At 42.9% G+C, this 126,052-nt stretch overlaps 2 protein-coding genes, 2 long non-coding RNA genes and 1 pseudogene across 5 annotated transcripts; 2 read left to right on the top strand and 3 right to left on the bottom strand.

Annotated features, from left to right (window-relative positions):
* Positions 1 to 7,243: 7,243 nt before the first annotated feature.
* On the top strand, positions 7,244 to 53,922 carry LOC129637045 (uncharacterized). 2 transcript variants are annotated; one of them, XR_008707320.1, is made up of 4 exons: positions 7,244 to 7,936; positions 8,032 to 8,109; positions 11,673 to 11,750; positions 53,837 to 53,922. It is a non-coding gene; the product is annotated as an uncharacterized LOC129637045 (long non-coding RNA). The 2 variants fall into 2 exon arrangements; XR_008707319.1 differs by lacking the exons at positions 11,673 to 11,750; positions 53,837 to 53,922 and adding an exon at positions 10,040 to 10,216.
* SMC3 (structural maintenance of chromosomes 3) lies at positions 17,416 to 55,604 on the bottom strand. Its single transcript, XM_055561019.1, has 29 exons — positions 55,446 to 55,604; positions 54,395 to 54,470; positions 48,267 to 48,305; positions 46,639 to 46,706; positions 42,530 to 42,601; positions 41,576 to 41,655; positions 41,232 to 41,310; positions 39,973 to 40,090; positions 38,797 to 38,972; positions 38,203 to 38,283; positions 37,831 to 37,995; positions 37,407 to 37,528; positions 36,063 to 36,276; positions 30,615 to 30,718; positions 30,335 to 30,434; positions 29,553 to 29,713; positions 29,104 to 29,245; positions 27,082 to 27,232; positions 25,190 to 25,342; positions 23,790 to 23,941; positions 22,855 to 23,013; positions 21,855 to 21,962; positions 21,236 to 21,344; positions 20,387 to 20,634; positions 20,085 to 20,297; positions 19,617 to 19,808; positions 19,286 to 19,463; positions 18,598 to 18,704; positions 17,416 to 17,824 (listed from the first exon to the last, which is right to left on the bottom strand). Exons 1-29 carry the CDS (start codon positions 55,458 to 55,460, stop codon positions 17,753 to 17,755), a joined length of 3,654 nt encoding a protein of 1,217 aa, XP_055416994.1. The 5' UTR covers positions 55,461 to 55,604; the 3' UTR covers positions 17,416 to 17,752.
* A 6,820-nt stretch (positions 55,605 to 62,424) lies between these two features.
* LOC129637123 (chondroitin sulfate proteoglycan 5-like) lies at positions 62,425 to 90,982 on the top strand (annotated as a pseudogene).
* Positions 90,983 to 101,139: 10,157 nt separating this feature from the next.
* On the bottom strand, positions 101,140 to 113,325 carry DUSP5 (dual specificity phosphatase 5). Its single transcript, XM_055560322.1, has 4 exons — positions 112,758 to 113,325; positions 108,020 to 108,168; positions 104,788 to 105,007; positions 101,140 to 102,029 (listed from the first exon to the last, which is right to left on the bottom strand). Exons 1-4 carry the CDS (start codon positions 113,134 to 113,136, stop codon positions 101,623 to 101,625), a joined length of 1,155 nt encoding a protein of 384 aa, XP_055416297.1. The 5' UTR covers positions 113,137 to 113,325; the 3' UTR covers positions 101,140 to 101,622.
* Positions 113,326 to 122,344: 9,019 nt separating this feature from the next.
* On the bottom strand, positions 122,345 to 125,965 carry LOC129636715 (uncharacterized). The gene is made up of 2 exons (XR_008707098.1): positions 125,471 to 125,965; positions 122,345 to 122,796 (listed from the first exon to the last, which is right to left on the bottom strand). It is a non-coding gene; the product is annotated as an uncharacterized LOC129636715 (long non-coding RNA).
* Positions 125,966 to 126,052: the final 87 nt, after the last annotated feature.

Genomic DNA, 126,052 nt, shown 5'->3' with positions numbered 1-126,052 from the left:
CAGCCCGGATCTATGTGCACAAGGGAAAGTCCTTTATGGCCAGCCGACAGAGGAGGAAAAGGCCTCACAGGTGAGTCATTTGATACCTGGAGCCAAAAACGAACTGCTGCCCATGCAGCCCTACTCTGGCGTAGCTCTGTGCGAGTGTTGAGAGGAAGTCCTCCCAGTGGGGAGGACTTCAATTGGTACACTTGGTCATTTACTTTCCACGGACACAGAAGTATCCCAAGACAAGAATATGCATAGACTTGTGGGCAACCATGAGTGAGTGAGCTGGTGAGTAACCAGCTCTTTTAATCATCATCGCTAACAAGGGAAATGGAACTGGGTGGATGAGGAAACATTATCAGCATGTAGCAACTAACAACCACAATCACAAACATTATGTGAGAACTTAGAAAATAATTGTGTAAGAATGTTAAGCGATGCATAACTTAAATTCTTTTGGCCTCACCTGGAAAATGGGCTTACTAACATCTACTATATTGGTTTATTGTGATGATTAAGTGAGACAAAATAGGTTTATCATAGAATCCACTTATTATGAGGGGCTTCCCTGGTGGCTCAGACAGTAAAGAATCTGCCTGCAATGAAGGAGACCCGGCTTTGATCTCTGGGTAGGGAAGATCCCCTGGAGAAGGCCATGGCTATCCACTCCAGTATTCTTTCCTGGAGAATTCCATAGACAAAGGAGCCTTATAGAGGGTTCACAAAGAGCAGGACACAACTGGGCAATTAACACTTTCATTTTCACTTCTACTTATTATGAACTTGTGATAAATGATAGCTATTTTGATAAATGATAGCTATTTTGTTGTCGTTATCATTTACAGTAAAGGTGAGAGAAACAAAGAACAAAAATAACTCTTTTAGGCTGATGTTGAATAAAATAACAAATTTTAATCATTTCTTTTCATGTAGCAAAATCATGTAATTCTTTTCTATAATTTCAAAAATTTTGTTATTAAAGTAACCAGGTTTTATTACCAGCAAACTGAAACTTATTAACGAAGTAAAAATAAGTATTATGTCCTCCTGGCTTCATAAGGTTTCAGTGACTTAAGTTAATTTCCAAATGTGAAAGTGCCTTGGATGTAGTCACATACCTTTCCCAGTTCTTTCTCTCTTGCCTGAATCTCCCTCTCTGGTGTCCTGGTGAAGCGTGTACTGGCTATGACACACACCCTGAACGAGAAGGGAGAGTCAGTAATTCAAGTGAAAATCCATGTGGGGCTGGCCATGATGTCAGCCGGAGGGGGTCTGGTGAGTACCTCCAGGGGACAGAAAGAAAGAACTCTAGACTATCTGGGAAGCGGACTGGATCCCCCAGGCTGGATCCTGGGTTTGGAAGGGCTCCAGAGAAATGCTGTCAAGACTCAGGAATTTAATTTTAAAAATGCCAAAGGAAGGCAGCCTCAGATCCACACCAGGGCTCATCTGTGGCATGTTTCACTCAAAACTAGTTCCCATATATTTACAGGTATATGTATAACTGAATCACTTTTCTGAACCCCAGCAGGTAACACAACATTGGAAATCAACTATATTTCAATTAAAAAAAAAAAAAACACAAACCTTCACTCTAGTTCCCACCTCCCATACCTAAACATCCAATATCCTCCAACCTATTATTACTACTGGCTGTTTGGATCTGAATGACTGGACTCTTTGACTCTGTCTCTGAGAAAGACAGAGGTCTTGCTTCATTAATTTTTGCAAGTTACCAGAGCTCCAGAAACTGGTTAGCACCAGAAAGGTTATTCTGCTACTGGATTTTTCATTTTCAGGCTCCAGAAATAGCACACATTCTGGCTTGTTTGTGTTCTCCTTACTCCCTCTGAGAACTCCCCTGATAGAAACTGGATTAAGGGACCACTCAATATAAATTGGGCTTCCCTGGTAGCTGGGCTGGTAAAGAACCTGCCTGCCAATGCAGGAGACGCAAGAGAAGCAAGTTTGATCCCTGGGTTGGGAAGAGCCCCTGGAGAAAGAAATGGCAACCCACTCCAGGATTCTTACCTGGAGAATCCCATGGACAGAGGAGCCTGGCAAGCTACAGTCCATGGAGCTGCAAAGAGTCAGACATGATTGAGCATACAGAGTAAATTAAGGGACCACTCGATGTCAATGTAAACAGTTCACATGTATTTGGAGCCCTTTTGTTTTTAAAAATCCAGCAGCCTCCTTTGTATCTGTTGGCAGAATATCAAATTGCTGTTTCATTCATGCTCTATGGGAGAGTCAATCATAATTTCAACTACAAAGTCAACATTTGGAAAGATGAGCCAGGCATTTTTCATTTAATCCTCACAAAAATCTCTGAAAGATAGGTGTTATTATGCCCATTTGTGGATGACAGAACTGGGTCTCAGAGTTCAGGAGCATGAACAAGATCACACAGCAGAGCTGGGAGTCAAAAGTAGGGCTCTGGCCTGCTGAGGCCTGGCTCTTTCTATTGTACTATACCAGGGTATAGACAGGGCTTCCTAAGAGAACCCACCTGCCAAGGCAGGAGACATAAGACATGTGGGTTCAATCCCTGCACCGAGGGCATAGCATCCCACTCCAGTATTCTTGCCTGGAGAATCCCATGGAGGGAGGAGCCTGGCAGGCTACAGTCCATGGGGTCACAAAGAGTCGGACATGACTGAGACGATTTAGGACACACACAGGGTAGAGACAGAATGTTTGATTTCTACAATTTGCTCTGTAAGTTCATACTTTAAGGTACTACTCCTGCTCCAAGCACACAGGAATAATGGATAAAATATGAAAAACATTAATCCTGCTCGAAAGCACAATGAACATCTCTGTGGACTACTCAAAATGAGCCTGAAAAATCAAAATTTTTAAGCACATCAAGAAATCGAACACTCAGGAAGAAAGCTAACAAATCAAATAATAGACATGAAATTTTCATACAGATTAAATGAAAATAATAGGATTTTCTGGCATAAACTTTGAAATGACACGTTGAGGTTGCATTTTTCTCATTGCATCTGAACAAGTGGTGCATGGTTTCATTTTGCCTTATTAATAGTGATGTTCACTTTGGCCACTTGACTTTCCAGACTTCTCTACTGTACAGAGGATGTGAAGAAGAGGGAATTGTGCAGGGTTGGTGGGAGTGTAAATTGGTGCAGCCACTAAAGAAGACAATAGGAGGATTCCTCAAAGAATTGAAACAAGCTACCATACAATCCAGCACTTCCACTCTTGGGTACTTATCCAAAGAAAACAAAAACACTAATTAGAAAAGACATATACACCCCTGTGTTCACTGCAGCATTATTTACAATAGCCAAGATATGGAAGCAGCCTAAGTTCCTGTCAATAGATGAATGAATAAAGCAGCCTTGAATTGAGCCTGGGAAGGGCTTGAGCTGGTGGGGAGCAGACAGGGACTCAAATGCTTTCTCTGCTGCTTAGCTGTGGATTCTCAGGCAAGCTACCTTCCCTGGCCTTGGCTCAGCCAGCTCACTTCTCTGCAAAATGGGAATGCATGAGGTCCAGCTTAAAGAGTTGTCAGAATTAAGTAAGAGAGCATATGCAAAGTGCCTGGCACCTGCCTAGCACAGAGGACAAAACCTCCATTCAAGGTACCTCTGCGCTCTCTCCAAATGATGTGTGTGCAGGTGTGTGTGTAACAGGTGTTAAATACATGTGTGTGAGTGGGAGGAGGCAGGGCCGGCTGGGGGATACAGCACACAGTTGGCTCAATTACTCATGGCCTCAAAATAAAAAAGCTGCTCCAAGCATTTGCAGGCCCCAGGGTGATTGTAAATCCCACAGCCCTGGCCCCAGGCCAGAAGAGTGCTAGCCCACCCTCTCCTACCTCCTCCGCTGGTGGCCAGAGCCCTGCTGCCTTCCTCTTTCCCCAGATGGCCTGGTCCGTGTGTGCCCAAGGCCCCGGGAAGCCATGGAGCATCAGAGGCGTCATCAGGGTGGTCCTGAAGGGTCCAGGGTGTGGGTCTGCTGGGCTCTTTGGAGACCCTGGCCTCTCCGGGGACCTCTCCAGGTGAGGAGATCCATCTAGAAGCAGGGAGGGGAGCGATGTACAGCCTGGACTTCTCCCCCTTACAATATGGCTCAGCCAGGGGTGCGAGTCCTCAGTCCCTCCTGCCTGGGAGCCGGCCAAGCAGGTGGGGCATGCTTGCCTCCATGTCTCTGAGGAGGAACCAGGAATCTCTTTCCTGTTCTGGAGCTTCGGGGGAGCTGGCCATTGAAGGACTCCTGCTGGGACTCTTTCTAAACCGAAAGCTGCCTCCTCCCTATTGAGCTCCATAAAGCTGTTTTTCTGTGACTTTGCAGAAGGTTGAGAGGCACACAGATGGCTCTGGAAGGTCAGTGTGAAGCCAGCAGGCCTGTCCCCCCACCCCCAGTCATTCCAGTTAGCCCTGGGAGTGTTGCTGGGAGTAGGGGTCCTGGGGAAGGGTTCAGTGGGCAGCAAGACCAGCCTCCTTCACATTCCCCTGGACAGGAAGGTCGGGGACAGGACTGGCCTGAGGTCACCCACAGTACAAGCAGGTGCTGGCTGAGCGCTAGAACCCAGGAGTACTCTCCCATCCACCTCTGTGCTCCCAGAGCCAGATCTGAGGCCCCAGGGGTAACGGGTTCAAAGTGATGGTGGGCTGGACTCCAGCCCAGGGTTCCTGGTGGCAAGACTCTGCCTGCTCCCCCGAGAGGCTACTGCTAGAGTTCCACATAAAGAGACATTCTGTAAGCGCCTACTTACAAAAGGGTAACTGCAGCAGATTAGAGATGGTCACAAAATCTTGGCGATCCCCCCATGGAGAGGTGGGGCCCTATTCCCCTCACCTTGGAACTGGGCCGGGCTTCATGGATTCATGACTTGCTTGACAAATAAATGATGTGAGAATGACACTCTGGGACATCCATGGCTAGTTTCCCTTAACTTCCTACCAGATACAGGAATGAAGCTGCCTTGAAGTCACCCAGGTGAGCCCATCTTCCAGCTGAATCCCACTCAGGTGACCACCATTGATGCCACGTGGAGCAAAGGATCACCTCACTGAGCCCTGCCGGGATTCTTAACCCACAAAACCATGAGATAAAATAGAATGGTGGTTGTTTAAATCTACTGAGTTGTGGTGTCATCTCTTAACACAGCAATAGATAACTATAGGGTAACTTTCCATCTTGAACATATCAGAGAACAGAGCAGCTGGATGCAGACACCTTTCTAAAGCAAGTACACACTCCTGAATTGTATACACCATTTAAGCTCAGATGTCTTTCGAGATTTCATAAAGCTGATTTGGGCTCCAAATATTATAAATGTAACTTGGATACCAACTGGCATAAAAAAAATTAAACCTAATTCTCCTGGTGCAATGACTGTATCGCACAGGCCTCTGTTCTCATTTAATTCAAGAACCACCTTTTAGGGTAGTTTGATGCGGTATCGCCATTTTACCAGAAAGGACATGGAAACAGAGGTTAAGGAGCTTGCCTGAGACCATACAACTCGAAACGCCAGGGCTGGGGTTCAAAGAGCCTCTCTCCACGGAGGGTGCTTCCCAGGGGCCCTCCCCGCGTCTGAGAGGATACCCCACACGCCGTGTTGGTGACACGCGGGGCCGAGGGTGGACGCTGGAGCGGGGGTCCCGGGGCCCAGGAAAGCTGCCTCCAGGCTGACGAAGGAGCACAAACCCCAGGCCCAGCCTTGCGCCACCTGCCCACGCCCCCTCCTCAGGCCCCTGGCGCAGCTGTCGCCTTCACGGGCCTCCGATCCGGTTACAGACCCCAGAGCCCCCTCCTCCTCCTGCCCGTGCGCAGGACGGAAGGCAGAGCCCTGTCCGGCCTGGGAACAGCGCTGAAGGCGGAGGACCAAACCGCCCAAGGCACTGCCAGCTGCCGTCACCGCCGCGCCCCCGCCCGCGGAGCTCATTCTCTGGGGTCTTCGGAGGCTGGTGGTGAAGACGGACAGGAGTGCGCGCCCTGCGGTGGGCTGTGAGGAATCCTGCAGTTGGCTTTGTTGAGACGAGTTGATGCCGCACCAGGCCCAGGCTCTGCACCTGCTGCCGGAGGAAGTCCCCTCCTACCTTGCCCCAGAGTGCGTGCAAGTGTACACGCGCGCACACAGAGGAAGCCACCTCCCACCCAGTAGCTCCCACAGAAGGCCCAGGCCTGGATTAACTCTGGGCTTCACCAGTTGCTAATCTAAGATTCAGTTTCCTCACCTGTAAAATGGGTTCATATAACACCTAACTCATAGGTTTTATATCTCAGGTCCTCACCAAAAGCTTGTTGAGTAAAACCAACAAGCAATAACAAAACCAACAACCCCACATCCATCCATCCACCCATTCCCTGTGGTGCAGGTCCCAGAGACTCTACTCTCCTCCTCACTGCTGCCTTCCTTCCTGTCAGCCCCACCCTTGCTCCACTGGGCTTGACCCAAGGCTCTTAACTAGGCCTCCCCCTGCCAACCCTGCAAGTTGGTGAGCTCCTCTCCTCTGGGTCACGCCTCTGAGGGCTGGAGTATGTGTCTGAGAAGCTTCAGGCGTTTAGCAAATGTATCCAGTTCTTGGGGATTAGGCGACAAGCCTACTGAATGCCCTTTCAAAGTCACACTAGAGCAGTGACCAGCAGGCCCCCCTTGGGCCATCCAACTTTCTAAGGGAAGTCATTTGTTTGACACACTGTCTTCCACGGATCAGGGCATAGATCCTGCTGAGTTAGATGTTAACTTACAAAGAAATGAAACTTTCCCCAATTGGAACGTTGGAAGTGACTCTTGTAAGCTAGAAAAATAACCACAAAAGATTATGGTTTTATTGACCTATTCAGATCTGTCATCCTGTAGGTTCCGTCATTAATGAGATAATAGTGCTCATGGTAAAGAACTCACCTGCCAGTGCAGGAGATGCAAGAGACCTGAGTTCAATCACAAGTCGGGAAGATCCCCTGGAGGAGGGCATAGCAACCCACTCCAGTGTTGTTGCCTGGAGAATCCCATGGACAGCGGAGCCTGGCAGGCTACAGTCCATGGGGTCATAAAGAGTCGGACATGACTGAAGCAACTTAGCATGCATACTGTGTATGAGAATCATATTTTCAAAATTTCAAAAACGATGCTTCAACACAGATCTCACATGTTTAGGAAGAGGCCAGGGTTGGGGTGAGAGGACCCCTGTAAGTGGAAATTGGAAAGAATGAAGCCCCAGTGGATGTTGAGGGGCTGTGGATGGAGAGGAAGATGGAGCTTAAGGCCAAGTACACTAGTGTCCTGAGAGCTGGTGATGCTTCAGATGCTGGTGGTGATGTTGAGGGTGGGAGCCAGGGTAGATGGAGCTACAGAAGAGTGATTGCTGAACATAGTGGTGATGCAAAGTGGCATCCAAGAGCCAGGAGCTCACTGGTCCCTCTTCCGAAGCCTGAGAGAAGAGGTAGATGAGAAAATCCCTCTCCATCAAAAGGACTTCAACAATGAGAGACGTCAAAGGGAATCATCAGGAGGTAATAGAAGGTTTCAGGTGTTGAGACTGAGGCTGAAGGTTTCAGAAGCCTTAGTGATGTAAGAGGGTGGTCAGGAGGTAACAGAAGGTTTCAGGTGTTGAGTCTGAGGCTGAAGGTTTCAGAAGCCTTAGTGATATAAGAGGGTGGGGAGAAGGTGGGGCAGGTATGGAAGGAAGCTGGCTGCTGGCCCAGGAATGAGGGCAGCAGGAGGGAGGGAAGCCGTCTGGAAGGAAGCAGGGTCACAGTGATGCCCGTGACAGACTGGGCAGGCCGGGGGCTTCTACCAGAGCAGGGCCTGGTACAGCTCTGGGGTCAGAAATGCTCCAAGTGGGGACTGTGGGCAAGAGGCTTTGGGGTCTTCCTGGTGGCCAGACTCACTGGCTGGGCGTGAGGAAACCCTGAGCTGGGCACACTGAGCTCTTAGCTTCCAACAGAAGCTTCCCAGAAACTTCAGGTGTGCAAGGGAGGTATTGGGGTGACAGGGAACCGCTGTCAGGCTCTTCAGCTGCCCACGCTATGACTGTGATTATGCTCCGAATCTCCCCTCAGAACTGCTGGCGGCCGGCACAGACCCTCAGCTGGGAGCGGCCAGGTTTTGTCTACTGAGGAGGCCCAGGAGTCAAGCTGGTGAGTTTGAACTACTCTCCCCTCAAGACAGGAATTAGCTTAAAGGCCCAAGTCAAACGGGAGTGGCACAGTCCTCCGGCTGGTAGGACGGCGGCAGCTCTGGTTGGCTCACCTCTGCCATCCCAGCCTTCCAGTCTGGAGGCCTTTTGAAAGTTCTGCCAGTCGCAGGGACCACCCTCCCTCCCACCCCACTGCATCCAGCTGCTGCCCACTGTTTACCTCGGTTCAGATGAAAGTTTTCACTTTCCCCTTAGATAAAGCAAACCCCAAAAGCCTGCTTCTTTTCTTTGTGTAAAGAATCAGAAAGGATTCCTCCCAAGTTCATGGGCCACTCTTTGTTCCAAAGGTGAAGGGTTTCAACAACCTGAGCCTTCTCTTTAAGGCCCATAGATTTTCCCAGTTAACAGGCAGGGCCTGTGACCTTCCTGGGCCCTGCCCCAGACCTGCTGATTTAGAACCTCCAGGGGGAAATGCTGGCAAAACGGCAGCTTCAATCAAAAACAACTTCAAGGGCTTCTTTGGTGGTCTAGTAGTTAAGAATCCGCCTTGCAGTGCAGAGGACACGGGTTCAGTCCCTGGTCTGGGAAGATCCCACATGCCACGGAGCAACTAAGCCCGTGTGCCACCACTATTGAGCCCTTGCTCTGGATCCCTTGAGCCACAACTACTGAAGCCCACAAGCCCTAGAGCCCGCACTCTGCAACAAGAGAGGCCGCCGCAGGGAGAAGCCTGCACACTGCTGCTAGAGGATAGCCCCCACTTGCCTTAACTAGAGAAAGCCTGTGGGCAGCAACGAAGACCCAGCAAGGCCAAAAATAAATAAATAAAGAAATATAAAAACCACTCCAGGGCACCTCCCTGGTTAAGAATCTGCCCTGCGATGCAAGGGACATGGGTTCGATCCCTGGTCAGGGAACTAAGATCCCACATGCCTCAGGGCAACTAAGCCCATGTGCCACAACTACTGAGCCAGAGTAACTAAGCCCCGACATAGCTAAATAAGTAAATAAATACTTAAAAACCACTCCACGTGGGGAGTTCCCTGGTGGTCTACCGGTTAGGATGGTGGGCTTTCACTGCCGTGGCCCAGGTTCAATTCTTGACCAGAGAACTGAGATCCTGCAAGCTGAGCAGCATGGCCCCCAAAAAAGGACGAAAAACAAAATAAACAACACTCCAAGTGAATATGATGGTAAGGCAAGGCTGGGTGACACAGGTTCAAATTAGAACTCCTCTGGGATATGGGGTATTTGTACATTTCTCATCAAACTTCTAGCTGAATTATTCCCAACTCTTCCCTAGCTACCAAGTTCAGCCCTAGAGTGGGCCAGGGTGGCCGTACAGAATGTAGCCATCTCGAGCATCCACACCCCCTTCTGTATGGGGAACCCAGTCAAAGGCAATCATGGCAACGATAGAAATAGACCATGGGAGAATTCAGAGGGGATCAGCAGCCTGGGGTGTCCCAGGTCACGGCCCGCGGGCAGATGGAAGGTTCATGGACAGGGAGGCGCCACACGGGCATGTGGACCTCAGAGGAGGACTGACCTGGGCTGGGTTTGCCGCCCCTGCTTAGAGCTTGTGTGGCCAGGGGTTGGGGTGGGGAAATAGCCCCTTCGAGGCTCAGTCATGTTTTTTGAACAACAGTTCCTCTCTCAGGGTGGTGGTGAGGCTTGTCTGCCCTTGCCATAGAGAATTTAAGTCGCTAAGCACAGAGCCTGGCACACAGTAAATGCTCAGTAAGTGCCAGCTGCTATTATTGATCATTCATGCATTCCACAAACAACTTGTGGATAAAAATGGCAAAAATAAACAGCACAACAGAAAATTAGACAGATGCGGTGTCAATGCTCATAGTGCACACGGGATGGAGGGTTTTAACGGGATTTTACTCTAAATTCATACAAACAAAAGGTTTCCGTTTTTAAAGTGACAGAAGAAAAGAACTTAGGGAAAAGCACAGGTTCAACTCAGATGCGAGTTCCATCCTGGCTCCTGCTTCAGATTCAATCTGTTGATGCAAGAATAGATTGTGGAGATCTCAGAAAAGGGACCTGACTTCCTGAGACTGGAGAATCTTTTCAGGCTTGAGGAACAAATAAAACTGTTAACCCCCGTACCCTGCCTTTGCAGTAGTAAAATCTTGGTGATCTAGAACTATTCTTAGTTCCCTCAACTTCCAAGTCCTCCTCTACCTCAAATGTCTCATGTTACTGCTTTAAAAACCCTCTTATACCTACAAAGTAAATAATTAGGTGCATTCGAGAACCAAGAGAGAAAAGGGACAGTGTGGGGAGGGGCGTGGAATTAAGTCCTACCCTTTGGGATGCACAAGGTTGAACCCAGGCTCTCCTCCAGGAAAGCTGAGCTCTCAGATGCATGGGCAGGGAAGAGGGCCAGTGGTGGTGGCCAGAGCTCAATGTGCAATCTTTGCCTTTTTAATACTGGGGGCTGAGAATAGGGCTGGGGGACTTGAGAGAAACTGACAGTTAAGTGCTCGAGAATTCCAGAATCAAAAGCACTTAGCCAGTATGCTCCTCTGCAAAAGATGTGTGTGTGATACAGACTGGCGTGGGGGGGGGGGGGTTGCTAGTTTTGGATCTGCAATTGCTTCCCGGGGACCATCTGAAGTTAGGGACTGCAGAACCCAGGATTGCGTTTCAACAAAGCTTTTTGCTTTTGTGGCCTGGCATCCCTGGGGGATGGGTTGGGGGTGGAGAACGTAGCTGCAGGAAAAAGAAAAAAAGGCTCCGGGAATACACCTCAGATTTGTAGGCAGCTCGGAAACCAACTGGTCCAGAGGTGCTTTCACCCTGCTTTGTGGCAGGTCATTCTGCCAGTGTCAGTACCAATTTTGAGTTTTTAAAAGGGAGTCAGAGAGAAGAGATCTAGTGAAATAGGAGAGAGCAGGGCTCTCTACTCTCAGCCCCACCACTTTCTCTTTTTTTAAATATTTATTTGGCTGCGTCAGGTCTTGGTTGCAGCATGCAAACTCTTAATTGCAGCATGCGGAATCTAGTTCCCTGACCAGACTGAACCCAGGCCCCCTGCTTTTGGCCACTGGACCACCAGGGAACTCCCCCCACCTCTAACAGGAATTTTTCAGCAAGTTACTTCACCCTCATGGAAGCTTCCTTTTGTGCAGACTAGTTACCACCACCCACCTCAAATTTATTGCCCTCAAATGAGATGATAAAGGGGCTGTCTGGTATTTGTTGTTGTCATGTCTGCCTGTTTTTTGTGACCTCATGAACTGTAGCCCACTAGGCTCCTCTGTCCATGCGACTTCCCAGGCAAGAATACTGGGGTGTTCTTGTATTTCTTCCTCCTGGGGATCTTCCAGACCCAGGAATCAAACCCATGTCTCCTGCATTGGTAGGTGAATTCTTTACCACTGAGCCACCAGGGAAACCCCTGTCTATTTAGTAGGTAATTAGTTACTATTAACTCAAAGTTAAACTGTATAAATTCGATACATGGCAAAGATGCTTCTGTCCCAAGGGATCAAGATGACCACCTGAAATCAAACTTTTTTTTTTTTTCCCGTACTGCCTTGCTTGCAGGATCTTAGTTCCCTGACCAGAGATTGAACCCAGGGCCCCGGCAGTGAAAGTACCAAGTCCTAACTACTGGACCTTCTGGTAAGTCCCCAAACATTTCTTTTTAATATCCAGCCAAGGACAGAGGTTAGACAACAGACACTCCAGGACTGTGTCCACAAAAAAAAAAGGCAGCAAAAGGTCACTGGAAAGACATCATTGGCATGCAGCTTCGGTAGTTTCTCTTTCTTGAAGGTTCCGGAGCTTTTATCTCACACTTGAGATGAAAGACAAGACATTCTTACCTCAGAATTGAAAGACCATGCTGCTTATTTCTCTACTTGTACCTTACAAACTCCAGGCCACTGTAAGGCCAGGCTCAGTACCAGTTATTTGCATCAGGGTCATAGATGTAGCTTTAGGGGGGCGAAGATTAAGGTCAAGGCCGGGCCCTGCGTGTGCACAAGCATGCACACATGCTGCTTGACACCTGCTTCCCAAGAGGATGAACACTGTATTCTTCAGCAGCATGGAAACTGGGCTTCTGGGAAAATCCTTAAGAGGGATAACAGTACTTTCTCCAAGGCTACTGGGGTGCTAAGAAGGTTTCTTAGAAAACCAACCAGCAAGTACTGTCATCGTTCTGTGAGAGAATGTAAGAGACCCTGATTCTGCCTCAGAGTTGTGTAGGAGAGATGATGATGAAATGGTAAACTGGAATGCAATGTCACAGGTGAAGCTGTTTACATTAAGGGATGCAAGGTGAAAGTCAGCAACAGAAAATGGGAAATGAAGACAGTCTCTTCTGGGTCTACAGAAGGATTCAGAAGTCACAAGCAGAAAAAAAAAGCTGCTCTGAGGAGAAACAAGTAGGGCTTTGCAAGAAAGGGTTGCCCTTTTGTTAACAAGATTCTATTAAACATCTGCAGCATAGCTTTCTAAATAGCAACAATACAACCTGTTGCAAGCACTAGCCACCTTGGCTGAAGGCATCCAATTTATGACTGAACTGCAAGCAGTTAACACTTAGCTTGAACTTCTGCAACAGGGAAATCTCAAAAATATCACACCTCAACCTGCTCATTGCTCCTGAAACTCTAATAAGGAACTAAACAGGAAACTAGTTTGAAAACTATAGACTGAAAAAAGGAGGGGTTGGCATGTGGGAAGGGCCCCCTCTAGTGGTTCTGGAAATAAATGAACTAATTTGGGATTTAGAGTATCAGGAGCAAAGCACAGCTGCAGCAAACCTCAATCTTACCAAAAATCTTAATCATTATTTCTAATTCTGAAGTGGCATGACAGACTCCTATTTTAAAAAGAAAACCTCTTCTAGCAGGCTTCTGCCTTAGAAGCAACATGATCGTTTCCCTATGTTACACAATAACCGCTTCTGTGGTCTTCAGTTCAGTTGCAGTTCAGTCGCTCAGTCGTGTCTGACTCGGCGACCCCCTGAACCGCAGCACGCCAGGCCTCTTTGCCCATCACCAATTCCCAGAGCCTACCCAAACTCATGTCCATTGAGTCGGTGATGCCATCCAACCATCCCCTCCTCTGTCGTCCCTTCTCCTCCTGCCCTCAGTCTTTCCCAGCATCAGGGTGTTTTCAAATGAGTCAGCTCTTCACATCAGGTGGCCTTAGTTCCAAATGATTTGGTCTCACATCCATGTTCTTCACGTTCAACTTTCTAATGTTCTTTTTTCTCTCTCTCACCTATATGTACTTCTGTCTTATCAGTTTATAGAACCATCATTTTTAATGAACAAAAATTTCATACTTAGGGGACTAAGGTTGGATTTGGTATCACCACACACTTGACTGTGTATTACATAAGCAACATGCCAGGCACTGGTCTGAACCATACAGAATCCATAAAAGATAACATTCAAATGCTAACAGACTTATGCCAGCCAATGTGATGACTTGGGGGAGTAAATATATCCACGTTCTCCTTGAAAACCTAATCTCTATGCAGCCTCATACCCCTGTGCAGTTACTGGCTGCTACAAGGGCTCTTACACCCAGAAGACTCTCTGTCTCTAGGAAGGGGAGACCAAGTGCCACAAGGTGGCAGATTTATGGAGCAACACTGGCATCTTTCATGCAGAGAAGACTGGCAGCCAGGAGTAACCCAGCCCCCTAAGACATTCAGGCAGACAGAGATCAGAGTGTACCTAATTAGGTGAGAGCTAAAGAAAAGGGGAGAAGGGTAGGGAGGGAAAAGGTTTTGATTAAACAAAAGATGGTGGTGACTCACCCTTTGAAATCCGTTGCTGAGTGTAACGTGGAGGACCGATCAACACTGTGCAAAACAGCTCCCCTGTTTTCAGTTATCATTCCATATTTCATGTGTTTAAAAAAAGGTGCAGAAATTAAACAAAAAGCTTTCTATCTTGAGAAAATTAATTTCCAGGGTTCTGGGTAAAAATGCTCATTTTTGTCACTGCTGCTGAAACAATCTAAGCATCCAATAGGAGATTTAAGTAAATCAGGCTACTTCTGACAGAATTTTGTGGCTATTAAAATTTTGTTTCTGAAGAGATTAAAGAGGGATACTTCATATTGTATTACTAACTGAGAAGTTCAGGATATAAAATTATATACCCAGTATAAACCTAACCATAAAATTTTGTATGAAAATTTGAAGGAAATGCCCAAAAATGTTAATTGTGGAAGTCTGGCTGGTAAGGTGACCTAAAAATGCCATATTCTTCAAAACTACATGTAATATACACACTCTTCAAATCTATTAGTACTTTGTAAATAATATTAGTAAAATCTCAGAGTGGAAAAGTCAGAACAGAGAGAAACCCTTTTTAGATTTATGAATCACCGGCTAATTCCTTTGGTGAATTTCTGTCCCTCCTCTGAGTTTCTGGGTTAGCCAAATATTCCTGGATTTTCACATTTTTCTGTTCAGTAAGAATAATTTATGAGGAACTCCCTAGCGGTCCACTAGGTTAGGACTCCATCCTTCTACTGCCAGGGGCCCAGGTTCGATCCTTGGTCAGGGAACTAAGAACCTATAAGGGTAGAGAGACCAAAAAATTACATAATATAAAAATTTATGATGAGATATAGAAAGGAAAATGGGTTTTACATTTATATTGTTTCACTATTTAGGTGCTTACTGTTATAAACTCACTTAAGTCTCATTTACACTCTTAGGGAGATGCTTAAGAAGATTATTAGCAAGTTCTAGAATAATGCCATGCATGTAACATCCCTGCCAAATTCTTTACTATGGAGGCTTGATTGTATCGGGGCAAAGTTATAGATCATAAACTATATACCACTTCAGTCTGCATTTGTTGTCGTTGTCTCCCAGTCATGTCCGACTCTTTGCGACCCCATGAACTACAGCCCACCAGGCTTCCCTGTCCTTCACTATCTCCCAACTTTGCTCAAACTCATATCCATTGAATCGGTGAGGCCATCCAACCATTTCAACTTTTGTTGCCCCCTTCTCCTCCTGCCCTCAACCTTTCCCTGATGCTGGGGACTTTTCCAATCAGTCGGCTCTTCAATGTCCATAGGTGACTCATAATGAATATTCCTGGGGACATGCTTAAGAAACATTTTAGGAATGTTAGAAGGATACTGTGCTTATATAACCCTTTGAATGGGGTCTTAGAATTCTATTTCTTGAACCAAATTCTCTCTTAGGAAGATAAACAATCTACTGTATGTATGTGTGCTTAGTCTCTCAGTTGTGTCCAACTCTTTGTGGGCTCATTGACTGTAGCCCACCAGGCGCCTCTGTCCATGGAAACTTTCCAGGCAAGAATACTGGAGGGGTTGCCATTTTCTACTCCAGGGGATTTTCCTGACCCAGGGATCAAACCTGTGTCTCTTGCGCACACTGTACTGTATCCTCCCAACCCACATGAGCAAATGCACACATTTAAGTTCCAACCCTACTACCTCCAAATATCACTACTGTTTTGGAGATAGGGCTTTTAAAGAGGTGATCAAGTTACAATAAGGCTGGAAAGAGTGGGCCCTAGTCCTTAGGAGGAAATTTCCTTAAGTGGAAATCTGGACAAATGAGTTGTTTAAATGTTATGCTTCAAAAGGTATTATTAAGAAAGTAAAAAGACAAGGGCTGGGAGAAAATATCTACAAGTCACACACCTGACAACGGACTTTTGTATCCAGAATATAAAAAAACTCCCACTTCTGTTATTAGTATCCTATAATAATATAAACTATGATTCTATAATAAGAATACGAGTTAACAGAATTTAAACATGGGCAAAAGATGTGAACAGACATTTCACCAAAGATGACACATAAATGACCAGTAAGTACATAAAAAGGTGCTTAACATCATTAGTCATCAGGAAAATGCAAATTAAAACCACAATGAGATACCACTTCACATAAGAACGGCTATAACAAAAAGATTAGGTGTTGGTGAGGATATGGAAAAACCAGAACCCTCACAAACTACTGATAGAAATATAAAATGATACAGTTCCTTTGGAAAAGTCTGGCAATTCCTCAAAATGTTAAACATACCACATGACCCAACAATTCCAATCCTAGGTAAACACCCAAGAATACACAAAAACTTGTTCATAGATACTCACAGAGGCATTATTTATACTAGCCAAAAGGTAGAAACAACCCAAATGTCCAACTAATGAATGATTAAACAACACAGTATACAGGTGACCTTTGAACAACATAAAGGTTAAGGGTGCTGACTTCCCCTTAGAGCTGAAAATTCAAGTAATGCTATGTCTGCCTCAAAAACAAAGGAAATGATCCATAAAATGAAAATACAGGTAACTATACTGAAAAATATCCAAGTATAAGCAGACCTGACCAGTTCAAACAAACATTGTTCATGAGTCAAACTGTATAATCATACAATGGGATATTATTCAGCAATAAAATGGAATCAAATACTGGTATGTGCTATACCATAAATGAACCTTGAAAACATGCTAAATAAAGGAAGCTAGTCATAAAAGGTCCTATACTGTATAATTCTGTTTACATGAAATGTCCAGAATAGGCAAATCCATAGTATGAAACATACATTTGTGGTTGCCAGGGGAATAAGAGGAAAGGGAGATATAGTGTGACTGCTGATTGGTCCAGTGTTACTTGTGGGGTAACTGAAATGCTCTAAAATTTGATTGTACAGATGGCTGCACAATTCTGTGAATAAACTAAAAAGCATTGAATTGTGCTATACTATTTTGAAGGGTGAATGTTATGGTGTGTGAATTACCTCAATAAGCAATTTAAAAACACAATAAACAACAAAGCTCTCCTTTGGGAAAAGACCAATGTTCCAATAACAAGGTTTTCCAAACTATTTACTTATCTGGAGGAACAACAATTTCTTGGACACACTTCCTAACTTATATTAAACACACTGCCATTTTAAATTAAAAATACTTTTTAAAGGACAGTTACATTGAGTTATAGTGGGGTTTCTAATCCTCACTGAGGGTCAGGATCACCTTATGGAACTTTAGAATTAACATTGACCAAGAGTCTATTCCTTAGAGATTTGGATTCAAGTGGTCTAGGGAAAGACTTAAGCAGTGTTACATTTTGAAAAGCTCCCTCCCATGGATTTAAACAAGCAGCCAGGACTGGAAATCATATTGCAATTCAACAGAATATTAACCCATATTTTAAAAATCTTCTTTTAGGTGAAGGCAGACCTTTTCTTAAGCAAAACAAAAAGCAGATATTTAAGAAAAATTTGTTTCCAATCATACACCTATAAATAAAAAGCCACATAAAATAGTCATAAAACCAATTATTTAATTGAAGCTATAAAAAGAGGCAATAAACTTGATAAAATAATTAGGAAACAATATTTAGCAAATTTTAAAAGATTTAAAACAGGAGAACACTTTACAAAAAGTTGTGTGGGAAATAAAATCCTTAAACTATGAATAGAAATGTAACATTACAGAGTATGTTATAAAATACAATGACAGAACTATAAAAGGACTATGTATACTCTAAGCTGAAAACTATTAATAATGACCAGATATTTAAGTTTAAATTTACAGTTCCTGGGTAAAAGGATTATATTACTTTACACATCTTCCAGACCAATGGGCAGTATTTTCCAATTAACCATGAGTGGTATCATCTTCTACAAAGTCTTTGGCCATCTCTGCTGTGATCACATCAATATGACTAACCTGAAGAATAAACATTAAAAACAGAATCTGTTAAATTGTAAAGAAACTTACCAGTGTTCCCACTGGATATGGTAATACTTTAAAAATACAGCCAATTACCTATAAATTTCATATTTCAAGTCAACTGACTCTAAAACACTGACTGATAAAACCCTTATTTTAATGCTGTTTGTTCAACTGCTAAGTTGCTTCAGTTGTGTCCGACTCTGTGCGACCCCACAGACGGCAGCCCACCAGGCTCCCCCGTCCCTGGGATTCTCCAGGCAAGAACACTGGAGTGGGTTGCCATTTCCTTCTCCAGTTTGTTCAAAACATGAGTCTAAAAAATATTTTGCATTTTAATGCTCTGAAGATACAGATAAGTACTAATGTCTAAATATCTGAACCACATTTTTGTACAGTTTTTTATTACTTTGCTATTTCAAAGAATTTTAAGGCTGAAAACACCTGGAAGAGCCATGTGGTCTAACCAAATATAAATCAATGTATGTAAATGTTAAAGACTGCATTAAATAAGCACTAAATAGACTAGAGAGGAGGATAATGTCTCTTAATGCCAATGAAAATAAAACTATGCAATGAATGCCAAAAAAAAAAAAACCTGATAAGCTTCATAAACATTTTAAGGTTTTTTTCACAAAGACATCATCATCCAATAAGCAACAAGTTTCTGAATTTTTTCTCATGACTTAAGTAACCACAAAAAAAAGAACTGAACGGATACAATGGATTAAATACTATATGAACTTAAACTTCATGTAAAAAAATTTTACCTTATTTCTGAACTTCACACCATAGAATTTGTCAGCTGACTCAAGCAGTTCAGGCCTAAAAGTAGTTGTAATGAATTGAGCATGTACAGCAAGCTCCATAATCATATCTGTAAAAAGAAAGAGTAATTTAATAAAACCGTTTTCTCAGTAGAACTAAAAATTTAAAAAGCAACGATCTTTAATCTTACCTAAAATTTAAAACTGCCTGTTGGCATACGTCTATAGAAAGCATCAATTTATTTCTTAAGCTAGGGATAAACCTTTAACACCGATATCTTAGTTACAGAATATAAAAGCAGCATTTTCCAACTGGATTAGAAATAATATCAAAGTAAATTTTTCTCATCCAGAAAAACCAAAAGCAACCTCTTCCTGCTACCCATTCCCCCAAGATCTTTTGAACTTACTAAAGATCAGGTATAGATTATTTAAACACAAAATAAAATCTGTTTATGAAAAACAAGTTTTAAAAGGAGAGACATTTGTATAAAAAGCTTAACTGGGGTTGGATTTTCAATTGTTTCATGTTTCTCATAGAACTAAACTTTGTAGTCTAATAAAGAGAAATTATTTTGTTTACTGAATAATACCCTGTCTAGTCTCCCCAGATACCTCAGGCAGCAAGAAATATATGACAGAAGAGGCACGCTATCATTTCTAGTAAGTTACTATGAAACCAAAACTGTACCCGACACAGCCTTTCTGTGCTGAGCATCCAGAGCCTGGTCAATCTCATCAAACAAGTAAAAAGGAGCTGGGTCACATTTCTGAATGGCAAAAATCAGAGCAAGAGCTACCAAGGATTTCTGTCCACCCGAAAGCTGTTGCATTTCTCTCATTTCACCTTGTTTTCCTGTAAATGACACCTAAGAAAATATTTAATTAGAGTTAATATTTCAAAGGGGTAAAATCACCATCATCCCTTAAAATTAAATTGCATACAGTGTACCAATTTAAGATTTGCAAAATATTCCACTATGATAATGCTATCAGGAAAATTGAATATAAAGTTATTTTACCCTAATTCCAACTCCAGTGAACTGGTCAACTGATGGAACGCTGCTTTGTGATCCAGAGCCCCTCTCACTTTCACCACTCCCTTCTCCTTCATCCTGAGACTGACTGCCTTCCACATCTCCTTTCTTCATCACCAAAGTAGCTTTGCCACCAGGGACCAACTTCTGGAATACTTCACTAAAGTTTTTGGATACCTTAAAATGAATAATATATAAATAGGTGTCAAATGGAATATGTACTTTTTAAAACAAAGACAAAAATTATTTAAAAGGAATAAAAAATATTTTCATTTTTTAATCTTAAGAACAAGAATAACAGATTGGATCCTTGTAAGAGCTGTATATATACTGGATGTCTGTAAGTATTAGAACAATTATCAGTGGGAAAAAAAGCTTTTAAATCTTTACAAATTGAATGATAAACTGAGTATCTGATTTTAGCTTGTGTATTAACTACAAACAGAAACATACCTGTTTGAAAGTTAACTGAATAGCTTCGTATTTTCGAAGTTCAAGTACATTCATCAGTTCCATGATTGATTTGTACCCCCTGTCCAACTCTTCTTGTCGCTTTATTAACTTTTCTTTCTGCTCCGAGAAATTTACAAACTGATCTAAAGCTTTTTTGTTAACATGGCTATACTTCTTCAATTCTGTGTTGCACTGTTCAAGTTTTCGAAACAACTATAAAGAGAAAAAAAAAAACATATAAATAAACTCACATGTAGGAAAATTTGTAATGAGATTTCATATTTAAAACAAACTAGATTTACCTGTTTGAGGCTCAGTGTTTGGTATTTTTCAAATGCTTCCTGTGGAAGTGATCCAAGTTCTCGAATTTTCTTCATACACTCTTCTTTCTTCTTCAGCAGCATGCCTTGTCGGTTTGTCATCTTTTCTAGTTCTTTAGTGTCATGATTTATAGCATCCATGTGTTCTTTTTCCATATTTTTCCAGCGCTCCATACTCTTCTGCAGCTCCTTAATTCCAGCTTCTGTTTTATCGATGGAATTGTCCAAATCTAAAATGGGGGGAAAACCAAATTAGGCCATAACAGTTATTGTATTTTGGCTGAGCCATGCGGCTTGCAGGATCTTAGTTCCCTGACCAGAGAGTGAACCTAGATCCTTGGCATGAAAGCAGGGAGTCCTAACCACTGAATCGCCAGGGAATTCCCCGTAACACCTATTTTAAGGTGTTATCTGACCAAACATTTTAATGGTCAAATCTATCAAAATAAATAGGTTTAAATTTTCCTGTGAAAATTTATGAAAGAATTCAAAATAAAATTGGGAGTGTACACAAGCTATTCAGTTTATAAAAACCTAGAAGAATTTTCTTCTCAGCAATTAAGTGTCAACAAACTTGATTCAGCTATTCCATGCTTTTGTCAATGAAACGAATAATGTATGGTCTCTTAAAAACTGCCACAAACATTTCAATAAAATGAAGGTGACTATAATCAACACCCTAAACTCTGTTCACTAGAAACTGTTTACTACAAAAACTTCTGGTACATGCTTTTGCCTATTTGGGTATTTCATTTTGTAATACAGTCTTATAAAATGAATAAGCTAAATTTAACTAGATATCAAAAACATTTTTACAAAATAAACATTCACCTTCTGATCTTGCCATGGTATCTTTCACCCTTTTATTGATAGCTTCAAGTTCTGAGGTTGTAGCAGTGAGAACAGTACCCCCTTCTGTCTCTCTCAGTTCATTGAGTTCCTATAACACAAAAGGAACACAGGAGCATTAAGCCATAAAAATATAAACTTTGTTAGTTTCAAAATGCTATGACTGCCAATGTTTATATAGCTGTTGATATGTTTGAATAAACACTTAAGGAAACCAAAAAACATACTTCAAATAGTTGTAAATACTTAAGGTATCCATTAAGCAGGAAAAAAATGATTAATGACTAAAACATTTCTTAGCATCTGACCACTACTGAGAAAATATTTGTAACTAATATTTACTGAGTACCTAGAATGTGCCAGATAATCACACAAAACATACTGCTATGCTTATTTTACACAAGAGGAAACTGGAGCTTAGAAATATCAAATGACTTGACCAACACAGCACACTAGGCGGCAGTGTGAGATCTCCAAGCCAGGGCAGGTAGTCAGACTGCTAGTCTTTCTGTCCCCAGAGTCCATACTCTAAATCAGAGCCTCTCACGTAAGCATATTCAAAAGGTTATGCTCATCAAGAAACCATCAAAAGACAACGTACCTGTTCTACTTGGTCCAAGCGTTTTCTCAAATTCTCATTGAGATAAGTCTCTACTCGAGTAATAATACCTTCTAATTTAATTCTTTCATTCAGTAGTTGTCTGTTTTCCTAGAAGAAAAAAGAAAAACAAAATTGTTTGTCAACATAGGCATGCGCATTTCACATACAGGAATGCTATTAATCTGTTGTTGTCTCCATTCAGATCAGATCAGATCAGATCAGTCGCTCAGTCGTGTCCGACTCTTTGCGACCCCATGAATCGCAGCACCCCAGGCCTCCCTGTCCATCAAGTCAGTGATGCCATCCAGCCATCTCATCCTCTGTCGTTCCCTTCTCCTCTTGCCCTCAATCCCTCCCAGCATCAGTCTTTTCCAATGAGTCCACTCTTCGCATGAGGTGGCCAAAGTACTGGAGTTAAAAGACCTTTATTTTCTTCATCTACTCTCAGAAGTTGTTTTGTGGAATTTACTCGACATTTAAATGCTCTTTTGATGAATTTGTGGGGGAGAAAGTGTCCTCCCCGTCCTACTCCTCCGCCATCTTGGCTCCTCCCCCCTTCATCTACTCTCTTATCTATCCAGAAAGGCTATTTTTGTGCCTGGTTCTTTTTATGAGGCATACTACCAAAAATATTTTTCTTTTCCTCCTTTTCACTTTTTGAATTTAGTGTTAATTATTTACATCTATATTTAAGAATCAAATGTTATTAAAATGTTTAATCAAAACCATTTTTAAATATGTAAAAGTGGTCAGATGAATAAATAGCAAAGCTAACAAGCTCGATTTTACTAAAGACAAACGCATTAAATAAGATGAAAGAAAATAAAGATTTCTTATACAACCTTATCATAAGGTTTAGAAAAACTTACTAAAATCTCATTTACTTTAATGGATACTGAAGTCTTAATCTTATATTTTCTCAGTATCTCTTTCACACTCTTTTACTAGCAAGAAAGACACTTTTCACAACAGTTGATTTTTTTCTGTCAACTGTACTTGCCTGCTGAAGTTGACGAATTTCATCATTCAGTGCATCTACCCTCTTCTGATCTTCAAGACTAAGTTGAGAAAGCAAATCAGTTCCCAGTTCTGCTTTCAGTGATTCTCTGGTGGACTCCATAGCATGCAAACTCGCCTCCAAACTTTGTAAGCTACGTTGCTATATGACAGATTTTCCATTTATTAGTAACGGTATTAGTCAGTGTACACTTACAGTAGTGAAAAATTGGAGACCATCAATATTTGATATTAAAGTGAGCTTAAATAATATTATCTCAAATATTAGATGCCCATTACATTTGATAATTAGAACTATGCAGCAACAAGAAAAATGTTTACGATGCAATGTTAAGCAGGATGTGTGGAATAAATATATCATATTCCATGGTCAAACTATATAAAAATCATTATGCATATTCATAAGAACAGAAAGAAGCTGCTAGAATGTTAGGGTGGTCTAATTGTGGGTATATACACTACATTTTTAACTTTGTTGTTTTAGTATAATTGATGTACAAAATTAGTAGTTTTTGTTTTGCTCATGTTTATGAGACCAATGGATATTATCATTTGTAATAGCAATAACAATTCACTTTCTAACTCATTTTAATATAATTTTGGGCAAAATGCAGTCAAATAAATCCATAAATAGCATTTACAGACACAAATGGTACCTGGCTGACTATCAAACAATACTTTTATGTCATGGCTCAAAATGCCTACTGGCTTAATGAAGTTGGAAAATATGAATTTGGCATACAAAAGTAGACTCTTGAGTACTCATGAGTAAAAGTGTGATAAAGATACATGCAGATACCCAAAGTATGGGCCTAAATGAAAATGGAACATAATGTATATGCTATATAACCTACACAATATATAGTCTACCCCAAATCTATATAATTAAATATATTTTTAAAAAGCATATTTACGAACCTTGGGCATAAAGGTTTTCTCTGACTGCTGCCTCTTCTCTTTTAACATCTTCATTTCTGATAATATGCTATCTCGAGATGCTTTAAATTTCCTTTGCTGAGTCTCTATTTGCTGCATTTGGTTCATAAGCTGATCAATTTCATTATTAATCCATATACAAGGCTAAGGAAAATTCTCTTCAGTGTCTATTAACTTGTATCCCCTTCCTTTTCTTTATCCCTAGATTAAGCTATTTCCCCAAATTTAAGTACCATAACAACACAGAATTAAATCCTATGTCAAGTCTGTTCAGTCATAAAAGCAGCTTTAAACATTTTAACCCACTACTCTCTCAAAATAACATACAATTTTACCAACTGCTATATAAAATAAATAAAACCATGGGAAAGTCCTAAAGGAAGCTAAATGATACACATTTTAAAATATATATCTTTTTCATTCATCAAGTATTTACTATATAAACTATTATGCTTAAAGCACTATGTAAGACAGTCAGATGTGAAGAGGAGGCTTCACGTATTTTCCCAGGCAAGATCTGTGCTCAAATCTTGCCAAATTTGGGCAGATTTCAAAGTATGCAAAGTCAAAGCTAAGACGTTCATTTACCTTCTTCTCTGTGCTCTTGCTTCCAACTGATGACAAAGAAGCTATACACTCACAATTTTTAAAATGCCAGTTTCAATAAAAATATCCTAATGAAGCAGTAAAAATAATTATTTTCACTGCTTGAGTACCTGTATTTAATATTGTGTGACATAATGCAAGGTATATACACAAAGCACTTTTGCCTTATACCATGGTTATTTTAAGAAAATGGACATGCACAACTGTTTTAGTTTTGAGCTGAACTAGTCACTTTTCACAGAAAACCATTTTTATCTGAAAAAACGGAAAGAACCATAGTTACTAAGACTTGCATTTTGATGGACATTTCCTCCACTAATACTAAATCTTAAACTCAAGATAATAACCCCTAATAGACATTTTTCAATCCTTATATATTTAACTTCTATGTAATATGTGGCATTCCTGATACTGCCCACTCTTCTTCCAGTGAAACCATATCCTGGTTTTCTTCCTATAATTGTCTGACAAATCCTCCTCAGCTCCCTTTACAATCTTAAATTTCTGTGTTCCTCAGGTTCTTTTCTCTCAGAAATACACTCACTGCCATTAACTATGTAACAGTTAAGCAAAGGATATTACAATGGTTTTTAGTTTTCTCCCTGTTTTCGGAAGTTAAACGGACATACTACACAAGCTTAAGTAAAAGTCAAAATAAAACACATGGGATACTTCCCCCCCACTGTGTATGTGAAAATACATCTAACACTCAAAAGATTGTGTATTCCAACCAAAACACAGGTCTTTCTCTACAGCAACACAAGACAAAAAGATATTTTCAATATTTCTGCGCAGATTTTCATTGAGCTTTGCTTCAAGCTCACCAAGTTCTTCTTCCGCTTTTCTAACATCTTTTTGTAATTCAAGTCTAGACTTCCTTGTATCATAATAGCCTCCAGTCAAAGCACCTCGATGACTAACTTGGTCACCTATTAATAAAACATAATAAAATTAGTAATTCTGTATAACAACATCTTTATTCAACAATAAATTGATTCATAATCAAACACGTAGATTAATCTAAAGGTTTTACCTATTTAATAAGAACTTAAAAGTTAAGAGTTTAAGCCACCCCGGAAAAAATGTTGTTTTACAATATGAACACTTGCACTTAAAAAATATACCTTCCAGGTAAACCTGAACATTTGCCAGAAAGGAAAGAAGTGTTAAAGACTAACAGGAACATGTCAACAAGACACAGAACCTAGCTTGAAATTCCCAATTGCCGTAACTGGAAATATGAAAATCAAAAATAATAATGGCAATTTGGAACACATTGAATAATAAAAAAAAATCCATGAATCACAGCAATACATAAAAAGGAAAAAAGGAGGGGGCTTTTCTTTACAGAAAAGTGACAGCTAATAAATATAGAAGCAATCACGGAATTTTAGAATGATCATTTTGAAATCCTCAATGTATTAATCAAGTCAGGCAAGGGTCACCAAAGGATGCTCAGCCCTTGGCAAAAAACTTTGGGGGGAACCTGATATTCATGTGTCCATATCATTTATTACTTACAAAGGGGAAAAGGTACCTTTACAACCAAGATCTGCTAGAGGTCAAAGCTGACCACTAACAGTGGGACACGCAGTAAGAAGTACACATCACCCATGCCAAGAATGCTTATCCTAACCTAATAAAGAGGAAGCAGTAAGACAAATCCACAACACAAAAGATTTTTGAGAGGGCAGACAGAAGAAGCAAGAACCACAGTCCCACAGTGGCTAAACCAAAAACTACATCACAGAAAGTTAACCAGGATGAAAAAAGCAGAGGGTTTTGTCCCAGATGAAGGGGCAAGACAAAATCCCAGAAAAACAACCAAATGAAGTGGAGAGAGGCAATCTTCCAGAAGAACTCAGAATGATAGTCAAGATGATCCAGAATCTCAGAAACAGAACAAAGATTGAGAAGATGCAGAAATGTTAATCAGAGACCTAGAAGAACTAAAGAACAAACGAGATGAACAATACACTAGAAGGAATCAATAGCAGAACAACTGATGCAGAAGAATGGATAAGTGACCTGGAGGACAGGATGTTGGAAATCACTGCTGCAAACAGAATAGAAAAAAGAATGAAAAAAAAAAATGAAGACAGAACACAAGAATTTCTTTGAAAAAGTAAATTTCTGGGGGTGGGAGGAAAACTGGAGAACTGTGCTATACTGAAACTGTTTATGCTCCCCTGTAAACATATAGGGGAAAAAAAAAAAGAAAATGAGGACAAGTGAACCTATATACCAGAGGTTCTTAACCTTCACTCAAAATAAAATTCAGGAGGTCCACTGCTAGATCTCGTTTTTAATATCTTAAAGAATAAATTACTATGTCATATTTCTAGAAATATTGTGATAACCATGCCAACTGGTTTCTTTGGTGATTCAAAGTATTTTGTTTAATACATTTAAAAAATTTTTGAGAAAGGTGCCAGAGGCTTCACCAAACCAAGTCCATGGTGCCAAAAAGGTTAAGTAAGAAATTAATTCTACTATGCATTAAATGATTATACTTATGAGACATCAATTAAACATAAAGTGTTGACCTTCTTTAAATTCTGACTTGAATAAACCAACAGGATTTAAAAATGAGAAGTAACTGGACATGAATTTTCAAATACTTTTAAAGGAATTTATTTGTTCAAAGCTAATAATTACTATTACGAACCTTCCAAGGTTATGCAGTCCATAGTGAAAGCACGGGCCAACTGGGTTGAAACTTCCATACTACGACAAATAAGTGTTTTTCCAAATACATGTTTGAAAGCTTTGTCAAATCTGGGATTGTACCTCAATTTACTTATCATAGGAATAGCATCCTAAAAATGAGTATGTTGTTAGCAAGCAAAGAAATCACAACACAATTAATTAAAATGTGTTATCAGAATTGTAAATTACATTTTTCTGAAATACAAATAAACAAAATGCCTTTACATTTCAAAACTGTTGATTTTTATACTGAACAAGTGAGAAAAATCATTCTACTGAAATATCCTGGAAATTGTACTCATGTAAGTCATCCAGGTTTTCAATAGTATAGAGGTTTTCAGAGTACAGTGATAAAGAGCTCAGTGGCTTTGGAGCCAGACTGCTCAAGTTCAAATCTCAGTTCTGCTTCTCAGATGTGTGCTCTGGACAAGCTGCTTAACTTCTATACTCATCTATAGAACTACAATAACAACAGTACCTTCCTCACAAAGTTGTTAAGATTAGGCGAGTTATAAATGTGAAACATTCAGGGTAGCATCTGTCACACAGAAGGGACAAATATAAACTAACAGTATATTCTCAAAATATTTTCATTTTATTTTCATCTAATAATCTACACACATATAACCTTAGTTAGATACTCAGAAAAATATTTTTTCAGATAAAATTTATTTTCCCTTTTTTCTCTCTCAACTGGCAGAATCAAATTTTTACATTAGGAAATACATCCTACATACAGAAAAAAGCAATAAATATGTTGTTGCTGCTGCTAAGTTGTTTCAGTCGTGTCCGACTTTGTGTGACCCCAGAGACGGCAGCCCACCAGGCTCTCTCGTCCCTGGGATTCTCCAGGCAAGAACACTGGAGTGGGTTGCCATTTCCTTCTGCAATGCATGAAAGTGAAAAGTGAAAGTGAAGTTGCTCAGTCGTGTCCGACTCCTAGCGACCCCATGGACTGCAGCCTACCAGGCTCCTCTGTCCATGGGATTTTCCAGGCAAGAGTACTGGAGTTGCCATTGCTTTCTCTGAATATGTTAAGCTTAAATTAATAATTACAAAGCAAACACCAATATAACCACCATGTAGGACAAGAAACAAAACACTACTATAAAACCCAGAAGTCACGAGTGTAGCCCTCTTCTAATCATAGCAGTTATCTCCAATGGTTACCTGCTGGTGATGACCACTCTTATAATTTTGTGGCAATCACTTCCTTGCACTTGTAGTTCTGTCATCTAAGATTCCTTTTGTTCAGGTATTGTAAAGGGAACAACACTATATGCATTCTCTCGTGACTTGCTTCACTCACATATCACATTTAGGACTCAATTTCTCCTCCTCAAAACGTCAGAGATAGTTTGTAGATTTAAAAGAAAAGGCTAGACTACTTAAATAGCTCATAAGATTCTCACTGTTCCTCTTCAACTGTAGCTCATTCTCCCAGGGTTTTAGCTTTAACCTTAAAAAACAGTGAAATAACTGCTACTACCATCAACATTCTGAAGCCCAACACCTCAAAGCAATTACATTTTTATCAAGGATGATGTCTAAGTAATATTTTTAATCTGTTAAAAAGCATACCAGCTAATAACAAGAGCAACATTATGCTTTCAGAGCCTATCATCTTGCTAGGTATTCTTAATCTAATTTATAAGCTGTTTTAAAAAAAAGAATATTCAGAAATCTTATTTACTTTAAATGATACCTCCTTAGGGAATTCTCCAATTATTAAATCTTAATTTTGTCTCCTTGAGTTACACTCTCAGAATACCCTGTACTGATGTATTTTAACACTTTGCACATTTTGCAATGGTTTATGTCATGGCTGTGACCTCTGTCTTCCTTCCTTTCCTCATCCAGCATTAACTATCCTCTACGGTAAGAAAGGAATGTTTTCCTCACAGACCATGTGAACCAGTGTATAGTGCTAAACCAAGAAAAAAACTTATTGAAAGACAGACTTTAACACACATCAACTCACATTGGTTTCAGGATAGGCGGTATCCCTTACATCTAACTTGTTAAGAGGCAGGAAAGTAACCTCTCCAGGAAGATTCATTTTATTAAACTCCATCAAAATCTTTGTGCTGACTTCATCTGAATCAACAATGTGATAAAATAACCTACATGGTAAAGAGAATGAGATAGGTCCAAAGTGCTTTAAACATTTAAGCAAACAAGTTACTTTTTTTCTATGCAATCCAATTTGTATGGGGAGGGCTACTCAGAAAATTCCAAGGGAGGGAGCGAAAGTACAAAAAGGAAAAGTTCTAGTTTCTACAACTAGGAACAAACACTTAGCATCAATGTCTTTAATTGGAATATTAAGTAAGAGGATATATTTAAACTACAAAAGGTTGTTTCTTAGGTTATTCTTATTCCCTCTTTTCTTTAAAAAATCAAAACATCAAGCAAAAAAACAAATCTCACCTGTTTCCAGCAGTGACTTCCACACATGTGTAGAAAGCAGGCTCACATTCAAAGTTATTCATCACAATACCATGATAGCCATTTTGAACATGCTGGTTTATTCCTTTTCGACGGAAGTGGTCTAGCACTTTATTTATGCTGTCTATTCCATTTAAAATGGCCTGTTCAGAAACAAAAAATTGTAAAATACTGCTAATGGCACTCATGCTGATATAAAATGCCCCTATTACTCTATACATTAAAAAAAATATACCAAATTGGGAGACTGGAATTGACATATACACAACTACATATAAAACAAACAACAATAAGAATCTACTGTACAGCACAAAGAACTCTACTCAATGCTCAGTAATGCCCTATTTGAAAAAAGAATCTAAAAAAAGAGTGGATATACTTATATGTATAACTGATTCACTTTGCTGAACACCTGAAACTAATACAACTCTGTAAATCAACTATATTCCAATAAAAATTTTAAAAAATAAAAAATATACCACAGATTAAACACCTTCTCCAACAACAGGTCAACTCCTTTTAAATATGCCAACTATGTGCAACACCTTGTATTATGGATTCTGTCCCATGACATTAGCATTAAAAATGGACCCTTCATCTAGAACTCAAAAGTGCTATTTTTAATAGCATGGGTGCTTAAATGATATCCAGTATTTCATATTTATAAGACAAGTTAATTTGCATTCTTCTCTTGAAAGCTAATAAATTCTTATGCAGTGATAACTGACTCAATGCAAACTGAGGTAATGAAAGAACCTACCCACCTTTCCTGTTGCAGCTCTAAGGAGTTGCTGTTTCTTTTCAAGATCTTCTCTTTTAGCAGCAAGTGCCTGCTGTTCTGCATTCTCTTCTCTCCACAAGTAACTAATGAATAAAAAAGAGACTGTCTTCAATTTTAAAATTAAGACAATATGCTAACAGTATACAATTTTGAGGGAAGACTGAAATTAAACTGCTATAGTTAATTTATAATTTAAAGACCATTTAACAGCCAGTAACTACCATTACTCAAAAATATTAAGGCATACTTTAGTCTATACTAACTTTCTTTCACTTTGTAATTCATCTTTCTTATTTTTTACTTCGTAGTATTTTCTGTCCAGTTCTTCAACCCGAGCTTTGACTTCATTAAGATCCTGATCCAGTTTCTATGGAAATAAAAATACATCAAATTTAAAATCTAATTTCATACAAACTAATCCCTAGTAACAGAAAGCAGGTCAGTTGTTACCAGAGGATGGAAGAGTCCAGGAAAGGAGAGAGGGAAGAATTACCAAGGGATATGGGAAACATTTTGGGGTGATCAATAGGCTTGTTATCTTAATTGTGGTGATGGTTTAACAAGTACATACGTGTATCAAAACAATTAATTTGTTCATTAATGACCTTACTACTTCTATAATATATACTCTAGAATTTTAGAAGAAAAAAATTTATTAATAAATTCTCAAAACACTGCAGTGCATACTTTTCACATGGACCCCTCTATACACACACACACACACACACACACACACACACACACACACACTAGAATACAAGAGATTTAGGAACATACTAAGAAGCAAAAGGCTCTTTTGCACAATGTAATTAACACTGTAAAATAATCTCTATCCAGTATAAAGAACAGAGTTCACCCACACAAGTGGTCATTTTGATACACTTATATGCAACTGAAATATTGAAAAATAATTTGAAACTTGAAAAAGAATGAATAAAACCTCTCACTGCAAACTCCTGTTTTAGCACCAAGCTTTTTCAAAAAGGGCATCTGTTAAGGTTGATATTTCCATGAACTCAAGATAAAAATGCCTTTTATTTCAAGACAGGATGTAGCTATCTCAACTAAAACTATACTAACAAATTCCCAAAGAACTGACTACCTCAATCAATCTGTTTTCCATTCCTGACCAAAGTCCAAAGCACACTGGCCAGTAGTCTATTACTCCTGGTCACTTGTCCTACCAGCTGAGCTGTTTATGGTTACAGAATCAGTTCTGTTTGCTCCCTAGTATGTTTTTGTTTTTAGGTGACTGATTACATTAAACATTAGATAAACTGATGATATGAGTACAAGGAAAAGTTGTTCCTTTAAAAAAATGATTTAGTTTTGAACACACTCAAAGACTAGTCACTGAAAATTGGATTAAAAGAGCAAGTGAAAATGAAGTCGCTCAGTCGTGTCCGACTCTTTGCGACCTCGTGGACTGTAGCCAATCAGGCTCCTCCGTCCATGGGATTCTCCAGGCAAGAATACTGGAGTGGGTTGCCATTTCCTTCTCCAGGGGATCTTCCCGACCCAGGGATCAAACCCAGGTCTTCCGCATTGCAGGCAGAGGTTTTAACCTCTGAGCCACCAGGGAAGCCCTAAATGGGCAAAAACCTCTAATATATAAAACGTAAGTGCATATGGTAATAGATAATATGTACTTTATAATGGGCTTCTCAGGTAGCTCAGTAGAAATGGAGTAGCCATCATAGTCAACAAAAAAGTCTGAAAAGCAGTACTTGGATGCAATCTCAAAAACAACAGAATGATCTCTGTTCGTTTCCAAGGCAAACCATTCAGTATCACGATAATCCAAGTCTATGCCCCGACCACTAATGCTGAAAAAGCTGAAAGTTTCTATGAAGACCTACAAGACGTTCTAGAACTAATACCCAAAAAAGATGTCCTTTTCATTACAGGGGACTAGAATGCAAAAGTAGGAAGTTAAGAAATACCTGGAATAACAGGCAAATTTGGCCTTGGAGTACAGAATGAAGCAGGGCAGAGGCTAATAGAGTTTTGTCAAGAGAACACACTGGTCATAGCAAACATCCTCTTCCAACAATACAAGAGAAGACTCTACACATGGACATCACCAGATGGTCAATACAGAAATCAGATTACATTTTTTGCAGCCAAAGATGGGAGAAGCTCTATACAGTCAGCAAAAACAAGACTGGGAGCTGTGGCCAGATCATGAACTCCTTATTGCCAAATTCAGATTAAATTGAAGAAAGTAGGGAAAACCAATAGACCATTCAGGTCTGACCCAAATCAAATCCCTTACGATTATACAGTAGAAGTAAGAAATAGATTTAAGGGACTAGATCTGATAGACAGTGCCTGATGAACTATGGATGGAGGTTCATGACACTGTACAGGAGGCAGGGATCAAGACCATCCCCAAGAAAAAGAAATGCAAAAAGGCAAAATGGCTGTCTGAGAAGGCCTTACAAATAGCTGTGAAAAGAAAAGAAGTGAACGCAAAGTAGAAAAGGAAAGACATAAGCATCTGAATGCAGAGTTCCAAAGAATAGCAAGGAGAGAGAAGAAAGCCTTCCTCAGTGATCAATGCAAAGAAACAGAGGAAAATAATAGAATGGGAAAGACTAGAGATCTCTTCAAGAAAATTAGAGATACCAAGGGAACACTTCATGCAAAGTGGGCACAATAAAGGACAGAAACAGTATGGACCTAACAGAAGCAAAAGATATTAAGACGAGGTGCCAAGAATACACAGAACTATACAATAAAGATCTTTACAACCCAGATAATCACGATGGTGTGATCACTCACCTAGAGCCAGACATCCTGGAGTGCAAACCAAGTGGGCCTTAGGAAACATCACTATGAACAAAGCTAGTGGAGGTGATGGAATTCCAGTTGAGCTATTTCAAATCCTAAAAGATAATGCTGTGAAAGTGCTGCACTGGATATGCCAGCAAATTTGGAAAACTCAGCAGTGGCCACAGGTTTGGAGAAGGTTAGTTCTCATTCCAATCCCAAAGAAAGGCAATGCCAAAGAAAGCTCAAACTACCACACAATTGTACTCATCTCACACGCTGGCAAAGTAATACTCAAAATTCTCCAAGCGAGGCTTCAACAGTACGTGAACCATGAACTTCCAGATGTTCAAGCTGGATTTAGAAAAGGCAGAGGAACCAGAGATCAAATTGCCAACATCTGTTGGATCACTGAAAAAGCAAGAGAGTTCCAGAAAAACATCTATTTCTGCTTTGTTGACTATGCCAAAGCCTTTGACTGTATGGATCACAACAAACTGGAAAACTCTTAGAGAGATGGGAATATGAGACCACCTGACCTGCCTCCTAAGAAATCTCTATGCAGGTCAAGAAACAACAGTTAGAATTGGACATGGAACAACAGACTGGTTCCAAATTGGGAAATGAGTACGTCAAGGCTGTATACTGTTATCCTGCTTATTTAACTTATGTGCAGAGTACATCATGAGAAATGCTGGACTGGATGAAGCACAAGCTGGAATCAAGATTGCTGGGAGAAATATCAATAACCTCAGATATGCAGATGACACCACCCTTATGGCAGAAAGCGAAGAGAAACTAAAGAGCCTCTTGATAAAAGTGATAAAGAGGAGAGTGAAAAAGTTGGCTTAAAACTCAACATTCAGAAAACGAAGATCATGGCGTCTGGTCTCATCACTTCATGGCAAACAGATGGGTAAACAGTGGCTGACTTTATTTTTGGGGGCTCCAAAATCACTGCAGATGGTGACTGAAGCCAAGAAATTAAGATACTTGCTCCTTGGAAGAAAAGTTATGACCAATCTAGATAGCATATTAAAAAGCAGAGACATTACCTTGCTAACAAAGGTCCATCTAGTCAAAGCTATGGTTTTTCCAGTAGTCATGTATGGATGTGAGAGTTGGACTATAAAGAAAGCTAAGGGCTAAAGAATTGAGCCTTTTGAACTGTGGTGTTGGAGAAGACTCTTGAGAGTCCCTTGAACAGCTAGGAGATCCAACCAGTCCATCCTAAAGGAAATCAGTCCTGAATATTCATTGGAAGCACTGATGCTGAAGCTGAAACTCCAACACTTTGGCCACCTGATGCATAGAACTGACTCATTTGAAAAGACCCTGATGCTGGGAACGACTGAAGGTGGGAGGAGAAGGGGACAACAGAAGATGAGATGGTTGGATGGCATCACTGACTCAATGGACATGAGTTTGAAGAGTTGGTAATGGACAGGGAGGCCTGGCGTGCTGCACTCCATGGGGTCACCAAGAGTCAGACAAGACTGAGCGACTGAACTGAACTGAAATGGTGGCTCAGTGATAAAGAATCTGCCTATCAAGGCAGGAGACACCGGTTCGATCCCTGGGTGGGGAAGATACCCTGGAAGGGGAAATGGCAACTGACTCCAGCATTCTTGCCTGAAAAAATCCCATGAACAGAGGAGTCTGGTGAGCCACAGAGTTGGACACGCCTGAGCACACATGCACATATTTTCTAACAGTAATTCAAAATGTCAAGTCACAAAGTCAAGGAAAGACTGAGGAGCTGATGCAGATTAAAGCAGATAACAGAAACATGACAACTAAATGCAATATATGATCTTATATTGAATCCTGAATTGTTTTCATCCAACTTTAAGGAGAACTGTATTTACATGTACAGCTCATAAGAGGAAAGTCCCCTCGGAATGCTAATCACTACTCATATTCATAAGAAATACCTTGGGTGCTACATCAAGATTGGTATACACTCTGGTGAAGAATGTTGATAAAGAAGGCTATTCAGGTGTGGGGGTAGGCAGTATATGGGAAATCTCAATACCTTACTCTCAATTTTGCTGTGAACCCAAAGATGCACTTTAAAAAACATCTAAAAATAAAGACTGGTACATAAACATACACTTATCTTTAAATATTTATATATAAATACATGTAAATATTATACATGAAATGCATGTAAGTATACATATTTAAGATTTTATGTTTTCAGTGACTTTTCTGATAAACTGACCATACCAATGGTGAAGACCTTGTAAGGTAAAAAGGTTCCTTCTAGGTGTGTGTATATATAAATAAATAAATATATATATTCTTACCCTACACCTGTCCTACACACTCCCTTCTCACCACTTCGATCATCTTCCAATCACCTATATATATATCCACAAGTATCACTTAAGAAAGCATTTTTCTCTCTTTCTAATTTTAAATAATTTACAATCTTTCTTATTCAAAGTAATGGTTTTATCTTCTACTTCAATTTTTAAGAAAATGCTAACTAAACATGCAGAGTGAATATTTAATTCACTTAGAAAGTGTTTATAAAATCACCAATGTGTTAACAAAATATATTCTGCAGTAAGTTATTACACTGATAGAATATTACATTATTACATAAAAATGGAAAACTTTTAAATTACTATAGTCATTTTAGATTTGTATGATATTACTTAAAGTTAAGTGTACAGTCCAAGTACATGTTACTGACTCATTAAAAATATATTTTAAAATATATTTAATCTATATGGACACTCACTGACATGGCAAAAAATCTTTAAAAAAAGAACTACCATATGTATAATATTAAACTGTCCTGGTCTTATCTAATTAAGTATCTGTCTTGTGTATTTTATGATAACTATTTACAAATAAAACTTAAAAGAAACAGATAAACCTGCACATGTTCACACTCAAAGATTTCACAAAGCAGCTATAAAAGTTCTTACATTATACTGCTCCAGATTTTTCTCTTTATTTGCCTCAGTGTCCTCCAAATCCTTATGTATAGCAGCAATCTGTCTTTTCTTGTCATTAATAGCTTGATCTAAAGACTTGAGTTCCTTTTTAATCCACTTATCCCTTTCTTCTTTTGATGTAAACTGGCTTCCTCGACCCTGCTTTGCATAAAGGTCCGTTCTCTCTTGGGTAGCTTGGGCCAATCTACACAAGACAGAAAAGAATGGATTGAAAAGGAGAACAGGAAATAACCAAGTTTAATTGCAATCAATACCTCAAGAGTACAGAGAGACAATAACCATTTTTGGAATTCCATACAAGAAGGAAAGGAGAATTCCCTGGTGGTCCAGTGATTAGGACTCTGTGCTCTCACTGCTGAGGGCCTGGGTTTGACAGTCAGGGAACTAAGACCCCACAAGCCACATGGGGAAAAAGGGAAAAAAAAAAAAAGGAATTAAGTATAAAAGCAACTGTTATCTAATAGTGCTTCTAGAACTAGCTCTATATAACATTAATTTAACTTCAAAATCACAGTGAAATTCAGGTAAAACAGCCCATCCTCTAAGGATTTAAGGTCCTTCCTGGTCTGGGTTAGTCAGTAAACCTAGACAAATCTAGCACCCTACCTCAGGGATTTTCAAAAATGCTCCAACTATATTTAACTATTTAAACATTTTCAACACCTTACAATGAAAGACATTATAAAAGTTAGAAGGCAAGAGAAAACACATAGAACATAAGGACAAATATTAACCCCCAAATAAAACAATACTATCAAACAGTAAGAAAAAAAAAAATCAGGAAAAAAATGGACAAAGGATATAAACAGGAAATTCATTAAAATGAACATATGAGGCATAAAAACACGATAATGTACTAGATTGTGAAGTCAGCAAACAATGGCAAGTCCAATCTACAGACAGAAACTAAAATGTCTAGATGCTAAAAGATGTCAAGTATGAAAAGAAGGTGGCAGAATGAACACACAGCAGGATACAATTTGGATAAACAAAAGAACAATCATCATTCATGTTTTTAAAAGTCCAAAATTTAGCTGTATTATTTATGGGCAAGTTACTGAACTTCCCAGAGTCTTAAATGTGTCAAACTTAGCGTGAGGATACTGTGGCTCACCAAGGGCCTATCCTCGGTGACATGCGTACACCAACACTGGCCCACAGTACTGGCTGTTACTTTGGAATGGGCATTTAACTTTTTGCCCTTAATTACTTTTTGCCTTTAATTACTAACTTCCTAACCTATAATTCTTTATACAATAAGGTTCTATAGAGGAACCATGTAGAAAATTAGTATTGGTGAAAAAAGTCCCAGACCTAGCAATTCCTCGCTCTTCTTTTTCTTTTACACTGTTGAATTTAGGTTCTGTTTCTGCCAGTTCTTTCTGCTTTTCTTCTATTTTTTCAAGCAGCTTCTGCCTTTCTTTTAATAAGCGTTTCTGTAAATAAAGCAAGATAAGTAAAAATGCAATCTGTTTAAAAACTTTTCTTATTTTTAAGTCTAGTGTAAGATATTTTCTCATGAAAAGAATTCATGAGAAAACGGATCCTGCAACATAAAACTAATTTTTAAATGTAAGTAACTGATAGTACTCAGTTGCAACTTGAATGCAAATTATTTTAATGTGCCAAATTTTTTTACCAAAATTCAAGCATGCACCCCTGTCACAGAAAGGACTGTCCTCTGCAGTTCCCACTCACCTGAACATTTATGTCTTTCATTTTCAGCATTTTAACTTACCCTCTGTTCACTATTGCCTGCCAATTCATCTTGTAAATCCTTGGCTTTAAGCTCCAATTTAGTTCTCTGCTTAATCTGTTCCTGTCTTTCAGCACTGAGCTGTTCCTTTTCTTCTTTCATAGCTGAAATTTTTGTTTTCAGTTCTCTAACTTGGCGCTCAATATCCTATTCAAAAAGTATCAGATAGAAACAAGTTAGACAACTAGAAATACAAAAGCAAAATCAGGACACCATTATTGGTTTGTCTTTTTCTCTTGTTTGAACTTTCCAATACTCAATCCCAGTGACACCACTACTTGAAGTTACCATTCCATAATTCTGGTACAGAAAGTTTAACTTACAAGTTACCCTAAGTCTAGTTTATAACCTTACCTCCATTTTATCTCTTGCATCTTGCTGAGCATCTCTTAATTGTCTAGATTTTTCTCCACTTGTCTCTCGCTTAGCAGAAAGCTGGAAAAAAAACCAAGCTATGATTTCTAACCCATTTTGGATTTGTTCAATATTTTATAACATCTAGTAAAAATCTTTAAATATCTGCTAAAACAAGCATTCACTTAAAAAAATTTCCCCCCCAAAATAACTGTATTGGTTTTAAATATAAAATGCCTAGTTTTCAGCATTACCTAAAACAAATTTTTGTACAAAATGTCAGCAATAATAATTACAAAATACACCTTAAAAAGCCAAGAAAGAAATTCGTGAAACCCTAAATGTTGTTTTCTTCTCATCCTGGTCTGCCTGACACCACCACCTAATTATATTTCAGATGCAACTACAGCAAGGACCACGTGGGTCATTTTCCTTGGAGTAAACTCAGAGTAAATTTGCTGAGTAATGAATTCACTAAGAAGTTTTAAAATTTTGAGGTCTGTATTTAAAAATCATTGAAAAGTATAAATATAGTATGAGTTTAATATATTCATAAAAATAAAATTAAACAAGTGGCAAAGGTAAGTATTTTACCTCATCAAGTTTAGCACGAGTCTCGTTAAGTTCCTGATTGTAAATGGTATATTCCAGGGCTCGTCTCATCTTATCCCACTTTTGATACTGAGCTAGTTCTTCCTTTTCTTCCTCTAAGGTATGTAATCTCTCTTCAATGTATTTTAACAACTCATTGATTTTTTCCCGTTTTCCCTCTTAAAAAAATGGGAGAAGGGTGAAGGAGTTGAATAAAATTTTTACGCAGTATCAATTCTCAAATATACTGTGTAAAACTTAATCTCAAGCACTTTAGCATTATTTCTTTGCTATTAGGTGGTAACCAAATTTAAGATACTAAAATGGCAATTAAAAGGCTTTATTATGTAAAGTATGAAAGAATAAACTTATACATGGTGACACTGATTCTTATATTACACATTTACAGGCCTTTGTTTAAGCTTCCTTTAAAAGTTAATGTGCCTCCCCATGACATTAGGGGAAAAAAACACAAAACCCTACTTAATATCACTGGTGTCACTGATTCTCAATTCTTATAACAGTATTATCTATATAGCTGCCATATACTGAATACTTACTATATTCCAATCATGGTGCAACTTTGCTCCTCTATTCACCACTACAAACTATAAAAAAGGACTTCACAGAGGGGAAAGCTTTGGACCAGAAAGGTCAAGTCTAAAGTTTCAATATCAGGTAACTATTATTTAGACTTTGAACGTAAGGCTCTCTGACTCTAAGCCATGAAAGGGCACAGCACTTGAAAGGCAAAATTGAGTTTCCATAATGAATGTACTAAAGAAGAATCCAAGTTCAAAGTTTAAGTTTTACATTTACTTGCTTGTGAATAAATTAAAAACCTAATGCCAACTGATATTTCAGCATTTTTTTTTTCCTGAGGAATACATCCAAATGTGTTATCCTCACTAATAATGAGAAAGACTTTAAAGGCACAAAGCAGCTGACCTAGAATGGTACTATTATCTCACAGTAACAATTCTTGATTTAAAGAGACAAACTTAGAATTCTCAAACCTTAAAGTGCCTAACACTAATTTTCTTTCCAATTAGTCTACAAGCAAATTATTATACAATAATAAATATTCCTGAGAATAGACAACTTCTCTCAAATATCATAACACAATGAAAAAGCAATACACAGAATAGAAGAAATAAGGCAGAATAACATTTATTTTACCCGTTTCCTTCATTAAAGATATGCTTTCTTCTTTTCGTTCATCATACACTCTAGTACCAGCTACTTCTCTTAATAGTTTTAGTCTCTGAGAATCTGGTGCTGTTGCCATCTGGTTAATCTAAAAATTTTAGAAAAATAATTATTTACAGAGCTAGATTGCTCTTTAAGAACTCTACCTTAAAAGGTATTCACATGCCAAGTTTTAAGTATGAGTTCACAATAGGAGAACAGCAATGAACAGAAAAGATCTTACCCTCAAGAAACCTACACTCTAGTGGGAAAAAAACCAGGAAGTATACATACCATTACACTATAAGTGCCATGAAGAAAAACAAAACAAAATAAGAAATTATAGCATAAAGAGTTAGGGTGACGGCAGCGCTCTTATAAAAGAGGCAGACAACATAGATGGCTTCTATGAAATGACCTATGAGCGGAAATTGAAATAATATAAAGGGACCTATGCTGCATGCACACAGGAAGTCTTAGGTAATTGCTTTCAAATCAGCCTCCTTGTAAAGAAATTTTTCATAAAGATAGTCTTTTCAAAAATCTCACTCTTGAAAGTGAAACACATATTCTTCCTAATTCCTTTTTCTGAATGCTAACTTTCCAACACATAGCTAAAAACGCCTCCAACATGAAATAAGAAGTGGACATTTTAAAAGGATTCTCCCCTAGTCCAAAACAGTACAACAGAAAACTATCAGGACACTGCAGGGTATGTTCTAAGAAAAATAAATTATTTTAGATATATATAGTTAAAACATATGAGCAAATAGTAGAACAATCAGCTAAAGTATATAACTCCTAAAAACTGTAAAAAATACAATTCGATTGAGAGAAAATAACATGTAGCATTATGGCAGATTTCTGGTAATGTAAACTTTCTAGTGTATTATACTAACAGAGTATTAATTTCAGAAAGTAACTTTTTTCAAATGTGATTTTTATAAAGTTTCTACAATACTCTTAACTTCTACAAACCAAAAGTATCTGCAGATCACTAAGAAAACATGATCCACTTAAATAATTCTGCTGAAATACTTTTATCCCACTATGCAATGGATCTATTTTACACTTTATGGCCACAAAAAAGGTATTATTAATACAAACTTCAGTGCAAAATCAGTCAATGAAAACAGAAGATAGTAAGGTCCATTATCACCCGAATTTAACCACTAGAATGAAATCAAATTCATCATTCAATGAATATAATCAGAAAACAAATTCCATTTAAAAAGATACACATTTTTTACCTTTCCTTGTTTAACAATATAATAAGGATTGCTTCGAGAAAAACCAGCACTTTCAAGGAGATTCATCACATCATTTTTCCTGTTGATAAACAATTAAAAATGTTTTCAAATATATAACAATCTAACAATAAGCAAAGAATACACTAACCCTTGAGTTAAGGGGCATGAAGAACTACAGAACAGTCATTAAATATAGTTTATATCAGCCTCAGGGAATCTTCTGATTCTTATGCTTGAGCTTTAAATAATAATTTGCTGAACACGAGGCAAAAGTACCTCATATATGCGCCAAGTAAAATACTTTTACTCTTATGTATAAAAATTATAAGCATAAAAATGCTTACGTGACCATTTTCTTGTCTAAGAAATACTGATCCTTTTTGGCACCGATAACTCTTCGAAGTGAAACTTCCTCTTTGTCGATCTAAGAAAAAAACATAAATGCTCAAACATAAATCTAACAGTAAATGTTTTGGAAACATTTCAGTTAATAGGGTCATTTTAGAGTCCGTCACCATAGCAAGTATTTTGAAACTTCAATTACCTCACTAAAGATATGCTGCTGCTGCTAAGGCACTTCAGTTGTGTCAGACTCTGTGAGACTCCATAGAAGGAAGCCCACCAAGTTCCCCTGTCCCTGGGATTCTCCAGGCAAGAAAACTGGAGTGGGTTGCCATTTCCTTCTCCAATGCACGAAAGTGAAAAGTGAAAGTGAAGTCGCTCAGTCGTGTCCGACTCTTCGAGACCCCATGGACTGCAGCCTACCAGGCTCCTTCGCCCATGGGATTTTCCCTGCAAGAGTACTAGAGTGGGTTGCCTTCTCCAAGAAAAATATGCTATGAATACTCAATTCTATGACAAAGACCTTTTTTTACAACAGCTTGCACATTCCCACTTGTTTACCAGAATATTCAAAACTTTAAGATAAAATTAGTATATAAGCTATAGCTATTTTAGTATAAACTAAATCATAAAAGACTTCCTGGGTAGCTAAAACAGTAAAGAATCTGCCTGCAGTGCAGGAAACCTGGGTTCAATCCCTGTGTTGGGAAGATCCCCTGGAGAAGGGCATGGCAACCCACTCCAATATTCCTGCCTGGAGAATTACATGGACAGAAGAGCCTGGAGGGCCACAGTCCAGGGACTCACAAAGAGTTGGACACAACTGAGTGACTAACACACACAAATCATAAAAGCCTAAGTACAGCTATAAATAAAAGTTTCAAAGCACGAGAAAAGTCAGCTGCATCAATAAAATTCTCCACATTATTACTGAAAAGAAAAAAACAGTTACTCACCGGTAACCGGTTGTCTGAATTGTCAAAAATAATCTCCACAAAAGCAGAAATAACACGAGGACCAGTACCCTCCTAAAACACAAGAAAAAATTAATGTCATTTAAGTGGTAATTTTATATTCTTTAAATACTTTTAAAGTTTAGTGCAGGTAACAAGCCTGAATCCATGCAGGAAAATTTCTATCAGATGAGAATATCACAGCAATCCAGTCTATGCCCCAACCACTAATGCCAAAGAAGCTGAAGTTATATGATTCTACGAAGACCTACAAGACCTTCTGGAACTAATACCCAAAAAATGAGGTCCTTTTCATTATGGGGGTCTGGAATGCAAAAGAAAGAAGTCAGGAGATACCTGAAGTAACAGACAAGTTTGGCCTTGGGAGTACATAATGAAGCTGGGCAAAGGCTAACTGAGTTTTGCTAAGAGAACACACTGGTCATAGCAAACACTCTTTTCCAATAACACAAGAGAAGACTCTACACATGGACATCACCAGATGGTCAATATAGAAATCAGATGGATTATATTTTTTGTAACAGAAGATGGAGAAGCTCTATACAGTCAGCAAAAACAAGACTGGGAGCTGACCATGGCTCAGATCATAATTCCTTATTAAAAATTCAGACTTAAATTGACTAAAGTAGGGAAAACCACCAGACCATCCAGGTCTGACCTACATCAAATCCCTTAGGATTATACAGTGGAAGTGACAAATAGATTCAAGGGATCAGATTTGATAGACAGAGTGCCTTAAGAACTATGGATGGAGGTTCATGACATTGTATAGGAGGCAATGATCAAGACCATCCCCAAGAAGAAGAAATACAAAAAGGCAAAAAGGTTGTCTGAGGAGGCCTTACAAATAGCTGTGAAAAGACAAGAAGCGAAAGGCAAAGGAGAAAAGGAAAGATATACCCATCTGAAGGCAGGGTTCTAAAGAATAGCAAGGAGGTAAGAAAGTCTTCCTAAGTGATCAATGCAAAGACATAGGGGAAAACAATAGAATGGGAAAGACTAGAGAACTCTTCAAGAAAATTAGAGATACCAAGGGAACTTTTCATGCAAAGATGGGCACAATAAAGGACAGAAATGGTATGGATCTAACAGAAGCAGAAGATATTAAGAGGTGGCAAGAATACACAAAAGAACTATACAAAAAAGATTTTCATGATCCAGATAACCACGATGGTGTGATCACCTACCGAGAGCCAGACATCCTGGAGTGTGAACTCAAGTGGGCCTTAGGAAGCATCACTATGAACAAAGCTAGTGGAGGTGATAGAATTCCAGCTGAGCTATTTCAAATCCTAAAAGATGATGCTGTGAAAGTGCTGCACTGGATATGCCAGCAAATTTGGAAAACTCAGCAGTGGCCACAGGACTAGAAAAGGTCAGTTTTCATTTAATCCCAAAGAAAGGCAATGGCAAAGAATATTCAAACTACCGCACAACTGCACTCATCTCACACGCTAGCAAAGTAGTGCTCAAAATTCTCCAAGCAAGGCTTCAACAGTATGTGAACCATGAACTTCCAGATGTTCAAGCTGGATTTAGAAAAGGCAGAGGAATCAGAGATCATACTGCCAAAGTCCACTGGATCATAGAAAAAGCAAGAGAGCTCCAGAAAAACACCTACTTCTGCTTTATTCATTACGCCAAAGCCTTTGACTGCATGGATCACAACAAACTGTGGAAAATTCTTAAAGAGATGGGAAATAACAGACCACCTGACCTGCCTCCTGAGGAATCTGTATGCATGTCAGAAGCAACAGTTAGAACCGGACATGGAACAACAGACTGGTTCCAAATCGGGAAAGTCAAGGCTGTATATTGTCACCCTGCTTATTTAACTTACGTGCAGAGTACATCATGCAAAATGCCAGACTGGATGAAGCACAAGCTGGAATCAAGATTGCCGGGAGAAATATCAATAACCTCAGATACGTGATGATACCAACTTTATGGCAGAAAGCGAAGAAGAACTAAAGAGCCTCTTGATGAAAGTGAAAGAGGCTTAAAAGTCAACAGTCAAAAAATGAAGATCATGGCATCTGGTCCCATCACATCATAGCAAATAGATGGGGAAACAATGGAAACAGTGACAGACTTTATTTTCTTGGGCTCCAAAATCACTGCAGATGGTGACTGCAGCCATGAAATTAAAAGATGCTGCTCCTTGGAAGAAAAGCTGTGACTAACCTAAACAGCATATTACACTACTTTGCTAACAAAGGTCCATCTAGTCAAAGCTATGGTTTTTCCAGTAGTCATGTATGGATGTGAGAGTTGGACTATAAAGAAAGCTGAGCACTGAAGAATTGATGCTTTTGAACTGTGGAGTTGGAGGAAGACTCTCAAGAGTCCCTTGGACTGCAAGGATATCAAACCAGTCAATCCTATAAGAAATCAGTCCTGAATATTCATTGGAAGGACTGATACTGAAGCTGAAGTGCCAATACTCTGGCCACCTGATGTGAACAACTGACTCTTTAGAGAAGACCCTGATGCTGGGCAAGACTGAAAGCAGGAGGGGACGACAGAGGATGAGATGGTTGGATGGCATCACGATCTCGATGGACTTGAGTTTGAGCAAGTTCCGGGAGTTGATGATGGACAGGGAAGGCTGGCGTGCTGCATTCCATGCGGTTGCAAAGAGTTGGACATGACTGAGCGACTGAACTGTACTGAGAAAATCCTCTTGCCAAAGCAGCAGACACCGGATTAGGATAACAATACTCAACCACAGAGCTTTTTTCTTCTCCTCCAAATAGACTTTGACTGTGAATTTTAAACATGAGAACTATGCAAAAGATGTCAAAGTTAGATGTACATAGGTTTTATTCTACATACCACTTCATTTGAGCACAAGACCCCATAGCCACCCAATTTTACCTATTTGCTAATACATAAAACTTAGAGGCTTTTCTCTTATAGATTCATCTTAATGTTAGAAAGGAACCCTAACAAAGCATATAATTACTGGAACTGTCTTTTTAAACATTTGAGATATTCTGTATAATTTTAAATCTGCTATGAAAACATATACATTTAACACGTCACATTTTGATCAATTTGTGACCCAGCTACTTACCATGCCCAGATAATTTCTAGACTGTGAAAACTGTTATGAAGTAGTTCAATACAATAAAGAATAACACCTAAAGAAACTATTTTAATGCTAATCTGGGAAACCTAAACAGAGACTTGCTTTTAGGGAATCAATCCTGATTACCAGACTGAAAATTCAAATAAAAAAAAATTAAAATTAAAATTTAAGAGTGGGAGGAAGAAATTCCTTGCCAGTCCAGTGGTTAGGACTGGGTGCTTTCACTACCGTGGCCTTGGTTCAATCCCTGGTTGAGGAATTAAGATCCCGCAAGCCACGTGGCTCAACCAGAAAAAAAAAAGAGTGGGCAGGAGTAGTGGGGGTTGGGGATGATGGTTAGAAAAGAACTTTAAGTCTAGAGATATTGTGTAGATACACTGAAGAATCTTGCTTTCTGGTCTTAAAAGTAATTATAAGCTATACTTAAATAAGACAGATAAGGTACACCATTTTATCATAGACTTTTATACTTTCTTACCCTAAAAGTATTTACTATTTATAATTTAATGAAAACATTCTAACAGTTTTCATAACTATAAACATACTTTCTTATTGGAAAATGTTACCATTTAAGTACAAATATGGCTAAAAATAATTTTATGTGCTTAAGTTTGTAATGGTTGCTTTTCTGTGGCTCCATATTAACTTGATTCTGAGTCTCAAAGTTTCTAATCCCCAAACCTAACTCGTTTTTCTCCTCAGCAAACCAGATTCCAGACCCTTACCAGGCCATACTCTTTAAATAAAGAATTTATATTTATATGGAAGATATATCCATCCATAGGGAACTCCTATAATTTTTTTAACCATTATATAAAAATTAAGCCTTTATCCTGCATTAATATAGTACACTAAATTTCACAGCAGAACAATATACATAAGAAACATATTGTGTCATGTTCACAAAAGATCTGAAACTTGAAAAAATAATTTTGTTTAGCAGAACTGACAATGTATTTTTAGAAGTACTTAAAACGGGTTTTAAAGCAGTCTCACTCACATGTAACAAAGCCAATCGCTGTTCCGGACGAAGATGACTAAACTCATCACTGAGAACAAACTGAATTGCTAGAAACATAAAAATAACTATTAGTACAATCTAAAAAAGATTTATGCTTTAGTTATAATCTCCCATACCTTCAGAGAACAGTGTATCTATCAGGTAATGAACAGTACAGATAAACTGTTTCATACAGACAAAAGGAATGCAGAAAATTTGCCTGTACAGATTAATCACCTACGAAATGATGATATTAGAAAAATATTAACAAGCTTTCACTAAAACATTTAAGGTAAGAAAATAAAAAGAGAACACTGAAATACACAAAAAGGCAAGTAGAACTAAGGTGTAACTTGATCAAAGTATACATGTTCAGGTTCCACGCTATATTTGCTTTTATCCACTACATATAAATGATATAAATTAAAATATTTAACAAAATAGGATATATTCCTATAATATCATTGACTGGATACTTTGTCAAAAGAAACAAAACTAAGTAGGAAATACTGGGAAACGCTTCAGATTTCTACTCTCTGCTGCAGTACTTACATGCCCTTTGTCTTTCATGTGTCATTCATGCCACTTCCTCAGAATGCCTAACTGGACAACCCTCTCCTAGAAATGTAACTCTTTACTCAACTATTGTATTCCCAGTCCACCCAAGAGACTTTTGACACTCTAAAAGAGTGAGTCTGTGTATATGAATGTGTATGCTGGGGGTGATGGTGGGGATTGGTTTTCTTTTATAATCACCTTGGAGGGGACAAATTCAAACTCCTGTGCTGCGATTCATGGGGTCGCAGGGAGTCAGACACGACTGAGCGACTGAACTGAACTGAACTGAGAGATTATGAGATTATTACTTCCACTCCAATCCTACTCTTCTCACCATCCCCAAATTACAACTACTGATGGGATACAGAGTGCCCTTTAGAGCTGTGAGCAAAGAAGGGACAGAACCTCTGCTATTACTAATGCTCCCTTTTCCTCAAGCACCACTCAACTAAAGCGTTCAAAAATTCTTCAACCTACTCCTTCTATAGTCCAAATCTGTTAAAATATTTTTCCTCACCAAAGAATTTAACACAGGCATTGCTATTCTTAAATGCATTTTATCTTTAGAGCTAGTTTTCAAAGCTCTATTTACTACCTTCTGACAACTGTCTTTGTTGAGTCTATACAGTTTTTTATACTCCTCCATCTTTTATTAAAATAATTGATTTAGATGAAACAGATAAGCTATCTCCCATAACAATATTAACTATTCTACTGCACTTATATTCTTTCTCTCTCTCTACATTTACAACATTTATATATGGCACTGAAGTTTAGAAAGCACTCCTATATATATAATCTCATTTGATTCTCACAACTCATCTAAGGTAGGCAGGGTAAATACCTGTTTTTAAAGTGAAAGACTACTTTGAGAAGTTGTTTTGCATAATTTCACATGGCTAATTAGCCACTACCGTAGAGCTCAGATTCTTACACTCTAAACCCTCTACATTAAATTTCAATCATGTTTGAAGAAGTATTTCTTCTATTTCATGCAGACATAACCTCAGATAAACTACCTTAAGATACCTAGGTCTTATTATATTTAGAATTCAAAATACAATACCTACCATAAAAAAAGTTACTTTTTCCAGATCCATTTCTGCCCACTGTAAAATTTTAAAAAGTATGTTATTTTGTATAAAAAACAGTAAAATTTTAAACTGAAAGTATTCAAAGATATAAAATCCTATTTTCTAACAAAACATCTTAAAACTTAAATACAACAGAACAGTGAACAGCAAATAATAAAACAGCTTTAATTACCAAATGAGTACAGTTTTTGTATCGTCTTCAGTTTTTTTCTTAAAGAAATTTATTTCATTGTTTACTTTTTTGCTCTTTCTCAATAGTTTAAAATTAACAGGAATAACTAAACATACTACCTGGTCTTCATTACAATGGACATTACAATGGACATGTAATGCTATTTTAATTGTATATAATACTTCTAACAATTTAAAGATTCACATGCTAAAATTTTAAAATACTTAAACAGTCATTAAAAATTCTCAAACCATTTCCATGTTAAAACAGTTTTCTGATCAGCCCTATATATCAAGTATAGTCTCTCAGAATCACAAAAATACAGACAACTATAAGGCACTTGTTTTACTACCTGAATTCAGAAATAAGCAATTCTAAACAAAAAGAAAATCAAATGCATCAGATATAATGAATTTACTTGAACTTTTCTGTTCAGCAGAATTTTCATTGTTAAAAGTCATGAATAACTATGTCACTCTCTCTCAATCTTGACCAATATCCTGAACATTTAGCCCCAAAGTCATTATCTTTAATCCAAAGTAAATTCTAAAGAGATCAGAAAATAATGAAGTGCTTAAAAAAAAAAAAAAAAAGGCATATAACAGACACAGGCCAACTTGAAGGGGGTCTTCTACTAGGGAAATCTAGGACAATTTGAGCACCAAAATAATTTGATGAATTATAAATTAGGGCTTGGGTGGAAGTGGAGGAGAATAATTCATGAGTCCATACTGAAAATAAAAAGATAAACAGCTAAGGAGAAAGGATGCTTGATTACAGTAGAATAACAAAGGGTAAATGTGAGAGGAGTGCTGGAAATAGAGTATCATCGTCCTGTAACTACCAGAATAAAGGCAAGAATTATTGATGAATACTAAATCTAAGGGGGAATTTTTGATAAGGCACACAGTATTTGCAAGGTCCCCAAATCTCTCCACATTTATCAGTTGCAAAGGAAAAAACACTAGAGTGGAAAAATGACACAACCTTTACTGATCAAAAGTATAATCATTGATAAGAAGCAGATGGAGATCACATGCCTCCACATTGAATACCTTGAAAAGGACACATCATTTACATAATATTTCTCAAAACCAACACTGTAAAAGACAAAGGCTGTGGAAATGACCCAGATTAAATGAGAATAAAGAGACATGACAACTAAATGCAATGCCTGATCCTAAATTAAATCCTGTACTGGGGTGGGGTCTAGTTATATTGACTGGGTCAGTCAACATAACTAGAAAATAAAAATAAAAGATTACTGTACTGATGCTAAATTTACTGACATTGATAACTATACTGTGATTATATAAGATGGCTTCACAAAATCTGTCTGGAAGTGATCCAATGCAACCACAAACCAGATATATCTTCTTTGTAAAGGTATGACCACCTCTCCCCTCACTCTTGCCCTCAGACTGCACTCTCCCATTAAGGCCCTAGCAGCTAAGCAGGCTTGGGACTCTGTTTTCCAGGAAAGCAGACTAACACAAGCATGGATCATTAACAGAAAGAATAGCTATCTCTGGGTAGAGGGATACAGTTTAATTTTTTTTCCTTTTAGCTTCTATGCTCTTTATGTTTTACAAAGTCACATATATTTCTTTTGTTAGAAGGATAGGGAAAAAGATAACCTTAAAAAGGTTTATGGTTATTACATTTAAACATCAAACAAGTATCATCACACGAGGTTTCTCCCTGCCTTCAAATCATTATTTTTCTAAGGGTCGAAAATCATTAAACAAAGTGGTATGTTTTCAAAAGATATGTTTAGGATCAATCTCAGTGTACATTACTTTTGGTCTTTCTTACACGATTAACAGACTTGTTTTTATTTTTTAAGATTTTTTTTTTGATGTGGACTGTTTTTAAAGTCTTTTTTAAACTTGTTACAATATTATTTCTGCTTTATGCTTTTGTGGCCATGAGGCATGTGGGATCTTTGCTCCTGGACCAGGGATGGAACCTGCACCTTGTGTATTGGAAGGTGAAGTCTTAACCACTGGACTGCCAGAGGTCCAGACTCGTTTTTAAAATACATTAAACAATATCATTTTTTTTTCAGTTAAACAAAAGAACATTTAGATAATTTCCTTTGTAACTGTGACTATTAACAATCCTAATGTTGCAACCAAAGTAGTAAAACAGCTACCTGGTAAGAGGCCCTACAGATATAATTTAATCATTTTAGGTAATGATGGCCATCATCTTACAAAACCAAAACGATTGAAATGTCAAGAACAAACCACCAACCAAAAAAACGTGTCATCGCTCAGTTGTGTCCGACTCTCTGTGACCCCATGGACTGAAGCTGACCAGGCTCCCCTGTTCATGGGATTTTCCAGGCAAGAGTACTGGAGTGGGTTGCCATTTCCTTCTCCAGGGGATCTTCCCCACCCAGGGATCGAACCCGGTTCTCTCGCATTGCAGGCAGACGCTTTACCCTCTAAACCACCAGGGATAAAATTAGTCAGTCCTCCAAATCTCAAATCGCTGGGTTCCAAACCCAAGGATTTAATCAACCACAGACTGGGGGTTTTCAGAAAGTTCCAAAAACAAACCAGAATTTGCCACAAGCTGGCAACTATTTACACATGATGTACATTATATTTACAGCTATTTACATAGCATTTACACTGTATTACAAGTAATCTAGGGATATGCTTAGGTTATATGCAAAAACACTAAGATTTGATAACAAGTTTTAGTCGCATCCAAGATACCAAAGAGAAACTATAACTGTATAAAACTGATACTAAGATATTTAACCACTTTTAATTTATGAGTTAAGGAAATAATCTAAATCCAGTAATTATTCACTTTTCTCCATTTCTAAAGATTTTCTGATTGATGAAAATCAAAAGACACTTTTAATCAAAATATAAGTAGAACTCTAGTACAATCTATTCTTATAGCACACTAATTAATGATTTTTCAGTAGGTTAAGGCAGAAGGAAAAGTATGTTTTTACTACCAACTACAAGCTGCAACTGCTGTTTCAAGGACAGGCTTTTTCGTGCCCTCAATTTTTAAATTTTATTATTTCAAAATAAAATATGATTCTCAAAAGTTTCTCTGGGAACATTAGTATTCACTGTTCACCCTTAACTTATTTCTGTATTGTCAACTAAACTGGCACTTGCCAAGAGCATTTGCCAGCAACAGAACAACAAGGGCATTTGCATTTGCCTCTGCAGAGATTGAACCCTGTGCTGCTGCAGCTGCTGGCCTTCAACACCCCCTGAGCTGAATTCAGGGCCGAGAGTCAGACACTGTGCTCTCTCACTTTCCCACCAGGGAAACTGGTGCAACAGGTCTTCAGATAGATATTTTCAGGAACTGATTTCACGATCCCAATCCCTGCATCTCTTCAGATATAGAAAATAACTAAATCCCTTCATGATGACATTCTCTCCTCTTGACTAGCAGAAAACTTTGTGTCAAGTAACCGCTTGCGAAGTAATGTTCAAAATTCTACAAGCGAGGCTACAGTTCTCCTTAACAGAGAACTCCCAGATATTCAAGCTGGATTTAGAAAAGGCAGAGGAACCAGAGATCAAATTGCCAACATCCACTGGATCAAAGAAAAGCAAGAGAGTTCCAGAAAAGCATCCACCTCTGCTTCACTGACTACGCTAAAGCCTTTGACTGTGTGGATCACAACAAACTGGAAATTTCTTCAAGAGATGAGAATACCAGACCACCTTACCTGCCTCCAGAGAAACCTGTTAGAACAGTTAGAACTCAACATCAAACAACAGACTGGTTCAAAATAGGGAAAGAAGTGTGTCAAGGCTGTATATTTTTACCCTGCTTATTTTATTTATATGCAGAGTACATCATGAGAAATGCTGGGCTAGATGAAGCACAGGCTGGAATCAAGATTGCTGGGAGAAATACCAATAACCTCAGATATGCAAATGATACCACCCTTATGGCAGAAAGTGAAGAGGAACTGAAGAGCCTCTTGCTGAAGATAAAGAGGAGAGTGAAAAAGCTGGCTTAATATTCAACATTCAAAAAATGATGACCATGGCATCCGGTCCCATCTTTTCATGGCAAATAGATGGGGAAACAATGGAAACAGTGACAGACTTTATTTTGGGGGGCTCCAAAATCACTGCAGATGGTGACTGCAGCCATGAAATTAAAAGACGCTTGCTTCTTGGAAGAAAAGCTATGACCAACTTAGACAGAATATTAAAAAGCAGACATTACTTTGACTACAAAGGTCTGCCTAGTCAAAGCTATAGTTTTTCCAGTATGTGTATGGATGTGAGAGTTGGACCATAAAGAAGGCTGAGCGCCAAAGAATAACTTGCGGTGTTGGAGAAGACTCTTGAGAGTTCCTTATACTGCAAGGAGATCAAACCAGTGAATCCTAAAGAAAATCAATCCTGAATATTCACTGTAAGGACTGATGTTGAAGCTGAAGCTCCAATACTTTGGCCACCTGATGAGAACAGCCAACTTATAAGAAAAGACCCTGATGCCGGGAAAGATTGAAGAGAGGAGCAAGGGGTGACAGAGATGAGATGGTTGGATCGCCTCACCAACTCGATGGACATGAGTTGGAGCAAACTCCGGGAGATGATGAACATCAAGGGAAGGCTGGCACGCTGCACTCCATGGGGTTACAAAGAGTTAGACACAACTTAGCGACTGAATAACCACCAAAGGGCTTGAATGTACTGAACTTCCCCTTCACCAAAATCTTAAGAGACTGACCTTCCCCCACTGCCTCTTTGGAGCAGTCTCTCAGAGTTATCTGAGGTGCTTGTCTCCTGGGCTGCAGTCCTCATTTTGCCCCAAATAAAACTTAATTCCCAATTTGTGCATTTTTTTTAGTTGACAGTATGAATCTTACCTCACCTCAAGCTATGGACTCCATGGTGCATACTCTCCCTGACCCCCAATTCATATGTTAAAGCCCTAACTCCATTATGTGAAGCTTTTTGGAGATAAGGGGGTCTTTGGGAGGTAATTTACATGAGGTTAGGAGTGAAGCCTTTATGGTAGGACTATTGCTCTTTCAAGAGGGAGAGGTTCAAACAAAGGTTCTCCAGAGCAGTGAAAAAATTAATCCCTGTTGTTTAAGCCATCTGGTCTATGATATTTTGTTGTGGCAGACCAAGCCAACTAGGACACTGTATAGCTGAAATCTATGTTGATAGCGATTCTATACTTTTCTGGTGTCTAGAAGCACTCATTTCATCTATTCTTTAAAAACTCAGCAGATGGTCAGAAAACACTTGCTGTCTGTTATCACTATCATCTGTAGAACCTATATATTAACTATTATATTGAAGGACAATCACCATTAGCCCCCTCATCCTCACATAATTGCTTTCTCATTTAATCTTCCCAACAGCCCTAAGAAACATGTATCATTATTTCCACTTTACAAGGGAGAAAACTGAAGCATCAGGAAGTCTGAAGAATACACAGCATAATTGGGATTTGAATCTCATTCTGCCATGATCCAAAGTTTATGCTTTTCCCACCAAGTTGCATGGTCTGTCCTTGGACATTATAATAGGAAAAAAAAAAAATCTTAGAATAACCTAATTTGTGAATAAAGAATGGTCATGTTTGAAATAAGGCAATAGTGACCATTTTTAAAGTAGGAAATGACATACCAAGAATAGCTGAAATGCTAAATTTAGTGCCATTCACTATAAACTTAAATCTATTAAAACACATACACACAAGGCTACCAAATAAAAATGAATACTTTGTCTTATTCAAGTATTTTTAAACATAAAAAGGAAACAATTTCATCAGTGCAGATAAAAGTATTCATACAGAAAAAAAAAGCATATAAATTTACGTAATATTCTAGACAATTCCTGTCTCCTTAAGCCTAATATAGGCAAATTTAAACGACTATGTAGACAGAAAACTAACAGCATAAACCATGAACACTTACCAATAACATTATGTTTTGAACTGAACGGGTCTACAATTGTTTGATCTCTATAACTTCGAAAACCCTGGATAATAACCTAACAAACAGAAGAGAGATTTTTTTTTTCAGAAAGAAATAACACACCCCCAAAGAACTAACTTCTAAGCTAATATTTTCCTTTTGCCCTCCTTCCCTTTCTGGTTTCCCATTTAATGCCAAACAGAAAAATTTCCACGTCAGAGAAGAAAAATTTATCTTGGAAAATGATTTTAAAATATTCTTAAAACTGCCCATATATCAGTAACCACTGCCAGTGTTGCTTAGGAGAAGTTATAATTAGTAACCTGTTGGGGAGCGCTCAAAATCAAATACACTGTATAAGGCTGGCTGGAACACTATCACAGGGCCGGATAAAAGTCTATCACGTATGCAGCGGGGCTCAGCGGTCCTGGGCGCCCCTTTCAGTCACATTCTGTCCAAAAAAGAGCCGCCCATCCAGGACAGGACTGCTCCGAGTCCAACACATCCAGCCGAGAAACTTCTCTTAAGGAGTGTGAATGGGCTCATTTTCGGGGTGGCCTCCAGCGCGGGAAGACCATTTTGACAGAAAGTAAACAACGGAACGAGGAGGCGCTACACATTCTGCACGAAGAAGGGACCCCTTCACGTCTCCAGTAACTCGGGGAGGAGCGAGGCCCCTGGCTAAGCTGACGCCCCAGCTTGGACCCCACAGGCGTTCCGAGGCCGGGGACACCCTCTCTTCACATACGCCACGCAAAAGGCTCGCGAGGGGGCTGGCCAGCCCCGCAGGGCCAAGCTGCTTCTCGGCCACCCGGGAAGGCCCGTTCCCTCCAAAAGGCCCACTTCGCCAGCCCCTCCAGCTCTCTCCGCTAGAGCCCGCCTCCCTCAGGCAAGCGGCCTGCGGGGAGGCTCGGGCTGCAAAGGGGCGCCCCGAGTTGCACCCCTCCCCCACAGTCCCTGTCCAGCCCCGCGCCACCCTGCAAGAAGCAACACCTCCGACAGGAGCTGTCCTCACGAGCCCCTGAGGGGCGGGAGGGAGCACAGGCCTCACCTGCTTTATGTACATGGTTCCGCGCCCTTAGCCGGGGAGAAGGGCTCCCCGCGAGAAGCAACAACTCGGCAGCGGGGTTAGGTGAGGCGCCTAGACCCCTCCCCCCAAAGCGCCGCTTGCACCCCTCTCGCCAAACAAAATGGCGGTGCCCATGGAGGCGGAGTCCCCGCCTCGGACGGAACCACCCTCGCAACTTCCCTTGGAGCGTGGGGGGAATCAGAGTCAGATCTGCTCTGTCTTTTTAGCAAAAGAGCCTTCTACGATGTCGTCAGCTGAATTTCATGTGACTCCTCAATTTTTAAATGAGTTTTCCCTGAGAATTAGTCGGAAACTTCATTCGGAAAAGCCTTGGTCGTGAGATTGACCTGTATTCCCTCCGAGCGCGCAGCCAATGGTTGCGGCCACAAGGTGGCGAAAGGTTCGGCGCCAAAGCTGAGAGAGGGTGTCCAAGCGCCAGTAGCTGTGAGTTGACGGCCCCGTGGTCTCGCGCTGTTTGGAAATACCGAGCTGGGGCGGGCGGCGCGGCTGCCCGAACCTGTAGAGTACACGACAGGGGGAGAAATTCGGTGGGCAGAATCCCTGGTCCTCTATTATTCTCTCACTTGTATAAGTTTAGAATGGCCCCCGCTGGCTCTGGACTCCCCACTCTCAGGACAGCCCCAAATGGACTTGACGCTAGAAAATTAATTTTAATAATGTCATAGGTATTAATATCCTGGAGCTGTTACTGTTCTGCAAATTGCTATAAATTTAGGCAGATTGGACGACTGCAACGCAAAGATTTAGTTAAGATTAAAACCACTCCCTCCCCCCCCCCTTTTCCTAACAGCCTAAAAGGTTGCAGGTGCTAGTGGCAACCCTGGCGTATCTGATCTGCATCAATCGCAGGAGAAAAACTCGGATCTCTGGGCCTCGGTGAAATTACCTGGCACTCAGCAGTCACTCGAGTTGGTCGGTCCTCGCCACCCGTCCCGCTACGGCGGGCAGTTCTAGCGCTAATTATTTCTGCATTGAACTATTTCAAATGTCTAACTTCATCCCTGTCAACGCCTCTTGGTACTGAAGAAGACTTTATGTACCTTTTTAATAGATGAAGAGGACAGGGACACTTCAGGGAAAACAAAGGACTTATTAGAAAGGGGCAAGGGAAAGAGAAAGAGCACTTCAGGGAAAACATACGACTTTTAGGAAAGTCAAACCGGCCCTTAGGAGAAGAGATGGAAGTCGATAGTTTTTGTGACTTTGAGTATTTCTTCAGTGATGAGTCAGACTTCCCCGTGTGTTCCCAGGGAGAGGATTTATGGCAAGTGTGTTATTTTGAGCTCTTTTGAGAGGCAGATAAGAGATTTCAGAAACTCAAATACTTTCTGCCCAAAATAATGTTTATGCCACAATAGTGGATTCTGGATCCCTTCCAGAGGGTCTCCAGAGTATACCTGTCAGGTCCTCCTTCCCAGGTATGAGAAGCTTGATATCAATATAGTGGACCAGCATCATAATCTGCTCAGTGAAAGAGAATTAACGACTCCAGACTATATTATGAGGGTTCTCTGTTGGCTCAGCAGTAAAGAATCCACTTGTGATGCAGAAGACCACCTGTAATGCAGAAGTCCCCAGTTCCCTGGGTGGGGAAGATCCCCTGGAGAACGAAATGGCTACCCACTCTGTTGCCAAAATCTTGGCTCTTTGTGCACCAATGCCAAACAGAAATATGGAGACAATTATGGAGGAGAAAGAAAGAGTGGCTTTATTGCTTGCCAGGCAAGGAGGGAACACAATAGGCTAGTGCCTCAAGCACTGTGACACTCTCCCTACCCCTCAACCCACCCACCCCACGTATGGAAAGGTTACATAGTCAGACAGGTTCAGAATTGGGAAAGGAGTACTCAAGGCTGTATATTGTCACCCTGCTTATTTAACTTATATGCAGAGTACATCATGAGAAATGCTGGGCTGGATGAAAGACAAGTAGGAGTCAGGATTGCCAGGAGAAATATCAATAACCTCAGATATGACACCACCTTTTGGCAGAGAGGGAAGAGGAAACAAAGAGCTTCTTGATGAAGGTGAAGAAGAGTGAAAGGCTTGCTTAAAACTCAACATGCAAAAAATGAAGATCATAGAATCTGGTCTCATCACTTCATGACAAATAGATGGGAAAACAATGGAAACAGTGATGGACTTTATTTTCTTGGGCTCCAAAACACTGCTTAATTAAAATGAAATTAAAAGACCCTTGCTCCTTGGAAGAAAAGCTATGACAAATTTAGACAGTACATTAAAAAGCAGAGACATTGCTTTGCCTACAAAAGTCCATCTAGTCAAAGCTATGGTTTTTCCAGTAGTCATATGTGGATGTGAGAGTTGGACCATAAAGAAGACTGAGTGATGACAAATTGAACTGTGGTGTTAGAGAAGACTCTTGAGAGTCCCTTGGACTGCAAGATCAAACCAGTCCATCCTAAAGGAAATCAGTCCTGAATATTCATTGGAAGGACTGATGCTGAAACTGAAACTCCAATACTCTGGCCACCTGATGTGAAGAACTGACTCACTGGAAAAGCCCCTGATGCTGGGAAAGATTCAAGGCAGGATGAGAAGGGGACTACAGAGGACGAGATGGTGGGATGGTATCACTGACTGGATGGACATGAGTTTGAGCAAGTTCTGGGAGTTGGTGATGGGCAGGGAAGCCTGGCGTGCTGCAGTCCATGGGGTCACAAAGAGTGTCGGACACAACTGAGCTACTGAACTGAAGCTGAGGGTATATGTATGTATGTTCATGAAGGGGTTTGGGTGGTGGATGCATATTCATTAAGAGGCTGGAGCAGGGGAGAATTCAGCATAGAATTAGGGTGAAGTAGACAGAGTCAAAGCTTTGGTTGGTTGAAGTCATGAGGGTGAGGAAAAGTCAACATCATCATCCCTTAGGTTCCAGTTGATCTGGTGGTTGAGTGCTTTGCATGCATGCATGCTAAGTTGCTTCAGTCATATTCAACTTGTTGCAACTCTGTGGACTGTAGCCTTCCAGGCTCCTCTGTCCATGGAGATTCTTCAGGCAGGAATACTGGAGTGGATTGCCATGCCCTCCTCCAGGGGGTCTTCCCAACCTAGGGATTGAACCCATGTCTCTCATGTCTCCTGCATTGGCAAATGGATTCTTTACGAATAGCACCATCTGGGAAGCCCTGGGCGCTGCAAGGAGGATTGACATTTTGCAAAACAGTTCAAGAGGTTTCCTCAGGCTAATCTTTACTGTGGAAACAGAACTGAGGGTTTACAACTGATTTATTGTCTTTGCTGTTGTTACTTCGCTTGTGTGTTAACAGTTTGTTCTTTCGTTCCCTTGAGATCATTATTACTAAGACCTGTTCAAGGGCAAGCATTGTGGCCAGGCTTAGGTCACAAAGTGGTTTAGGACTAAAATGGCTTGTCTGCTGTCCAAAAGCTATACCCGGTTCTTTTCCTCCAGGGGACCCCCTACCCTAGTTGGTTACAGGATTTGTCAATTGTTAAGAGTATCTGTCGTGATTGTGCATGCATGGACCAGGGAAATGACCACAGCGGTGAGTTTTTTGGATCCATTGCAGCCCATATGAAACAAACAAGGACCAGGACTTCATTTTTCAGCTGGCCCTTGCACACCTCCAGTCTGTCAGGACCCAGAAACATGTTTGAGCTCCCCTGGCATCAGTGTCAGTACAGATCTTGTCTTGCTGAATAGTGTTGTTGAATATAGTGCTGTTGAACCCAAGTTCATGTGCCTGATGCACAGGGAGGCCAAACAAACTGAAATGTTTTAGTTTGGAGCAGAGAAAGGTTTATTGCGAGGAGAATGGGGCAGCTTATGTTTAAAAAGCACAAACTACCCAATGGTTTTCTGGGAAGAGTTTTTATAGGCAAATTTTGGAGGAAGGGCTGCAGAGGTGTGTGACCTGCTGGTATAGTAATGGTGGTATTCCAGGAATCTCAACTATCAGCCCTCTTGTTCCAGCCAGTCTGGGGTCCACATGCTTGTTCTCAGCCTTCAGTTACCATTCTTGATCTGCTTAGGGGACTTAGTGCCTGTAGAAGAACTTAAGAGATGTACATCAGATTGTAGTGTGTGTACCTTGAGAAAGACCCAGGACCCCTCCCCATCACTGCTCTATTGTTTCTTGCCTCCTTTTAATTTCTTTCTACGTTCCCTCACTTCCCTAGTTAGTAACTTTGAATATGCCCTTTGGAATTCAGGGAAAATCTAAGAGGCTGAAGCCTTTTTCCTACAAACAAGAAATGGGGGACACAGAAAGGCTTTTGGTATGTGGCAGGGCCCCTAGGGTCCTGCCTGGGTTCAGTAACATTCAAAAATCTGACTGCTCCCTTTCTCCAATGGGTCAGTTACTCTGATAACTTTCAGGGTCAGATTGGAGGAATAAATATACTGAATATACTTGCAGGAGGAATACACCTTGCTCAGGACCCAGCCTTCTATTCAGTTTATGGGCTGTGGTGTGGGATCTGGCTAAAGTCTAGAAATTGGGTGAAGGGTTGTGATTTTTCTGCTCTGGTGACTGACATCAGCCTCTACTCACCTAAGCCTAATCTAACATGGTATGTAAATGAACCTCTACCACAACTGGCTGCCTGTTTCACTCCTAGGAACAACGTGGTCTTAGCTGTAGCCATAGACTCCTTAAATGTAAGATAAAAATAGAAAATCGTAGATGATAATATAGGAGTAAATCTTTGTGACTATAAATTCGGCAATGGTTTCTTAAACATGACACTAAAAGCACAAGTGATGAAAGAAACATAATTTATACTCTATCAAAACTTTTGTGCAGGGACTTCCCTGGTGGTCCAGTGGTTAAGAATCTGTCTGCCAGTGCAGGGGACACCAGTTCGATCTCTGGTCTGGGAAGATCCCACGTGCCGTGGAGCAATTAAGCCCGTATGCCACAACTACTGAGCCTGTACTTTAGAGCCTGCAAGCCATAGCTACTGAAACCTGCGCACTCTAGGGCCTGTGCTTCTCAACAAAAGAAGCCACCACAATGAGAAGCCCCTCATACTGCAAGGAAGAGTAGCAACTTCCCCCAACCCCTCCACCACCTCTGCCCTCTGCAACTGGAGAGAAAAGCATACAAGCTGCGCACAGCAACAAAGACTCAGCACAGCCAAAAATTTAAAAAAAAAAAAACAACTTTTGAGCATCTAAAGAAATAAAACAAGAAGAAAATATTTGTGAATTGTATTGATATATTTGAAAAAGGACTTGTTTCTGAAATGTATAAGAACTCTTACAAAAACAGTAAAAAGACAACTTGGTTTAAAAATGGGTAAAAGCTTTGAATACAAGTTTTCCCAAGTGGTCAGTAAACTTAATGAAGATGCTCACCATCATTAGCCACAGTCAGCTACCACTTCATATGCACTAGGATAGCTAGAATAAAAAAGACAGACAATGACAGGTGTCAGCTTGGATATGGAGAAATTGGAACTGTCTTACTGCTGCTGGGAATGTCAAATGGTGCAGCCGCTTTGTTCCTCGAAAAGAGATATAGAATTACCACATGACTCACAATTTCATTTCTAGGTATATATGCAAGAGAAATGAAAACTTCTGCACAAAAATGTGTATATGAATGTCCATAACAGCATTATTCTTAACAGCTAAAAGGTAGAAATAACTTAAATTGTCCATCAACTGATAGATGAGTAAAATGTGCTCAATCCATACAATAAAGTATGATTCAGCAATAAAAAGTAATACTGATACACACTGAAAATCGTACTGACACACTTAAGAATACCAAAGGCGTTCCCTGGTTAGTGGTTAGGATTCTGGGCTTACACTGCTGTGGCCTGGGTTCAAGCCCTGCTCGGGGAACTCATGCAATGCAGCCAAGGGAAAAAAAAAAAAGGATGAATCTTTCAAACGTAAGCTAAGTGAAAGAATCTAGTCACAAAAGAGCACATATTGTATGATTCCATTTATATGAAATGTCCAAAACAGACAATCATAGACATATAAAATAGGTTAGTAGTTGCCTCGGGTTACAGATTGGGTGAGAAGATTGGGAAGTAGATTTGAGGAAAGTTTTTTTCTTTTTTTGATCTGTCTCATAAAGTAAAGGAAATAAAAGCAAAAATAAACAAATAGGACCTAAATAAACTTAAAAGTTTTTGCACAGCAAAGGAAACCATCAACAAAACAAAAAGCATACTGAATGGGAGAAAATATTTGCAAGTGGTATGACTAATAAGGAATTATTATCCAACATATGTAAACACCTCTTGCTATGCAATATCAAGATACAAACAACTTGATTAAAAACTGGGCTGCTGCTGCTGCTAAGTCACTTCAGTCGTGTCCAACTCTGCGTGACCCCATAGATGGCAGCCCACCAGGCTCCCCCATCCCTGGGATTCTCCAGGCAAGAACACTGGAGTGGGTTACCACTGGGCAGAAGAACTGAATAGACATTTTCCCAAAGAAGAAATGCAGGTGGCCAACAGGGACATGAAAAGATGCTCAACATCATTAAATCATCAGGGAAATGCAAATCAAAAACCACATCACACCTGTCAGAATGGCTATCATCAAAAAGAGCACGAAGAACAAATGTTGGCAAGTATGCAGAGAAAAGAGAACCCTCCAACACTGTTTGGTGGGAATGTAAATTGGTGCGGCCACCATGGAAAAAAGTATGAAGGTTTCTCAAAATACCAAAATTGGAACTACTGTATGACCCAGAAACTCTACTCCTGGCTATATAGATGTATGTAAAAAAACCCCACCAAAAACACCAAATCAAAAATACATGTGCACTACAATGTTCATAGCATCATTATAAGCAACCTAAGTGTCCAACAACAAATGAACAGCTAAAGATGTGGTATGTATATATATATATATGTATATGTGTGTACACACACATACACAATGGAATACTACTCAGCCATAGAAAAGAATGAAACTTTGCCATATGCAGCAATGTGCGTGGACTTCGAGGACGTTATTGCCTGCCAGTACAGAAGATGTAGGTTTGGTTGGGAAGATCCCCTGGAGGAGGAAACTGCAAACCACTCCAGTGTGCTTCCTTGGGAAATCCCATGAACAGAGGAGCCTGGCAGGCTACGGTCCATAGGGTCTCAGAAGAGTCAGGACTTAACAACTAAACACACACACGACACACACAACATGCTAAGTGAAACGTTAGACAGACAAAGACAATGCACGATACAACTTATGTGTGAGATCTAAAAAATACAACAAACTAGTGAATGTAACAAAAAAAGAGACTCACAGATAAAGACAACAAACTAGTGTTTACTGTTGAGGAAATGAGGAAAGGGCAATATAAAGGTGGGGTAGTAGAAGGTACAGGGTGTAAAATAGGCTACAAGATATACTGTACAACATGGGGAATGTAGCCAGTGTTTGGTAATAATATAAGTGAAGTGCAGCCTGTAAAAATTGTATAAATAAATAAACATCAAATTTAGGTAGCATTTACAAAGAAGATAGAAGAATAAGTTCAAAACTTAAAGAGCACTCTGAAAGATTATTGAATTTTTAAAAATTGATGGACATGGAGGTTCAAAATTTCCCATATAAGCATTGTGCCTAATAAAGTAGCACTTTAAGATGCTAAGATTTAAAAAATAGTGCAAAACTCTCAAGAATCTTGGAAATTATGGGTGAATCGTGTCTAGGTAGATCAAATAACATTATTCATAGCTGGACAAATTCAGCAACTAGCTCAAGACAGTGAAAGATTAACTCACACAAAAAAAATACAGGTAGCAAGGTATTTTTGTTTTTTCTTCATTTCAAATTGTTGAATGCACACATACTGGTAGCATGACAATTAATTTGAAATATGTATATGCAATTTGGGGCTTCCCAGGTGGCGCTAGTGGTAAAGAATATGCCTGCCAATGCAGAAGACTAGGGTTTAATCCCTAGGTGAAGATCTCCTGGAGGAAGGCATGGCAATCCACTCCAGTAATCTTGCCTGGAGAATCCCATAAACAGAGGAGCCTGGTGGGCTACAGTCCATAGGTCACAAAGAGTCAGACACAACTGAAGCAACTTAGCATGCATGCATATACAATTTGAACACAGTAGAGATACGAGGAAGAATTTTTTTCAGCTTCATTGATGACAAACACAACTAAATCTGAACCACATAAAACTGTTAAGGATTACACTCTTAAGGAATGTGGTTTAAATTTAGTATAGGAATATGTTCTAATGGCGCAGCTGCGTTGACAGAAAAACATTCTGAAGTCATTACCCAAATTAAAGAGCTTACATGAGTGTATAAATCAACATACAGCTTCCTTCATCAAGAGAGCTTTGCATTGAAAAAATTTTAGCTGAACTAAACGGTGTTAAAGTTACACAGTAAAAAATTGTGAATTATGCAAAAACCACTGTATTAGGTTTGAGTTTTTTTTTCTTTATTATGTGATAACATGGAAACACCTATTGTTGCATATGGTAGGAGGCATGAGATTCCACGCTGACTGAAGCGGTGACTGAAGTGGAATGCTCTATTAGCAATGTCTAAATGTGAAACAAATTTGCAGTGTTCCTAGAAAGTGAAAAACACTTTCATAAGGTCTCCGCCTTAAAAAATGTGGTTTGGATGACAGATTTGTTTATTTGTGTGATATTTTGAGCATTTTTGATGATCTTGCTACTTCTAAGCAAGGAAAGACTGCGATATGATTAAAATGGCAGATAGGATCGAAGAGCAAAAATGAAAGCAAGAATCTTGAAAAAAAAAAAAGGTTTCCATAGACTGTATAACATGCTCCTTAATTTAACAACAATTATCAGTAAAGTAGGTGATGATCTTGATGTTGCACATCTGGGAAGTGTTATGGCCAAATGCCTTACAGATTTGACAGAACTGTTTACATTTTATATCCATTGAAAGAAGATGCATGCGTGGGAAATTTACAGATCCAGAAACCATTGCTTTCCTTGAAAGGTAAGTTTTCAACCTTATAAACTTAAAGAATGAATTGGTGGAAATGCCAATGGATTTCGGATTTTGAACATCAGAATCACTTGCTTTATTCTGGATAAAAGTGATAGATGAAAATCTTGAGCTTCCTGGAATGGCTTTAAATTTTCTTCTTCTATTCCTGTTAACAAACCTCTGTAATACTGGTTTCTCCACTAGAGCCTTTATTAAAACAAAACATAAAAACAGTTTCAACAGTCATTATACCTTGTGAGTAGCATTATATTCCATTCTTCATGCTTTAGCTAGACTTAACAAGCCCTTATAAGCATATTTGTCCACTAAAAACAATATTGATATGAATAGTATTCATTTATATTTTACTTATAATTTTATAAGTAAAATAACATTTTACGTACAATTTTTGTTTAGTTATGACTGAAGAATGACAAAAAAATTATTAGTATAAAAGCAGTTCTCTCTATTCATCACTTATAACATGTACATTCAATGAACAACACATACAGATTTTGCAATTATTTTACTTTTTCCCTATGTTATGTTTGTTCTGATTATGTTTATTGAAATGTAATATTGTCTATTGAAACCAGTAATAACAATTAGGTTGTTATTTTGTATGTCTTTGGTTTTTAATATAATTTATTCAGTAATTTGGGAAGGCAATGGCACCCCACTCCAGTACTGTTGCCTGGAAAATCCCATGGATGGAGGAGCCTGGTAGGCTGCAGTCCATGGGGTCGCTAAGGATCGGACACGACTGAGCGACTTCACTTTCACATTCACTTTCCATTTTCATGCTTTGGAGAAGGAAATGGCAACCCACTCCAGTGTTCATGCCTGGAGAATCCCATGGACAGAGAAGCCTGGTAGGCTGCAGTCTATGGGGTTGCACAGAGTTGGACACGACTGAAGTGTCTTAGCAGCAGTAGCATTCAGTAATTCACTTTTATTGAATTTTACAAATGGAATGATTCTCAACATATCAAGAATATATAAAAACTGGCCCTTCACCACATTTGGTTTGAGAAGCACCGTTCTACGCATCAAATTCATATATAACATGAGGATAAACTACTAACTTTGGATAGATCACAATTTTGTTTTTCTTTTTTGGCTTAAGCATGGAAAAGTATTTATTGGCTCTTGTAAATCAAGCAATTCAAAGACATCAGCTTCAGATATGACTTGACTCAGGGCCCAAACCATGTTTCCAAAATTTAATTTTCTCTTTACATTTCTCAGCTGTGTTGCCTTGACGTTGTCTCCATTCTTGGCAGTTCCCCTCTTAGACTTGAAAGATGATGTCATCAGCTCCTGGAGTAGCATCTTTCTATGCTGAAATTCAGTGCAAAATAGTGAGCATCTTTATCCTAGCATTTCCAGAAAACATTCTGGGGTCCACTCTGATTGGACTGTGTCAATCCATGAGCTCATCTTTGATTTGATTACTACTGATGTCATCAAGATGCAGGACTTTGGCCAAGTCAGAATCATTCATCCCACTATTATTTTTTTTACTGAAGTATTGGTGATTTACAGTATTGGGTTAGTTTCAGACATACAGCAAAGTGATTCAGTTATGTGCGTGGTTGCTCAGTCAGAACTATAGCCTGCTGGACTCCTCTGTCCATGAAATTTTCCAGACAAGAACATGGAGCAGATTGCCATCTCCTATTCCAGAGGATCTTCCTGACCCAGGGATCAGTCAGTTATAAATATATACATATATTTTTTTCAGATTCTTTTCCATTATAGGTTATACAAGATATTGAATATAGTTCCCTGTGCTTATCTAAATCCTTGTTGTTTATCTCTTTTACACATTTGGTGGTGTGTAGGATTGATTACAATTTGAGTAATGTGAAGTCCAGTGAGTTAGGGAAAAGAAGGACCACTTTTTTCTAGCAGGAAAGATGAACACTGTTCTGAGTGTCACTTCTTCACCATTCCCACTAGAGGGCAGACAAGAAGTACTTATAATTGTTCAGTTCAGTTCTGTAACTCAGTTGTGTCCAACTCTTTGAGACCCCATGGACTGCAGCACAGCCAGGCTTCCCTGTCCATCACCAACTCCCGGAGCTTACTCAAACTCATGTTCATCAAGTTGGTGATGCCATCCAACCATCTCATCCTCTGTTGTCCCCTTCTGCCTTCAATCTTGCCCAGCATCAGGGTCTTTTCTAAGGAGTCAGCTCTTCTCATCAGGTGGCCAAAGTATTGGCGCTTCAGCTTCAGTATCAGTCCTTCCAATGAATATTCAGGATTGATTTCCTTTAGGATGGACTAGTTGGATCTCCTTGCAGTCCAAGGGACTCTCAAGAGTCTTCTCCACAGTTCAAAAGCATCAATTCTTCAGTGCTCAGCTTTCTTTATGGTCCAACTCTCACATCCGTACATGACTACAGGAAAAACCATAGCTTTGACTAGGTGGACCTTTGTTGGCAAAGTAATGTCTCTGCTTTTTAATATGCTGTCTAGGTTAGTGATAGCTTTTCTTCCAAGGAGCAAGCATCTTTTAATTTCATGGCTGCAGTCACCATCTGCAGTGATTTTGGAGCCCAAGAAAATAAAAGTCTGTCATTGTTTCCGTTGTTTCCACAGCTATTTGCCATGAAGTGATGCAATCAGATGCCATGATCTTAATTTTTTGAATGTTGAGTTTTAAGCCAACTTTTTCACTCTCCTCTTTCACTTTCATCAAGAGGCTCTTTAGTTCTTTTTAGCTTTCTGCCATAAAGGTGGTGTCATCTGCATATCTGAGGTTATTGAGATAACCTCCCAGCAATCTTGATTCCAGCTTGTGCTTCATCCAGACGGGCATTTCGCATATAATTGTTGAGTGTGTCAAAAAGCCAAAATTGTTCTTAAACTACAAGGTTGAAGTATAGCAAAACAATAAAGCAGAGCAAGATCAATTACCCGGTGAACACTTATTGGTACCAATACTGTACTGTACCACAGTAAGACTCAATGAAGTTTGAAGCCCGGTGTCTTTGTATTTATAGCTAAAACCCAAGATATGTGTGTGTGTGTGCTTAGTTGCTCAGTCATGTCCGACTCTTTGTGACCCCATCGGCTGTAACCCTCCAGGCTCCTCAGTCCATGGGGATTCTCCAGGCAAGAATACTGGAGTGGGTTGCCATGCCCTCCTCTAAGGATCTTCCCAACCTAGGGATTGAACCCAAGTCTTCCACATTGCAGGCAGATTCTTTACTGTCTGGGCCACCAGGGAAGCCCAAGAATGCTGGAGTGGGTAGCCTACACCTTCTCCAGGGGAACTTCCCGACTCAGGAATTGAACTGGGGTCTCCTGCATTGCAGGTGGCTTCTTTACCAGCTGAGCTACCAGGGAAGCCCAAAACCCAAGATAGTAGGTAAAAATGGGACAACTCAAGGCTAAAGGGACAGATTGGAAGATGTTGTATGTTGTTTTATACTATGGGTATTTTGCTGAGAGAGAGAGAGAGAGAGAGAGAGAGAGAGAGAGAAGTTGATTCATTCCTCAGGTCAGAAGCGTGGGTGGGCTGGAAGCGTCTACACTGACAGCTTTAGTTCACAAGATGTGGAGGAGAAGTGGACAGACACGGTGGTGTCTCCCTTCATCACAGGGGTTGCTGAACCGTTGCTCTGGGGTACATGCACACACACTCATGTACTTTTATTCCAATCATCACTACAAATCTTAGCCCATCTCTCTATCCCAGTTTTCTAGCTGACTTCTTTAGGGAATTCTTTTCATAATTGGGCTTCCTTTGTGGCTCAGCTGGTAAAGAATCTGCCTGCTATGTGGGAGACCTGGGTTCGATCCCTGGGTTTGGAAGATCCCATGGAGAAGGGAAAGGCTACCACTCCAGTGTTCTGGCCTAGAGAATTCCATGGACTGTATAGTCCATGGTGTTGCAAAGAGTTGAACACGACTGAGCAACTTTCACTTTCACTTTTCATTATTAGTTCCTTCAACATTTGCTGAGTACCATCTTGTTCCTGGCACCTGGTAAGGCTCTGGGTACAGCTGTGAATCAGCTTCTGCAATCAAAGTGTTTAGAGAATATAGTTCTTTCTATTTGGGGCCTTGAAGGTCCTGTGAACTGTTTTTATTTCAAGTCAGCATCTCCTTCAATCAGTAACAAGTGGGCCATTTACAGCTGCCATCTCTCAAGTATTCTCTAGAAAAGGTGGAAGAACAAGAAAAAGAGGGGATAACTACAGAACCACAGAGTGATCCAGAGTTGCCTTAATAACAAGCCCTTGAGGTGCCAGAGCTGGACTCAGACTTGGCCAACTGTCCGTGGAAGGATGTCACCTTTGGACTTTAACAGAACTTCACTGAAATGAGCCTTTGAAATCCAAAGGAAGAGGGGCCCACACTGCAAGGAGCTCACCCCACGCCTACCTTAGGCTTGTTTCGATTCTGTAGGGACATAGGATGTTGTCATGCCAAAGGCCGTCTGGAACTGCTAGAGGCAGTATAGCATGTGGGTAAGAGCCTGAATTAAGACTCAGACAAGCCTCAGCTGGAACTCAGGCTGGACCCTGTAGTAGCTGCGCAACTTTGGACATTATCTTTGTGTCTGAGCTCTCACTTCCCCACTTAATAATAATAGTCACTCCTCGGAAGATGTCGTGAGGTTGAAACCATGTAAAGTAAGTGAAGTTCTTAACTGGGCAACCCCCCAGCATGTGTTAACCCAGGGCATTGAGATAAATGCTCAGTTTCCATCAAGTAAGTAGCTCAAGGAAAGGGATGTGCCTAAATTGATTCTATTTTGAATTCTATTCTATTCTGCCACGTGCTTGGCAGGAAGAAGTCACTTTGTTGATAGAGAATGTATCCATGGCCACAGGGAACCACCCAGGTCACTCTGTGTGCCAGCAGCTGCCTCTCCTCTCCTCTCGGGTCAAACATTGCCCAAGTGGCTGAGAAACGATCAAGGCATTAGTATTTTCTGGAGACCTGCACTGTGTCCTGTTATCTGAAATGACTAAACAGAAGGTGACAGGAACAAACAACGATTGAGTGCCTGCCTGCCATCAATATTCTGCCCTTTCCAATATTCATTCATTCGACAAATAACAACTAGACCTTGCCAGGAATAAACAGGTAAAAAGAATGCCATATAAGGAGTGTCTAACTTAAAACATAGGATTAAGTTTTCTTGTTTGTTTTAAAATTATTGTACAGTAGATTCTGCCAGTACACAGTTCTATGCATTTTAAAAACGTATAGATCCATGCTGATAGCATCACAATCAGAACACAGAATGCAGTGTAGGAATTTTAATTTCTAATTGGATGTTGTACAACTACATCCCAGAGAGCTTGAGCAATTCTCCAAGGTCAAGGTGTCCAGTGCTTATTTACACAGATGATAGAAGCAAATGCAGATTTCCACCTTGGAGTAAGCCGGAGCTCAAGGAAGGGCTCTGCGGCCAGCATCGGTCCTGGAGGTGGAAATCCCCTCTTTTTCATGGACGGTGTCAGTGAAAACTTCTTGGTGCGGTGAAATAAACTCTGTAGACTTTAAGAAAGCCTTCTGAGAATTTAGAATTTAGCTGGGTTCACCAGTTTACTCTCAAGGCACAGCTTGTCTGGAATAACTGATTTTAACAAGGAAGTATTATGACTCACTTTAAACAGAGACTACAGGGACTTACCTGGCGGTTCAGCGGTTAAGACTCAGTGCTTCCACTGCAGCGGGTAGGTTCCATTAGTGGTTGGGGAACTACGGTCCCACATGCCATGGGATGTGGCCCCCAATTTTTTTTTTACTACAATGTACTCTTTTTCCAATAACTCCTGGTCATTTTGGTGGCTGTTGATTGAGGTATCCTTGTTCTGTGGCCTGCCCTCACCACAAACCCACTTTTAACCCGGTGTGTTTAATGAGCTCTATCCTGGACAAGAAACATTTCAGTGTTGTGAAAATTATAAATTGAAAGTCAATAAAGATGAGTAAAAGGTCAAGAGCCCCTTCCAGGGAGGATCGCACACCTACAACATCTAGTACGTCTTTCCACCTCTTAAACCACCTGCTGTGGTTGCTGAAAGCACTTTGGAAAATTTTTAAGCCAGGGTTTTTTGTTAGTTTAAGTTACTAATAATTGCACATGATATAAATAATATTAAGTGACCAAGAGTCTCCCTCCTGCCCCCAGACCTCATCCCTTGGACTCCCCTTACAGGGGCAAATGCCATGACACGTTTTCTGTGTATCCTTTGCAAAGTCACTAAACAACCAGAAGGCATTTTATTTATTGTCTGTAGAATGTGCATTTATGTACAGCCTAAAAGAAATATGCCATCCCATTTCTGCTGACTCTAGTCATTCAATTAATTTAACTGGAAGCTGGTACCAGGCATGTGGTGAAAGTGAAAGTTGTTCAGTTGTGTCCAACTCTTTGCCACCCTATGGACTGCAGCCTGCCAGACTCCTCTGTCCATGGGATTCTCCAGGCAAGAATACTGGAGTGGGTTGCCCTTCTCCAGGGGACTTTCCTGACCAAGAGCTCGAAGCTGGGTCTCCCCCATTGCAGGCAGATTCTTTACCATCTGAGCCACCAGTGAAGCCTTGGTGCCAGGCATACAAGGACCCAATAAAGCAGCTGTGACTTTCAAGGAGCTCTTATGAATCAGAAGGACTCGGGGCAGCATTTGCCTAAAAAGCACTAAACACGGGGAGCTTGGATTGGTGGCCCAGATGCCCCACAGTCCCGCCCATTTGGTCCTGGCACACCCGCCACTAGCGCCATTTGTGGCAGGGGTTGGTTTTCCAGACGCTCCTGCAGGGTTGGTCCCAAAGCTTCCAAGGCAAGTCTAAGTTTGCCTTCCTTGTGGGAAGAGAAATTCTTCTCCTCAAAGTCCCCAATAGGACCCCAGAGGCCAACCCACAGCTGGGTTGACCACTAGCCTGGAGCAAGCCTCATGAATGCTTTCTTTCCAAGGTGCTTGGAATTCCCACCCTAGCATCACTGGACTGGGAGGGACCTTAGAGTACCCTTTCCAGACTCCCTCTCCCACACAACCCATCCTCGTCATGGGGACTTCTGACCTCGTGTGGGTGGGAACACACCAAGGACCAGGCAGTCCTTTCCTGGGCAGCCCACTCAGTGGTCACACAACACACATGGTGAGAAAGCTCTTCCCTCTACTTGACAGCACACGCGGCCCAATGACACCCATCCACCGTTCCCAGGGCAGGATGATCCAACAGGCCGACCATCAGGGCTGTTGCAACAGCAAAGTGGAGGCATCTGAAAGCATAAAAACAATTTCAAGGGACACTGATACGTGATAACTATTTTCGAAAAGAGAAGGGAAGAAAAGCACTAAAGTGGTTCATGAGAAAACTCAGAACTTTATTGGACTTCTTTATACTTGTTTTTAGGAATTAGATGCTTAATTTTGTATTACCTTTGGGGGGAGGGTGGGCAAGAAATACCTTTAGGGGCTTAAGACTTCAAAAGATCTTAAACAATGTTCCTGGATTCCTTTACCCAGAGGAAGTGTCCCCCACCAGACAGCCTCTCAAATATCTGATGACTTCTTCCGCTCTCACACTCAACCTTCCTTGCAGTTTGTTAACCTCCAGGAAGCCCGTTCTGAGCAACTGGGAGAGGACTGGGGTTTCCCCCAAGACACACAACCCCATCTGTGTTTGTCTTTCCACACAGAGTCCTGAACCCTGTGCTTAGAGACAGCAGTATGCCTTGAGTGGGTGCCCACGAGGTGCCCATGGGATCAGTGACTACTCCTTACTTCATGGCTGAGGCTTGAACATCCACCCACCTGTCCCCGTCAGTCTTACATCACCCGTCTGGAGAGATGGGGTCCTGGTTTGCCTCCTTACCCAGCCCCAGGACAACCAGGGTCCCACTGGGTGCTCTGTAGCGGGGTGTGGAAAAGGGCTGAAGCTGAGAGCTTGCACCCCTCAGCCTGGTAGGCTAAGGGCATAGGAAGGGTGACTAAGTCTCCCTAGTAGCGGGGTGGGGGGGGGGCGTCATACATACCACGGCTCTTATTACTAAACAGGGCATGGCAGAGTGAGGGCTCTGGAGCACAGGGGACCCTGAATGAAACAGGAAGTGGTCACTGTGATTCAGCCACGGAGCTTTTTCCTGAGTGTCATCTGTTGGGAGTGACACAGCTTTGGGGGAAAGTCACTGTGCTGAGGTGGGGGTGTGGATGGGTAGGGGGATGTTCAAGGTATGGGCCGGGGCTGCCACAGAAACTGGGCGGTGAAACCCGGTAGGACAGCAGACGCCTTCCTGTAGCATTGTTGTCTCCAGTGAGCCAGCCAACACCGATCTCAGCCATGTGGGGAAAAGTTTCTCTGTAGACGGGATGGCTCCCAGGAGGCAGCATCTCTCTGCCTTCCTGGAGTCAGAGACCCTATTTACTAAAGCTACCATTGGTACAGGTTACTTGACTTCTTTGAGCCTCCATTTCCTTAATAAAATAATGGGAATAATAATGGAGTTATAATAAAGCTTTGTTACTTGTTACCACTAACAGCTTTGTCCTTGGACTGCAAAGAGATCCAACCAGTCCATTCTAAAGGAGATCAGTCCTGAATATTCATTGGAAGGACTGATGCTGAAGCTGAAACTCCAATACTTTGGCCACCTGATGCGCAGAACTGACTCATTTGAAAAGACCCTGATGCTGGGAAAGATTGAAGGCGGGAGGAGAAGGGGACGACTGAGGATGAGATGGTTGGCTGGCATCACCAACTCAATAGACATGAGTTTGAGTAAACTCCGGGAGTTGGTGATGGACAGGGAGGCCTGGCGTGCTGCAGTCCGTGGGGTCACAAAGAGTTGGACACGACCGAGCGACTGAACTGAACTGAACAGCTTTGTTGTGAAAATCAAATAAGATGTTATGTTGATCATTTAAAAAAGTGACTGGTATATGGTAGGCAGTAATAAACAATAGCTGTTATAATTTTGTGTTTATTATAATCAGGGACTGCCAGAGGCGACATCTTAACCTGAATAATCCATTTTGAAGAAAAGAAATCTGAGGTGTTAAGAAGGTAGTGATGTTTCCAAAGTCTCACACTGCTAACCAGAGGCACACCTATGTCTGGAACCGAGGTCTCCTGCTTCTTGGCCCCCTTCCCTCTTTCTCTCTTGCCCCCTGCCCCCTGCATCCCTCCTTCTTCATCATCTACCACTAACTGGGTTCCTGTTACATGGCATTCATTTAATGTATATGATATCAATTAAGTCTCAGAGAAGGTAGGCAAAATGTTTCCATCTTTCAGATGCCATGTCATTTAGCATGCTTCCATCCATCTGCTCATCAATTCCTTTAAAACTCTTTGCCCAGCACCTCCTCCAGGAAGTCATCTTTGATTAAATCTTCCCCAGGATTCTACTCCCTCCCAAACAACCCTGCCCTCTCAACTATTAGCTGACAGTCTGATTTAGCAGATACATCTTGCAATCATCAACAACCAATGTAAACATATACAAAAGGACAAGCATATGAAGGACAACGTCCTTCAAACATGGGTCTTACAAATTATAACTTTAAAAAACTATTTAAAATACTCTTATCATAAACATAAAGTAATAGCCATCACTTTTTTGAGTATTTATTTTATGCCAGACTCTCTTCTGAGTGATTCACATGGAATATCTTTTACGATTTTGGTTTTTATGATGTGGACCATTTAAAAAGTCTTTATTGAATTTGTTACAATATTGTTTTCTGTTTTGGTTTTTTGGCTGCAAAGCATGTGGGATCTCAGCTCTCAGACCAAGGATGGAACCCACACCCTCTGCATTGGAAGATGAAGTCTTAACCAGTGGACCCCCAGGGAGGTTCCCACATGGAATATCTTTAGGTGTGCATTTATAATATTCTCAGCAAACGAGAAGAATTCCTCAGAAGTTCCCTTTTTTCCAAGGTGTTCCTTGGCTCTGAGCAGCTCTCCTGAGGCAGCAGCAACTTGTGGGCATCTTCCGCCCTTGGGAGAGTCCCAGGGTGGGGGACACAGAATAGAGGAGGGCAGATATCCTAGGCACATCCAGGGACAACTGGCCAAACACATTCATTATGTTGTGAACGTATTTCTGAGGGAAGATCTGACCCCTCTGGGTTTCCCAGGAGGTGCTAGTAGTAAAGAACCTGCCTGCCAATGCAGGTTAGACATGAGAGACATGGGTTTGATCCCTGGGTTGGGAAGGTCCTCTGGTACAGGGCATGGCAACCCACTCCAGTATTCTTGCCTGGAGAATCCCATGGACAGAGGAGCCTGGCAGGCTGCAGTCCATGGGGTTGCAACAGAGTCAGACACCACTGAAGCGACTTAGCACCCAGGCATGCTGCCTGCTCTGGTTTGGGTCTTATTCTCCCATTCTTGTGTCAGCCTGAGGGTAGTTTGCCAGCCTCGGATCTTTTGAGGACCCTCCGCAGCCCAGTGCACCCTGCATTGCCCTCTCCTCTCCCTAATCTCTGAGACCTGCTCACCCACCACTCCTTCCCTGCCTCCTCACCTTGTCTCTCCTGCACCGGAGAACCCTGCTGTTATTTCCCTCCATAACCCCAGCTCATACAGCTGCACCTCTGCACATTTCCTTCCCTGCCCGACTCTCTGCCGCACCCCCTGGCTGGCTTCCTGAGGACACTCACAGAGAATTAAATAAATACATGTGGGCTTCTCTCCTCTGATCAAACTGTGGGCTCCTCAAAACAGAGGCTGAGATTTAATCTTAACAAAACTTGATTCACAAAAATAGACTGCAGGCCTATGGGCCATAGTTTAGCATGTGATTTTTTAAAAACACTGCATTAAAATATTATCTTTTTGGCACTCCACCCTTCCCTTAGGTTTTAGGACTCAAAGCTAGTATACAACTCTCCTCGCACTGTTCCCTGTCCTGTTTGCATCCTCAGAGCCCAGCACAGTACCTGGAGGTGCATCGGCTCGGTTCTCACAGTTGGATGAATGAATGGATGAATGGATGAACGAAGTAGAAAGGACACTGGAGCAGGGATCGAAAGCTCTGAGGTCCAGGCTCTGCCACTCACTATGTGACCCAAGCATATTCCTTTATGCTGCAGACCTGTTTTCTCATCTGTAAAATGTATAGGCTGTGTTAGGATTCCTTCTGCAAACGCTCAACAAACATTCATTGATAAAGCTCAGACCTAAAAAGTGGGATGTGACGCAGTTCATTTCCCTGGAATTACTTACAGCTGAATTAATTTATTAATATTAAATCTCTGAGCCTCAGGTTTTTCCTCTGGAAATGGGATGATGCTTGCCTGGGGCTGTCATGAGGCTCAAATGAGAGAAGGCAGGCATTCTGCATTGTATTACTCCAAGCCCTCTCAAATCTTGAGCCCTATGACTTGTTTCACACTTTTCTATAAACCAGTCAACAAAAACACTAACATCACACCCTTATCCTGGCTTTGGGAAGCACCTGAATGTCAAGATTTCAACCCTGCCTGGGTACTTACTAACTGCATGTCCTTGGGCAAGTTACTGAACCTCTTAGAACCTCCATTTCCTCATCTGATGAATGGAAGTGACTGTTAAATGTTCTCCCATCTCACAGCATGGTTGCGAAGGTGACCAGAAATTACCCCATCTCGAGTGAATTAAAAACTGAAAACATACCACATTTGGCAAGTGATCTGAGGACTTCTGCCACGGTGAGATTTTATGCCCTCCTACCCTCCCTCAATCATCTGCTCTCAGAAAGGGAATAGAAAGTACCACTTACTGACATGGGAAGTGATCCCTGCTAGGGGAAGCTTAACTTTTAATTGGCATCAAAGTCTGAAAATAGAAGTGGTGTGGCATTTCAGGTGCTGGGGAGGGAGTAGGAGGAGAGTTTGGGGGGCCTGAGAGCCTTTCTGAGTCACTGAAATAGCATGCAATAAACAATGTCACGGATAGTGCTTCTGAAATCTCCTGCCACTCTCATTCAGCCATTTCTCATAGAAAATTCAAGTAGAGCAAGCACTTCACTTCTGCTTGGACCTCAGCTCCCAGCCACGGGGCAGGAGGAAGTTGGGAAAGGAGACCTCTGAGCCCCCTGTTACTTCTAGGTTCTAATGGTATTCAGAAGGGCAGGAGGTGTAGCTGGGAGGGGAAACGACGATTTCATTTCCCTTTGCCCTCCTCAGTCACCCTTTCTGGTCACTTCACTCCCACACCGGTGGCCAGGGCAGAGCCAGGGTAGGTTGGGGCACATCCTCTGCCCGCCACCGCACCCTCGGAGCCCTCCCAGGTGGGGCGAGGGTGCCCATTTGTGCAATCACTGCCCAGGAATGCAGCTCGGGCAGTTCCCACGGGGCTCTCAGCTCTGGGTGGGACCCTCTCCTCGGCCGGACAATCAGAATCACACTCGGCAAAATATTAATTATTGTTGCTTCCAAAGCCCCACTACCGGCAGATGCCAGGCCCTGCCCAGGAAGTTCAAACAATCAGCGTCTCTGGCATTTTAGTTCCCCCCCCCGCCCCACCCCCCCAGCCGTTGGAGAGCCGGGTCGGTCGTGTGATCCCCGTCCTCTCCTTAGATGAGAGCCACTTCCTGGAACCCAGCCTGGGACCCACAGGTGCCTGGAGGCTGGTTGGGGCTGGGCAGAGTTGGGGTGTGTGTGTAGGTGGGGAATGTAAGGTGAAGACAAGAAGAATAGGAAAGTCTCCAGGAAAAGAGAATAAACACGGTCTAAGTGAACTTATCTAGGATTCTCTATTTTTCCAGAAGATGTAAGAAAATCGCCCTGAGTCCCAAGCTGCCAAAAGGCAGAGTGGAGGCACTTCCCACTGCACTAATGGCAGGTAATTTCACAGGCAGGATGAACCACCCCAGTCTAATCAGTGGTTGAGCATATTGGGAACGTGAGAAAGCAGTGGGCAGGCCAACCCCCTTCCAGGTGACTGTGGGGCTGTGGCGCTCATACTCTTGGTGGCAGTGAAAATGCTCTGTCAAAATTCAGTGAGGTGGGTACAGGTCCTGTAGGATCTTGTCCCCTGACCTGCATCAGATTTGTAGGAATTTTAGGAAATGATCTCTTGAAAATTTCTTGGGACAAATTGCTTAACTGATGTCAATTAAGTATCAGTTGATACTCCAAAGAAGCATTCCAGAATCAGAAACAGTTTCTGAAAAAAATACTCATTATTTGTAAATGCATGTCCCCCCGACCCCTCTAAAAACTGGAAACAATACTTGGGGAATGAGCCTATCCACTCCACAGGATATTTCACAGCTCCTAAGAATGATGATTGCAAAGAGTCTTTAATAACATAAGGAAATGCAGAGGCTATAAAGTAGGATACACAACTATACCCACAGGGTGATCACAGCTGTTCGAAAGGCAAAAAGGGAAGAAAGAACCCAAACTAATACACAGAAAACAGGGTGGCAGGAAACACCAAATTGTTGACAGTGGTTTTCTGTGGGTGGTAGGTAATTTCATTTTCTTCTTTCAACTTTTCAGTATTTTTTAATCTTTCTATCTTTGGCATATATTACTTTATAGTGAAAACTATCCATGTTTTACTTTAAAAGAGAGAAAGTGGATTATAATAGTAATAATAATAAGCAATAGCAACAACAATAATAGGAAACTAACATCTGCTGAGCATTTATTGGGTATCTGTATTAAGCAAGCACTTCACCTGTTTTTTTTAAGTCCTCATAACAATCCTGTGAGGTGGACATTATTAATGTGTCTATTTTACAAAAGCTCTGAGATGTTAGGGCATGTCCACAATGTTGAGTTTTGGGCAGTCCAGTATCCAAAGGCCCCCTGGCCTGTGTGCAGGACTTGCCTTTATATGTTAACTTGGAGGAAGGAACCTCCTATCACTGAGGTCCAAGGGCAAATCCTCCTGCTTCCAGTTTTCTGGTAACGGGTGTGGGCACGTGACCAGAGGCTTGGGCCCTGGACCTGGAGCGCTAGAGAGTTAGAACTCTGCCGTGACAGCTGGCTGCAATGGCATCAGTGTCCTGACTAAGTACTTCCTGGCCAAGGGGTGATTTTGTACCTTCTGCTGCTCCGGGCCTTGAATGTGACCTTAATTTCTGCTCCTTTCCCAAGTCTGCCCCTTTTGAATCCCTGCCCATTCTACTGCATTGGATTCCTTTTTTCTTTTATTTTGTAAGATCATTGGGTCCATCTCTGTGGCTTTTTTTTTTTTAAACTTGAAGAAATTTAATGAATAACAACTTCACTCGGAAACTTAAATGTAGTAACTCACATCCTGAAAGAATGAATGAAAAAATAAACTCCATTATTTCTGAGCTCTTAATTATGGTAAACCAGTTCAGATTATAAATTCAAAATTCCCAGCACTTCATACTTAAGTTTGAAAATGTACTATAGTTTAAATATATGGTGCAGTGAAATTTAAGTGTGAATCCACCCCTCCAGACCTCCAGCCTTAGCTGGAGGGAAAATAGCATATTCTCATGTCCTGATTCATCAAAGGCCAGTTTTCAGGTGTTTTGATGGTTAAATCTGTCTAGTGAGTATCCATCAATTTTATACAAAGATTTCTCTGTAGGCTGCCTTGCTTCTTCAAATGGGAGTTTGGGAACTTTATTTATTTTTTTTTGTATTTTATTTTATTTTTAAACTTTACAATATTGTATTGGTTTTGCCATATATCAACATGAATCCGCCACAGGTATACACGTGTTCCCCATCCCTCCTCCCTCCTCCCTCCCCGTACCATCCCTCTGGGTCGTCCCAGTGCACCAGCCCCAAGCATCCAGTATCGTGCATCGAACCTGGACTGGATACTCATTTCATATATGATATTATACATGTTTCAATGCCATTCTCCCAAATCATCCCACCCTCTCCCTCTCCCACAGAGTCCAAAAGACTGTGGCTTGTTACTAAGAGTTCTGACTGGTGTTGGTGATTTTCCTGCAGTCTCAGAGCAAATGATGGAAGCAGGACCCCAATCCTGACGTCTCCACCCAGAGCTCAAGCCCTTAACCAAACCTTTTGTCACTAATAATCCGAGCTTCCCTAGAGTATGATAAACATTTCCTGAACTCCTAGAAAACAAACCGGAAACACCAGCTTGAAGTTTTTCTCAGAAATTGGCAGCCCCCCGCCCACTCTATTGCCGTGGGAGCCTGGCAAGCTGATCAACTAAAGGGCAGGAAGCCTGACACAAAAGCCAGGTCGGGGTGGAGCCAACTCCAGCTTCCAGTGACTAGGGCGCGTAGGCCTGGGGAGGAGAGGAAGCAGAGGCGTCTCAGGCCTCACTGGCACTTCCTGGCCAGTGCCGGAGGACTGACTCAGCACCCAGTGTCCTCAGCCTGGAGGCCTCCTTTGACCCGTGGAGGCTGGGAGAGGAGTTTGACTCTCATGGCACCTTACATCCTCCTCTCCCACGCCAGGTTGATAACTTGTTTACACGTCCACCCCCACGCAAGTGTGGACTTCTAGAGGGCAGGGACAGTCTTTCCCACCCTGAATTCCTCTCGCCCGGTGCATCATTGTTGTTGGAGTGAATTAGAGAATAAGTGCATGAACAGCTTTCCCCATCCCCGTGCTAAGCGGTGGGAAATCTTAAACCCTGGACTTTTCCAAGGCATCTTGGTGAGATAGAACAGCCATGGACTTTGGACCTGACAAATTTTGTTTCAAAACGCGACTCTTGGGATTTCCCTGGCAAGCCAGTAGTTAAGACTCTGTCCTTCGAATGCAGAGGATACAGGTTCAATCCCTGGTCGGGGAACTAGGATCCTACATGCCATTCAGTGTGGCCAAAAAAACAAAACATCAAAACCTGGTTCTCCTACCTATAAAAAGATTCTTTTTTAACTTCTCTGAACCTCAGCTTCCTCATCTGCAGGATGTGTGGTGTCCTTTGTCGCTCAGTCATGTTCAACTCTTTGGGACCCCATGGACTGGGGCCCACCAGGCTCCTCTGTCCATGAGGATTCTCCAGGCAGGAATACTGGAGTGGGTTGCCATGCTCTCCTCCAGGGATCTTCTCAACCCAAGAATTGAACCCAGGTCTCCTGCATTGCAGGCACATTCTTTACCATTTGAGCTACCAGAGAAGTCCAAGAATATTGGAGTGGGTAGCCTATCCCTTCTCCAGGGGATCTTCCCAACCCAGGAATCGAACCGAAGTCTCCTGCACTGCAGGCGAATTCTTTACCAACTGAGCTATCAGGGAAGCCCCTCATCTGCAGGACGGGAACAGTGCTTAAACTCTCACACTGAGTGACTGGGCAGATAGGAAAAGTGGGTGACACACAGTAGGCCCTCAGACTCTCCAGATTTGCTTCCTTCTCCCAATATTTCATTCTGGCTCATTTCCTTCTCCTGCTGTCCCTCACCTGAGTACATGCCCAATGATAGGGAAAAGATTAAATAAACTATGGAACACCAGAAAGATAAAATGTCAGGCAATCAATAAAAAAGTCGTTTAACAAATAATTTTTAACAGAATAGAAAATGCTCATATGTTCATGTGAAGTGCAGATAAGGCTAAATTATTCATACTGTATGACCTCAGCCATGTAAAATGAGTGTCCAGATGCATGCCGGGACGTGCAATAGCAATTTCTGGAATGATACACAAGAAACTCTTAACAGTGTTTTCCCCTTGGGTAGGAAGAGAAAGTTGGAGAGGACTTTTCACTTTATAACATTCTGTCCTATTTTATATGTATAAAGTAATATACATGCAGCATATAACATTAGATACATATTTGCCATGATCATGTATTAATTTTTAAATACCCACCCCCGCCAAATGTAGAAAAAACAGAAAGGAAACATATGATTTCAACTGCGGTTATTTGGGGAGCTGTGGAATTATGGGATGACTAAAATAATTCTCCCTGTTATATTTTTCTATGTTTTCCAGGTGTTCTGTGATGAGCATATGGTTCCTCTAGAATCAGAGGGAAGGCAAACACCACTTGGAGTAGCTCCCCTGGGGTAGGGGGAGCAGGAAGGATGAGCAGGTGATGGTGTCCAAAGGGCCAAGGGAGCATGAGGCGTATCTGGGCAGAGGTGGTTGTATTTTTGGAGCCATGTGGTTCCTGCTGAGTCAACTAACTAGTTGTTTGGCCCCAGCCTGCCAGTGGAGGCAGGAAATGCTCCCACTCCTGCCCTGGTTTACGCTTAGTCATCCTCTGGGAAAGCAGGCTAGGGGTGGGGGCAGGAGGTGAGTTGGGAGTCTCCTTTTGCCCCTGGAGCCTTCTAGGCAGAGAAATGCCCCGTAGGGGTCTAAGACCTGGGCATCCTATCCACCTGGCACTGTCACCTTGGGGCAGACAGCAGCTGGGAGCAAGCTGGGAGGGTTGGGGAGGGGTACGAAAATAATGGCCCTCTGGCGTTTAGCAGACAGACCACATCCTCCCCTGGAAGCCGCTGTGACTATTAATTACCATTTATTCAGGGCTTTGAGATTCCCCATATGAAAGATGCACCAGAAGGAGTGTCATGATGAATCTGTGTTTATGGTATTGACTTTTCATCCCAAACATCCGTCATGACAATCATGTGTCTCTCTCCTAACCTTCCATCGCCCTGACGTCACAGCCTCAAAGCAGAGAAGTTGAGCATCAGTATCAAATGATGCTGAAGGGGAGGTAGGAAGGGCAGGGGCAGTTCATCCCCCATGATCCTACATTTCAGATGGGTAAACTGACTGCTCTATTCCCCACCCTCCCAGCTTAAAAGGAGGAAATTATGATGAAGCCAAGGAAACCGAGGAAGGAAGCCTTGGTTGCTGTTGTTCAGTGGATCAGTGGTATCTAACTCTTGGCGACCCCATGGACTGAAGCATGCCAAACTTCCCTGTCCTTCACCATCTCCCGGGACTTGCTCAAATGCATGCCCATTGATGCTATCCAACTGTCTCGTCCTCTGTCACTCCCTTGTCCTCCTGCCTTCAATCCTTCCCAGCATCAGAGGCTTTTCTAATGAGTTGGCTCTTCGCATCAGGTGACCAAAGTATTAGAGCTTCAGCTACAGCATCAGTCCTTCCAATGACTATTCAGGATTGATTTCCTTGGAGAGAGGGGCTATGGATTCCTCTGGACCTGAGTCCAGTTTCTGCCCCTTGTGTGGACTGCCCCTCAAGGGATAGGAGGAATCCCAGAGCTCTCTGGCTCAGAGCATGCAACGCCGAGCAGGTCCATCCCTATATACACAATTCCAACTTCTGATTCCTCTAGCAAACTGAATCACTTCTTTGTTGATTGCTTCTGAACCCTTGACCATGGCCAGATTCTGTCATCTCCTGGCTCTGTGAATTTGGGTGGGAAACTCTTTGGTTTTCTGGACTCTTCTCATTCTGTCTTTTCTTATTTTATACAAGAAGATAATTGATCTGTAAAGCTGCTTAATGTGTTTCTGAGCAGATGTACACAGCAAATCCAATGGAGAGAGGGTCATGAAGGGGCCAGCCCCTCTCTTAAGGAGACTGCATTCTTACAGGAGAGTAGAGTCTTCGTTTATGAGATATTTAACAATCTCAGAGAGAAGGATGGCAGAGAAAATCCCAGATCCCCAAGAAGAGGAGGATAGTTGTGGCCTAGAGAACTTGGGAGACTGCCAGGATCCCAGTATGGAGCTACAAAGGGACCCAGCCTAAGTGGAGATAGTGAAGAGCCCATCGAGGCCAAATGCAAGGTTTACGAGAGGATGTGGGCAGGCAGACGGGCAGGCTGGGGGAGACTGTGAAGGCCCTTGAATGTCAAGCTAAAGAATTAGAATTTTATCCAGAGGACAGTCGGAACCCACTGAGTTTCTGAGCCAGAGGGTAATACAATGCAAAGTTGAATAAGAGGTAAAACATTTTCACCAGGAGGTGAAGCTTGGCTTCTCTGAGTCAGCAGCCCCACCATGAAATTCACCATCTCCCTCCTCAGTCCAGACCCCAAATTCTATTTCGGCTGATGACACACAAGAAAAATGTCACCTCCCCTGGTTGCCCTCTGACACACTACCGAGTGTTATTTTCTTCATAACACTTATCACCTTTGGAAATGATCTTGTTTATGTACTTGTTTTCTTCCTCCTTCTCTGCTGTTCATGGAATATAAGCAGAATGGGGTGGTTGGGGGATTGTTATGTTTTGTTTGCTGTTTCATTTCCAGCAGCTATGACAGTACCAGGCTGCTGTCAGATGCTCAGTGTGTATTTGTGGAATGAATGAGTAGATGGATTGATAAATACGTTAATGGCACACTATTTTCTCAGTCACACCATCCCCAAGCCCCATGGTGATTCTTGACTCATGCTTCTTCCTGCTCTGCAGAATCCAGTCATTCATTGCCACGTCTATGGACATGATCTCTGCACCCCTACTTGCCCTCCCTCCCCTTTGCATTTACACCTGGACTCTCTCAGACAACTCTAAGCTCCTTGAGGACAGACACTCCCCTTCATTTCCCCTGTGGGGGTCAGCACAGGGCCTGAGTGATAACAGTTCCCACTGGTCCAGTCTTTACAGTGGTCCAAATGCTTTTCACATGATCCTGGTATACCTCGGGCAGGGTCAGACTCAGACCCCAGCCCTCAACTCTAAACCACATGCTTATTCGGTTTTTCTGATTCATGCATGATTTATGATGAGTGAATGAATGAATGAGTGAGTGAGAAAATTAGTGCTGGAAGTGCTCAAGAGCAATTGTAGAGGGAGAAACTAAAATGGAAGACCTGTTGAGGACCGTGTCAGTCCCCAACATACTCACACAAAAGAAGAGAGAGTGACTGGGTGCTGGGGACGAGTGGGGAGAGCCAAAATCTGGGGCTGGAAATGGCTAATTCCCCAGATGTTAGATGACTTGCTCTCGTGTGTCGTGTACCCGCCTCCTCTGTTTTCTTCTAAAACAGAAAGACATATAGCAAACTTGGGAGAAAACATCAGAGACAAAGTTAAAGGAGCAAGGGATTCTGAGTCCAAAAGAGATATAACTTATTGGTTTGTGAACTACTGTGTTTGTCAGCAGTAAGAATTAAAAATATAAGCAATTCTATTGGACAAAAATTGAAAAAGGACAAAAATATATCAAGAAAAAAGAACATGAAAATCACTGGTTATTTCACCATCCAGAAAAAGTCATTCTAACGTTTTGATGCACATCTGTTCAGACTACATAAATGTTACTTATAAATATAAGCACATATAATATTTACTTATATACTTTATTATATACCATAGATATTATATATACAAGTATGAACATACTTTAAAAAGTAAATGATATACATACAGTTGTGTAACCTGATTTTTCTTCACTTAATAATATGTAGTGAACACAAAGGAGATTTTATAAGCCCAAAGGGCAGTATGAAAAGATAACCTTTGGGATAAACAGGAAGCCACAGAAGATATATGAGTGTAAAGTGAGCGGTTAAGCTCTGGGTTTTGATAAATATTATTAAAGTAAATAAATCTTAGATGTCCTGCCAGTTTAGGTAATTATTAGCTCTCTATCAGCAAGGCCACAAAGTCATAGACTCACAGGATGTTGATACTTGAAGGAGCCTTCGAGCTGATCTAATTCAACCCCCTTCCCTTAGGTATTGAGAAACTCCAAGCCCTGGGACATGAACTAAGTTGTCTAAAGAGACATGACTGGTGAGCCACAGAGCTGGAGTGAGTATGGAGTGCCCTGACTCCCAGTCCAGTGGTCTTGCCACTAAACCACACACATATGCTCTCCAACCACGGGCACTGACACGCAGAATGGAACAGAGAAGATGAGGCCCCAGGCTCAGTGGTTCTCCAGGTATATAATACCAATGGAGGTGTGTGTGTGTATGTGTGTGTGTGTGTGTGTGTGTGTGTAAGAGGCCACCAGGTGTCCCCAGGCAGGTGACTAGGGAGACATAGAGCACAGCAGCTGAGAGTGGTTGGCTGTGATATCAGACCACTGAGAACCAAACTGTGGTTCCCTTATTGATCTTGTTGTATGACTTTGGGCAATTTACTTAAACCTTCTTGCTTCAATTTCTCCAGCTGTAAAAAGGGTAGCAGGACCTAATTCAACACATTGCAGTGAGAATTAAGAGATCATGAACACAAGGGGCGGACCAAAGTGTTTGACATATAGAAAGAGCTCAATAAATGTAAGCCGTCATGATTATTGATGCTCTGGCATGAAGCTCAATGTTCTTGTAAACTTTAAAAAAGAGCTTAAGGGCACATCACAGCCCATCCTTGGCTGAAGGCATCTGTGGGGACAGAGGACTTAGAAAGAAGCCCAGCTCTGGAGCTCTGTGAGTCCCCCACTGTGAGGGCTGTAGCTAAGAGAGGCCATTATACAAAGGAGGGCATGTGGCTTGGAGTGGAGCTATAGGCAGCTGGGGACTCAGGGACTGACTAGTGTTCTTATTGGAAATCACCCCAAGATGTAGCTGTGAGTCCATCTTCACACTCCCTGAGCTAGTCAATTACTGGGCAAATCAAGGGTCCAAAAAAATTTATTCTGCATTTTTCAATCTATTTAAAAAATAATCAACTGTTTAAAGCTAAAAGAATAGCAAGTTATTATGAGGCTTATAACAAATGTAGAACTAAATTCACTACAACACAAAGTAGCACAAAGACTGGAAAGAGGGACAAGTAAATATATAATTAGAAGTTCTTCCAGTTACATGTAATAGTAATAGTACTATTTGAAGGTAGTGATAAGTTAAAGATGGATATTTTAAACCTCAGTTAAACCGTTAACTACAACAACATAAGTATAACCAATAGGCCAACAGTGGGCAAAACATGGAACTATAGAAAATACTCAATTTGTCCAAAAAAGGCAGGAAAAGAGAAAAAAAGATTCAAAAGCAAAGGAGACAAATAGAACACAAACAGAAAAATACTGAATTTAACCTTAATCATATTAACGATTGCAACCCACTCCAGTACTCTTGCCTGGGAAATCCCATGCACGGAGGAGCCTGGTAGGCTACAGTCCATGGGGTTGCTAAAAGTCAGACACGACTGAGCGATTTCACTTTCACTTTTTACTTTCATGCACTGGAGAAGTAAATGGCAATCCACTCCAGTATACTTGCCTGGAGAATCCCAGGGACGGGAGCCTGGTGGGCTGCCATCTATGGGGTCGCACAGAGTCGGACACAACTGACGTGACTTAGCAGCAGCAGCATATTTGTAATTACATTAAAGGTAATGTAAAAGACAGGGATGGTCAGATTGAATAAGGAAAGTAAGACTCTACTATATGCTGTGTATAAAAAAAAACAGCTCTAAATATAAATACACAGATAGATTAAAAGTAAAATAAAAAGATATAACATGCAAACAATCAAAAGATAGAAAGAGTAACAAGGAGATCAAACCAGTCAATCTTAAAGGAAATCAACCCTGAATATTCATTGGAAGGACTAATGCCAAAGCTGAAGCTCCAATACTCTGGCCACCTGACGCAAAGAGCTGACTCAAGACTCTGATGCTGGGAGAGATTGAGGGCAGGAGGAGAAGAGAAAAGAGAAGATGAGATAATTGAATGGTATCACAGATGCAATGTACATGAACTTGGGCAAACTCTGGGAGATGGTGAGGGACAGGGAGGCCTGGCATGCTGCAGTCCATGGGGTCACAAAGAGTTGAACACACCTTGGTGATTGAACGACAGGGTAGCAGTATGAGGCAATCTAGACAACAGAACAAGGACCAGAACAACAGACAAAGGGGGACATTTCATAACAATAAAGGGGTCAATTGATCAAGAGGATGTTCTGTGCTGCGATAAGTCACTTCAGTTGTGTCTGACTCTGTGCGACCCTATGAACCATAGCTTGCCAGGCTCCTCTGTCCACGGGATTCTCCAGGCAAGAATACTGGAGTGAGTTGCCATACCCTTCTCCAGGGGATCTTCCCAAGCCAGGGATCGAACCAGGATCTCTTATGTCTCCTGCATTGGCAGGCAGGTTCTTTACCACTAGCGCCACCTGGTAAGCCCACAATCAAGAGGATACACTGATCTAAACATTACTGCACTGAACAGAATTTCAGAATACATGAAGCAGAAACTGGTGGAACTCCAAGGAGAGAGAGGCAAATAACTGATAGAAGAGTAGACAGGAAGTCACTAAGGATATAGAACAACATTAGCAATCAACTTGACCTATTTGACAGTTTATAACACTCCACCCCAAAACACAGAAATACACATTTGTTTTTCCAAGTGCCATGAAACATTCACCAAGACAGACTGTATTTGGGGACCACAAAATCAAAGTGTCAATAAACTTAAGGAATTGAAATCACACAAAGTATGTTTCCTGACTACCAGAGAATTAAACTAGAAATCAATAACTGCATGATATCTAGAAAATCTCCCAAGTTTTGAAAATAAATAGGTCAAAGTGGAAATTACAAGATAAATTAAAACATATTTTGAACTGAATGAAAATGAAAACACAACATATCAAAATGTATGGGATGCTTAGAGGGAAATTCATATCTTTAAAGGTTTATTTTAAAAAAAGAAGAAAGTATAAAATCAATGATTGATTTTCACCTTAAAAAACTAGAAAGAGTAACTTGAACACAAAATAAACAGGAAGAGGGAAAAATAAAGATAAGAGTAGAAATCAATGAAGTAGAAAATGGACAAATAGTACAGAAAAATCAATGAAACTGAAAGCCTAGTTCTTTGAAAATATAAATAAAATTGTAAATTTCTAACCAGGCTGATCAGGAAAAAGCAAGAAAAGATAAAAATTACTAATATCAGGAATGAGGGAGGGAAGACTATTATAAATTGTAAGATCTTAAAGTGATAATAAGGAAATATTATTAGCAAATTTATGCTACCTAGTTCAGCACTTTTGATGAAAATAAATTATTTGAAATACACAAACCACCAAAATTCATTCAAGAAGAAACAAATAAATGGAATAGCTTTATGTCTACTAAAGAAATGGAATTTATAGCTGAAAAGCTTGAGAGAAAACCTCAGGCCCCAGTGACTTCACTGATAAGTTCTACCAAACATTTAAGGAATGTCAATTCTATATAATCTCTTTCAGAAATTAGAAGAGCAAAAAACTCTTTCCCATTCTTTTTATGAGGGCAGAATTATTCTGATATCAAAATCAGACAAATACATGAGAAGAAGAGACTAGAGACAATATCCCCCATAAACATTAACACAAATACTTAAAATACTAGGAAATTAAACCCAGCAATATATAAGAAAGATAATATATCATGATAAAGTGAGGCTTATCCCAGGAATGCAAGGTTTGATTAACACCCAAATTAATCCATGTAGTGAAATTAAGAAAGCAACTTGATCTACAATGGTTTGAAAAAGTCTTAGGAATACATTTAACAACAGAAGTGCAAGACTTGTACACTGAAAACTACAAAACATTGTTGAAATAAATAAAACCTAAAGAAATGAATCCATGTTCATGGATCAGAAGACCTACCATTGTTAAGGAACTTACCAAACAAATCTACAGATCTAACAAAAGTCCTACCAAAATTTCAGCTGATCCTGTGGCAGAAATTGACAAACTGATACTAAAATCCCAGTGAAAATTCAAAGAACCCAAAATAGACAAAACAGTGTTGTGAATGAATAATAGGGAATTCCCTGGCAGTCCAGTGGTTAGACCTCTGCACTTTCACTGCCTAGAGCCTAAGTTCAATCCCTGGTCAGAGAACTAAGATTCCTCAAGCCACACGAAGAAGAATGAAGAGTTGAAGGACTTCCTGATTTTCAAACTTACTGTAATGCTGCAATAATCACGATAGTGTGGTACTGGTATAAGGATAGACATGTAGATCAATGAATTACATAAAATACTCTTAAAATGAAATAATAAAACAGCTTATTTGAAGAAAATTTTCAACAGATACTTTATCAAAGAAGATATATGAATGGCCAATAAGCACATGAGACAATTCTCAAAATCATGTAAGTGTGAAAATGCAAATTTAAAAAATTCAGTGACTGCGGAGAAGGCAATGGCAACCCACTCCAGTACTCTTGCCTGGAAAATCCCATGGGCGGAGGAGCCTGGTAGGCTGCAGTCCATGGGGTTGCTGAGAGTCCGACGCAACTTCACTTTCACTTTTCACTTTCATGCACTGGAGAAGGCAATGGCAACCCACTCCAGTGTTCTTGCCTGGAGAATCCCAGGGAGGGGGGAGCCTGGTGGGCTGCCGTCTATGGGGTCGCACAGAGTCGGACACGACTGACGCGACTTAGCAGCAGCAGCAGCAGCAGGCACCAAAGGATCCATCTGTGAAGCCTCCCTCCCACAAAGACTGGCCTTAGGAAGGAGGAGGTGGGCATGTCCACCAAGGTCCTCCATCTTGACAACCCTACTCAAGACTCAAGGAGACACACAGAAAGCAATACACAAGGCCTTGTATGTAAGGCCAGAGAAACGATGCAGGGAAAAAGCTACAGGAAAGAAGAGGTGGTGTTGGCAGGTCCATTAGTACCGCTGAGGCGGGCAGCGCAGTCGAGGCAGACACGCCAGTGAAGAGCGTCCTGGCGTGGGGGCCGCGTGCTAAGGACACGCGGGAGAAGGCCGGCCCACCAGCAGCTGGGAAAGATGAGACTTCTCGGATTGCGCCTGGCGGTGAGCAGGCCTTGGTGGGCCCTGGGGTCGGGGCTGAGGAGGCGCTGGATGCGTCGGCGGCGGTGACAGGCACAGCCTGGCTGGAGGCCGAGAGACCAGGCCTGGGCGGAGTGACCGCAGAGGCGGGCAGCGGCGACACCCAGGCCCTTCCAGCCACGCTCCCGACTCCCGAAGAGGCCCTCGGGACGTCCTCGACGTCCGCAGCCACCTTCAAGGCTACGGAGGCCAGTGAACCACCCTCCCCCACCCCTGGCGACAAGCCGAGCCCAGGCCCCGAACTCCCCAAGGACAGCCGCATGGAGGTTTGGCTGAATCTGGGAGGCAGCACACCTGACCCTCACGGCCGGAGCCCACGTATCCCTTTCGGGGCACACTGGAGCCCCACCCAGCGTCAGATATAATTGACATCGACTACTTTGAAGGATTGCATGGTGAGGGCCATAGCGCCGACCTGGGGAGCTTCCCTGGGACGCCAGGTACCTCAGAGCACCACCCTGATCCCCAGGGAGAGACTCCTTCCTGGAGCCTACTTGACTTAAACGATGACTTAACTCCCTTTGAGGAGTCTGATTTCTACCCTACCACATCCTGCTATGATGATGTGGATGAAGAGGAGGAAGAAGAGGAGGACAAGGATGCAGTGGGAGGCGGAGACCTGGAAGATGAAAATGACCTTCTAGTGCCCACTGAGAAGCCTGGTCTGGGGCCTGGGACAGGCCAGCCCACCAGTCGGTGGCACGCTGTCCCTCTGTAGCATACTCTGGAGATGGTCCCCGGCAGCAGCATCGCCCTCAGGCCCCGCCCAGGAGAGCCAGGCAGGGACCTAGCCCCGAGCGAGAATGGCACCGTGTGCCGCAGTGGCTTTGTGAGACATAACGGTTCCTGCCGGTCACTGTGCGACCTCTTCCCAAGTTACTGTCACAATGGCGGCCAGTGCTACCTGGTGGAGAACACTGGGGCCTTCTGTAGGTAAGGATGTGGCAGGCAGATGTCCAGGGGGTTTGTCAACTCCTGAAGGGGGCATGGGAGGCTGCCTCAGCAGAGAGGGGGATATGACAGGTTCCCAGAGCTTGTGTGTTTATGGGTCAAGAGATGGTCCCAGTAAATATTCTACAGACTAACAGCTTAAATGTACTTCCTGTGAGCTTATCACTAGGAGAGTTTCCTCAGAAGTAAGATTGTGCGTTTCCTCTAAGTGTTGTGCCCTTTACCAAACCAGTAAACTATAAAGGTGAAATGAAAGGACTTGGCCAAGGATTTTGGAAAAGGCCTTTGCTGGCTTGAGGGCAAGTTCTTGTTGGCAAGTTCTAGCTAAACTTGCAGAAGGAGAAGGTCCATAGACACCCTGGGAGAAGAGAGAACTGCTGACCGCTCCCTCTGAGCCATGTGCAAAGCAGAAGAAGGGCTCCATGACCCTGGGGGGCACGAGCTTCAGGTGGCATGAATGAGGACCTTCTCATTGGATAAAGACCCAGAAAGCAGCCATTCAAACAGGTCAAGTCAAGCAGAGTGTTCTTCTTCACACAGCAGACGTTTGGCATTTCTTAGTTCTGGATAGTGACTTGGCTCCTTCTACCTTGGTTGTTGTCTTCCTGGAGATACTCAGTCTGACATGTTTTAAAGACCCAGAGAATTTAGTGTCAGAGTAAGGATATTGTGTGCAGCCACCAGCCCATGCCTCATTAGTAATTAACCCCATATACCTGCCCTAATGGCAAGATAGTTAACCTGCTGGAGAGCTCATGGGCTGATTCTTATTCTGGATGAAGCACATGTCCAGGGCTGAGTGATTTGCTTCTCTCCATCCTTTACAGGCCCTAGAAGTGGCAAGTAGACCTCAGATTCTTCTGGGACTTGTTTCCACGGGTCCTAAGAGTGAAACATTTCTGTAATCTGGGTATCTCTATTTTTTTACAAGAGGAGGAAGAAGAGGAGGACAAGGATGCAGTGGGAGGCAGAGACCTGGAAGATGAAAATGACCTTCTAGTGCCCACTGAGAAGCCTGGTCTGGGGCCTGGGACAGGCCAGCCCACCAGTCGGTGGCACGCTGTCCCTCCGCAACATACCCTAGGGATGGTCCCGGGCAGCAGCATCGCTGCTGCCATTCCCTATGTTTCTTTTTCTGGGTCTTTTTGGAGGTATATAAAGAATTCAGATTCTATAGGTCTTAATGTTCTGATAGAAGAATAATATAATGCATGCATGCTGTGCCTTTGTCATTAAAGCTTGAGTTTCCTTCCTATGGGGGAAAAAAAAAATCCAGTGAGATACCTCTACATGCACTAGAATGGCTAACCTTAAAAAAAACTGACAAAACCAGTATGAGCTAGGATATGGAGAAACCAGAACTCTCATTCATTAGTGCTTGAAATGCAAAATGGTATAACCAATTTGAAAAATAGTTGGCAGTTTCTTATAAACTTAGAAACATACTTACCATTTGACCGCAAGGCTGTCTGTGAATGTTTATAGCAGCTTCATCCGTAATAGCCAAAAGCTGGAAGCAACCCAAATGTCCATCAATGGGTGAACTGATAAACGAAGGTCAGCATATCACTACGATACAGTAGTGATTACAGCAATAAAAAGGGATGAATTATTAGTAGTCATGGATCATAGAAAAAGCAAGAGAGTTCCAGAAAAACATCTATTTCTGCTTTATTGACTATGCCAAAGCCTTTGACTGTGTGGATCACAATGAACTGTGGAAAATTCTGAAAGAGATGGGAATACCAGACCACCTGATCTGCCTCTTGAGAAATTTGTATGCAAGTCAGGAAGCAACAGTTAGAACTGGACATGGAACAACAGACTGGTTCCAAATAGGAAAAGGAGTTCGTCAAGGCTGTATATTGTCACCCTGCTTATTTAACTTATATGCAGAGTACATCATGAGAAACACTGGACTGGAAGAAACACAAGCTGGAATCAAGATTGCCGGGAGAAATATCAATAACCTCAGATATGCAGATGACACCACCCTTATGGCAGAAAGTGAAGAGGAACTCAAAAGCCTCTTGATGAAAGTGAAAGTGGAGAGTGAAAAAGTTGGCTTAAAGCTCAACATTCAGAAAACGAAGATCATGGCATCCGGTCCCACCACTTCATGGGAAATAGATGGGGAAACAGTGGAAACAGTGTCAGACTTTATTTTTCTGGGCTCCAAAATCACTGCAGATGGTGACTGCAGCCATGAAATTAAAAGACGCTTACTCCTTGGAAGGAAAGTTATGACCAACCTAGATAGCATATTGAAAAGCAGAGACATTACTTTGCCAACAAAGGTTCGTCTAGTCAAGGCTATGGTTTTTCCTGTGGTCATGTATGGATGTGAGAGTTGGACTGTGAAGAAGGCTGAGCACCGAAGAATTGATGCTTTTGAACTGTGGTGTTGGAGAAGACTCTTGAGAGTCCCTTGGACTGCAAGGAGATCCAACCAGTCCATTCTGAAGGAGATCAGCCCTGGGATTTCTTTGGAAGGAATGATGCTAAAGCTGAAACTCCAGTACTTTGGCCACCTCATGTGAAGAGTTGACTCATTGGAAAAGACTCTGATGCTGGGAGGGATTGGGGGCAAGAGGAGAAGAGGACGGCAGAGGATGAGATGGCTGGATGGCATCACTGACTCAATGGTCGTGAGTTTGAGTGAACTCCGGGAGTTGGTGATGGACAGGGAGGCCTGGCGTGCTGCGATTCATGGGGTCGCAAAGAGTCAGACACAACTGAGCGACTGATCTGATCTGATCTGATGCCACATGGATGAATCTTAAATGCATTATACTTAGTAAAATAATCCAGACTCAAAAACCTACATACTGTATGTTCCCATTTAAATGAAATTCTAGAAAAGGCACAATTAAAATGAAAGAAAACAGATGAGTGATTACCAAAGTCTGGGACAGGGAAGGAGGAGTAAACACAAAGGAACACAAGGAAATTTGGGCGGTGAGTAAAATAGTCCCATATCTTGATTATGGAAGTGTTACGTGACTGTACACACACATTTGTCAAAACCCAAATGGGTGAATTTTATACTATGGGTTAATTTTGTACTATGTAAGTTATACCTCTACAAAAGTGATTTTTAAAAATTATGAGCATTGTTATTTAATTTCCATGTGATAGTGCTCTGAAGGGAAGGTATTGGTACATACCTATATGTAGGTATAGGCATTTAAAATATGTAGAAGGGCATTTAATAAGGAATCCTGAAATCTGAGAAGGTTTCCCTGAGCAAGTGAAGTCACAAATGAGGCATAAGGAGGCCCATAAATGACCAGGTGAAGAAGGAAAGGGATGAAGCAGAGGGAGGCAGGTGTGCAAAGGCCCTGGGACCTAAATCCTTCCCACAACAGACTTTCCAATAGAAAATCCACTCCTGCTTGCCCAACCCTCACACCAGTGGGTAGGTCACCATTGTAATTATTGTAATTAATCATCATGACTACTATTCATTGAGGACTCTCTATGTCTTTGACCTCATACAAGGCAATTACTCCTCATCAGATCTACTCTTCAAAATTGTACCCACAAGGTAGATCCAATTAGTACTCTTTTTATGGATAAGAACTTTGAGGCTTAAGGAGATGGAGTAATTTGTTCCCATTCACATAGCTAGCAAGTGGCACAGCCAGAATTCAAACTCAAGTTTTTGAAATTCCAGCCCTTGAGTTTCAAGAAACTGCTCTACATAACTTCAGTTAGACAATTGATTGGTTCTCCTCTCCAGACACCCAGGGACAGGGGATCCTGGTGGGCTGCCGTCTATGGGGTCGCACAGAGTTGGACACGACTGAAGCGACTTAGCAGCAGCAGCAGCCTCTCCAGACCAAACTCTACCACCTTTCCAAACTCGCCTCATATATCATAGTCTCCAACCCCTTCATTGCCCCTTATCTGTAAACATGCTAGTTTGTCCATGTCCCACTTGAAAATTCAGCTCCCAAATCTAAATAATGTTGGAAGAGAAGGCTTTGTAAAGTTAAGGAATTATTACAATGAGATCACTTGAAACCCTGTTCTGAAGAACAAATAGATTTCATAGCCTTATTTAAGGGATATAGACATGGAGACAGATAACTGAGAATCTTTTGAATTTTCTTTTCTGGAAAGTAGTGTTGTGTAGGGAGAGAGTATGCCCTTGGGAGTCCAATGCAAGTTGGGTATCCTGGCTTTGACGTTCACAGGCTTTAGCTATGTAACCCTTGGACTAAGTTTATAACCTCTCAGTTTGCTTATCTGTAAAAGAGGGCTAACAATATTATTCTTGCAGGATTTCTGTGGCTCTTAAATGAGAGAACATATGCAAAATGATCAACATACAGCCTGCCAATAGTAAGTGCTTTTTTAAAGGTCATTTTAAAGGTCCTAAGCTGTTAGATTCCCTAGGGTCTGGCAGCTATGCTTCCTGATTTTAAGTCTACTGTTCTTTTCCTCGTGGGCTGGAGATAAACTGTTTTCACCTTCCTACCCTAGAGATATATCTGAGGCTTCACTCTGGGAGGTTTATTTCTCTCAAGCAGCACTTTCATTCCTGGTTGCTGGGGAAGCCCAGAATGTAAGCATAGGGATGCTTCAAGGTTCTATTTTAAACTCCCACCTAGTAACTTCCAGGTTTCTATAAACTTTATAAGCAAATGGGGGTGGATATGTGGGCAGGAAGGGATCAGACCTACCACTATAAATGAATACTACCAAGATTTTAAATTTAGGTATCCTAATTGATAATATGAGGTCATTTACTGGAGGTGGGACAAAAGGGGTAGGGTTGAGTTTTACTGTGCCCAGGCTATCTGGTCATCTCCAAGGCCTTCTCATCCAACACTCAGTCTTTGGGCATTAATTAAATTCTTTAGTGGCAAGCTAGGCAAGTGTGTGGCAGGATCTCCACCCTTTCTAACTGAAACTACTCTGTCTACAAACCCTGCTCAGGGAGTCTGAGGTAGGCAGGTCTCTGAACTTAAGAGGAAACTGACTGGTGCCAGGGTGGACACCTGACCCAAGGGCAGCCCACCCATAGACTGACAAGTGACCAATGAGGTATTGTGGTGACATGGACTCTGACCAATAGGATAGCAGTAATTAAATCTAGGAACCGTGTTTCCTTCAGGAGTGGTAAGGGATTCAAAAGTGGCACCTGGGGTTAACATGCTTATGAGCTTATGTGCAGAGGATAGCTTGGGCTTTGAGAGAGATGGAAAGAGCAACTTCTGGTTCTGACAGCATTTATTTCCCAGCTTGTCATTCATTCACTCCTTCATTCAACCAATACTTATTGAACACCTACTATAAATCAGGCCCTGCACTAGATCCCTCTTGAAATTCAATATAATCTGTTCTCCTGGTGCTTCTTATCTGAAGACAAACATTAATAAAATATAATTACAGATAAATGAGTATTTTTTAGGCTTCGATAAAATGTGAAGAAAAGCTATAGGTAGGAAGCTATGAGAGACTGAATGGGAATGTCTGACCTAGTTTGGAAGTCTGAGAAGTCTTGCTGGGAAAGGTGACATTTGAGCTGAAACGTGAAGGACAAGTAGGAGTTATTTAATTGAAGGGTGAATTTAGGGGAGAAATGTGTTCCAGGCAGAAGAGCCAGTGTGAACAAAAGAGGCAGGAGGGAGCATGACTTATTGAAAGGACTGTCATAAAACCACTGTGGTTGGAGTAGAGTGCAGCTGGGCATTAAATGCCATTTGTATCTATACACAAAATGTCTTTTTTTTTTTTTTAATGTGGCCTGAGGAGACTCTCTTCCTTGGACACAAAAGTCCAATGGCAAAAGCACTTACTGTATATCCCAGGTGCTGAGAGGGGTGCAAGATCAATAAAATAGCTTCATCCTGGGCTCTACCATTTACTAGCTATGGGACCTAGGGCAGGTTGCCTAGTATCTCTGAGGATCAGTTTATGCATCTGAAAATAGAGACAATAAAAGCATTTGTACAGGGAATTCCCTGGTGGTCCAGTGGTTAAGACTGCACCTTCCAATGCAGGGGCTGCAGGTTTGATCCCTGGTCAGAGAACCAAGATCCCACATGACTCCCATAGCCAAAAAAACAAAACATAAAACAGAAGCAATACTGAAACAAATTCAATAAAGACTTTAAAAATGGTCCATGTGAAAATAATCTTTTTTTTTTTAAACCAATTGTACAGAGTTTTGATGAGTATTAAAGAGACAAGGTCTATATGCATGCCTAACTTGACTTGTAGCGTATGATGGTGATTTAGTCGCTAAATCATGTCCAACTCTTGCAAGTCCATGGACTGTAGGCCGCCAGGCTCCCCTGTCCATGGGATTTCCCAGGCAAGAATACTGAAAGTTGCTCAGTTGTGTCCGACTCTTTGTGACCCCAGGGACTATAGAACCCATGGCATTTTCCAGGCCAAAATACTAGAGTAGGTAGCCTTTCCCTTCTCCAGGGGATCTTCCCAACCCAGGGATCTAACTTGCATTCCCTGAATTGCAGGTGGTCTCCTGCATTGCAGGTGGATTCTTTATAGACTGTGGCATATAGTTGATAGTGCTTAATATACACTTTTGATATTAGCCAAATGACTGAGAAAGGACCAGGGCTCAATAAGAACTCGCTACTTTTTTGGACTATGGTGGGGGTGGAGGTGGGAGCAAGATTAATACAGTGTTCAGAACAAGGTAGTAAATGATGCAAGAGAACCTAAGGGATGAGCCAAGGCAGGGGTCAGATGGTAAGAACAGGTAAACACAGCCATGTGTCCATAGGCTGGCATATCCAGGAGCTCTGCATGCTGGGGATAGAGGGGAGAGGATGGAGCTGGAGCCAAGATGAGGGGAGCTGGGAAGGGGGCTGTGTAGGGCTGGGGACATGAGCACACCTTGAGAGGCCAGCTCCACTCTGGGACAGAAAGCCCAGTGAACAGTCATCAGTACTTACAAAGCCCTCATTCCCCACTGAATCCCAGGTTCTAGCAGGTGCTCAGTGTGAAATGGACGCAGGGATGATAGTTATCTAGACACAGAGTCACATCCATCACGGGCAGTGTGTGGGGGTCAGAAGCATCTGCACTGTGGCTTTGAGCAACCACAGGGCTAGGGCTCCCCCTGACCCCATAGAAGGTCACCAGCATCAGCATTCAGTGTTGAAAGTAGGGGACAGTGCCTGAGATTCTAAGATAAGACCTGGACCCAGGCCCTTGTCATGGGGTTTGGGTTCTGGACAAGATTTATTCCAAAAATACAGAACTTGGCCAGACTTACTGAGAAGGCAAAGATTTATCCAGTCCCATGGATAAATCCTTCAGAGAGAGATGGAGAGTAGCAACACTGGAGGATGTATAGCCTTCTCTCCATGTGTATTTATATATCACCTCATTCTATAAATGAATTGTGGTATGTTTAATATTCATTACTCAAGGGTTATTCTTTTTTTAAAGTCACTGGGGCAATGGAAGCAAAGAAAAATACAGTTGGAAAATTTTAATGGAAACCAGGTGGAGTCAATACCCAAAACATATGCCATAAAGTCCTATAAAATTGCCAAAGGTAGGCTAAACATTTGGTTCTGAACAGCCTGGGGGCCTGAGGAAGGAGGGAAACAGGGGCGGTCACCAACTTTATGGGGTTGGGAAGATAAACCACCATGAACTCAGTGAGATGCGGCCTTCCAGGGTGCTGAGACCTGGGGTGCTTTTTCCCTGGGTCCTCACACGAAGGAGCGCGATGGGTATACAGGGCTCTGGTGAGCACACTGGTGTGAGCTGCTCTTACACTTCCTGCCCCTAGGTCAGGTCAGGCTCAGGAGCCAGGGTAGACCTGAGGGGCTCACCCTCAGAATCAGCTGGCAAACAGCTTAGAGAATGAACATTTCTATCCTCCCAGACACATCTCCTCCTGGAGCACTGCTGCAGACCAGCAGAGGTGTTGCTTCAAAACCTGGGGATGAAGGAACTGGACCACACCAGATTTAATTCCACATCTGGCTCCGGAAGCCCGTGTAAAGTTGGCTTTGGCAAAAATGGAAGGGTAATTAATAAGGAGACTGGTAAGGGAGTGAGAGTTACAGAGCCATCCCCAGCTGTGGGGCTTCACTTGGCTTACCCGCCAGTGACTCACGGGCTTATGAGCAATCCTCATACGCCTGATTTAGAGGACTTACTCACCCTTCAGAGAAAGACCTTAATGCAATAAAGCAAATGTCAGCAAGTGGGACGCGGCTTAGCGTATCACCCCAGCCTGCACCCAGCTTCCCCCTCCCTGCCTCTCCCTGCCTGAGGCCCCTCCAGCCACTCAGCACCTGGACAGACTCACACAATGGGACACATTCCAGGGCTGAACGGAGGCTCAGAGATACGAAAGCAGGGAGAGACCTCAGGTGGACCAAGCCCTAACATCTGGTCCAGCAAGATTATAGATTAGCTCTAAAGCACTAGACTTGGGGCAGGGTGAGGGTTAGAAGCCAGGATTTCCCTTCCTGTCCAGTGCTCTTCCCTCCGTTGCTTCCTCTGAAAGCCCTGGTTGGATTATGTAAATGCTGAAGGTAAAGCAGCTTCCCCAGTAGGGGTGACATTCTTACCTGAGGTCTTTCCAAGGAATCTGTGGAGAAGGAAAGTTCTGTGGGGAGCAAGGCCTCAAGCAGAGCTTTTGAGGTGAGACATTTAGAAAGTGCTATTGGCTTGGACGCCAGCTTGCTATTTGCGGACATGGCACCTGCTGGGGGAGCTGGAGGCTTTTGGACACCCCATAGTCAAGGAGTATGGATTAGAATCCCTGTGTTGGGAATGTGTGATGTCAATCCCAGTCAGTTTCCTGTTCCTCATGATTAGGCAACAGTCCCCAAGAGTAGGCTGGAGCAGAGGCATAAGCCACGGGGATAAGCAAACACTGCCCCTTCCCTCCTCCACCACACAGAGGACATTACTCAGAAGGCAAGCTGATTCAGCCTTGGATTTAAACCCACTCATGGAAGGATTTACCTAGGAACTCCTCAGGGAATTATCTATAAGAATTAATCCCAAGGGTAAAAAAGAACAAGCATTTAAAGCAGACCTTCACTTCATTCGCTTATTTGTCCCTCGGTATTTTTCCATACTTTTCTTAGAGTCTGCCATACGCAGGTACCGGGGAGAAGGCTGACCACAAGCTTGCCACTCAGGTTTGCTGCCATCAAGGGTCTCAGGTTCTGAGGAACTTTTGGGACCATCTAGCTTAGTTCACTTATTTCATGGATGAGAAAGCTGAGGTTCAAGTTGAACTCTTTACCTGGGGCTTAAGGGAGTGAAGAGCTCAGGGTGGAGAGATGCTCTGACCACCTCCCCATGTGGCCTGGGTCTAAGAATTCTCTTGCAAGCGAACTCAGGAAAGCCTCCCAACTGGAAAGCATTGAGTAGACAAACAGCCTCATGCCTGCACACTCACCACCATCACCTTAAGAGTTCATTTGGATAGAGCCCAGAAAAGTAGGCTGGGTCCCCACCTCAATGTACCCCTGCCTGAACTCATCAATATGAAGAAGCACTTTTGTTCTTTTTACTATTTTTATTTTGCACTATTAAAAAAAAAAAAAAAAAAAAAGACGACGACAACCAGTAACATACTGCTTTTCTTCACATTCATATGGATTTTAGGAAATTATTGCCTTTTCCCCTGGAGAAATAACCTATAGACACACAAAAAAAGTAGTACCACATTGAGAAATCTGCAAATCCCAGAAGTCAACAGCTTGAAGACAACCCCCAGGGGCAGGGAAAAACACAAGTGTCATCAGAGATGAGACAAGCACATATAAAGACAGCAAGCTGGGCTGACGACCGTTTCAATGCCACTGACCCAGGAAGTGGGTACCCTTTCTCTCTCGTGGCACCCACTGCCACCACCTCAAATGGGTGATTTTTGGTCTATGGTCTGAAGAACTCTTTTCAAATGACACAAGAGTTGCTTTGAGGAGAGGTGCAACGAGAAAGGTTCAAGTATGAATAAGAATCATGCCCAAGTCCAAAGTCAGGGAAGAACCCACAGTGAGAAGGAAACCGGAAGTGTTCCCGTCTCACTACTTCACCCAGCTGACTCCACTTGATCCAAGACAGAGTCTCAAAAGCATCCGAGGGTTCAAATCGGCATATATTTCATGTCCCTAAAACCCTGCAGGGTTACTTTCCTGACTAGGTGGTGATCAGCTTATGCTCTGAAGCAACAGAGACAGATATAGAGACTGCCAAAATTAAAAAAAAAAACAAAAGATGGAAATTGTGCTTCCTTCAAAATGAACTGGCTTCATGACTGCCTTTTCTCCTGGTCTAGCAACTGCTTTCTCCCATGTTGCTGCAGGTTATTTATTGCCTTATGCTTGAAATGAAAAGGCGAATTTTGAGGTGCAAAGACTGGGCAGTCCTGAGGGCGGGGGTCTGGAAGTACAGTAGTCAGCACGCACTGTGCTCTCATAATGGCTTGGCCTTCCTTCAGTCCCGAGGTCAGTCTCAAGTTGGTCTGCAAACCTAGTGACCCCTTCGCTGTCCCACCAGGACAGCAGGACAGGGTGAGGTCTTCAGTATTGCACAGGTGTGAAATGTCCACAAGTCAAAATACAAAATCACAGTTGTTCTTGGGGCTGGGCTGGCTCCCCCAGCTCGGATTTAGCAGGATGTGGCTGTGGCCAGGGGGCTCCGGCTGAGCTCTGAGGCTGTCGAGTGGGTGGGCACTGGGGCCAGCACCGAGGTAGGGAACGTGCAGTATGAAGCCTGCACATCAGGGCTCAGTGTCTGCAAGTGGGCGAGGAATGAAGGGCCGGCTGCCTCTCCTTGGCAGGAGGGAGCCTGAGGGGTGGGCGCGGAAGGCAGGATCTCAGACTCATACTGTAGGAGCTGGCCCATGAAGCCAAAGTTGGGTGAGACCACACTCCTCCTCTGCTTGATGTAATCAAAGGCTTCCTTCAGGTGGAACTGCTTGGTCTTCATGAGGTAAGCCATGCAGATGGTGGGCGAGCGGGAGATCCCAGCCTCACAGTGAACCAGGACCTTGCCTCCCTTTTCCCTGACACAGTCTGGAAGAAAGAAGAGACAGTGGGACTGAGTTGGGATGGGGACTCAAAGGCAATTGGGTTTAAAAAAAGTGACTTTAAAAAGAAGTGACCTAGTTATCAAGTCTCATCATGTCTGCTCAACAGCAGTGGTCCCACAGTAGGCTTCTGCCAGTCTTTAATCCTCACTGGCGAGGACAGACCTCGGAGTCCCACTGATGTCCATCCCTCTGTAGGACCTACACAAACCTTAGTTTGTCAGGGTACTTGCACAGGTTCTGCCACTAGAGAGACTCTAGACCTGGAGTAACCCCTTCCTGGGGATGCCATCTTAACTTGGGTTCCACAAATGGGTTTCAAGAAGGCTTTGGGAATATCTCTCAAACCGCATGCAAGTTTTTATTGCACATTCACATTTTTCTGAGAGGCTCAAAGATTGACTTGGAAAAGCAATTCCTGTCTCTCAGGATCTGATTCTAATGGTGATAACCTAGTCCCCATCCTGGGAGGGGCCTTCCAGCCTCCCCGGGCACCTTGTTTGGCTATGCCAGGGTGCAATGCTTGGCTCAGCCCCCAGGGTTCCCACCAATGAAACATACAATAAATAGTGTGCAGCCGCTAATTATAGCCTTGGCTAAGTGACGCTTACGAGACGGAGGATATAAATGGCTTTGGCAAACTCCCTCTTGCACAACAACGGGAGTTGCTGCTATAAAGCTACCACCGTCAGTTAGCATGGTTTAGCTCAGTTTCACAAAGGTGAGGGGCGGGGGCGGGGTGCCCTCCTTTTCTGTTCTACTCCTACCCCAAAAAGAGCTCTAACTGTTAAAAATGGGCAGGGGTAAAAGGTTAAGCATATATACACATCAAATTAAAACCACAAAAAAGAGTCTTTCCAATTCCCTCTTTTGCTAGTGAGGAAACAATTACATCACAGGAAGTTAGACATACCTGGCACTATGTCAGGCCACCAAATGCAAAAACATTTAAGATTTTGAAAGGCCAATAAAAGTCAGCCCCCTTACCCACCTCCTTCCTCATGTTTAAAAAAGGTTTGCAGCTGCATCTCTAAGATCTAAAAGATCAGGTTTCTGAGCAGTCAGGAAGGATCCCTTGAGTTTCCAGAATGAAAATCTCAAAGGATTCCCCAGGATAGCTCCTTAGAGGTGCCCCCAATATAGTCTCTGATTCAAAAGGAAAAAAAAAATTGTAAATTAGTTCAAAGGGGACTCCAAGTTCCTAGGATTACAGGGTCACGACTACACAATTTTCTTCTGCTCCTCCACTGGCCTCCTTGTCATCCAGCTTTTAGTTGGCCCAGAGCCAAATCCCAGAAACCAAAGAGCCTACAGAACATTGTTTCTGGATTCCATTCCACCCCTCGGGGCTTGCCTTCCATGTGGTCCTTGGAAAGGGTCAGTGCGAGCATGGTTTGGCCTCAGTCCCTCCCTCCTTCAGCAGGGGGAGGGGTTTGGGGAAAAGTAGCTCGTGTGCCTTCAGAATGCTGTGGGTTTGTATGCTTGTGTACACAACAGACACAATACACACACCAGATGGGGAGGGAGGCATCTGAGAAGTGATGGGGGCTGTTTCATGACCTCACTGAGAAGCTATCTAGGTAATTAAATAACAGGCTGAAGGGCAAGGCATTCCCAGGGACAGGGAGAACAAGTCAAGGATTTCCCACCCTGAGCCCATCGTTTCAGCTGCCCCTCGGAGGCTCCAGAGGAACCGTCTCAGCCCAGAGGCTCAGGGGCCAGGGAGGGCAGGCTCAGCCTTTTGCTTGCAGTGAGTTTCTCGGTGGGTTTCCATGGAGTAGAAATTGTGTGTGATAAGCAGAGGGCCCACCACGTGGCAGATGAGGGGAGCCCTTTAATGGCTCCCTGCACTAAGATATCACTGCTACACTCAATACCAGCCTTTCCCCTCCAACATCCCTCACAGCCAGAAGCAGGAAGACTGCTGCTCAGCTTCAACAGCTGTGCAACGTTAAAGGGGAAAGAGGACTCTGGAAAGGGAAGCAAGTCCACAAGAGTGGGGAGCGGTGCCCAGCCTAGTCCCCAAGGGAGATGGATGGGAGAAAAAGATGTCAAATGAAAGAACAGTCCAGTCCGCTCTGAGGAGTTGAAATCCCAAGGCCCAAAAGCCCTTTCTAGGCAGAGGGACCAGAGGTTCCCAGGCCTACACAATGGAGTAAGTGATAACTACCTTACGGAACATACAAAGGATGCAAAAAGATGCCAACTTCTCTGTGCATAAAGCACGGAGCTTGAGTCCAGTGTTACTGTTAATCCAAAATGAGCTGAAAATGCAAAACAAATTGCCCCCAAAGCAGTTTGCCAAAAACCGTTGAAAGCAGCTGGGGCCCCGGGGGTTCAGTGCATAAGTAATGCTCTCTCGATCCTTCTGTTTGCTTTTAAAAATATCCCAATCTATGTAGAAGCACAGTCTGCGTGGTTCTTTCCCTCCCCTGCGTCCCTGGCATGCAGCATCACTCATGGACGCACTCTGCTTCCCATCCAGCCAGAAACACTAACAGAACGGTAGTGAGTACTGCCTTAAGATGATATTAACTAATGCATTTATCCTGCAGATTAAAGCTCCTATTAAACAGCAGTTCAAATCCGCCCCTCTGTCGTTCTGAGGTGAATCTCTTCTTGGCTCCCACTTGTGGTGGTTGCTCAAACAAAATGCTTTTCTTCTCAGCGATGGGGTGACCTCCATCAGTACATCAAAATCCAAGAACACCCCCCCCCAAATAACTGAGGACGGCGGCACGTACCGATAAAGTCTATTGCTTCTTGAAAGTGGGAGCTGATGTCAGCCGCATTGTTGTCTTCCACGGGGATCCATTTGTAGTGTAGGTGCGTCGTGCAGGCCTCGGAGGTCCGCCGGGAGACGTTGAGCAGGGCTGTGATGTGCAGGTTGGCAAGGAACTCGCACTTGGATGCGTGATAGGCACTTCCAAGGTAAAGGAACGGAAGGATTTCAACTGGGCCGCCCTGGAAGCAGGGGCAAAGGACAACCAGGAAACACTGATCAGCTTGCTCTTTGGGGAGAAGAAAGAAAACAATCCTGACCTATATGTTTTCAATTCGGAGGTTCCCTCTCTGGTTCCCAGGTAGAGAGTTGAGAGCCAGGGCAGTTTAACCAAGAGTTTGGGTAGAGCCTCCATCCTGGTAAACTCTCTACCCTATGTCACTGCCCTGGGACTCAGGGACAGTAAATCCCACACGGCTGAGATTTTCATTTCCTTACATATATCGAGGTGGAGGGAAATGTTGGCAGCCCTTGTAGACTGACAAGGATGAGAAGCAGGGTGGGGTGGTGGAAGGCTTGAGAAGACCATGTTGAAGTTCTAGCTGCCCCATGAGTGCCAGGCCAAGGCCTGAACCTTGGGGGCAACCTCCATTTCCTTCTAGAGCCCCCTCCTTTACAGTCTTGACCTTGGATGTAATGTGTTTCATCAAACCTAGGACACTGTTGATCCTAAGAGGCATTTGGATCTAACACCAAAATGTGCCTCCCACTATCCCCAAAAGTATACGTCTCAGAAGTGAAAATAACCACTATCTATCTGAAATCCTCAGATAAGGAAAAGCTGTTAGGCCATGATCAGAGGCTTGGTCTTTTTTTGTTGTTTTTTTCTTAGCTATGCTGCTCAGCATGTGGGATGCAGGATCTTAGTTCCCTGACCAGGGATCAAACCCATGTCCCCTGCAGTGGAGGCATTGAATCTTAACCAGTGGACCATCAGGGAAGTCCCAGGCCTGATCTTTAGTAGAGCTGAGTTTCGCTGAGAGATGCTTACATCCTTACCCGTTTGGGAGACACCCTATACCTGAGGTTTCTAGTTACGAAGGATCCAAAGAACCAGAGAACATCTACCCTGAAGCAAAGCTAAAAAGAACTGCTGGCTAATCAGACTCTGGCAGTCTCAGCATTTCCAGGGTGGCCAGAAAAGCTATCGTTCCACAGCGGGAACAATGGGAGCCCGGGATCTACAGGGAAAAACACTGAGCTGGGGTGACGGTGACTGTGTCTTTGGCCGCCTTTCTCGTATCATCCATCCATTTCCTGTGTTTCCATTTCCTGTCCTGGAATAAAAGTGGAATGGAAACTCTCTGCCAGCCCCATGGTAGGGAAAAGGGCATGGGATGAGGGCCAGCAGAAGAAGGCAGTTCTCAGAATACTCCACATGGGTGTCTGCTTTTCCTTTCCGGAGATGTTGGGTGTTTAAGGCAAAGGTCAGTTTGACCACTTGAAAGAAACTTAAAGAGATTTTACAAAAGGTAGTAATAGTAACAACCAGTACTTTTGCTAGCTGGCCCCTGGGCTTAACACTTAAGATGTAACTACACAGACGTCTCCCTCTCTTTAGAGATTAGAAAATGCTGCCACACCAGACCTGGGATCCTACTCAGTTTCTCCTGGAGCTTAGCCCAACCGACACCCCTGAAAGCATATTTCTTTCCTTTTTTGAATCTTCTTCTTAGACTCAAGAGGAAGAAACCAAAGGGCTTCAGAAACCTCAAAGGTTAACACGACCTCCCCCAGCTTTTCTCAAGGCAGAAGCTCTTCTAAGAAGTAACACTAGGGGCTTCCCCAGATGAGTCTTGGAGACACTTCAGGGCCTCCCCCGGTTCTTGCTTGGCCAAAGGGCTGCTGTGCTTTCACAACATCCTGCAAATTCTCATTTCTCTTTCACTTTCTGAGAAAGGGAGGGGGGAAAACACCACCCAAACAAACAAACGCAAATGGAAATCCAGCTAAGCCGGATGCCCACGGCTTGAAAGCCCAGGGTTCATCATACTCTGTAATTTTAACAAAGGAAAACAAGCAAAATAATAACCTTGGCATCTCGCCAAGCGAATAGGTTTCCTGACCAAAGATTCCATTCAAGGAAAAGCCACCTGGCTGAACCTGGAAGTCTATCCCCAGGGGGCAGAGCTCTGCTCATGGCAGGCAGCTGGCATCTTATGCAGTAGCATCTAGAAGTCCTCCTTCTTATGATTTGGGTATGTTCTTATTTTGTGTGAAGAACCAAAAAAGTTCCTCCTACCAAGTCAAGTACCTACTGGAATGACCTTCTTCCAAAAGAGGGCAAGTGGCAAACAGAACAGGGTCCTGAAAAGGACCAGAGCAAGGGATGAAAAGAAGGGAGTTCTGAGCTTAGTGCTGCCATGAACCGAGCAGCAAAAACCAATCACCCACGAGCTGTGACAGTTTTTCCCTCTGTAAAATGGGAAAGCAGGTTTTGATCTCTGGTTTCTGCACATCTGGGTCCTTGCTTGCTTCCCTCCCCCTCCCCCCCATCCTCCTGCATCATAGGTAACCCCCTAGCTGAGCCGTCCACTTTTTTTGCCTTTAGTGGGTTGCCAAAAAGTACAATTCTAGGAAGGGAAAAAACCCACGTGTTTGTAGACATATGAAATCCTCTAGTGTCTCTTGATCTCTGGTTTCAGAATTTATGGAATTATAAGCATCAGAAACCCCTAAAGGAAGCTGCATAGCCTTCCAAACAGTAGTTTCTCTACAACCCTCCCCCAATCTTCTTCCTTCAGTTAAAAATACCAAGACACGCCTTTACAGGTACCGGGTTGGTTTGCAGAAACTGCAGAGCGGGAGCAATTACACAGAAGACCAACACAGGAAGCCTGAATGTCATCTCTGAAAACGTCTTCAGGGAAACCTAAACTGCTATTTCGATGCTTCTCTGCACCTCCCAGGCCAGCTAACAATAATATATCTTTCACTTCCCCTTTTCTCCAGAAGCCACCGAGCATCCTGAAGCGTGTTTGCTCTTGACAGCTTATTTGCTGGAAGGAAGCCCATGTACTCTTGGATGGAAACTCAAGTTGGCAAGCAACAGAGGTTCTCCAAAGCTAGAGGCCTCTGCCAGCTCCCTGATCCACAAAAGAACCAACCAACGTTAGTGATTAGGGAGAGGGAGAGCCAGGGTGCTGTGCAAGGAACAGAGCCAGGGGCCTGGATGGCACTTCCACACCACGTACCTGGTCATAGGCCGGCCTGTAGCTGATGTTGAGCACTGATTTCCCACGCTGACTGATGAGGGCTCTCTCAGTTTCAACCTTCTCTTGTGAAATGGGTTTTACATCCACACAACACTCAGGATATTCTGAGTAGAAAGTCTCATATCCCCCTAAAAGACAAAAATAAAAAAGCAAGAGAGATATAAGCACTGACTTTTTTTTTTTTTTTCAGTCTGTGAGAAAATGCCTAGAATTGATCAATATCCTGAGAGTGGAATATTAAAAAAAGGTATTAATTTACTATACATTCTGGTCTTATAAAAAAACTGAGCCAAAACAAGTAATAGTTTTAGAATAGAAATGGGCTCCACAGATAAACACATACTCACTCTCTCTTTCTCTCCTAAAAAGGTACAGTTCAAAGGCAATGATTAACTTTTAATGTCTATCAGAAGAAGCTTAAGCTGTGAAAGGAAATATATCTGACATCTGGCAAATATTAACCAAACCCTTCCAGACAACAAAAGCCATTTTCTCACATTTATCTAAAATCCAGGTGTGATTATGCAGAATTTCATTAATTCTTGAAAGAAGCTCCTAAACTGGTCTGTTTCATCCATAGCCAATCAGCTCTAAACAGGATTATAGATGAAACCCCCTCTATAAGGGAATGGGGTCTTACAAGAGGTTTTAACCTCAGGGCCATAAAACAGCCCTGCCCTTTCTCCTTCCCAAGGTGCTAAGAACACTGCTGCCAGTTCTCTCCACAGGTCCAGTGTAATCAATCTAGTTAATTACCTTCTAAACCAAGTTAGAGGAATGAGGCCTTCTGAACTTAATTCTTATCTCCACCCCCAACCCCCGCTGCTTTCCCCTTGATGGCCACCTACTCTCCCCTTTATTATTACCCTCCCCTCCTGAACTTTCTCCCCAGCTACACACGCCCTTGTGTGTGCATACACACCCTCAAACTGATAAGTCAACTACCCGCAGGTATTCTATAAAAATCCTAACTACATTTAAACTTATCCAATTGGATCACTTAAGGTAAGAACTACTCTGACCAAATCAGAGAAACTTGAGTATGTAAATTCTTGGGCCCATACAGGAAGTGGGGAGAACCGAACAAAAAAACTGGCCCTGAAGCCTGAGAATGCCAAGTGCTGCTGGGTGACTAGGCCAGCCTCGTGTGGGGAAACCCCCTGCTTCCACTCCAAAGGGACCTAAGCCATTTCCTAGAGCCTCCAGAAAACCTGCTTCTTTTTCCAGAGAATTGGGGTCAAAACATCACTTTTTTTTTGGCCACACTCTGTGACTTGCAGGATCTTTAGTTCCTGGACCAGGGATTGAACCTGGGCCCTGGCGGTGAAAGTGCCCAGTCCTAACCATTAGACTGCCAAGGAATTCCTTCAACCATCAGTTAAAGAAGCATTCTGAGACCATATTTTTTTTTCCCAACGGCCCCCTTTTTTTCCTTTTGTCTTTTGGTGCTGTGATAGCCCCACAGTGGAGCACATGGTGGCTTTTTTAAACCCCTGCCATAGGCAAATGGTTAATGGATTATTCGGCAGTCTCCAGCTCTCTTTCAGAAGCTGTGGCCAATTCCTAGAATGAATCATCTCACCATTACTGCTTCCTCTCAGTGTGCTGGAACTGCCCCACCCCCCACCAAGCACACCCAAATCTCCCCTGTGGTCACTTCAACAAATAGCCACCCGGGCCTCCCCAGATGAGCTTCCGGACCTCCACAATGACCAATTTCCCGGTCATGCTGACAGGTCATGCCGGAGGAGGGCAGAGGTGGAAAGTTTGGAATTATCTGTGGCTTAGTTTCCCTTCCTTCACCACCACTGCCTCTGCCCCCTGCACGGACCTTCAGCTTCCTCCGAAGAGGTGCCCCTAGTAAGCAAAGCACTTCTTGTGCCTCAACATTTTCGTTTCTAGGAGACACAATGAGTGATAGGGGACAGGAATCTGAAGTGAAGCGGCCCAGGCCCCTCTCAAACTCCAGCATGAAGCTTGGGAAAGAAAAGCCTTCAGGTCACCCCATCTCTTGGCTTTAAATAGAGCACTTAAAAGAGCTGGCTGTTAGGAGGACTGACAGGAGGTGCGGGTGTAGGCTGGGTCCTGCTTGCCTGTTCACAAAATATGGCAGGCAGACAAAGAGTCTCAGTGTGACGAGAGACAGATAAACAGGGGCCTGCCTCTTCAAGTTGGGGTCAGGAGTCCTCCAGATTAGATGGTCTCTGTCTTTCACCCACTCCCATCAGAAGGGTGGAGAGATGGAGCATTCCTCTCTGGTGCCTCACTTGAGATGCAAGAGCTGTAGCAACTCTTGGCTGCTTCAGTTGTCTTCAGAGTGGTTCTGAAGACACTCACTCATTGATCACCACTGCAATACCAGGGGAGTTGAGCAGAGAAAGAGGACAGACACTATCTATAAAATACACATTGACAATGTCATTTGGTCAATTCATTTTAGTGGGTTTTGTGTGTGTGTGTGTGTGTGTGTGTGTGTGCAGAAGGCATTGACAGAAATGTACAAGGCACTGCCCCCACGATCTGAGATGCCACGAGATCAAAAACCTGAGCTCCTATCTGGACGTGAGTTAGGTGAAGAAATTATTTTCTTTGGCAACAACTTAAAAGTTCAGCATTGTTGTAAGGCTAAGTATCAAGCAATTTTTACTGAAATTTAAAACAGACATAAACTGTGACCTGGCGATTCTCATAATTTTACCAAAAGATAGTGCACACACAAAAGCATTTGGACAGAGATATACTCTCCCAGTTCAGTCGCTCAGTCGTGTCCGACTCTTTGTGACCCCATGAATCACAGCACACCAGGCCTCCCTGTCCATCACCAACTCCCGGAGTTCACCCAGACTCACGTCCATCGAGTCAGTGATGCCATACTCTCCCACACTGCTTCAAATACTAAGGCATGAAGCAATCTACTTACTGGCTATCATCAGGGGATGAGTTTAAAAAGTGAATAGGACATGTATGCTCTGATATGGACAAGTCTCTCAAAATCTAGTTAGGTGAAAGAGGCAGGAGCAGGAAATATACAAAATAATCCTATTTTTAAAAGATACTCATGGAAAATTAATTTATCTAAAGATGAACAAGAAATAGTTGACTGTTGCCTCTGGGGAGTGGAACTGGGTTCTAGGGTGTGCAGAAGATCCACTTTTCATTGTACAGCATGTTACTTTCATTAAAAATTTAAAAAAAAATCATTTTTACTTGAGATGTGAGTCTACAGAGCTGCCTACTTCCTGTGGCAATAACTTTCAAATGGCTTGCACGGCCCCTTGGAGAGGGCTGGAGACCAGAGGTAGAACCAGAAGGGGTTTCCTGGAAGGTATCTTTCATGCTGCTGGAGAGGCAGAAGCTTTCCCTGTACTCACGGCTAAGAAGAGACCAAAAAGGGTATCAGGAAGACAAAGAAATCAGGGGCTGTGTGTGAAAGCTCTGCAGAGTTTAGAGGGCACTCTCCATCTCCTGGGGGCTGAGGCTGGGTGCAAGAGAAAGATCTTCTGCCTCTGGTGTCTCTGGGGACAGACAGCCTGCAAGAGGTGCTAATCGAGGTGGGAGCTGCCCCTGAATCTCTGGAATCTCCCAATCTGGAAGATGTAAAACTCCACACGTTGCACGGTTCTAAAACAGCGCCCTCACGTTCTCAGCTCACCGCACCTGAGTTCTGAATTCCAGCTATGTTATATCTCAAGGCGACCTCCCAGAGCTGTCTGGGCTGAGTCCTCGTCGTCTCTTCCCTACAAGCTAAGCCTTCCATACACTTGAGGTTAAAACGGACTCAAATAAAAGGCGGCAGCAATCACAGGAAGTGATACAGAAATCAATACTCTGTAATTTGACAGTAAATCACCCACCCACCAGCAAAGTCATCTCCCCCAGCAGGTGTAACGTGCAGACTGGTAAAGCAGCTACTGGAGGGTCTCAAACCAAATGCGCCGCCGTCCCCTTCACAAGCACCCTGTGGCCCCTCTCCTAGGTCCTGGCTCGCCGGCCAACCTGCCGCCCGCCCCCGGGGGACCGTGTTAGGTGCCCCAGCTCTGGCCCACGACCAGTCCAGGGGATGATCCCGGGGCGGGAGAGAGGAGGTGAAAAAGAGTGAGAAGACTAAAGACTGTCAGCTCCAAATGGAGCTAGAAAGGCCTGGAAGGGGAGAAAGGGAAGCCAAGAAACAATAAAAAGCAATACAATGAAATGAAAAGGAAGAGAGGGGAGGGACTCGCCAGGGTCAAAAAGGCAAGAGGGTCGATGAAGACACAGCCTAACATAAGTTAATTGTCCAGGCGGGAGGAAAGGGGACACCGCGGCGCCACGCTCCTGGGGGGTGGTGGCGACCCGCGGATCCCTTCAGATCTGTCCATCAGGAAGGCTCCAGAGCGTCGGCCCCAGGGAAAGACATGAAGCCGGCGCCAGGAAACCCGGCTCGTGCTGGGCGCTCCCTAACTGCTAAGAAGCAGCGCCCCCAGCAGCGTGCAGCAACCCCACCCCCTCCCCCGGGCAGCCAGGCCGTCAAACGCTTTCGAGGAACACAGGTGGGGACGGAGAAGCTGCGAGCGCTGACACCGGCCGTGGCCTTCCCGGCGCACGTCAAGCCCCAGGGTGCAGAACTTCCCCGGCGCCAGGATCGAGGAAGGCGCCGGCGCCAGCAGGGGACCCCAGAGCCCGGGGCCGTCCTGTCGCGGTGGGGTGACCAAGGACCCGCGGCTCCGACGCAGCTCACCTTTGAGGAAGTAGACCCGCGGGCCGGCGGGCAGGCAGGCGAGCAGCGAGGTGAGCACGACGCGGGCGGCGCTCTCTTCGCGCAGCTTCTGCCAGTGCCGGCTGCCCTGGTCCAGCACGACGACGGCCGCCACGCCGCCGCCGCCCTCCTGCAGCAGCCGCGCGCGCGCCGCCTCGTCGGGCAGCACGTAGCGCGCCGACACCGCGCCGCCGCGGGCCCTCCGCAACACCACCGAGTTGAGGTTGACGTTCAGCGAGCCGCGTACGCTCGAGGCGGCGAAGGCCAGGTAGGGCCGGCAGTCGAGCACCACACAGCGCGCCGCCGCCTCTTTGCGAAGCATCTTGCGGAGCTGGCGCCCGTCGAGCGACGTGACCTTCATGCCGCCGCCCAGCGGCCCCGCGCCGTGCGCGCCGCAGGTGCCCACAGCCAGGGTGCCCGCCGGCGAGGCCCAGGAGGACGACCCCACGGGGCTGCGGCCGGCCGACCGAGCCCGGCGCCGGAGCGGACGCTCAACTCTTCTTTCCCGCCCCGCACGCTCGGCGCCCGGCCGGGCCACTCTCTGCCGCAGAAGCCGGGGATTCCGCCGGCAGCGCAGCATTTTATGTGAATGGGTGTGCAGCCTGTGACGTGGCTGCCCATATAAGGCGGAATATGGGTATTTCCCCGCCCCTTCGGGCCGCGGTCACGCCCCCAGGGGGCGGGACGCGCGGGGCGGGCGCCCAGCGTTAGTCAGCTCGAGAAAGAGGAAGTGGAAGGTGCCTCGCTGTGTTCTCTGCGGCGCTGCGCGCAGACACTCACTGGCGCATCACCGAGGACTGCCGGTGGGTTGTCAGGAATGCGAGGAGGCCGAGGTGACCCACGCTGTGCGGGAAGAGGAGGAAGCGGAGGAGGCAGAGCTAGCGTCGCACCATAGGCTTTGAGTTTCATAGACGTAGGTTCTGGACCTTCTGGGGGCCGTGCCTGACAGTGCGGTAGGCAGAGCTAGGGGCGCCCTCGGTCGTGCCCCCAGATGAATCAGAAGCAGATTTCAGGCGTTACGGAAGTCTTTACGCGGGAAATGAGATGATAGCTGGAATTTGCTTCGAAGTCTGAGTTATTGATGACTCAAGTTTGGGCTTGTATTGGTAATCATTGGGGATTGGTACCTGGGTGTTCATTATACTGTTTTCTCTACTTTTCTTTATATTTTGAAATTTTCCACCGTAAAAGTACCCGAAAGTAAAAATAGGAAGAGAGGAGCCAGCAGTTAATCTCCCCAAATGGATTCTGCCCTCAAAGGATTGATGGTCCTTTTCTTTGTCACACTCCCAGATAAAAATTAGAATGGTTGTAAGGACCTATTGCACAGCGCTTGAAACTCTACTTAATGCTTTGTGACATTCTGGATGGGAGGGGGGCGTTTGGGGAAGAATGGATACATGTATATGTAAGGCTGAGTTCCTTTGCTGTTCACCTGAAACTACCACAACATTGTTAATCGGCTGTACCCCCCCCCAATAATAAAAAAAAAAAGCTAAAATTTCACTGAAAAAAAAAAATTAGAATGGTTGTTTTTTGAGGAACCATTTTCTGTCACCCGGAAAATATCTGTGGTGAACTCAGCTGCAGCGTCAGCATGCACTGTTGATGGAGCTCAGCCCAGCCAACTGTCCAGGTGGCTTCTGGGATTTAGGGGATTATCTGTGGATAAAGTATAATCCCAGGCTGTCTGCCCCCACCAGTCCCCAGCAGCTTTAGGCTTCCCATCCCCAGTCTTGGGGAACTGGACACACTCACCCATTCAGCAAGTATTTATTGAGGGGCAGCTCTATGCCCCGGTAGCTGCAGAGACACTCTTAGGGAAACAGGCTTCTCCCTTCAATCTCAGGACTAACCATTTTATTGTGAGCCTGAGAGGAAAGGGGACTGCCTGATGGAAAATAGGCTGCCTCCACTAGGGAGGGGCTTGTTTGCTACAAAGGGGGATGACGTTTTTAGAAGGAAACAGAAATTGAATTCTGAAATCAAATGCAATCACACAAGACACCAGCTAGCTGGCCATTGCCTCTGGGTCTCAGCTGCCTTCAGTCAGAGGCACTGTCCTCGCCTTGCCATAGGAGCCTTAATGAAGGCGTGGAAGGAAGGTTTTCTTTCTCTTTGCGGTTATCCGTGCCAGCCTTCCCTGCAATCTGCTCCTCCTCTAGTGTCACCAAACCTTCTACCTCTAGACATTTCAACCTATGACCACACATGTATGGAGCACCCACATGGCCAGGCTATGTACTGGTCGCTGGACACTAATGTGATCAGGACTGCTCCAACTGCCCCCAGCTCAGAGAAGAGGCTCGGCCCGGCCACAGACCTATAGTCAGTGTGACAGAGCATCCATGTGTATGAGGTGGGGTAGGCTGGAGCTCTGGAGAAGGCCACCTAGAGCAGAGGAGAGCTGAGGTGAGCTTACAGGAATGAATCAAGGAGAGCCAGGCTGTGGAGGGAGGGAGTGGAAAGCATTCCAGGCACAGGTAACCCCTTGCTTAGTTGCTTAGTGTTAGTCGCTCAGTTGTGTCTGACTCTTTGCGACCCCGTGGACTGTATCCCACCAGGCTCTTCTGTCCATGGGATTCTCCAGGCAAGAATCCTGGAGTGGGTAACCATTCCCTCCTTCAGGGAATCTTCCCAGCCCAGGAATCAAATCCAGGTCTCTCACATTGAAGGCACACTCTTTACCATCTGAGCCACCAGGGAAGGTAAAGGAATTAAAAAAAAACAAAAAAAACCAATAAGAACCCAGAATGGTGTGTGCTGGCGGTATGTGGGAGACTAAGGCATTTTTGGTATTTATTAGAAGATTAAGCAGGTCAGGTGGCAGAAGGACGTATGTGTCATGTAAGGCCTTTAGTCTTAGCCTTTGGCTGGCGCAGCCCCAGATGAGGATGTTACTCAGGGACCTGGTCAGGTGAGCATTTGAGGACCTCATTTAGGTCGTCCTGTGGAGGAAAGATGTTTTATTTGAGGGTGGGGGTGGGGTCCAGACTGGGCTCAGGGAGACAGATAGGAGGCTTTTGTGGGTAATCCAGGCCTGAGCTGATAAGGCCCCAGCCGGAACTTGGCAGTGATAGCAGCAATTGAAGAGGCCACACAGATGGGAGAGACAGTTAGGAAGTAAATTGCCGGAAGGGCTGGGATGAGGGAGACAGGGGTAGAAGGTGACTGAGTGAATGGTGACACCTTTAGATAGGGACCCTGCAGGAACAAGTCTGGGTGTGTAGCAGGAGGAGGAGTTGGAGGTGAAGTTTAGATTATTACTAAGTAGAAGTTGATCGTGGGCAACCCAAGGGGATAGTGGTAGGGTGGCCTGGCAAGCAGTGCAGGAAGGTCATCTGTCAACGGGATTTGTCTGTCATTTCTTATGCCCAACAGTTCACCAAGTCCCGGGACTCTGCCTTTCAGATCTCCTTCCTCAGCTGCCCTTTCTAGTCCCGTGGCCAGGGCCAGCTTCCTGAGCGTGTGACCTGTGTAGCTGGACAAGGCTGTACTTAGAAGGGCACAATGCTTGCTTTAATGCTTGCTGTCACTCTATTGACAATAATTTTCGGACAAGGAACCCTGACTTTTCCTTTGGTACTGGGCCCCACGAATTTTGTAGCCGGTGCCCCCCATTTGTTGTTCTTGTTCAGTCTCTAAGTCTCTAAGTCATATCTGACTCTGCGACCCCGTGGACTGCAGCATGCCAGGCTTCCCGGTCCTTCACCATCTCCCGGAGTTTGTTCAAACTCATGTCCATTGAGTCGGTGATGCCATCCACAGTATTAGTTAAAGGGCCCCTTTAGCCCTACCACTGGGCCCTACAGTAGCATCCTGTTTCCCAATCTTGAGGTCCTCTCCTTGCTCTCTTGTCCTCTGCAATGTGATCTTTCAAAGCTTAGATCAGAGCACAGAGCCCAACTTCTCTGCTCAGAAACCCTCAGGGACACCTACGCACTGTCTGATAAAAATCTAGATTCCTTAGTGGAACACCAAGATCCTTGTTCTAACCAACTGGCCATCACCCACCTCCAGCCTTGTTTCTCTCCTTCCGTCCCCCTTTCCCAACTCCAGCCTCCAGTCACACAGAACTGCCCATTTCCTAAAGTGCCTCCCTCACTCCTTTGTTAGGAATCCTTCTCCACCTTCACACACCAGCTCCAGAGCTAAGGTTTCACCTCCAAGAAGTGACCTGTTGATCCGCCAGCCTGTTTATCAGTTGCCCTCCTGGGGGTTCTCACGCTCTTGCCGTTTGCCCCTCCCCCAGCCCGTCACAGGAGTGTTATCTGTCCTGCTGTTAGTCTGAAGGCTCCCAGGCCACACTCAGGACTTTTCCCACTATCGGTGACCCCATCATAACACCCAACACATGGCAGGGGCTCACGCAGTTTTGGCAGAATGAAATCTGGTGCTTGCTGAGACTTGAAAGCAGCAGGCTTCTTAGTAGGCATGCAGGGGAAAAAGTTGGCCACAACATAAATAAGGGCCCTACACCCTGGATCAGGAGACAAGACAGGAAGCTGTAGACTCACAGGCCCTAGGATCAGGAAGTAAAATTTGGAAGAGGAGGATGTCTGACTCCTCACCCCCAGCCCCACCACTGCTTGGGAATGGGAGTAAGGGGGAGGGGGGAGGGGGAGGGGGGAGGGGGCGGGGGCGGCAGTGTGGTTCAAGAAAAAAAGCAGAATTTAAATTAGCGTGAGTATATGAAGCAAGACCTTGCTTTATTTGTCATTCTCTCTCCGATGCCAGTTCCTCAGAGCTGGGCAAGAAGATTTTTGTGTTTCTTGTCCCCTCCTTTGACCGGTCATCTTAGCCCTCAGGCCCTGACTCATTATTGTGATCTGATGTTCTTACCTGGTGGAGGGTCATAGTGCCCCTTTCTAAAAAGCGTAGGCCTGTTCCTTGGAAAAGTGCACACGCAGTTTTCAGCTTCCAGCGTAGGGAAGCTGCACAGACCTGGGAACGCCTGTGTCTGCCCCTGCTGCCTTCATCTGCCTGTGAAGTGGGGCCAGGTGGCCTGTGGATCAGAGGGTACCCCAGAATGCCAGGGCAGGGGCCCAGAGCCATTCTGAAGACAACCCAAGGGTCCACTAGCAGCCCCAGCTCTCCAATGGATGCATTTTGCCAGCTCACTTCATTGGCTTTTTTGTTTCTCATCATGCAAGTAGCACATGCTCATTATTGAAAATGTGGGAAAAGCAGAGATATGAAAATGATGTTATTTTTTTCTTTAAGAGCACTACTTTCTCTGGTTTCTTCAAGACTGCTATTGGGTCTGGACCCAAGACTTGCTTCACACCATCTTGGTAAAAAGGAAAGAGCACTGGACTAGGAGTCAAAGAGCTGGATTTTTGTTCAGCCTCTGCTATGACCAGCTTTTGTTGCTTCTTTAATATTTGTAGAGTGCCTTCTGGGTGTGTAGGTGTTTTTCTCCCCATGGCCCTCCCATCTCCCTCACTCCCAGGACCTTAGAGTGGAGTGAATACAAAATTCACTTCAGGATCTAGGCACTTGCTGTGTGACTGTTGAGAATCACTCACCCTTTGCTGTCATGGTTTCCTCTTCTATAAAGTAGGGACATTAGCGTCTATCTGTACACGGTGAGTGACAATGACATAATGTACATAAAGCTATAGCATGATGTAAGCATAAGGTATTTGTACAGTTGTTGTTGCTAGTAATAATAATATCCATCAGCAAAGCATTTACTCAGTCAAATGCCGATACACTGGTACACTGTTTCCTCCTCTATAAAATGGGAATGAAAATAGGACTTAGCTCATAAGTTACTATCATGATTCAATGGGTTAAGTTACTTAGAATGGACGGCTACTTAGAATGCCTGGTGCATATTAAGAACTCAGGAAATGTTAACTAGGTGAACAGACTGTAGTATTTGTTCCAGCCAAGAAAAGACTTTTTAATGGCTCAGGAAAAATAAGATGGGAATAGGCATGGTAGGGAGAAAGAGGGGTACTTGCTGTTTAATTCAGCTGGCAGTGAAAGAATTATTGGAAGCCCTTGAACTTGTTCTCAAGGCTTACTGAGTTCGAGGGGATATTTAAAGAGTAAAAATCCCCAGACCAACTTACAGTAAACTAGAAGTGACAAGAAACCATTCAGATAATAATAAGTGCTAAATTGGATGGTTTTGATATTGAGACCCAAAGAAACTTTGTAGAAGAGAGATCAATAAAGCCAGGAGCATTAGAGCAGGTGAGTCTGGGAGAGGGGTTTAGGTTTGATTAAACAACTCTTCCAGTTCTAAGAGCAAGGACTTTGGAGTGTGACATTTAAGCCCCTGGTCAGCTGCTTACCGATTGTGTGACCTTGGGCAAGTTACTTCACTTCTCTAAGCCACAGTTCTCTCATCTGGAAAAAAAAAAATGTGGATTGGGGGGAGATAATAATAGTACCTACCTCCGAGGGCTGATGAGAAGATTAAATGGAGTACCTATGAAAAGCTCTTCTCTGCGTGCCTGGAGCATGGTGGGGGCTCTGTGTGAGCCAGTATTTTTCTTTGAAAAGTCACGGGCAGCACGGAAGCACAGAATCTTGGCAGTAAGGAATTGTAATTCTATTTTGAAATTTTCCAGAGAGGGAGCTTACTGCCTCATGAGGCATTTTTGAATGAGGCCAAAAAAGGAAACAAGCATATCCTGGGGTTTTTATGAGATTCCAGGTATGTCCTGAGCACTTCACTAAATCCTCACAACCACCCTATGATGAAGTACTATTGCCCCAATTTTACAGTTGGTCAAGGACAAAGAGAGAGGGCAAAGGACAAAGAGAGGGCTTTCCTGGTGGCTCAGATGGTAAAGCGTCTGCCTGCAATGCGGGAGACCCAGGTTTGATCCCTGGGTTGAGAAGATCCCCTGGAGAAGGAAATGGCATCCCACTCCAGTACTCTTGCCTGGAAAATCCCATGGATGGAGGAGCCTGGTAGGCTACAGTCCATGGGGTCGCAAATAACTGGACACGACTGAGTGACTTCATTTTCTAAGGACAAAGAACTGAAGCCGACTTTCCCGTATCACCTACTCTTTGCTTCCAGGTCTGGAGAAATGTTATATAAATCTAGACTCTCTGAAATATTTAAGGATGGTCATCTTGTCCCTTCCCCACCTTATCTTTTCTAAGATAACAGTCCTTGTTCCTTACATAACTGTTTTCCGGATTCCTGGAAGACTTTTCATTTATTTGCCAGAACTCTTTACTTGTGATCCCTGAATGAAACTGGAGTGCAAGAGAGAATGTCCGTTTACTCAAAATTCGAAGGTCCAACTGAAAGAGTGGCCATTAATGTCCCTGGACATGGGTAGAGAAAGGAAGAGATGGAAGAGTGCCAACACTTGAAAGCAAAGATGCAGGTTGTCCTCTCCATTGGGGAGCCACAGACTATTTCTGAAGAAATCAATTCAGTTCAGTTCAGTCGCTCAGTCGTGTCTGACTCTTTGCAACCCCATGGACTGCAGCACACCAGGCTTCCCAGTCCATCACCAATTCCCGAAGCTTGCTCAAACTCATGTCCATGGAGTCAGTGATGCCATCCAACCATCTCACCCTCTGTTGTCCCATCTGAAGGAATGGGAGGGACATTTTTTACTCCCCACTCCCAGCCTCCCCCTTGCAGCATTTCAAGTCTGGTCTAAATGAATGGGGCAGGGGGCCATTCTTGAAACTACAGGAAGTGGGCTGGAGGTGGGAAGATGTTAGAAGGAGCAAGTTTGTGGTCTCTCCAGCTTTGCTATGGAGATTCTGGCCGGAAAGATAAATAACTGGTAAAACTTACTATTATTTTTTTTTTAACGGGGAGTGTATACCCTTAGGTGAGCATCATAAATGCTCTATATAAGACCCTGGGGGCAAGAAGATGTGAAAGCTGTGGGGAGAAAACCACCTATAAGTGATAAGTCCACAGCCTCTGGGTAGAGATCTCTGGTTGCTGGTTTCTCCCCCTTCCCTCTCAGTGTGGTTCCTGAAGATGATTTCCAGACTCCAGTCTTTTACCACCTTCATGGGTTTCACAATACCTGAGTATTGTGACACCTCCTCTATCATTCCTGAAATTGGCTTTACAGAGACTCATTAAAAACAATAAGCAAAAAAAAAACAACCCACATTTTGTCTTAAATTGTAGTCTCTGAAGTTTAATAACCTAATTCTATTTTTTTGTAGTAGAAATTAAAATCTATGACAATTCAGATGGGAGACTCTCATCTGTATACCACCTACAGTCTCCTCTCCTGCCACCAGGGTGCCAACTTGTATGTGGAGAAACAGTGATTGGGTTCTGGAATAAAGGAGACGGGTGTCGAGCCCAGACTCTGGAAGTGGCCAGCAGTGTAGCTTGTACAAATGCCTTAAACTCTTCCAAGCTACAGTTGCTTCTTGAGTAAAGTTGGGATAGTTAAGTTATAAAGCAGAAACAAAATAATAGAAGTGGAAAGTACCTTGTAAAATGCTTGGGCTATTCCTTTCAGTAACTTCCTTGCTCCTGGGGAAGGTGGGGCCTGGAATCCTACCTCCTCTGGGCTAGAACTAGTGGAAAAACATTCCTAAAACCTACAGACTTCAGAGCAAGAGCAGTGCCCAAGGTTCCACCAGCGCTCCGCACCTGACCTGCTGTGGGACTTTGTGGGAGTCACTCCTAACCCCACCCCCACCCCATCCAGACACACACACACCTCCCCTGCCCCAAAGCTCCGTTTCCTGTTTAAAGTGGGAAGAGTTATGGAAGTGCTTCTCAAACTTGATTGTGCATAAGATCACCTGTTGTTCAGTCGCTTGGGAGCCTATTGAAATGCAAATTCTCCTCCTAGGACTGGAGATTCTTCATTTCCAACCAACTCCCAGGTGATACTGATGCTGCTGGCCACAGACCACACTTGGAGTATCAAGGAGTTACTTAACTCCTAGAGGTTGAGAAAGGCTTAAATTAGACAATACACCCTAAACATTTAGGGACTTAACATAAGTCCTTCAGGGACTTATGCAATAGATGTCAATATTATAGTGATTGGTGTATATGGCGGGGGGTGGGTTGAGAGGTAACTCCAGATAGAGCAAGAAAAAAAATGAAAGTGAAAGTCACTCAGTCGTGTCTGACACTTTGCGACCCCATGGACTGTAGCCCTCCAGGCTCCTCTGTCTATGGAATTCTCCGGGCAAGAATACTGGAGTGGGTGGTCATTCCCTTCTCCAGAGGATTTTCTTGACTCAGGGATCAAGCCCGTGTCTCTGTCACCGCAGGCAGATTCTTTACCGTCTGAGCCAAAAGAGAAGCCCAGATAGAGCAGAGGATGATGAGAGTTCTTTTAACTGTGGGTTTGGAAAAAGCAAGCCCTAGTTTTATGACCCATGCCATAGCTGTGTGAGGTGAGTTTGGCCAGATCTCTTGACGTTTCTGAGCCTCCAAATACCCCTCTGCAAAGGGAAGGGTGACTGAATTAGATGGTGTCTAAGAATTCTCTCAGCTTTAAGTCCAAACTTGTGCAGTAATCTCTGCACACCCCCACCACTAAAGGACACATAACAGGCTTGACCTTGGCCATAACCTTGAGCCACATCTGTCACAGGGATGGGTCTGCTCTGAGCCTGCTTTGATTGCAGGGAGGATGAATAACTGGAGAGCCCAGCTTGGCATTCCTTGAGCTCTTAGTGACATCCCCTGGAAGCCTCTGTTCCTTGGGCCTCATGCAAGGTGTTGCCTGCTTGGCAGGGGGGCAGGTGTGTGTGTGTGTGTGTGTGTGTGTGTGTGTGTGTGTGATGATTTGCAGCCTGAACGGGAGAAGGCTCGCTGCGTGCTCAGAAAATGGATGTAAAAGGAGGCATTTCAACATTCCATCCCACTGCTTCACTGCACTGGAGGCGAAGGTGATTCACGAGCAAGCTCCTTGCTAGCATATATCACATACAGCAGACTCCAGCCTTTCTTCATGTCCCTCCAGACTCCAGGCTGGAAACCAGGGGGCCAGAACCTGTAAGAAACTTGCCCCGCAGTGGAATAAATGGGCATCCAGCAACCTAGTTCCTAAATGAGAAGAACAGAGATGCCTGAGTTCCAAGGCTGTAAGCAGCCTGCCAGTGCAGCCCCTTTATTAACCCATGAGTCTGCATTAAGCCCTCACCATGAGCAAACATTTATTGAATACCTGCTAAGCATATTATTCAACTGAATAACCGATTTAACCTCATTGTATCCCAGTGAAGACAGCCTGATGCAGATGGGGGAATCCAGGTTTAGAGAGGTTAAGTGACTTGGTCAGGGCCACACAGCAAGACATCCAACAAGTTTCACACCTTGGGCAGGGCCCAGGTTAACCTGACACCCTCCCTTACTCTGTTATGAACTCATGTCAAAAGCCCTGGCCTTCATGGTTACTCTTGATTATTGACATTTTCTTTTCTCCCCTTGACCAACGAACCAGCTCTTAAGGACCCTGTAGCCATAGTGCCCAGCCTGGCCCACAGCTGACCCTAGTAAGACATTTTTTCTCAGTGAATACTTGGAATGGGAGCTCGGGTCCTGGCACTGTAAGGCTCATTCTGGGGCTGAGAGGGGAAGGAAGAAGAGCCCAGGACTTTATTCCTGACCTCGGGGGCTTATTGTCTGGTTGTTATGGACCCAAATTCAAATCTTGAAAGGGAAAGAAGATCCTTGAATCAGGCTGGGTTTGATTACAGATTCAAGGGGCTAGTAAAACCAGAGGGCTAGCCATCAGGGTGGGTCAGGGAGAAGGGAAAAGGGAGAAGGGAGAAGTAAGAACTGAAACCATGGAGGATTTACACAGGCCGAGGTGAAAAGGCTCCGCCACTGCAGGAGGAACAAGACAGGAGAAGGCAGGAATGGGAGATGGAAACAGCCAGGTGTCCTCTTCAGGGAGAAGGAGGCCGTCCCGGTGAGGAGCAGGAAGACTTTGGGGACGATAAGGAGGTTGCTGCTGCTGTTAAGTCGCTTCAGTAGTGTCCGACTCTGTGCAACCCATAGATGGCAGCCCACCAGGCTCCCCTGTCCCTGGGATTCTCCAGGCAAGAGCACTGGAGTGGGTTGCCATTTCCTTCTCCAATGCATGAAAGTGAAAAGTAAAAGTGAAGTTGCTCAGTCGTGTCCGACTCCTAGAGACCCCATGGACTGCAGCCTACCAGGCTCCTCCGTCCATGGGATTTTCCAGGCAAGAGTACTGGAGTGGGGTGCCATTGCCTTCTCCGGATAAGGAGGTTAGGTCTAGGAAATAACGCCTGCTTTGTGCAATCAGGTCCTGTGTCTATAAAGTCTAAAAATGGGGATTACCCTTTGACCTAGTGATTCCACTTCTGGGAAATGATCTTAACTAAAATCTCCAAAATACAGGGGAGGTAAAGCTATATTCACAACAGTGTTCATCACAGAGCTATTTATACGAAGGTAAAAATGGAAGCAGCCAAAACATTTCTCATAAGAGAATAGTGAAGAAATCAAGAGACTAGTGAAGAAATCGGCATATCCAACAGCCATTACATGGGATGTTTTCAAAGATTCTGAGCAACATTCAAAGTCAATTATGTTATAATGTTGAGGGAAATGGCCTGTTACAAATAATAACAGTGGCTGCGTTTATTGAGTGCTGTTTCCTAGGCACTCAAGCTTTCCATATTTGGCCTCATTTAATCAATACAACCACTCCAGGAGGGTGGAATGACTTCCATGGAACAGATTCATGGAGTGAGGCTCTCTTAGGGAGAGGTGGAAGAGCTGGGATTGGAGCTCTGGTCACACTTGACTATGCACTGACCACCGCCTGATGTAACATGACCGCTTCTAGCCAGGAGACCTGAGAGCAATATATCAAATATTAACAATGGTTCTTTTGTGGGGGTGGGAGGCCTATGGGGGGTGGTGATTCCCTCCTACTTTTCTGTATTTTCCAAATTTTTCCTTATGTAGGTGTGATACGCTTTTTGTATCTTTTCCATATTTTCAGTTACTCATTTTGCTTATCAGGGCTTCCCCAGTGGCTCAGCGGTAAAAAATTCACCTGCAATGCAGGACACTCTGGGTCGGGAAGATATGCTGGAATAGGAAATGGCAACCCACTCCGGTATTCTTGCCTGGGAAATCCCATGGACAGAGGAGTCTGGTGAGCTACAGTCCAGGGGGCTCGCAAAAGAGTCAGACACGACTTGGCTACTAAACAACAATTCTGCTTATCAGAACTTGCAACTTGTTTTTTGTTTTTTGTTTTTTCCATTTACCAGTAGGTCTCAGTGATCTTAACATCTTTCACATGCCCCTTATTCTTCTGTGGGGAGAGGAGGGGGCTCAGAACATTCCATGTTACAGATTTGGCATACATTTTTTATCTGTATTTCCTATTGAGGGCCATCCTAATCTAGACCCTTTTGGACAGAGGGTGTTTTGTTTGTTGGTTTTTCACAGAAAAGAAAAAACTAGGGGGGAAAGTACTTCTAGGTGGCTCCGGCAGATTCAAGTTGGAGGGATTTAAGGGCCTCCAGATTCGACTTTCCGGGTGGCTCAGACGGTAAAGCGTCTGCCTACAATGTGGGAGACCTGGGTTCGATCCCTGGGTTGGGAAGATCTCCTGGAGAAGGAAATGGCAACCCACTCCAGTATTCTTGCCTGGAAAATCCCATGGACAGAGGAACCTGTTAGGCTACAGTCCATGGGGTCACAAAGCGTCGGACACAACTGAGCGACATTTACTTACTTTACTCCAGATTCGAAGACAATCCCTGTTGGTAAAAATGACTGGCTGGAGTGAGCAGGTCTGTCTGAAGGATGAGTTTCTCTTCAGTCTTTAGTTTCCAGAAATAATATCCCCACACATACCCTCGGGGCAGTTCTATCAGCTGACCCCCCCTTGGCAGGAGTAAGGCTTGTCTCTCTGGAGGAAGTTATAGATTAGGATCCCTCCTGCCCTGGATTCATATTGACATGTAGCTTAATTCTGTTTGGCTGTGGGCAAATCCTCTTCAGGAAGTCAGTTATTCCAATCCCTCTGGGCTATCAGGATGTAGGACTGACTCCACTCCATTCACTTCTACCAACTTCCCTGGAGGTCTTTTATAACAAATAGAGTTAGAAAAACCGGAACCTCAGCCAATTCCTTACACCTGCTGTGTGCCCCGCAGCCAACTGTGTTAGGGCTCTGGGCTGTGTGCTTCATTTACATGCAATCAGGGGCCAGCGTTTCAATCAGCTCCAACCTTCTCTGGCGATTCTCTGAGGCCTTAGGGAGAAAAACACAGGGCTGACTCTGACCAGCTGTGTGATCCTGGGTAAGTTAACA

This window comes from Bubalus kerabau, chromosome 22, assembly GCF_029407905.1.
Source record: "Bubalus kerabau isolate K-KA32 ecotype Philippines breed swamp buffalo chromosome 22, PCC_UOA_SB_1v2, whole genome shotgun sequence".
NCBI lineage: Eukaryota > Metazoa > Chordata > Mammalia > Artiodactyla > Bovidae > Bubalus > Bubalus kerabau.
This window is presented reverse-complemented; position numbering and strand designations above follow the sequence as displayed.

Coding starts and splice junctions, on each gene's coding strand:
- SMC3 (XM_055561019.1), bottom strand. Junction 25,343..27,081: donor GGACTGCATAACCTTGGAAG/GTTCGTAATAGT, acceptor TTTTATTAATAG/GTGACCAAGTTAGTCATCGA. Junction 23,014..23,789: donor AGAAAACCTTTATGCCCAAG/GTTCGTAAATAT, acceptor TCTGTCATATAG/CAACGTAGCTTACAAAGTTT.
- DUSP5 (XM_055560322.1), bottom strand. CDS start 113,136: ATGAAGGTCACGTCGCTCGACGGGCGCCAGCTCCGCAAGATGCTTCGC. Junction 105,008..108,019: donor ACAGGCCGGCCTATGACCAG/GTACGTGGTGTG, acceptor CCCTGCTTCCAG/GGCGGCCCAGTTGAAATCCT. Junction 102,030..104,787: donor AGAAGCAATAGACTTTATCG/GTACGTGCCGCC, acceptor TCTTTCTTCCAG/ACTGTGTCAGGGAAAAGGGA.